This window comes from Martes martes (genome assembly GCF_963455335.1).
Source record: "Martes martes genome assembly, chromosome: 2".
Taxonomy (NCBI): Eukaryota; Metazoa; Chordata; class Mammalia; order Carnivora; family Mustelidae; genus Martes; species Martes martes.
The window spans coordinates 205215921-205323224 of NC_137889.1; the positions used below are offsets into that span (position 1 = coordinate 205215921).

The 107304-nt window shown below is 50.1% G+C and overlaps 1 protein-coding gene across 1 annotated transcript; it reads right to left on the reverse strand.

Moving 5' to 3' along the window:
• Window positions 1–9016: 9016 nt before the first annotated feature.
• Window positions 9017–82527, reverse strand: TMEM150C (transmembrane protein 150C). The gene is made up of 8 exons (XM_080830728.1): window positions 82427–82527; window positions 24771–24860; window positions 23901–23954; window positions 23751–23783; window positions 23196–23263; window positions 16034–16161; window positions 13239–13416; window positions 9017–11242 (listed from the first exon to the last, which is right to left on the reverse strand). Exons 2-8 carry the CDS (start codon window positions 24848–24850, stop codon window positions 11034–11036), a joined length of 750 nt encoding a protein of 249 aa, XP_080686854.1. The 5' UTR covers window positions 24851–24860; window positions 82427–82527; the 3' UTR covers window positions 9017–11033.
• Window positions 82528–107304: the final 24777 nt, after the last annotated feature.

Consider the following 107304-nt stretch of genomic DNA (forward strand, 5'->3'; position numbering starts at 1 on the left):
TGCGCCTCCGCTTTGCTCTCGTCCGGTTCTTCCCGGGGGAAGGTTAGGTTGGCTCCGAGATCTTTCCTCGTTTTCCGCGTAGTGACGGCTTCGGGTCTGCCCCAGCCCCGCCCTCGCGCAGCCGCAGGTCTGGGATCCTGAGGGTTGGTTCGCGTCGTCTCCAGGGGCGCGCTCGGCTCCCCGCGACTGCCTTCCGGGCCCCTGGTGGCGGGAGAGCGGGTTCCGGTGGCTCGTGTTTGTGGACCTCCCAACTTCCCTTCCGTTGACCGACTTCTCCCTCCGGCCGTTTCCTTCGTGCACGCGCTTGTCTCATTGCGATCTGGTTGTTGTTGTTGTTGTTGTTGTTGTTGTTGTTGTTATTTGACAGACAGAGATGACAAGTGGGCAGAGAGGCAGGCGGGGAGCGAGGAGGAAGCAGGCTCCCCGCGGAGCGGAGAGCCCGACGCGGGGCTCGATCCCAGGGCCCCGGGACCAGGACCTGAGCCGCAGGCAGAGGCTTTACCCACGGAGCCCCCCGGGCGCCCCTCCTTGCGATCTTTAAAAACGTGTCGAGACTCGTTTTGCGGCCTGACGTAGGGCCTGCCCCGGAGGGTGTCGTGCGCACTGAGGGGAGGTGCGGCGTCGCCGCCGGCGCGGAGCGCTCGCTCTGCGGGGTCCGTTGCGGTCCGGCGCCTGGGTCTTGTGCCGCGTCGCTCATCCTGGGTCCACCCCAGCAGGCCCCGTCCTGACTTACCGCATGTGCAGCCCGTTTCCAGTCAGGGTCCCACGCAGAAGTCTGGGGGATCAGGACTTCACCCGTCTCTTCGGGGGGACAGCTCGACTCCGAGCAGCGGGGACGTGTCAGAGCCCTTCGAAGCCCTTCCTCGCCGGAGCGTCGCATTCCCCGCTCGTTGCTCCCAAGCGTTCCGGTGCGTCGGTCGCCCGCCCCAGCCCGGACCCGCCGCTCCACGAAGCCGGGCCGAACGCCTTCGCGCCGCGATGTTTTCCGCACGTGGCCGCCCGCGGGAAGCCGCCGTGGCTCTGGCCGCGTTCCTGGTTACCGAGGGACGGGTGAAGCCTTTGAGCCGGTCCTGCAGGGAGCCAGCGGACGGGCTGTGGCGGGACGGGGTTTCTCGCCCCCACCCCGCAGCCGGACTCGCGCGTCGGGAAGCCCCCCCGCCCCCCCCCGACTGTCCGGCGCGACTTCCCTGAGGCGGGGGCCCTCCTCCGCTCGGACTGACGCCTGGGTCCGAGGAGCAGAGACCCGGCAGGGGGCCCGCGCCGAGAACCAAACCGGCAGCACCTCGTGCCTGGACGTCGCAGCCTCCGGAACGGGGAGAAAACAAACTTGTGTCGTTTAAAAGCCCGTTCGTGGTCTCTGCCGCAGCAGCCCGGCCCGACTGACGGGCAGGTGAGAAGCGCCGTCCCGAGTGACCGGGCCCGCCGGTCTCCGTCGGCTGCTCCCTCCCGCCCCAGAAACACCGGCCGCCACCGTCAAGGCCGCCACCGTCAAGGCCGCCACCGTCAAGGCCGCCACCGTCAAGGCCGCCGGGGACCAGGATAAGCCGGAACACCACGAGGCTCGCGTTCTCACCGGCTCGGCCGACTTCCTTGAGGAAGCGTCCCCCGATCGCCGCGGGCTTTCCCTTCCAGCGTTCGCAGAGCTCCGAGAGTTGCGTTCGGAGGTTTTTGCCAGTGTTGCGCGTGCTGGTGTTTCGGAGGAAGGACTGGGGTGTTCCTCACTCCTCCGTTTTCGCGGCTGTCTTCCCACCTGTTCTCTTCCCCGGGCCTTTGACGCTCCTTCCACCGAGGGGGCCGGGTGGGTTCGCCCGCCTTGAGTCCGCCTGGAGTCGGGGGTTGCTTGTGACTGCTCCAAGCAGAAGGACGACCGAAGTTTCTCTGACTCTCCGGGCTGATAGAAGGGCGACTGCGCCATATCCTTTTTGCGGGAGCTGCGGTTGGAATACCTGCTCTGGGGAAGCCGCTCCCATGCTGTGGGGGCCCAAATTCACTCCGTGGAGAGGCCAGGACGAGCGGCGCCAGGGCCCCAAACTGACAGCCAGCCTCAGGCTTCAGACACAGGAATAAACCAGGCCCCAGACTGCTCGCGGCCGTCGAGTCTCCCTGCCGAGACCCGGACCTCGCGGAGCAGAAGCAGCTGTCTGGGCCATGCCCTGTCTGAATTTCTGACCCCTGGCCTCTGCGAACGTAGTGATTTTATGCTGCTGCATTTTCTGGCGACTCGTTCAACAGCCCCAGTAACTGGAACGGTGACCCAGTGAATTAAATGGTGCCAAGCAGGGGGCAGACCTTTCCTCCCCTTCAGTATGGCTGGGCTGGGAAAGGGCTGTGCGGAAGCAGCAGTTGGAGCGTGGAGATGACCTCATTCCTCACCCTTCCCTCGCTCCCGACAGTGCTATCTCTTGTTCTGCTAGACTTTGCAAGTGTCCCCATCTTCCCAAACACCCAGGCCCGGAACCACAGGATGTCTGATTTATTCCTCTCCCTCCACCCTCCCGACAGAGACAAGTGATGCCCATTATCTTTTCCCTAGTGCCCACGCAAATTTGATCCTTCCTTCCCATCCCTAACGATGATCAGTATGATAGGAAAGTCCCCTATGGTTTGAGACCACTGTCTCCTACCAGGGAAAGCAAAAGGTGAGACCCAGTCTGCCTCTCATGATCTTAGGCCTGAACCAACTTCGGTCCCGTGTTGGGCCCAAGCCCTTTTCCTCCAGCTCCTCTTAACTGTCCCTGGCTACGAAGCTAAATTTGGCTTACAGAAGGCTAGTGGTATTAGATAGTCCTCCAGTACTGACTGTCAAGTAAATCCCTTCATGCTGCTTTCTCTGGAAATACTCATGAAACAACTATGGCTTTTTCTTTGTGCTGACCCAAGCAGCGTTTGTAGGGAGAGTTTTTGTGAGTTAAGCTAATAAATCTGAATATAGCCTACAGAGTCCGCTTAGATCCTTACTTTAAAAACAGGAAAAAATGGGAGTTTTCGTAGGTAAGGATCCGGTTATCCCTACTATTTTATTTTTGAAGCTACATGAGCGGGAGTCTGCCACTGACAGAGTTTGTATAGGATTATTTCAGGCCTCATTTAGAACATGGGCCTTAACATGTACTAGTTACAGCAGACACTGTAAGAAATAACCGTTTTTATAATCTAGAACTTCCTTAAGACACAGAAAGCTGTTTGCTATGAGAAGCAGGAGAACGGTTACATCCTCTGAAATCTCACTGCATTACCATTGTTTCCTAATTGCCTTGAATGTTGAGCAGCTCACATTTTTTTTCTAATAGAGAGAGACACCCTGCGAGCAGGAGGGGGAGGCGCAGAGGGAGAGAGAATCTTCTGCAGGCCCCACGCCCAGTGCGGAGCTGAAGTGAGGCTCCATCTCCCTGCCCTGCGATCATGACCTGATTCAAAATCAAGTTAGATGCTTAACCAACTGAGCCACCCAGGCACCCGGAGCAGCTCGTATGTAAGACGTTAAATCTTTAAAAAAGAGAGAAAAAAGGAAAAGGGGGGACAGCTACCAGTCCTTTATCGTGGAAGTATTTATGAAGCATGTAACTCTGTGCCAGCCGCTGTTTTAGTGGCCAGGTATGTGACAGCCGTGGGTGCTTGGGCTCTCTAAGCCACAGAAATTGACAGCAGGCCAAAAGGGAATCCCAGGCGAGGCTTTTTTTTTTTTAATTTTATTTATTCATTTGACAGAGATGACAAGTAGGCAGAGAGGCAGGCAGAGAGAGAGGAGGAAGCAGGCTCCCCACTGAGCAGAGAGCCCGATGTGGGGCTCAATCCCAGGGCCCTGAGATCAGGACCCGAGCCGAAGGCAGAGGCTTTAACCCACTGAGCCACCCAGGCGCCCCCCAGGCGAGGCTTTTATTAGGACTTATGCACAAGGGAGATGGCGTAAGGGGGAAGTGTCCTGCAGGCTGACTCTCAGACCAAAGGCCGGGAAAGGTTTTCAGGGGGGCTGGGGTGGGAAACGGGGGGCATCTAAGCATGTTGGAGCAGGGAGATACAGGACGTGGGCCATGAAGGTGCAGTGGACAGAATATGCCTCTCCATGCCTTGCCTATCTAACAGGTCATCTCTCCGCCCTGGGCATTGTTTTTAGTAGTACAATGAGGGAGGAAGTAGGTGGCAGTTCAACACTGGGGTCCATCTTGGCAGACTGGTTTGGTCCAGTCTTCACCAGTCTTCTTCATCCCTCCTTTCAGTGAGCAGCCTCCCTTTGCTTTCCTGTAAGGTACACTATTCAAGGGGCAGAGAGTTTTAGCCGTCGTAGAAGATGGACTCCTCAAAGGGCAGAGCTCTGTGGGAATGCTGGGTTTGGGTGGTTAGGGTTGAGGGGATCTGAGTCCAGACCTTCCTCTGCCTCAGGTACAGAGCAGGCAAAAATCTCCGCAAAAAAAAAAAAAAAAAAAAAAAAAAAAAAAAAAATTCCCCCGCCCTCACGGAGTTGCATTTTGGGGATAGAGATAACGGGATAATGGACTAAGTGAACCGTGTAAGACAGTGTTATGCATGTTAGAATTTTAACTAATCACAGGACCCTGTTTACAAAATGCTACCAAGCAAGATAAAGCTGGAAAGAGCAGTCGCGCTCGGTTGGGCTTGGGTTTTAGAGATCAGGTAGGCCTCGGTGAGAAGGTGACTTTGGAGGAGGTAGAAAGGCAAGAGATGTAAATATCTGGGGGAAGATCGTCCAGAGCATGGAGGTTCCAGCAAGTGCAAAAGTCCTGAGGTCAGAGCATGCTGGCTATTGGAGGAACCTACAGTGGCAGAGAGAATGGAATAGAGAGAATGAAAGGTTGAGAGACAGGTCTTCTTGGCCCTTGCAGGCCATTTTAGTGCTTGAGGTTTTAGTCTAAGTACAAGAGAAGCCACTGAAGGGTTTTAAGTAGGGAGGTGATGATGATCTCATTTAGCTTTTCACAAGACCATTTTGCTGTGTTGAGGACAGTCCTGAGGGAGCAAATGATGGAAGCAGAGAGACCAGTTTTTGTACGCTATTACAAAAGCCCATGAGAGATGGAAGTTGCCTGGACCAGAGGGTAGCAGTGGATGATTCCAGAATAATTTGAAGATAGGGTAGGCTGGATTTGCCGACAGATGTGGGGTGTGAGAGAAAGAAGAGATACCTTAAGATCATTTTAAGGTTTCAGTCTGAGCAACTGAAAGATGAGTTGTCCTTAAGTTAGATGGGAAGACTCCGGGAGGAATGAGTTTAAAGATTAGGACTTACTGCACTTGAGATGACAAGTGGAAATGTCCTAAGTTCGTTGGATAGCCAGGAGCGAAGTCTGGGCTGGTGCATTGGGAGAGGTCTGCATGTAAAGCAAAAGGACTGGATGCAGTGGCCAGCAGAGTGGATGTAGATAGGAAGGGAAGAGTTCTAAGGACTGAGGCGTGGGACACTCCAATGTGAAGGTGTCAGGGAGAAGGCCCAGCAAAGGAGCCAGAGGCGTGGGCCGTGAAGTGGGAGGCAAATGAAGAGGGAATGATCTCTGGAAGCCAAGTAAAGAAAATGTTTTAAGCAGAGAAGGGGGAGGGATCGATCAAATTGGGAAGTAGTGCTTTTGGGTCTAGATAAGGTTGCAAAAGAACCAACCATTGTATGCAACGTCACAAGGTCTCTGGAGAATGAGGGAAGCAGTTCCACGAAGTGGTAGGAGTGAGAGCTCCAATGATCGGACTGGGTTCAAGAGAGAATTGGGAGAGAGGGACTGGAGACAGCAAATAGGGACTTTCTTTAAACCTTTTCTTTTTAAAGTCATCTCTATATCTACCATGGGGCTTGAACTCATGACCCTGAGATCAAGAGTCACATGCTCTACCGATTGAGCCAGCCAGGCGCCTGGGGACACTTTTTTTTTAGAGATAGGAGAAATAAAAGCATATTTTATCCTGACAAAAAGATCTTTGCTTTTCCAGGGAGGGATGCAGCCTTGTCACGCCACACTCCCCTCTTCGGACTTGGGGTTTGGGTATTTGCTGTTTGTTGGAGCCCTCATAACGGGGAATCTGAAATCCAGCTGCTTTCATAGGCAGAACGCCTCTCTTCTTCCCAGCTGTTGATCCCCTGGCTTTGGGGCAACGACAGAGATTTGGTCAAGATGCTCCAAGATGCTCCAAGGAATTGCATTTCTCTCATTTGTTGTTCGCTTGGTGCCTCCCATTTGTGAGTGGCTGTGGCAGCTGCACAGACTGCACCTGTCCCGGTTCTGTAGGGTGACGGCTCTTCCCGGATTCTCCGTTACTCCGCTTCAAAGGAACGCCAGTGACCAAAGAAGTCGTAAAAACTTCATGGGAACCCGGACAGTCAGAGGCCGTTCACAGAAATGTTCCTCCCTTCTGGGCACACAGTGGGAGCGTGGCTCTCAGATAAGACTGTGCAATGTGTCCCGCCCAATGAAATGCAAGCTACGTGATGTTTGTCACTTCCTAGCGGAGCCGTCAAGAACCACTGAGTGGTCTGCGTGTTCTTGGCTGTCGGCGACGGTGGCAGAAGCATGTGTGGAGATGAAGCCTCTGTCAGCCAGGGTCCGAGTCATAGCACCGAGCGCGGCCCCCTTGCCAACCCCTGCATACACACCTCGTGTGAGAAGTGAACTTAAGTTTTATTCCTTTTATTTTGGGACAGCAAAACCCAGCATACGCTGACCGACACGGTGCTAAGCAAAAATGAACCGATGTTCCATTCTCTGATGAGGGAGCAGAAGGCTGGCTGAGGACAAAGCTAAAGGAGGCAGCTTACATCCCCTTTCCCCCCCCCACCTTGGTGACATGTGTGACATTCCTCAGGCGCTCCTGGCTGCCCTAAAAGAAAAACAAGTAGTTAACTTGTAGAGATCACAATCCTGCAAGACAGGAGTCTCCTTCAGTTTACAAATGTCCTAGTGATTTACAACAAAGAAGCTATCTTATCCATAGCCCAACTTCCAGAGGCAAGCAACTCAGTTCCTAAAGCTCTAACATAGCCCCCCCCCTCCATAAAACTGAAGGAGGCTGAGGGGAAGGAAATGTAAATAAAGTTAAATTTTTTCTAAACCAAAAGCTCATTGACAAGGATGTGTGATAGGAGGAATGTGACATTCCACCAGGAAACTCCCAACTGTCTTCATGTTAGTGCCTTCTTAGAGGGAAAAACAACCTTGGCTTGACAATAACCAGGCCTCCAGTATCCTGACAGTCTTCTTTACGGCAACAGCCCTTCTGAACACCCCCTTTGTCCTCACCTACCCAACTCCTGGGTATATAACCAGCCACTCCTCAGGATATCAGGGCAGCAGCTCTTCCTGCCCATGGGTCCTGTCCCTGTGCTTTTAGAAACCACCATTTTGTACCAAAGATGTCTCAAGAATTCTTTCTTGGTCATCGGCTCCGGACCTCACCCCACTGAACCTCACCTAGATTCTAGACTTCATCATTCTCCATTATAACCAGCAGAAGACCTAGTCTAGCATATGAAAGTTTCAGTTTCCCACACCAGGGGCAAAGAAGACCCAGTAACAGGTGGTAAAACTTCACCTCCCAGTCAGGTCTTCATTCAATAAAAGACGATGGAAACTTTGAAATGTCAACGCTGTTCTAGAAACATCTCTCTCCCAACTAGGAGGAGAACTTTTCTTCAAGAGACCTAGTTGGACTACAAAAATGAAGTTTAGTTTATTATAAGCTTTGTTCTCTGGGTCACCCGCATCAGATCCTAAAGGCGTGCTCATTCCAAACACAGAGTCCTTGGTTTTGGCCTCCGAGAAGCTTTCTGTGGTTCTTAACTCCTAGGAAGTACTGTAATCTTGATCTTGATTTATGTGTGGCTTAATACAAAAATGTATTTGGTCTTTGTCCTAGGGTTTCTGCCATGAGCTGCTAAAACTCTAGAAATTTCCTGAGTGACAGGACTGACTTGTGTTATTCATCATAAGCCCAATCTTATGCTAATGAGGTCACTTAGGGAGGGGCCCCCAGATAGGCTCAGGTCACCAGAAGACTAGGATTAGACCCCTTGACCAACCTCCAGAAGCAGATGTGGGGGAGGGTGCTGGTAATTGAGCCCTATAAATTCTTGCACAGAGAGATTCAGAGAGCTTCTGGGTTGGTGAACACGCGGGAACGGTGTGAGGATGGCATGCCCGCACCCCTCCCCTTCTTGTCCTGTCACTTACTTTTGGTTGTTCTTGAGTTATATCCTTTATAATAAGCAGGCACACGTGTTTTCTGGAGTCTGGGAGACTTTCTAGCAAATTATCTAACTTAAAAGGGAAGGGAGTTGTGGGACATCACTTTCCCCACCAATTTTATAGTCATGTTGGATGTTAGTGTGGGTAACCTGGGACCCAGTCCGTGGGACTGGCATCTGAAGTGAGTGGAGGGCAGTCTCGTGGGAGTGCCAATAACTCTGGGTAGTGTTAGAACGAACCGAAATGTAGGACATCAAGGTTGGTGTCTGGAGAATCAGAGAATTGGCTGTGGGTGTTGGAAAACACCCTAGAGATAGATATGCTACCCCCATAACACTGAAGTATAATTTCTGGTATTTTTTAGAGATTTTATTTATGTGAGAGAGAGCGAGAGAGCATGACAGTGGGGAGGGCAGAGGGAAAGGGAGAAGTAGGCTCCTGACTGAGCAGAGAGCCTGATGCGGGGCTCGATCCCAGGACCCTGGCATCATGACCTGGGCCGAAGGCAGATGCTTAACTGAGCCACCCAGGCGTCCCTTCTGGGTTGTTTCTGGTTAGGTTTTTTGTTTTGGCACGTGTCAGCAGGGGGAGGCTCAGAGGCAGAGAGAGAGAAAACCTCCAGCAGACTCCCCGCTGAGCACAGAGCCCTGCAGCAGGGTCTCCACCCCACAACCCTGAGAAATTATGACCGGAGGGGAAACCAAGAGTCGGAGGCTTAAATGACTGAGGCATCCAGGCGCCCGCTGAAGTGTATGTTCCGCAGAATGTCTGATGGGCCTTTACACGTGCATCGATATTACAGAAGAAATGTTAGTGTAGGAGACAAATCATAATTCTGCAAAAAAGAATTTTATTTAGTGGTCAGATCCCAATGAATAATGCCAGTCATTGCTTGATTCTGCTAAAATGTGCTATTTAGATATACTTAAGAAAGTGTACAGTGCATCACCAAAAGCTGTTTAATTTGGATTGTGCAGAGTAAAAGAAAACTTCATAAGTCTTTGTTTTCTGATTAAAATTTCTTAAAATATAAAAATGAAAAAACAAACCCAAAAGCAGTATTCAAAAATGATAAATGTCACCTTGGACTATGTACAGTAAGATGCCTCTTTCGTAGCAGAATGTTCTCTGCTTCTTGATTCTTCCCTCGCATTTCACATATCCCTCGCAGGGGTTCTCATCCCCATCTGCTCCTACTCTCGGATTTCTTCCATTCCTGCTTGCTTGAAACAGTCATCTGCTCACTCATCTTTGACTCTTTCTCTTGTACTCCTTTCTCCTGCCCTTAAACTACCAGTCATTCTATTGAACAGACATTTGTTCAGCACCCATACGTGCCAGGCACTGTGCTGGGAAGCAGAGAGAAACACAGAGATGAAAAGTCACGAACCCCTTTCTCAAGAGTCCGAGTCTGGGTTGAATTAAAAAACAGCGTTTTTCACATTACATTCCATGAGGTCCCAGGCTCCAGGGAAGTACATTTGGGGACTTTCTGAAACAAAGTGCATTCACGGAGAGTCTGTCAACGTGGCCCACTCCAGGGCATTTTGAACTTAGAATTCTGCTCTTTATGAAGCACGGCCCCAAAAGCCGAGGCCTCCCGTTCGCATTTTAAACTCTGTGCAGGTGGAAAGTGTACGTTGGGCAGCAGGGGATCAGCCGTGCCGGTTTTGGGTGGGGAGGGGTGATCATTAGCTGGTTTCTACAAATCCCAAGTATGAAAAAGCCCTTCAACCACCTCCCCCACCCCCAATCAAATACTAAAGTTGAACTACAGATACATGTTAAGAAGCTCTCCCTTGATCTGGACTTGTAACAAGATACTCTAAGACTCCTTTTATAAATGTCCAGCAGGAGCTCTTTTTATTACCTCCACAAATATTTCTTTGTGCTTTTCTGTGAACATTTTCTTAGCTTTGAACCTTTTTAAAAGCAGCAAATGAAGCCTGCAGGTCACCTTTTTTTTTTTTTTTTTTTTGCTTTTATCATGGTTGAACCCAAAACAAGCTCAGCTCTTCCATTTGGCCTACATCTTCTTTGTCCACGGGCCTCAAGAGACCCACGGTAGTTACTTAAAAAAAAAAAAAAAAGGCAAACTATGAACTATAAAACAAAAGCTGTACATAGCATACTACAGAAGCAAAAAGGACACCACACCCTCACTGCCCCCATCTTGTCCCATGCCTGGCAGACCACACCCCTACAAATATTCACATTTGGAAATAGTTCTCAGTCACAGTAAAGTCCAAATCACGGTGATGGGCTTGTAGCCTACTCCTGTCCTTGACTCCACCACCGAACCACGGTGAAGGGAGTTGGGTTCCAGACCCCAGACCTTTCCACAGGTTACAGGGGTCCCATCACTGCACAGTTTCCCTCCAATCAGATGATCCGCAGTCAGTTCGGGAGTCTGAGCGCCAGATTCAGAACTTCCTCATGAGCTGGGTCCAAGCCCTTTGGATCTGAAGGCCACTTTGGGAGTTGGCATTACTCCCGCGTTACATGTGGGCCGCCCTACTCTGTGGCAGGGAGATCACGAAGTCTGAAACGTGTGAGAGAACGAGAACAGCAGGGAGTACTGGGAGAGAGAGGGAAACGAGAAGTGATCATGCACAGGCTTCCGGCTCTGTCGTGCATATATTTTCAGTGTAACAGCGTGTATTTCGACACATAAGGGCTTGTGCTTTTCCACTAAAGAAATAACTTGCCCTGAAAAGCTCGTCTGGCAGATGTGGCCATGAACGTGTGGGTGGAAGATGTGTGAAGAGGTTCTGTACCGAGCCCCGCGGGCGTGTCCTTCCGGCTCCTCCCCCCGCACACCCACCTCACCGGCAAGGAGCAGCTGACGCGTTACACCTGGTCGGTTTGATACTCGGAAGCTTCGGACAGGCTTTCGGAGAAGCTCAGGAAATTCTCCTGGTACTCGGAACACACAATCTCGTAGCGGTAATGCCGGAACTCCACGGCAAAGGTGCCGAAGTAGGACAGGAAGCACATGACCAGTCCCCACTGGACCCGGGCCGCGTACATGTGGATGCCTTGGGCCATGAGGATGAAATCCGGGGAGCGGCAGTCAAGGAAAGGACCATCAGCCGCATCGAAACGGGCTCTTTTCTGGACAGGGACAGGTGACAAGACAGTCTCGCCCTCCCCCCTCACCAGCAGACTCGGCTTGACGGCTCGCTGGACAGGCCACTTGCATGAATAACTCGAACTCTCAGTACCGAGCTCGGCCTTCGTGTGGGACAGGCCTCTAGGGGCTCGCATGAAAAATCTAACTGAACCCGCACGGCAACCCTATTACCACCGGTTCATTTAAAAATGGAGAAACTGAGCCCAAACGGTTAAGTCCCTGGCTGCGGTCACAGAGGTGTTCAGCGGTGGAGCTGGGATTCAAATGCTCCGACTCCCAGGCCGGGCAGGCAGCTCTCCCGCCGCCTACTAACCTGTGAGATTGGCCAGAGGATTAGAATTCCAGAAAAATTAGTCGGCCAGAAAAATAAACGGATGTTTTTAAAGACCGGGGCGTGTGGCCGTGGACTCGTGGTCATCATTGTACCTGCAGAAACCATCCCGAACACACGAAACCCCTAATGACCGACACCGAAGCTCCTACACCGTGGAGGTGGCGCGTCCTCCTCCTGTCTGGCCCCCGTCAGGACAGTGACCGAGGCTCCGCGGCCTGATCTCGGCCACAACATGCGGCGGCGGCGGGAACGGGAGGCGTCAAGGCCCCAGTCCGGAGCCGAGGGGCCAGGCCCCAAGTACGTGCGTGAGGAAACACAGAGGCTCCCGGAGTCGGCGCTGCCCGCAGGCCTGACACTGGCACCCGGGGGTCTGCAGAGCGCGGGCGGCGGCGCGGCGGCGGCGGCTTCGGACAAGGCCCGGACCCCCCCCCCACCCCCACCCCGGGGACCCGGCGGGGCTCCGAGCGCTCAGAAACGACCGCGCGGGGCTGGCAGACGCTGAAACTGCGCGCGGACGCGAGGCTCCGCCCGTCCTCGGGGAGGCTCCGCCCGTCCTCGGGGAGGCTCCGCACCGCGGCCGCGCAGGGCTGCGGGAGCCGCGGGGGAAGGCCTGGGCCTCCCCCGCCCGCCGCACAGCCTCACCCGGCACTCGCGGAACGGCTCGTCGCGCGGCCGCCGAGGCACCGTCCCCGGCTGGGCTCTCCCGGCCTTGTCCGCTGAGGCGCCGCACAGCCTCAAGCACCCCGGGCGAGCGGCCGTCCGTGAGGGGAGAGGCGGCGAAGACCCCGAGCTGCGGTGCCCGCCGGCGTCCCCCACGCGACAGGGCGCGGCGAGAGCTCCAGCCGCGCCGGAGCTGGACCCGCGATCCCGCCGCACGGCGCGCGGCCTGGGCCTCCTGCCGTCCCGCGAGGGTTAAGGGCGGAGCCTCGGAAAGGGCTTGCGATGGCGCGGCACGTGCGGCCGAATCAGCGCCGCCGAGCGCGAGCCGGACCTCCTCCGCGGAGCCCCCCGGCCACCAGCTAGGAACGCTGTTCCCTTCCCGTCGGGCTTCCGGGGAGGCCCTGCCGCAGTGAGCGCGGACGAGCGCTCGGACCCAGAGGCTGCTCTGATTGGCCGCACCGGCACGGGCCGGCTTCTATTGGGCCACGCTGCCGGGAGGTGGGGTCACCGGGCTCCCCCCGACCGGTCTCGCGGGATTGGGGGCGGGTCTCTCGCGGTTTCCCCGCCCGCCGCTGCCTGGGCGGGGCTTCCCGGGGTGCGACGCGCGAGGCCGGCCGCGTCCTCCTTCGCCAGTCAAGTGACCCGAGATAACCGCGGCCTTAAGTCGCGAGCGAAGCGTGTTTTAAGAAGGGAAGGAAAGCGGCCGCCGTCTCGCCGCGCGTCCGGTGCCCTCCGTCACGGGGACGCCGTCCCCACACACAGGAGGTGGGGGCGGCGGAGCCCGCGGCAGGCGCGCTTCCCCGCGTCCTCTCTGGGCGAGGAACGCGGCCGCGCGCCTTGGTCCTCCTCGCCCTCAGGGTGCGCGTCGGGCGCCCGCAGACCGTCCGCCCGCGGCGCTTCCCGGCCTCCCCCCGCACTGAAAGGATACAGAGGACCACGCAGAGGGTGACGGAGGCGGCGAGCACCACGCGCGGGACGCCCACTCTCCGCCCTTCGTTCTTGATGTTCACCCGGAGCGTCAGGGCGGCCTGGATCCAGCAGGTCAGCGTGCCGAAGCCGAAGGTCAGGGACGTGCCCACGTTGTGGATCTCCTCGTCGTTCGTGAGCTGGGGGCGGGCAGAGGGCGCGCGCGTGAGGGGGAGACGGGCAGGGACGGGTCCGCCCGGGGAGCACCGGGCGGGCCTTCGTCGCCGCCGGTTCCTGGCGTGCGTTCCCGGGCCTGAACTCGGGGGGCGGGAGGCGGACGGGCCGCCCCAGGCCTCGGCGCGCGCGTGCGGCGCGGGAGTCCGTTTCCCGCACGCGCGCAGGCGCAGGAGGAGCCCGGACGGCCGGGCCGGGGCCGTCGGGGTCTGCGGACGCGCGCCCCCGGCTCCCTCTCCACACGGGGCCACGCCCGGGCCGCCGCGCCCTTTCCTCTTACGAGAGAGCCGCCGCCCAGAGCTCCCCGCACTCGCAGCCCCGCCGGCGGACGTTCGCGGCCGAACTCTCCCCTTCGCGCGCGGAACAGGCTGAGGGACACCCGTTCGCGCGATTCCATTTCGAGCGTCACAGACGCCAACGCTCCAGATCGTCGCCTACGGATGTCGGAAAGTACACGGGCCCCTTTTGCTCAAGTGCAGTGGTCTCGGGGCGCCTGGGGCGCTCGGTCAGTTGAGTGTCTGCCTTCGGCTCGGGTCATCGTCTCCCGGTCCTGGATCGAGCCCGCATCGGGCCCCCTGCTCCGTCTCCCCTGCCCTGGCTCGTGCTCTTTTCTCAAATAAATAAATGAATAAAATAATCTTAAAAATATGGGGCGCCTGGGTGGCTCCGTGGGTTGAGCCTCTCTGCCTTCGGCTCAGGTCATGATCTCAGGGTCCTGGGATCGAGCCCCGCATCGGGCTCTCTGCTCAGCGGGGAGCCTGCTTCCCCCTCTCTCTGCCTGCCTCTCTGCCTACTTGTGATCTCTCTCTCCCTCTGTCAAATAAATAAATAAAATATTTTAAAAAATAATAATCTTAAAAATATATTAGCAATTTTATATATATATATACACACACATATATATATTCTTTTAAATGTTTTATTTTTTATTTATTTGACAGAGACAGGGAGAGAGGGAACACAAAGGGAGTGTGAGAGGGAGAAGCAGGCTCCCCGCTGAGCAGAGAGCCCGATGTTGGGCTCGATCCCAGGACCCTGGGACCATGACCGGAGCCAAAGGCAGATGCTTAACTGACTGAGCCACCCAGGCGCTCCGGATCTTACTTCAAATAACAATTCCTCAAATGAAATTTTATTTTTAGGAAATTGGTTTTCCATGCTATACATGGTCTATTCATTTATTATCTTAAACTTAATTTAAAAAGTAGATTATATAATTACATGGTTCAAACTTTAAAAAATGATGGAGTACAGATGGAAAAGTCTGTCTCCCATCCCATACGCTAGCCACTTGGTTTCCTCACAGGCAACTAAGGTGGTGTTTCTTGTGTGTTCTCTGTACATATTCCAGAAAGTGTTCTTCATACGTCACATGATCACTCATGGTTTTGAGTATTTGTGGTTCACCAAAACAACCCAATCTCTGGACTTCAGGAAAGACTGAAAGGTCTCCTCAGTAACTTCCATCCAGGCCCTGGTTGAGAGAATTGGTAGTGAGCACTGGACAACATGCTAGCCCCTGCAGCACAGACCCGCACAGCCACTCAAGTCTGGCTTGATACGGGATGGGACCTAGAGTAGTAGAACAATGAGTGGGATTGCCTGTCAAACAACCCGATGATTCAAAACTCATTATTCCACTGCGTCTCTGTTCCAGGTGGAATGCGGGGGAACGAATTCTCCTGATATAATGAATTATCAGGACTGAGGAGTGGAACGAGAGACAGTCTTAGAAAATCCACTACCATATTTTTTTGAATGCCTGTGCCATTTGGATTTTACCCCACAGACAGGGAGAGGTGTGAGGATGGGGGAAGTTTCTCACCAGGGTATAAAACACAGGTTGGAGGACGGTGGGAAGAGAACGGCGTTCGAGTCAAGAGGCAGACGATGGTATTAGCAAGGGATTTTTTTTTTTTTTTTAAAGTAGACTCTATGTCCAGCGTAGAGCCCTGCACAGGGCTTGAATTCATGACCCTGAGATCAACACCTGAGTGGAGATCAAGAGCCAGATACTCAACCAACTGAGCCATCCAGGCGCCCCTAGGGAACTTATTACTAAATGTTTTGACCTTGGGCTTCTAAATGTCTGGGAAGAAGAGTTAGCACTAGGAGATCTTTATACAAGTCCTGTGTGTTCTAGAGAAATTCTGGGTTTTCAAACTTGAGTCCCAGGTGAGCTTGCTCATATGAAATGTGAGCTTTCATCTAAAAAGGATGTTCAGTATTTAATTTTAGAAGGGCCACGATCCTATTAGTTTTCTAGAAAGTTCCATTAGGAGACAGTTTATTCTGAGAAAAAAAGTAAAGCACTTTGAAATCCTTTGTAGAAGATACACAGCGATTGGAGAGGCTACTTCTCCCCGTAGCTGTGCTGTCCTCCCAGTGCAGAGGGAGCACCCTCACACGTGCAGTGTAAACACAGGCACATGGGGACGAAGACCAGAAGGGCAGACTGCTGGAGGATCTGTGCTTATTAGGAAGCACAATTAGCATTATTGAAAAGATTCATGCGGAATCAGTGGTTATGACCATCCTCTAGGCGAAGGGGGAGAAGGAGGTGAAAAAGGCCAAATGAAGTACCTGAAAATTACCAAGTAAGGTCATTCCAAAGGAAGCCAGGCACAGCGCCACCAATCCACTAATATTCAGCCATGGATTTAAAACCTTGGGTTTCAGTTGGATGAAGCGCAGAACAGCTACCACAAGAGCTGGGGATAAAAAAAAAAAAGATTATCATTTAAAAATCTAAACCGTGCAGCTCGACTCGGAGGCAGAGTTCTGAAGCCCCAACGTGCAAGACTAAGCTTTTAACCTGGTGCAGTTTTACATCTCTGAAATGGCAGATAGTTGTTAAAAGAAATTTTTCACACGATGCTTATGATTATTTGGATGTTGTTTCATGCCTATCCTGGGGGAGGCAGAGAGGAGCTGAAGCGGCAGTGCTGTATGTTATTTGAGGGATGCAAGGATGACAGAGCTGCCACGAGGGTGGTTCTCAGAGTTCTCAAAAGCAAGGTTGGCCCAGGACCCACTGGCTTAGGAGAACATCGCAGAGGCCTTGATGCAACAATTATGACAGGGAGAAAGACAACCCATGGCTCGGAATTCATGAATTCACCACCCCTTTAGTTTCACAGTTAGGGGGAAGGAAGACACAGGGAAGAAGATGGATCCACATCCAGACACGGCGGCTGGTCCCTGTGCCAGAAATCATTCCTGGGGACACGAAGAAGACAAGACAAGTGTACAAATCCCTTGATTGCTGGTTTATTCCCTCCTCCCTCTAATTCTATGTGGAGGTGTCCACTGTCATAGGACAAGGATAGTTGATCTAAATTAGAGGCGTTACAGTAATGATTTAGCTGATTATATTAAGAAAGCTTGATTCTTCAGTGATGTTACTTAATTTTTAAAATTTTATTTTTTAAAAAGATTTTTTTTTAAAGATTTTATTTATTTATTCGACAGACAGATCACAAGTAGGCATAGAGGCAGGCAGAGAGAGAAGGGAGGAAGCAGGCTCCCTGCTGAGCAGAGAGCCCGATGCGGGGCTCGAACCCAGGACGATGGGATTATGACCTGAGCCGAAGGCAGAGGCTTCAACCCATTGAGCCACCCAGGCGCCCCTTTTAAAAAGATTTTATTGAGAGAGCAAGAGAGCATGAGGGTGGGGAGGGGGAGAGGGAGAGGGAGAGAAGCAGGCTCCCTGCTCAGCAGGGAGCCCAACGTGGGACTTGATGTGGGGCTCAATACCAGGACCCTGGGACTGTGACCTGAGCTGAAGGCAGATGCTTAACCGACTGAGCCACCCAGGCGCCCCGATGTTACTTACTTTAGAAGACCACTCCATCTTTTGAAGCAAATTGTTACGGGAGAATCAGAAAGGTTGAAGGAATTACCTACATTTAAACCTGACTCTTTTTTTTTTTTTTTTAAAGATTTTATTTATTTATTTGACAGACAGAGATCACAAGTAGGCATAGAGGCAGGCAGAGAGAGAGGAGGAAGCAGGTTCCCCGATGAGCAGAGAGCCCGACGCGGGGCTCAATCCCAGGGCCCTGGGATCATGACCTGAGCCAGAGGCAGAGGCTTTAACCCACTGAGCCACCCAGGTGCCCCAACCTGACTCTTTTTTTAAGGTTTTATTTATTTAAGTAATCTCTGTACCCCATGTGGGGCTCGAATTCACAACCCTGCGATCAAGAATCACATGTTCTTGCGACTGAGCCAGCCAGGCACGCCTCAAACCTGACTTCTAATAGTAACCTTCAGGACAGTACATACTCAAGCCACGAATATAAGAATCCCCTTTTATTAACTGCTTAGTGCAGGGATATTTTCATATTTATACAAAAAGCAGGGGAGGTTAGTCTACGAATAAGAGGAAAAAAGTACTTGCAGCTAATATGAATTATATCTACATATAAGGAAATGCACTTTGTACTTCCTACGACAATTTATTCTGAGATTAAGGTTTAACAGGGAAGATGACTAGAAATTCAAGAATTATCCTATTTATATAGCAATTAAGTAGGTTAAATATTTGCTAAAGGTTTTTATCTTCATTATAGGCCCTATTAGGAGTCATTAATAAAGAAAACTCTTCCATAAATTTGCATTTCCTAAATCTGCTGAATGTCATAGTTTCAAGCTGCAAAGTTAAGCTCAGCAAGTTGATTTTCAGTTCCAAGTATCTCTGATCCAAGAGTGGAATACAACTTGGTTAAGATTTGCATTTTAGAAACAAAATAGCAGTAAGCCATAATTTATAAAATAGCAGATTGTTCAGCTCTGATTTAGCTTTTAGTATATTTATGTTTCATCTAATTCCCACTGGAGTTCATAGAATTTATAAATGACACTTGAGTTGAAAGAGTCCAAACCTAATGGTTTGAAGGACTTAGTTAGAAGTTGTGATATATCTGATGTCTAGTAATAATGACAACAAGTATCCTAGAGGGTGAAAAACTCAGCACAACTTCTGCTTTCTAGGATGGGCACAGGAGGAAGAAGCAGACAGGAGAAATTTCACATAAGCCCTCTGACACAAAGTGATCAGATTGAAGCGGTCACTAAATTAAGACCAGAAACCTCAACACAGGGCACCATGGGAGACACTTGCTATTAATTGTGTGTGGATATTAGGACATAATGACAAAATACCAAGACAGCACATTTCATTTCATTTCATTTATTTTATTTTATTTTATTTTTTTTAAAAGATTTTATTTATTTATTTGACAGACAGAGATCACAAGTAGGCAGAGAGGCAGGCAGAGAGAGAGGAGGAAGCAGGCTCCCCGCTGAGCAGAGAGCCCGACTCGGGGCTCGATCCCAGGACCCCGAGATCATGACCCTAGCCGAAGGCAGAGGCTTTAACCCACTGAGCCACCCAGGCGCCCCAACATTTCATTTATTTTAAAAGTGACTAGTGAGTGGCTCGGTTAAGCAGATGCCTTTGGCTCAGGTCATGATCCCAGGGTCCCAGGGCGGAGGCCCGCATCAGGCTCCCTGCTCAGCAAGGAGCCTGCTTCTCCCTCTGCTGCTCCCCCTCTGTTTGTACTCAATCTCTCTCTGTCAAATAAGTAAAAATCTTTGAAAACAACTTAAAAATACTAAAATGACTAGTGGAAAGTATTACTTTAACAACTCTCCGGATGTCATTTAGGTTGGGGGGGATAGGATGGTACTAGAACTTTGGCTTAAGCCCTAACCTACTGCTGAAGCAGACACAGATGGCTTTCCATGTTGACCTATCTGGTCAGTTTGTTTCCCTGTTCCCAGAGCAAGAGGGTCAGTGGCCATATTCTGTGCTACTAATTTCTTCCTAGTAAACACAGGACATGTGTCATCTTCTGGTCCCAGCCTTCCCCTTTGTAATATGGTGATAAATCATCTGGTCATGAACAGATGATGAAATTAAGCAGGAAACAGAAACCTATTTGAAGACATGAATTCAACCCAACAGTCCTAACTTCCAGAACAGCAGTCCAAACACCACGCTCTGCCCTCTTTACCTACTAACACCATTATTAATCAGCTCTGACTGGGTAAATTTTCCTTTAAAGATAGATTTTTTGTATGGGCAACTGGCCGGCTCAGCCAGTGGAGCTTGTGACTCCTGATCTCAGGGAGTTCAAGCCCCGTGCTGAGCACTGGGGCTACACTGAAAAAAAAAAAAAAAGATTCTAATTGAAGTTTTAAGGTGGAGATTATAAGCTTCTGGTCCTTTTAACAGTTTTATTAGCAGGTTTAATGGAGGCAGATTCAGATTATTGGTTACAAAGTCTTTTTCAACCAAGTAGTGATTTAAATACACATGCTTGAAAAAGACTTCGGGGTCGTGGGATGATTTCAAAGCTGTCTTTATATATGCTGACCAATTTTATACTACATTAATGTTCTGATCAGAAGATATGTCTTTTAGTTTCATTAAAAATTTTAGATTTTAGGGGCACCTGGGTGGCTCAGTCGGTTAAGTGTCTGCCTTCGGCTCAGGTCATGATCCCAGGGTCCTGGGATCAAGCCCCACATTGGGCTCCCTGCTCAACGGGGAGTTTGCTTCTCCCTCTCCCATTCCCCCTGCTTGTGCTCTCTCTCTCTCTCTTTCTCTGTCAAATAAATACATAAAATCTCTAAAAGAAATTTTTAGATTAACAGTTTTAGAAAAGATTATTAAAACCTACCCTTTTGTTGTTTATGGTATTTGGAATAGTCCTTTGCTATATAAGTATCCCCTATTATCTATTTTAAAAGAACACAGAAGGTAGAATAATTGCCTATTTTCTTTACTAAATTTTTTACTGTGAGGCTGACTGGAGCTTTATTTTTATTTATTTATTTGCTTTTGAAGTGGGCTCCATGCCCCCCCTGTGGGGCTTGAACTCACAACCCTCAGATCAAGAGTCCCACACTCCACCAACTAAGCCAGCCAGGAACTCCTGGTTGGGCTTTTAAACCTGAAACCCAAAATAGCAGCTCTTCCTCGCAGTACTAAACTAGTGCCTGGCCAGATGCTTTTTTCATGTGTTTAGCTTTATTGTTTATGCATCAATAATTCCTATTTATGACTGCAGTAGAACACGGCAATCAATGTGTTTTAGTTGAAGCGGGGGGGGGGGTGGGGGGAGCATATGCTGTTAGGTGACTGAAATCACCCAGCTATCAGCTTTATCCTCACAACAGACAGAAAAGATTATTCCTTTCAAGAAATTTGTCTTAGGTCTCCCCCACCTGCCCCCGGGGTGGGGAATAAAAATGTGGATTCGGGACAAAGTGCATAACTAATTGCGTAAAGAAAATAATTGAGTTCGGTCATTGATTAGTACATCAAAAAGATAGAAGATCTTTGCTAGCTGATTTTAATAAATGCTACATTGACTCATTTGTAAATCTAGATGGCTGCCAAAAAGCGGTGACTTATAGGCAGTCCAGGTTGTTCCTTAAAGCCAGTAATGCCCTCTACAGTAATAGTCTGAGAGGTCTAGCAGGGACTGACCTGGGGAGACGAAAGCCTCCTCCACTTTGAGCAGGAATCATTAGTAAATGGATTCTTTTTCACTCCCAGAGTTGATAAATAATTGTTAGTTTCCTCCCACTGTACACTAATCTTCATCAGTCTTGTGTCTACCAGATGGCACCGAAAATGACAGAGGATAATAAAGAATACCTCAGAGCGAGAGCTAGTAAAGGCTTAAGTGTCTCTTGCTGGAATGGGAGGACCAGCGGATCAGATGATGACGAATATCATCTGGAAGAGGGGAGTTGGTTTTCATTACTTTGTTTTTGGAAATGCTTTTCTAATTAGTTAATCATAAGCTTTATAACTGGATACATTTGTGAGCTGTGCAAATTGGCATTTTGAAGAGTACACCCTAAAGACTATGGGGAAATATCAATTTGTCTTCAGAACGTGAAGGAAGCAATATGTGGCTTCCAGCATGTTCACTGGTGTCTTTAAAGCCCAAATGGAGGACAAACAGCTTGTGACAGCTTTTTAATAAGGACAGTCTCCTGTGTCTTGTGAGTAGATGAGGTGGTATTTGCAAAGCACTTAGCATTGTGCCTGGAATATGGATGACTGCTATTAATTACTATCATTACTGCGCCCCGTGGGGAAGATCATAGGATGAGTAGGTTCTGACCTTCAGGCCTATGTGGGATGACTGCAGGCAAACTGGGAAAGGTCCCTGACCCTGGGATTCAAGAAATCTCTTTCTCTCTGGCCTTTGCGTTCTCTTAAATGCAAATAGCTCCTTAGCAGTCAGTCAGGCCTTGGTGTCAAGAGTAGAGGACAAAAGTGAGAATTAAACCTCGTGGTAGCTGAGGCTGACGGCAGGGAAGACAAAACCTGACTGGCTGGGACTGGCACTGGTACCCAGGTGTGCGCAGCTGCAGCAACTACCGCCTTTTCCAGAACTGGGGAATAGCCAGGACATGAAAATCCTGCCTCCCAAGGGCATGACGAGGAGAGCTTCTTCCAGACTCAGCAACTTCGCCATGAGGGTTGTATCTGACCTCCTCCTTAGCGGTGGCCTGGCAGTCCATGCCTTCCGGAAGACTTCCTGCTCAGGCAAATGGGCTATGTTCTGGGGACACCTGGGTGGTGAAAGGTTTTGACCCACACAGAGTTAGCTCCAGAGAGGAACTTTTTTAACTGTAGCCAAGTCCCCCAGTGTGCTTCTCATTGAACTCCACAGGTTCAAGAGGCATCTTGGGCCTTCTGCAGAACGTCTCCATGTTTCTCATGTTTTGAGCCTTCTAAACTAAGATTGTGCCCGTGTTGCCTATTGGACCAACCATCTCCCTTGATTTTCCAGTAACTTCTATAGGTCTTTCCTTTTCCTACAGCAAACATTAAAAAATATCTTAAGAATAAGTAGGATTTTTTGGGATGGCGTTCTACATAGAATAACAGGTGCTACCAAGGATGAAATTCTCACCATCCAAAAGAACTATTTCCAGAAAACTGCTGTTGAAAAATTTAGCTGTCACTGGCCCATCCCCTACAACATGCCAATGATGATATTAGCTGACCCTCTGAAAGACACTGAGGAGACTGGTCTTGGGGAGATGGTATACGAGGGGGAAGTGGAAAGGGACAGAGATGATGGCTGGTTCCCTTGATCCTCGGAAGGAAACACTCACAGAACAAAGGGGACAGGATATGAAATGATGGTCTTGGGCCCCGAAGGCAAAGTAGGGAACGGGGACCAGACCTGAGTACCAAAGATTTCTTCTTCTTTTTTTTTTAACCTACATCTCCGTTTGCCGTCTTGGTATGTGTATATATGTACAGGAGACAGGGTCACCCATGTTCATGTTGGCCTTGAGATTTAAAGACAGTGTCTCCACACGTCAATATTTATCACAAAGCCTACGCGTTTGTCATCCTTGCCGGTGAAGAAATACACAAGGCGTTCTTTTTAATGCAGGTGTATTGCACCACACTACATTCTCATGCGGGAATTTTGTGATAATTCTATAGTATTTCATGTGGCAAAAGACATAATGTCAAGAATACACTGAAATGATAAAGATGATAAGGGGAAGGGAAGATGTAAGCAGGGTGAACACGAAAGTATGAGAAAAAGACCCTCAAAACAAAAAGCCAGCGTTAGCATAACTGACGTGATACAACACCAAATTATCAGCTAAGCCCACCGTGCTTTTGATGGGGTTTGGAAGGATTTAAAATAAAAAAGCTACCAAAGCCCATGAAGCCGTCTTTCAGCCCGCTTACCTAGGAAGGCCGCCATGTTCATGACTTGACTAAACACGCAGCTTGCTGGGGGCTCGTCACCTGCAATACTTGAAAATGATGACGTGTTTTATTATTGCCATATGAAAACCTGTCACCCGCAACGGGCTGAACGCCTGTGTCCCTTCAGAATTCATATGTCAAGATCCCAACCCTCAGTGAGATGCGATAAGGAGGTGGGGGCTTTGGGAGATACTCAGGTCATGAGGGTAGAGTCCTTCTGAGTGGCATTAGTGCCCTTATAAAAAGGATCCCAGAGAGCTCTCTTGGCCCCTTTCTGCCATGGGCGGACACAGTGCGAGGACGGCCATCTACAACCCAGAAGAGGGCCGTCATCAAGACCTGACTGTTGGCGCCCTAATCTTCGGCCTCCAGCCACCCAAGCTGTATATAAATAAATGTATTTTATTTAAATTTAAAATTTAAATTTATTTAAATGTAAACAAATTTTTGTTTGTAAGCCACCCAGTAGCCCAAACTAAATCACTCTCCCAACTTCTCCTAGCATCCAACAGATTAGAAGGGCTATCAAGTTACCTTATATAAGGTGCGTGCTTCACACCCGGTTTCCTGGAAAATAAGAAACACGGATTAAAGTATAGTCATTTGTGCACAGTTTAATCACCAGTGGCAGAAGTTTTGTTATATCCACTGATAAACAATGAATTACCCAGAGACTGACTTTACCTTTCAGCTGAATTTAATGGGAAAATTTTGTCATCTTCCACAGCTATAAAGTATCTGTGAAGAAAGAACAAGGAAAGTTTATAAAACAGAAAATTTTAAAGACTCATTTGTTTCCCAGTTTTACTAGACTAGCCACATTAAATCATATGCATTATTTCTATGCATTATTACCATGTTTACCTATAAATCACTTAGCTCCTTAAAGTTCAAATGTGATTATTCTATTTCTTGAGTTTTCAAGACACCCTGCCAAACTGATGGTAATCATTATAATCTGGAAACTGGAAAACAAAGAAATAAGACCTGATAACTTTGAGCAAACTAAAATTAGAATTCAAATTGTCTAATTTCTCAGGAGTGTGTCCACCTCTCTCAATGAACTGCAGGGAGCTAAAATAATTTGCTGGAAGGGAATTGGCCTTGAAATAAGCAAGTGTGGGCATCCTTTAGTGATAAGCCGAGACTTAAAATGTAACGATACCCATTTTATAAACATACCAAACCCAGTCACACTGAACGATGCAATGAACTGTGAATGGAATCTTTAGCAAGGGAGAATAATGAGAAAATCTTGCAAATAATGAATCCCTATCACCAGTTTATAGAACGTTCATTATTGAAAGAACATGGGAACACAAAAGAAAATCAGTATTCTTCACTATCTGCTTGGTGTAATTTATTACTCGTGCTTGCTATTTACTTTGGGTAATAGAAGAAGGGAAGGCAAATGGGGACTTTAGCAAGGTCGAACTAGTAAACATTATTTTAAAGTATTTATAAAGACACTTAGATAGCTGTGCCCTACACTATCAAAACTACATTTTGATCTACACTGCACCCGAGTCCTTAAATATTTAAGAGAATACTCACACTATCCATAATCCAGCTGAAGTAAACAAAGTAAATACAAGAGGTAAAAACATCCATACACTGCATTTCTTCCCATCCATGCCTGTACCACTGAAATAAAATGAACAGACATTAATAACTAAGGCAGAAATTTACCTTACCCTTTCAGGGCAGGAAAGAAGTTAAAAGAAGTGTATTTTATGAAACCATGATCCAAATCAATCTATTACTGCCACTTATGCTCATGGAAATCCCTTGAGCAGTTAACAAGGATGACTGTTATCTAGCATTAGCTTAAATATTCCAGAGCCTTAGTTGAAAACTAAATGGAAAACTTCTCACAAACACAGTTATCCTGATAGGAGCATCAGTATTTTAAAGCAAGGACAAAGGGTTTAGGTTAGGACTTACAGAAGACTAGGAAACAAAGGCTTATTCCAACCTACTTTTCATGCGATTATTAACAGTTACGGATTTATGGCCCTATGGATCTGGCATGTACATATGTCTACAGCTTGGCAGACAAGAAACAAATGCTTAGTAAGTAAATTAGCAGTGCAGGAGGAAATGACAAATGCTTTGCAAATCTGAACTTTTCTCATGACATGTTATTGAGCAGCTATCTCCGAAGACTCTAAAGATGAATGTTCGGGAAAACAATGCGTTGTGAATACTTTCAAACTAACTCCAATGAACACAAGGGGGAACAAGAACAGATGTTGGGCATTCTGGATGTTATATTTGAAAGCAAAAATAAATGCATAAAAAGATTCCCCACAAGATGGAAGTGAAAAAGAGAAGCCGCAGGAGTGTCTATGAGAAATTGACCTCCACAGGTGACCTGCCAAACAGAAGAGTTAGTAGGTGTCTCTAAGGAGCTATCACTGCTCATTATTTTGAGTTTTCCAGTGAACTACCAGCTGCTTACGAGTTTGAACCAGCACTGCCATGTATCTGAGCACCTCCCTATCTGCCTTTGCACACTGACACTCCCTGGACCTCCCAAGTCCTGGGATCAGAGAACTAACGTGACCCTCCCTGGAAGGTGGTGACCCACAAGGTGTCAGGAAGGTCTCGGTTACCAGAAGTGACCTACCTGATAAAGTAGATCTTTCGGGTGAGGGGACACACACCCGGACCTAATAATGTGTCTGTGATCAGTCATGGTGTGTTCTCGACAGCTGTCTGGGTGGGATGGATGTTAAATAAACGACAGAAGCTAAGAGTTGAAATACGTTAGAACCACTCTCAATCCATTTAATCCGGTCTACTCCAATCCAGTCCACAAGGACAGACGTCCTGCTTGTGCCACGTACCATACCAGGAGGTGGGAATAATTGAGGGGACATCTCACGAATACAACTACTTCTATGTAATAGTCTATTCACTACGGAGAAGCTGCTGTAGGAACCAGCAGAGCCTGGCTACCCAGTTTATGTAATGTGGGAGGATGATGAACATTTGAAGCACACCCACTATGGCTAGTCAGTGCCTCTTCATTTATTTCTGTCCAGAAAGCTGTGGGCTTATAATAAAGCTATTAATTTTGCTAACAAAAATAATTTCATCATTAGCCAAAGATGTAGTGTGAGTACAGAAAATGGGAATGCGGACTGAGCACGTAAACCAGTTCTTCCACATCTGCCCCTGCAATCGGTTGCTCTGACAGGGTGAGCACAGATGAAATGGTTACACTGGAGTATGAGTCCGGAGGCCTAGTTCTCAACCTTAACGTTGCCAGTAATCAACTCTGGGTCTGGGCCAGTTACATACCTAACACCATTTCCCCATCTTGCTTCATAAAGACTGGATTTTAAAAGAGGGAGGACATCGAAGACTATGCCCTCACAAGGGAGGCAGTACCCTGGAGGTTAACCCAAGCACGGTGTCTTCTACGTCTGCAGTAACAGAATGCTCCGGTGTATGGACAATCACCAGGCTGCAGGGGACCCATGCCTCTTGACCATTTTTACAGTAGTCCAGTGAATAAATCAGTGACAACGCATTCACACACAGGGGAAATACAACTGCGAAATGGACAGATACTCACACTGGTTCCCATTTCAGAAACTCTCTCTGGGCAATCAAAATGAGAAAGCAGGAAAGTAGAATGAAGAGAGTTGAGATAACTCTAAGGCCATGGCATCAAGCTGTAGTAGTTTTATGTGCTCACTTCCTCTAAAGAGAAGCAGTATGGTGGGATGGAAATGGTATGGTGGTGCACTGGCCTCAAATCCACCTCTGTCACTCACTACTTGTGTGATCTCGGGCTTGGTATTTCATCTCTTAAGCCTTAGTAAGTACTGCTGATAACTTCATATTTGGTAGGATTGTGCTGAGGATTAATGACGATGCAGGTAAAGCACTTCACACATAATATATGCTCCGGAAATGGTAGCCATGCCAAGCAGATCAGTGCCTGGGTTAGGCCGAGGTACTTTCCCTCCAAGGCAGGGCTCAGGATAGCTTCATACTGTCTTCCTCTCCTGGCCCCTGCTTTTCTCGAGGAATGCAGACATCCTTCCTGATATCCTTGATATCTTTCAGTATGCATTGCTTTTCTTATCTTATTGTCAAAGGTTCTCAGATGGTTAATGGCTATTGTCCTAAATTATTTTATTTTACTGTTTCTTTTTTTTATTTTTAAAGATTTTTATTTATTGGAGGGAGAGAAGAGAGGGAGCACAAGCAGAGGGAAAGGCAGGCAGACGGAGAGGAAGAAGCTGATCAGGGAGCCCGATGTGGGGCTGGAGCCCAGGACCCTGGGATTATGACCTGAGCCCAAGGCAGATGTTTAACCGAGTGAGCCACCCAGGCACCGCTACTAATTTAATGCTCATAGGGCAAACTAATATCCAAATTCTGGGAAAACCATACTGTATTGCTTGCCTGATGATAGAAGAAATTGCCAGTTTCTTAAAGGGATGCCTTGGGAGATAACAAGAGTAAGTCTGTGGATAGTTGTATTTTTAGTTTCCAGTGCAACTGCTGTGGAGCTTCTTCAGAATTTTACATCAGCGACACCATTCTCGCAGGGGTGGTGATAATGGCAAATTCATATGCTGTTTTAAGAAGTAATACACAGAGATCCTCTGTATTCTTCTATCTCCCCAGTGGTAACATCCTGCTCTGACAGGGTGAGCAAAACATAGTACAATCAACAACCAAGATACTGACACTGGTAACAGTCCTTTACTTCGTCCAGATTTCACCAGTTTTATATATACTCCTTGCTAGGTGTGTGCATTTAGTTGTACGCAATTTTGCCACCTGTGTAGATTTGTATGATCACCACAACAGTCCGATAAAGAACATACAGTTGTTCCTAAAAGGGGAACCAATATGACAGGAGTTACATGACCTCAAGAATTCCTTTTTTTGCTCTTTTATAACCACACCCACCTTCCTCCCCACACCCTCCTTTCTAAGGTAACTCCTTTCTGGCAACCATGAATCCCGTCTCCAGTTCTATAAATTTTACCATTTCAAAATGTTATACAAATGGAATTGTATAGTATGCAACCTTCAGGATTGACTTTTTTCCACCCAACATAATTCCCTGGAGATTTATCTAAGATTTGTGTTTCTCAATAGTTTGGCACCTTTTATCGTTGGGTACCATTCTATGGTATGCATCTACAAATTTATTCATCTATTACAGGACATCTGGGTTGTTTCAAGTTTTTGGTTATTGCAAATAAAGAAGCTATATAAAATTAGCATATGGGAGTTGGTGTCAATGTAAGTTTTTATTTCTCTGGACTAAATGCCCACAACTGCCAAGTACTGGGTTGTAATAATTGCATGTTTAGGTTTCGTTTTTTTTTTTTTTAAGATCTTATTTATTTATTTGAGAGAGAGAAAGAGTGCACATGCGCCAGAGAGCATAGGGAGGAGGGGCAGAGGGAGAGGGAGAAGCAGACTCCCCGCTGAGCAGGGAGCCCGATGTGGGGCTCAATCCCAGGACCCTGGGATCATGACCTGAGCTGAAGGCAGATGCTTAACCCACTGAGCCACACAGGAACGTCTGCATGTTTAGTTTTAAAGAATCCATCAAACTTTTTCCAGAGTAGTTGTATCATTTTACATTCCTACTAGCAGTACACAAAGGCTCTAATTTCTCCACATTCTTACCAATATTTGTTATTTTCTGTTTGTTTACTAGTAGCCAATTTGATTTGTATTTCCCTAATAATCAGTGAGGCTGAGTGTCTTTTCATGTGTTTATTGGCTGCGTACATATCTTTGGTGAAACGTCTACTCATGTCTTTTGCATATTTTTAAATTGGGTTTTTTGGTTTTCTATTGTTGAGTGGTAGGAGTTCTTTATATATTAATTAATATATTAGTTAATCCTTGGGTATTAATCCCTTGTCAAGTATATGATTTACACATTTTTCTCCCATGATGTGAGTTGCCTTTTCACTCTGCTGATCGTGTCCTTCGATGCACCAAAGTTTTTAAGTTTGATGAAGTCCACTGTATTTTTTCATTTGTTGTCTGTGCTTTTGAATTCTATCCAAGAAATCATTGTCAAATCCAACATAATGAGGCTCCCCCCTGTTTTATTCAAGGTGCTTTATAGCCTTAGCTCTTCCTTTTAGGTCTTTGATCCATTTTTGGTTAATTTTTGCATATGGTGCAAGGTAATGTAATTCATTTGCATATCCAGAACAATGTTTAAAAGACTGTCTTTTCCCCCACTGAATAGTCTTGGCACTTAACACAGTCTTCTGCAGAGGAAAGTTTAAATTTTTGTTTTTTCCAAATAAGCTCTATGCCCAATACCGGGAGATCAAGTCTCATGCTCTACTGACTATGCCAGCCAGGTGCCCCCCAACTAAAGTTTAATTTTGTTTAAGATCCAACTTACCAAGATTTTCTGTTATGAATTGTGCTTTTGATGTCAAGTTTAAGACAAGAATTATTTGCCTACCCCTTGATTTCAAAGATTTTCTATTTTTTCCTAAAAGATCTATAATTTCACGTTTAAATCTGTGATCTGCTTATGTCTTTTTTTTTTTTTTTTAAGTAAGCTCTATGCCCAGTGTGGGGCTTGAACTCATGACCCCAAGATCAATAGTCACTACTAACTAATGCTCTACTAACTGAGCCAGCCAGGCACCCCTGGTTATGTGTATGTATATATGTAAGTATGTATGTGTGTATCTATCCATCTGTCCACTTGAGAGTGCGAGCTGGGGAGAGGGGAGAGGCGCGGGAGGAGAGGGAGAGAGAGACTCTTAAGCAGATGCGAGGCCTGATCTCATGACCCTGAGGTCATGACCTGAGCTGAAATCAAGAGTCCAACGCTTACCCAACTGAACCACACAGGCACCCCATGCTTATGTCTTTTTAAACTATAGATCTCTATTGTCTTACTGAAGTGGGCTAGACCCTAAACAATTTGTGAATCACTTTGACAAGGATCAGGAAATATGTGACGCTCCAGGTCAGTTTTCTGCTATAGTAAAGGAAGACCCTGTAATGAAGAACATATACTTTGGTCATAGTACACACCCTACCAGGCCACGTTCTTTTGGCAACGGACAGCATGAACTTAAGAACAGAACAGTGAAGTGTGTGTGTGTCCACGCGTGTGTAGATGGGGAGGTCTCCCTTCCCTATGTCACATCCCTATCCGTCTTTAAGTTATTTGGTACTGTTTCTGGTGTTGCTAACCTATCAATGCCCCATCTGACATTTCTTTGTCCTGTTACTTCCTTCTCCCTCCCTGGTGGGACTCTATTAACCACAGCAGAGGACTCTGTTATGTATACTTTTCTCTTCTCGTCCAAAATAACCTATTTGTCCTTTAGCCCATACGCAGCTTATAATGTGACCAGAGAAACCTGCAGTGGAGAACCACCACCGAGGCATTCTCTGCTCTCCCTGCCGGAGGAGGAGTCTGGAGGCAGCCGGAAGGAACATCGATCTGGTGAGGTTTCATAATCCTCTCTGAGCTGTTCTGGCTTGGTAAGTTTAGATATTTGACTGGAAGTACAGCTGCAAAGAATAAATGGATAGATGTATTGAATTAACTCTCTTTGCTTCCCAGTGTTATCTGAGAATTAAAAGTTGAAACAGAGATGGTTCTCTTTCTTCTATCTTCCCAGACCAGACACCATTAAAATAAACGGGTTCCTCACTTCCAGTCACGTTAGAAAGTATCACCCAAACTTTATATTTCCTAGGAAGGACACATTCTACTCTTCCCGGAGCTATAGCAACATGGTACCTACCAGCTAAGACAGCACATTTTTCCTTGCCTTTTTAAGGAAAAGAGGGGGAGTGGGGAAGGGGTCCTCCATACTCCTAAGATACTTTTATCTTTGCATTCTGAATTATACTTCCTTTTTTAGTTGTGTAATATTTACTCCTTTGATACTAATCTTCCAATTATACCAAGAATTATACCAATTATACCAAGAAACGTAGGATTGTTCCCGTGTCCCAAATGGTAAATTAAATCTGAAACAATGGCACCCAAAGCGTTTCTGACTGAGGAAACTGTCTGAGGCAAAGAGCCCAAATTGCACAAACCTTCTTGAAGGGGTTCTGGCATTTAGATTTGGTTTGGAAGGCTCTCCTCCAAATGGTATCATTTATCCAAATGAGTTGCAAAGCTGTTATCCAGATGGTCAAATCCTCCTAGAGAGCCAATATGAGCTCTCCGTACTCTCTGTACATGTCTATTTTGTGTCCTTTTCTTGCAATAAATATTCCCAAAGTTTGAGTTATCTTCACTTTCTTTCACCCTGTCTGTGGCACAAGTGAGACTGCGTCGTGGAGACTCGTCAGCACAGAGTCAAAGGCTGAAAATGCTGATCTGGCCCCTGCTCTCCTGAAGCTTTCATTCTTCCTCAGAGAGAACCTGACCTGTAGCAAACGTGTGGTGGCTCCCGCTGGTGACACTTACGTTCTTCTGTAAGTCTTCTAGCTGTTAAGCATTAAGAGAAGACCTGGCCATTTGAAAACTTACAATCTCATGGAAGCAAACAGAGTGTTAAATTTTTTAAAAGATTTTATTTATGGGGCGCCTGGGTGGCTCCGTGGGTTAAGACTCTGCCTTCGGCTCAGGTCATGGTCTCAGGGTCCTGGGATCGAGCCCCGCATCGGGCTCTCTGCTCAGCGGGGAGCCTGCTTCCTCCTCTCTCTCTGCCTGCCTCTCTGCCTACCTGTGATCTCTGTCTGTCAAATACATAAATAAAATCTTTAATAAAAAAAAGATTTTATTTATGTATTTGTCAGAGAGAGAGAGAGAACACAAACAGGGGCACGGCAGGCAGAAGGAGAAGAAGGCTCCCTGCTGAGCGAGGAGCCTGATGTGGGACTCGATCCCAGGACCCTGGGACCATGAGCCCTTGGACCGAGCCCAAGGCAGATGCTAACCATCTGAGCCACCCGGGTGCCCCAACAAAGTGTTAGTTTAAGCACACTTTACCCCAGCACCTAGGACTCCAACTACTTTAATGGACTCGAAAAAGGGGTCTTGATAAAATTGAGGTCATATAATTAATCATCAAATTTCCAAATAGATGGTTCTTGCAGTATAACCTCATGAAGCTCGGGCAGTCAGGCATACAGCACACTGTTCCCAGTGATGATCCGTGAAGACACACCTACTCTAGCAGCAATGGTAAAGCTCCGCCAACCTACAAACGGAAAAATAAAGCCCACTGGGTCATCTTCGTTTACAGATTTTACAACTTTACTGGTGAGAAACTGCTTACAATAAAATGTCCTCAAAGTTAAGATAATACTTTGGGGGCTGGAAAGGATGTGCCTGTTATGAATTAGAAGAATTTCTCACAACCTAGGGTCACGGTGAGGAGGCAGCTCCAGCTCGAGGACTCTGGAGCCAGACGACCATGACTTTGAATTTCAGCTCTGCCACTACTGGTTGTGCGAGCCTGGCTGTTGAGCTCTCTCTGTGCCTCAGTTTCTTCATCAGTCAGGTGGGAATAATAATGGTACCTACTCAGAGGGTTTTTATGATGGTTGGAAATACACTGAAAACACTGGTAACTGCCTAGCATTTGACGGCTTTTCAGTGTTAACTATATTCCACTGCAAGTGATGTTTGGAATCTTCAGTTATCTGTTTTTGTTTTTTTGTTTTATAATTTATCAGGAATGAGCTCCCTGCCAAAGCAATTTTTTTTTTTCCCCTGCTCTCAGGGCCAGCTGGAATGGAACAGGAAAGATGAACGAGTCACCCACTAAAAACTGGGATTGTCACAGTGTCTGTGAGCATCCTTGATTTTTTTTTTTAACGTTCTGGGAATCTTAAGCTATTTTCTGGTCCGTGTCATGGGCCAGCGTGGAAGGCTTGTGTTATTTCGTAATTCATTTACCATATTAAGGGGTAATAACAAGGACTACTTGTTTTGTTTTGCTAAAATGTTTACAGGCTCTCAGCTATGAAACTGCAGTACAACCAGCTCATTATGCTGACAGTAAAAATTTTGCTTTCACTAAATCCTAAGTTTGGGAAAGCATAATTTGAGTGACCTGGTGTCACCCTAAAATATACTTCTTTTTTTTTTTTTTAACTTTATTTATTTGACAGAGAGAGAGAGACCACAAGTAGGCAGAGAGGCAGGCAGAGAGAGAGGAGGAAGCAGGCTCCCCGCGGAGCAGAGAGCCCGATGTGGGGCTTGATCCCAGGACCCTGAGACCATGACCTGAGCCGAAGGCAGAGGCTTAACCCACTGAGCCACCCAGGTGCCCTATATGACTTTCTTTAATTGGATGTGAGCTATTTTGTTCAATCAATGAGGTCAATATTGCTGCCAAATAATTTTTATGAGCACTGGCAAAAGATGATATATTAATTAGTAAAAGATTTCCATTAAATATTACCATCTCCAAAAGAACATGATGATTTCTAAGTAGAACCATGGTGACTGGTTTATCCCCAGTGCTCTCTTGATTTCTAGAAGCAGTTACCATCATTCCACTGACAGATCACTGTAGGGATCCTCTCATGTAAGTGGCCCAACGAACTCTTTCTCTCAAAAACAGATGGTAGACACTGTCCACACACCATTCATGGAATAATCCCAGAAAGAGGCCCCTCCTACCAGGTTTTCAATTTGATATCTTCTTAGAATTTCTAAGCCAAGATCCTCCCCAGAGTCCATTTATATCTTTATTTTCCCCAGAAGATTATTTATTTAATTGATAGACGGCTTGAAAGGGAACACAAGCAGGGGGAGTGGGAGAGGGAGAAGTAGGCTTCCCGCTGAGCAGGGAGCCTGATGGCGGGGCTCGATCCCAGAACCCTGGGATCATGACCCAAGCCGAAGGGAGGTGCTTAACGACTGAGCCAACCAGGCGCCATTTATATCTTTATATCCATTTATATCTTTAACAATATTTTAAAATGTTGCTCATGTGGCAGATTTATTGCCAACCTACCAGTCATTTCCCTTCTTTTTCTTAGCTGACAGTACCTAGCTTTATTTCGGACTGCAGTGGCTCCAGCCCTAACTGGTCTAAGTCAATCATAGCTATCCTGTTCCCGCGATGAGTATCTTTCCAGACCCCTTGAACATGGCCAGTGAGAGTCAAGGGGAGGTCAACTTGCTAAAGAGCAAATGAGAAGGGCTTGCATCCCTGGTAATGGGGCGCTTCTTCCACTCTTCTCCTTTCCCACTTGGGATGCTGTTGTGAAAACGCGATACCTCGTGCCATGTTGGTCGTCATGGAATCATGAGACAACGAACAGGAGGATCCAAAGACAACAGACTGAGGGCGGCAGAGCAGAAGACGGAAAGAACAGACTCCTTGACAACATCACTGAGACACTGCACCAAACTCCTGGGAAACCAGCCACCAAAATTCTTGTGATGTGAATCAGGGAAGCCTTTATTGCACTGTTGCTGTAGCTTCGTAAAGCACCAGAATCCATTCTCCCTTCTTCCATTAAAACCGGGCAAGTGGTGCCCAACTACAGCCTCATTAGCAGCCTCCCTTTCAAGTAAGCGTGACCCTATTTGTAACTTTTCTCCAGTGGAATGGGAGTGTTCATAGGATAACAGTATAGCATCCTATGGTAATAGCATTGTATCATTTGGAAAAGGTCTCTATTTCCTAAAGACACATACCAAAGCATTTAGGGATCAATCATCATAATGTCTAAAATTGACAAACACTTCACCAATGGGGTGATGAAAAGTTTGGGAAGGGGCGCCTGGCTGGCTCTGTCAGTGGCGCAAGTGACTCTTGATCACAGAGTTGTGGGTTCAAGGCCCACGACGGGTAGAGAGATGACTTAAAAATAAAATCTTTTAAAAATAAATAAATAAATAAAATCTTAAAAAAAGGAAAACAAAAAGACACCCATCAGGATGTCTATTATCAAACCCCCCCCCACCCCAGAAATCCTGGAAAGTAGCAAGTGTTGGCAGAGACGTAGAGAAATTGGAACCCTTGTGATCATTGCTGGGAAGAGAAAACAGTGCAGCCGCTGTGAGAAACAGCGTGAAGGGTCTTGAAAACATTAAACCAGGTATTAACATACGATCCAGGACTTCCGTTTCCAGCTGTGAAGCCATATGACCGAAGGCAGAGACTTGAGGAGATGTTTGCATATCTGTGTTCCCAGAAGCATTTTTCACAAGAGCCAAAAGGAGGAAGCAGCCTAACTGCCCATCGATGGGGAAAGGGATAAACAAAACATGGGATACATACATACAACGGAATATTACTCAGCCTTAAAGAAGATGGAAATTCTGACCCGGGCTACAACATGGATGACCCTTGAGGACATCACAGTAAATGAAATAAGCCAGTGATGGAAGGACGCATGTGTGCGACTGCAGCTTGAGGGTACTTCTAAGATAGTCAGATTCACAGAGACAGGAAGTAGAATGGCTTGCCAGGAACTGAGGAGAAAGGGGGAATGGGGAGTTGATGTTTAATGGGGACAGAGTTCTGGAGACGGGCGGTGGTGAGGGTTGCACAGCAGTGGGAATGTACTTGATGCCACTGAATCGCATAATTACATTGGTTAAAATGGTAACTTCAATGTTACGATATTTTACCATGATTAAAAGAAATAGACACAGGGAACATGTCTTAAAAATCTGGTCTCCGTCAACAAAGTTTCTTGATTCTTTAAAGAAAAGAAAGAAAATAAAACTGTCCCCTGATACGTCTGACTTGGAAAGCAGATCACATTCCGACCGCACTTCCAACTTTATGAGAAACGACTGGAAAGAGCCTGCGTGTTAGTGCGAATTAGCTGTTCTTGTTCTTAGCATGAATGATAAGAGACTAGCCTAGGGCGCGATAGACGGCTCTACAGAGAGACACGCAAAAGACGGGGAAGAGTTTAGAAATTTGGGGCCCTGAAGGGTTGGAAAGGCCCGAGGCCGCTGCACCTCATACAGCAGGAGATGAGAGATGAGAGAGAAGCGTGTTCCCCTCCTTGCAAAGTCTTCTGTTTCTGGGGCCCGGCTCCGGCCGCCGTTCGGCTGAGAGAGGCAAGCGTGGCAGCAGAGAGGCAGAGCAGGCGTGAGAGCCACGGCCCGGAGAGAACTTGGGGAGAGACTTGCTGCCACGTGAACTGCCTGGAAATCAACCGGCCAGGGGCCGGCGGCGTTTCTGAGGGAATGGTGGCTTTTGTGAAGGTACCGCAGCCAACAAAACCTCGTGAGGGCGGTGCTCTCAGACCCCCAGATTTGCACCGGCAGGCCGGGCGCTGCAAAAGCTGGGCAGCCACCGAGGGGGGCAGATCCCAACACCCACGTCAGGTTCGGCTAAAGAGGGTAGGGCGACGCCCCTCCAAGGGCAGGGCCGAGGGACACACAGAGAGCCCTGAACGAGGGGAGTCCTCTTGAAAGGGCAGAATCAGGGTCCCATGGGGGAACCTTCTCTAGCGGGGTGGGGAGCCCTCCCGTTGGCCACTCTGCAATTCCAGCCGGGGGCCGCCGTGTGCATTTCCTTCTCCTTAGTTGTGGGTTCTACCCCGGCTCTACCCCTGCGCACGGAGTGTGAGTTACGAGTGTCGAGGGGAGGTCACGTGCCTTCCGGTTCACAGGTGACCATTAGAAACCACATCTGAGCCTGGTGGAAGGACTGTGCGCTACCCAGAGACTGAGAACTCGCAGGGGCTGCGTTAAGGGATGCATTTTGCTTGTCTCGCGTGGGATGAAGAGAGAGAGAGTTCCACAGGTTGGAAACAGGGTGTTCAATGACACCTGGTGGCCGGAGGGACCGACTGTGCCCGGGCTGTCAGCTGTCTTTGTCCATGAAGACCCATCCTCAGGGCGCCGGGGTGGTCAGTAGGTTGAGCGTCTGCCTTTAGCTCGGGTCGTGGTCCCAGGGTCCTGGGATCGAGTCCCATGTCTGGCTCCCTGCTCAGCGGGGGGAGCCTGCTTCTCCCTCTCCTCCCTGCTTGTGCTCTCTCCCTCACGGTCTCTCTCAAATGAATAAATAAAATCTTAAAAAAAAAAAAAAAGACGACCCATTCTTGGGCCTTTCTTCCATGTTCCAAGAACGGCTAGCTAGGCCTTCGCCTGCCCAAACCCCTCCGGCCTGTGAAGTCACCATGGAACTAAACTCCTGCCGTGGGACCCTCCTGGCCCGGCACACACAGCTCTCAAACACTCGTCCCACGAGCGGAGATGGCACCGAGCGGAAGCAAGCAGGTGTGCTGAGCGTGGCCTGGTTCTTGTGAACCTCTCCTCCTCCGATGACAGGGGCCTGTCACCCTGGACTCTAACACGACGAAAAAACACCTTCGTTTTAAGCCCCATTATTGTCGGGTTTCCTGTTGCAACAGCTGAGTCTTGTCTTCTAGCGGACACTCAGACACTCTGGCCGCGTTCACAGGCTCTGTTTACAGGCCCGCAGCTTGTCCAGTACCTCACTCTCTTCCACACAGAAACGACAAAGTCACTCTGCCCATGAGCTCCGTTCTTGGGCAACAGTAATTTCACGGATTTCTGCTCTGCTGGATCAGATGTTCCAAGCAAGTAGGTGGTTTCATTTTTTTTCTTAAAGATTTTACTTATTTATTTGACAGACAGATCACAAGCAGGCACAGAGGCAGGCAGAGAGAGAGGAAGGGAAGCAGGCTCCCCGCTGAGCAGAGAGCCCGATGAGGGGCTCGATCCCAGGACCCTGAGATCATGACCTGAGCCGAAGGCAGAGGCTTAACCCAGCGAGCCCCCCAGGCGCCCCAAGTAGGTGGTTTCTTTAAGGACGTGGAAGAATCAAGGCCAGGGAATGGCTTCCTTCCTTAGCAGCGACTAACCTTTCCACACATAATTTTTACAAAGGTTTTATAAATACACACCCACAGCTTCCCCATAAAGAGCTAGCTGCGTTTTATAGATCGGGAATCAGATGATGACTCACGGTATCCTGGGAGGTCTAAAAAAAGGGTAGGAAACATTATTAATTTTATTGGATAGATGACAATGAGGTGTTTACTCTCGACATGCCTGATTCAGCAGCTCTGAAGAACCTTTTCTAGAACCTCCACCATACGCACTTGCTTCATATGCCTTCCCATCCCTAAGGCAAAACACAAACACAACTCGGGAGAGCCGTCTGACCACAGCTAATTGAAAAAGAAACCCTCGTGCCTGCAAGTCGCTAGCCCGAAGCTTCTCGGAGCATCAGGGCAACCTCTTCTGACCCAGAGTCCCAGCTCCACGTGCCAAGACCAACAGTGCCTCGGCAGGAGGCTGCCTCCCGCCTGCTGCGCTCAGACACCGCCTCTCAGGCCTGGCTCCGGGAAGAGAAACAACCAAACACGAAACAAACCAGAGCAAACGAGAAATCCCCACGGGACAGAGAAGTCCACGAAGTTCAAGAAATGGGGACGCTGAGAAGGAAACTCAGGCAGAACCTTACCTGGCTGGGGGAGAACACAGGCTGAGAAATGCTGGGCGGCTGCACCTGGCCGTCAAAGCCCAAACCCTGAACTTGGATGTCCTGGGCCAGCAGATGGGCAGCTATGCGGTGGATGCCTTATACCAAAGGTGATGGCCCTAATGCGAATTCATCCCATCTCCACAGCCGGGACCGTGAACACGTGTCCTGGATCCAGATTCTCTGGTCTCAAGTCCAGGCTCTGCCACTGAGTGGCGGGGTGATGATGTGCAAATCGCTTAACCTCCCTAAACCTCAGTTTTCTCATCTACAGAATGGGATCATAATAGTACCAGTCTCCTCGGGCTGCCACGAGGATTAAGGGAGTTCATACATATAAGGCTCTTTGGTAAGCATATGGCAAGTACTCAGTAATGAGAAGTCTATTGTTGTAAGTAGCTGTCCTAATCTCACTGATGCCCGACCCATTTCTGATCCGAGAGAAACAAGAACTACAGATTTACTCCAGTTTAACAGTAACAACTTGGGAATTCGGTAAGAAACTGGAAAAAGAATCTAGGCTAGCTAGGCTTTCAATGTTCTGTCGGTGAAGCAGGGTAGGACCTTGTACAAAAATCCTCCTAGCTGTCTCTTAGAAATCACACTGGTGATTGGAAAGACGAAGTGCTGAAGGTAGTACATCACCTTGCATCCTTTCCGTGGCCAGAAGAATGAATCAACAACTCAGAACCCCAACTCCCCCAAACACTCAGAACCCCTGCATCCCCACAGCGAGAACCACGGAATCCAGGGCCTCAGAAGACATGCTTAACTGCCTCACGCTCGTTCTTCCACAGCCGGGCTGCCCGCCACACACCTTGGACAAGGTGATCTAATAAGTTTCTCATTTTGTACAGTTCCTGTCCAGAAAGCCCCCGCAACAGACCTCATACATTGTCAACCTTCTCGGTCTTCCTCAACCCCTCAACCCAACGACGACTTGTAAGCATGCCGCTAGGAGGAATGGCATGTTTCTATTTTTTTAAATTTAATTTTTAAATTTAATTTTTTAGAATTTTATTTATTTGAGAGAGCACAAGAGAGACAGAAAGAGAGAGTGAGCATGAGCAAGGGGGAGGGGCAGAGGGAGAAGCTGACTCCCCCAAGAGCAGGGAGCCCCAATGCAGGACGAGTTTATAGCGTGGTATTCACATTCGCAGATCCGCTGTACACCCCTTAACATGGTGAAGTGTCCTTGGTTGTGTGAATTAAGGGCGGATTCGCTGACTGAGGAAGTTGAACCATTAGAATTCCCAGTGTGTCTGAGTAGTGCTGGACTGGGGTGGGGGGTGCTTTGATTCCAAACTAGTCTTGTTTGACAGAAATATCCTCTCTTGCAAATCCCTATCTACCAAGTCATCTATAGGCCTATAATATGGTTTTCTTTTCTTTTCTTTTTTAAAGATTTTATTTATTTATTTATTTATTTGAGCGACTCAGGGCTCGATTCCAGGACCTGGAGATCATGACCTGAGCCGAAGCTGACGCTTAACCGACTGAGCCACCTGGGGGGCCCCTATAATACGGTTTTCTGAATGGAGTTACTGACAAGAAAGGAATTTCCTAAGCAAATGATGAACGTTACTTTAACTCCACTGTGAATGCATTTCTGTTCTGGTTGTCATTGTGAGTTGGCCTCCAAGGACTGGACTTTCTGGGGAGTGAAGGAAGAGACGTGAAAAGCTGCGAGCCAGGCGTGGGACATGGGCACTCCGGGGTCCCATCGCCCTCCCGCACCTGCTCTGCGCTCTTCCTACACACGCCGAGGCCCGGGCATGTCTCCCACATCGTGTTGCCCTCAGACCGCCTGTACTCGGGCATCGCACGCTTGTGGAATTAAGAGTCAGGAAATGGGAAGCGGAAGCCCCCAGCAGCGCCAGGCGGAAAAAGTGAGCTGCCGACGGAATGTCCGTCCTCCAGGCCTCCCCCCGCTCACGCACGCAGATGCCCTTTCGATCTCGGTCCCGTAACCCTGCAGTCTCCACTTCTCCGTTAACGGCCACTCCATCCTTCCTGTCTCCCAGACCAGAAGCCTCAGCGTCACCTTATACACCTCAGTTTCTCGAACACCCACATTCAACGTGCCAGCAAAACCTGATCTAGAAACGATCCGGATCCTGGCTCTGTCTCACCACAGCAGCCAGGGATATCTTTCTGAAACACAGATCAGATCATGGACTTCTTTGGCTCAACACATGCCAAGGGCAAACACCCAGGCCCCCACCTCCGAGGGCCCTCCGCTCTGACCCGGGCCACTACCTCCCCACCGGGCTCCCGCCACTCTGGCCTCCACGCGGCCCTTGGAGATCCCCGACACCTCCCTGAGCTGCCCCCCACAAATGCACGTGACTCCCCTCACCCCCACAAATCTTCACCAAGATGGTACCTTCTGGGGAGGGCCCCCCTGGAAGCCGACTTTAAATCACGCTTACCCCTCACCTCCTGAACCCCTGCTCCGGTGTGCTTCCTTATTCTCCATGGCACCTCGTGCTCTATTTTATCAATTTCTTCTATAATCAGACCTTCTTTCACTAAACGTAAGCTCTACGAGAGAAGACATTTCATCTTCCGTTTCCTGCTTCACCCCCAGTGTGTAGAACGAGGCCCGGCCCATGGTCAGGTGTCAATGAATGTCTGGTCAAGAGTGAACGAAAGCCGCTGTGCTTGGAAACGGGAAATACGAGACTTGAAAGAGTAAAACGAAAGCAGGGACTTTGGCTCAAGGGAACATAAATGGGGACACAAACAATTACGGTACAAGGCGTAACCTGATTACTGCTGTGTCTACACTGAAAACAAAGATCTATGTCTACACTACAGCAGAGTGATTAATTAACGACGGGGGTTAGGACAGGGTCTGTGGAGAGGGCGGCGTTGGAGCTGCGCCTCGGATGATGAGTAGAATCGCAACATACTGAGGGGGAACGGCAGGCTCTTAGCAGAGAAACTGCCGGAAAAGGGAGTACAAAGTATCTGCGGGGAAGAGTGGCTGATGGGAGGGGCGTTTGGTTGAGGAGCCGGGAGGTGGGAGGCAAGGCCGGGAGGTGGGAGGCAAGGCCGGGAGGTGGGAGGCAAGGCCGGGAGGTGGGAGGCAAGGCCGGCAGGTGGGAGGCAAGGCCGGGAGGTGGGTGGCAAGGCCGGGGAGGGGTCTGCAGCCAGGCTGGATGGAGCCCACCACCTTGCTTGGGAAGGGGATTGAAAGGAAATACATTCTCGCGTAAAGGGGTGGGGGTGGGCATCCCTTCATAGAGCAATACGGGGAAGACAGTGCTTTGGGAGGATTAAAGTCACTGTATGTTTACGGAATTCTCCAGAAACAGAAAGACAGGGGAGGTAGAGAGAGGCGAGGAGGCCACAGGAAGGACTGCCACGTTCTAGTCACACTTCTCCCCGGGAGTTGTCCGGGTGGGGACAGTGAGCTAGCCAGGGTGTGCCCTGTCCTTGTTCCCTCACCAAAATCCACAACTGTCCTCGGGGAGACAAGGTGGAGAGACCGCGAGGGCGGCCACGATGGGAGGAAGCGCCCACAAACACCACAGAACGTATTCCTGCAGTCAGAGGTCACGAGCACTCGCGAGCTTACTTCCAGATGAGGGCTAAATGATAAACTTACAAAGATAAAGAGGTGCTTTACACTGATTTAGGGGACAAAGAAATTTGGCATCAACGCACAGAATCAAAACGGGCGCCGTCTCCACAGGCCAGCTGCGCGGTCACGAGGCGTTCTAGACGATGTTAAAGGAACGAGAGGGAAAGTGTGTTGGGTCAAAATGACCTGCTTTATTGAAACACAATAACCAAACCATGACTCTAATTCAAAATTAGGTTACACAAGCTATGATTTTCTCAGAAGAACCATTTTACTTTTTCTTTTTGGGGGACAACAAGGAAAATTTAAAAAAAAGGTTTTTCTTTCCCCAAGGCATTCATTGTACATTGAGGTGGCACTAGCACTTCATTTCAAAAGAGAGAGAAGTGTGTCCTGGGAGCCCAGAATTTCATCCTCCAACTGTGAATGAAGAGCCCATTTCTTTTAAATTGCAAACAAGTTACTTGCAGCTTTCTCTAGTTTTTTGAGAAAAATATCCAAGTAATTGTCGTCTTTATTAGGTCTTTCTTTCTTATTTATATGCCCACCGAAACAAACAAGATCGTATTTGCATTCATTCAGCAAGTATTTACCAAGTGCCTCCCAGCCTCAGCTACTGCGCCGGGGAGCCGCTGCTTTAGGTTCAACGCGGAAGGCAAGGACTCGCCCCCCCACCTCGCCCCCGTCCCCCCCCCCCCCCCCCGGGCGTCTCCAAGACGGACACCGTGAAATAGTTACAAATGCAAATGTAACGGTTTTTGCAATACCAGCAAGCTCTACCCCGCCCAGAATGAGGCCTGTTTAATCCCATCCGAGGGAGCTGGGAAGAGATTAAAGGAGGAGGTGACACTTAAAATAGTCTGGACGGAATTCACCAGCAAACAAAGCTTCCAAGGGCAGGCTGGGCGGAGGGAGAGCTTGAACAAAGCCTCACATGCGGTCTTGAACCTGTTTTACCCGGGAAGCAGATTTCAGTGTGGTTGCTACAGAAATATTCAGGGGGAGTGAGAGGTCTGCTGTGTTCCTGGAGAGAGACACCTGCATCCCGGACCAAAGCAGAAGCTGTTGAGAGATCGTGAAAGAGACAAATTCAAGAAATACTTCGGGGGTCCGGAGGCAAAAGCAGAAAGAACGCTTGATGCATTTCATTCCTAGAAACATATCGGAGGTGGGACCTGCAGGACGCATCTTTCAATGAATAGAAATCCTTTAGTTCATTTCCAACGAGGGAATTTTTTATTTGGAGTAATGTCAGTTTGGGCTCGATAAAGGAGAAAAAGTCACCGTGTTGATACGATTCATAGATTTTGTTCTAAAAGAGAGGGATGTAAATGAAAGTACATTCTGGGGATCCAATCAATACTGGACTTGGGTAATAAAACCAGAAGGGCCTATCATTTCCAAATTAGACTTCAGTGATTTTTCTCCAGTTAAAATGGCCAGAAACCAGAAAACCTAATTAAGATGGGGGAGAGAACATGAGACTGCAGATTTACAGGAGATGAAGATTTATGGAAACTCAATGATAATCAGGATAAAGAAAGAGACTAGAATAGCTCTTTAATTAAAGGACAACATTCCATTCTTTGTTTTTAATTGTTCAACAAAGATAAAGAGATACCCAGTTCTCTCTCTCGGGCAGATAGATCCTGTTTATGGTTATAAAATGACACCCGTGGCTGCGGTGGGCATCAGTCTGCTTTTCTGTGGCCTCACAAAACAAGTCCCTAACCTCTGTGACGGGGAGGCCATCAATCCCTTCAACGTCATCTCATTCCTTCCCGCGAAGACCATAGCTGCCCACATCACCAACCGGATGCCTGTGTCTCCAGCCGTCACACCCTGGGTTCTAAAACCACCCTTGCCCCAGGTCTGGTAGGGCAGGGGATGCAGAAAAGCCACAAAGCCCATTTCGTAGACAAAGGAAAAGAGAAGTTTTACAGGGAAGTGCAGGAATGCATTTTGGGGCTGGGGCTGGGGCTGAGAAGACGAGCGCAACTAAGGTCATACTACAACTAGTTACATTACAAATATATTACAATAACTAATTACATTACTAATTGTAAGGACCTATTTTATATTTTTATATTTTGGCCAGAGGCTTTCATTGAGGTTAAACAAAAACCTTGTTGTTTAACCCTTAAACTGACCCTGCTCCCCTTCCCCCAGGGGATTCACTTAAAAACAAGTCCCGGAAACCAGCTCTAGGTAACAAAGCCCAGATACAAAGGTGGGTCAGGCCAGGTGGAGACATCCGGTCAGTAGGGGGTTGCATACTGTCTCCCTAGCTACCCAGGAGTATGGGCCCCGCCCTTTGGGAACTCTTTTGGCGCCAATCCTAGTCAAGGTATAATAGGCTGATCCAAATGTCTACTAGGGTAAATTGTAATTCAGTTGGTCACCTAGCTTCACTGGGGAGTTTCCTGTGTGTGTTACAATCTCATTGGCCACCTGTGCGTGGCCAGGCCCGACCACATGGCCTTTGCCCTTAAAAGCTAGTCTGTGAAGCAGAGAAGGGTCGCCCTCTCTTGTAAGAGGTGCGGCCCCGAACGTTCGGTCTGATTCTTGATGCTTGGCACGAAATAAAGCTTTGCTTGACCTTCGCTTTGTATCAGTCTCGCTCCTTTAATCACGGACCCGTTATTGGGGCATAACACTAATAACTAAAGCAAATTTCTTCCAACAGTCCACGCTGGCCCATCTGCTACACTGGCCTGTCACTTTGAGCGGACAAAGGTATTACGGAGACTCTGGAAATTAACTGGCCTGGAAAGTACTTCCTAGGTCAATGATAAAATAATAGTAACCACAACAATGATGATAGGATATTGGCCGCAGTTAATATACAATGCCTCTAATATTCTGCTGAGCACTTTCTATGAATTCGCAAGACCTCGTAAGAACTCCGTGAGGGACAGACCTTTCCTACTGCCAATTCACAAATGAGAACATGATGGCTGATAAAGGTTTAACATCTTGCTCAAGATCACACAGCTAGGAGTGGCTGAGTCCCAGCTCTTGCCCACTACGGTTCTACTAAACTCTATTATCCTTTATTACACTCACCACTTACTAAAAAAACTCAGTGAACTGTAATGCATGATGTTCTAATTAATTAAATTTAGATGGCTTTGCTCTGAAATTTACTGATAATCTTGCTCAGGTCTATCTCACCTCAGGAAAGACAATATACGCACATAAATGTGCCTCTGACTGGTGACCGAGAGTTTTCTGTTGCAAATCATGACTTGTCTCCCATGGGATGTCTTAGCCTTCCCCCATAGAATTCTTTTTTTTTTTTTTTTTTTTTAAAGATTTTATTCATTTGTTTGAGAGAATGAACACAGAGGAAGAGTGAGGGAGAAGCAGTCTCCCCGCTGAACAGAGAACCGGATGAGGGACTTGATCCCAGGACCTGAGATCATGACCCGAGCTGAAAGCAGACGATTAACGACCCAGCCACCCAGGCACCCCCCCACCAGGGAATTCTTAACCCATCTTTTTGGAACCAATTCCATTGCCATTCAATCTACGAGGGGTTTTCCCCCCACTACCACCACTACCACAATGGTTTTTGGGGGGACAAAATATTGCCCATATTTTAGATTTTTCAGTTCACAGAGTAAACCTCAGGTATTTCTGAATCGACACACGGATGTTGTGTTGACTTTGTTAAGTTTTCCAGAATTTCCTTCCCCACAGGTTTCTGGTTAAGAGTGGGCCACAAGAGATATGCTCACATGAGATCTGGAGGTGAAAGTGAAGAGGAACCATTTAAGGAAAAAACAAAAACGGGCTTTATCTTGGAACGATTTTAGATGCGCAGAGCCTTTCTGCCTTTATGTTGGAAGGTTGGGGCAGGTTCTCCTGTGGCTCCCCCACAGGGTTGCTCGTCTGCCGACGCCCTCCTCGCTGCAGGGCCGCTGTGGGTCTGCTGTGGCTCCCCTCTGTCCAGACCCCCTCAGCTTCTCCAGCTCCGGGTCAGGAGTGTGTTTGCTCCGTGACGGAGGCACCGGCTTCTCTGTGGGGCATCCGCTTCACCAAGGTTGGTGGCGGGAGAACAGACTCGGTCCCCATCTGTCCTCATGGGTTCCACCGTGCGCTCATGGGACTCAGTCTTCCTTCACGTTCCCCCACGTCCCCTTCTCGTGCATCTCTCCTGCCCAGAGTCCGCCCAGTGGACTTCATGCTCCAGCACCGAAGTGAAGACAGTACTCTGCACAGTTTAACCAGTTCTGCAGTTGTTCAACTCAAATCCCTGGGGCGCCTGGGTGGCTCAGTGGGTTAAGCGTCTGCCTTCAGTTCAGGTCATGATCCCAGGTCCTGGGATCGAGTCCCCTCACTGGGCTCCTTGCTCAGTGGGGAGCCTGCTGCTCCCCTTGCTTGTGCTCTCTCTCTCACTGCCAAATAGACACTTAAAAAAATTTGAATCCCTATAATCAATCATATATATATGTATATATATATATAAAATCATATATATGTATATATATATAAAACCAATCATATATATATATATATATATAAAATTTCCATTTGTGGTTTTGCTTTTCTCTTTGAGCCGTATCTGATAGATATGAAGGGGTTGAAACCTTGAATCAAGTGAAAACAATCCTTTTGGATGGCAAGATCTCATGCAGATGATTTATTCACACCCAGAAGCCAAGATCCAGGAAGGGAAAGAAAGGTAAGAGAGAGTGAAAACGGGTCACGGAAGCAGAAGAAATGAAAGTAATTTGTGATACTATGACACAGCTCTCCGTCCTGCTAGGCACCAGGTCAGGTGCTGGAAAATATAAAGAGCAACAGTAACCCTAGACCTTAGAACCCAGGGAGGGAGACTGTTCCCGAACTGTAATGAGACAAGTGCGACAGAAACGGCACCAATAAAGTACTACAGACAGACAGAGGAGAAAGTCATTCATTCTGTCTGAGAGGGCTGGGAGGGTTCTGCACATGAGCTAACACTGACACTGGGCCATGAAGAATGACTAAGAAATCCGCTAGTTCCGGGGCACCTGGGTGGCTCAGCCGGTTAAGCGTCTGCCTTTGGCTCAGGTCATGATCCCAGGGTGCTGGGATCGAATCCCACATCAGGCTCCCTGCTCATCCAGGAGTCTGCTTCTCTCTCCCCCGCCCTTGCTGGTGCTCTCTTGCTCTCTCTTTCTGTCTCTCAAAATGAATAAATAAAATCTTAAAAAGAAAACAACAGAAATTCACTAGTTGAGGGGGTCTCAAACTTTTGCAGGCATCAGTACCAAATGGATTAAATTCAGCAAGAAATGGATAGTTACGGGGCACTATCCAACCCATCACATGCAAACCTTTGTTGAATGAATGATTTCTTTAGCTTTCCTAATGTGTCATTTTTGTAAAAAGAAAGTTGTGTTCAGTGGAAAACTGCGCATTATCCAGAGGCCAGTTATCCCATCTACCGGAGCTAGTTTAGCACTGTGAACCCTAAGTAACTGAGAGCGAGACAAAATCATTCCTACCCACACACATGCAGGTTCTAGTCTGTCTGGCGGGAGCTCCACTGACTCCCGCGGCGAAAAAACCACTTCTGTTTCCATTTGCTCATTTATTCATTCATTTCAGTATTGCTTATCTATAATTCACACCGTTGATCTGTAAGTTTTTTAAAAAATTCTCTTTGAACTGGATATAACATCTGCCTGGTTCCCTCACTGAATAATGACAATAAGGTCTGTAACACATGTTCATTTTATATCTGTATGACAGTCACGAATCTGCCAAATTCTAAATATTATCTGTTAACAGTTTCAAACTTTGAAGGAAAAGCCAATTTTAAAGCTAAATATATTATACTAGAACATGGAAAACTATGGGAAGCCACCCAAATTCTTTCAAAAGTAGAGTATTTCTCATCCCGAAAACTGATGAACATGTCTCCAAAAAATACAGACTAATTTTATTTCTGAATAAAAATATATCCTCTCTCATATTTTTGAGTAGGTATTTGAATATTTGAACAAATATACTTAAAGATTTATTTATTTGAGAGAGAGAAAAAACACATGTATGAGCAAGCACAGTCCCAGTTGAGCGGGGAGGACCCCCGCGGGGCTCAATGCCGGCACCCTGAGAGCAGGACCGGCACCCTGAGAGCAGGACCGGCACCCTGAGAGCAGGACTGGCATGACCTGAAGCCAAGAGCTGGACGCTTAACCGACGGAGCCACCTGGGTGCCCCAGAATAAGTTTTTTAATTTTTAAAAATTTTTAAAATTAACATCTAATGTATTATTTGCCCCAGGGGTACAGGTCTGCGAATCCCCAGGCTTACACATTTCACAGCACTCACCGTAGCCCATACCCTCCCCAGTGTCCACAACCCAGTCACCCTCTCCCTCCCTCACCCCATCAACCCTCAGTTTGTTTTGTGAGATTAAGGGTTTTATGGTTTGTCCCAGAATAAGTATTTTTGATATAAAACTTCATCAAGTTTTATCTTTACCCAAAATTACTAATTCTTTTTTTTTTTTAAGATTTGTATTTATTTATTTGAGAGAGAGAGATCACAAGCAGGCAGAGAGGCAGACAGAGAGAGAGGAGGAAGCAGGCTCCCCGCTGAGCAGAGAGCCCGATGTGGGGCTCGATCCCAGGACCCTGGGACCACGACCCAAGCCGAAGGCAGAGGCTTTAACCCACTGAGCCACCCAGGCGCCCCAGAATTACTAATTCTTTTTTTTTTTTTAAGATTTTATTTATTTATTTGACAGACAGATCACAAGTAGGCAGAGAGGCAGGCAGAGAGAGAGAGGAGGAAGCAGGCTCCCCGCTGAGCAGAGAGCCCGATGCGGGGCTCGATCCCAGGACCCTGAGATCATGACCTGAGCCGAAGACAGAGGCTTAACCCACTGAGCCACCCAGGCGCCCCCAGAATTACTAATTCTTGATTGTTTTTATATACCCATAGTTTATGCCTTTAAACAAACAAACAAAAAAACCCAAGACAACAATTATTGCTGTCTTTAGATCTTATAGGTACGTCTATCGAGTGGATCAGACAGATCTCTTGGCTGTCTTCTCTATACATGGATCAATCATCAGGGAGCCTGTCCAAAACACGCCAGTAGCTACTTCAACAATTTTCTTAAATGACCATTGTTCAAGGAATATTTAACCACATTTGTAAAAACAAACGGAGTTTTCAGTTCTCAGTGAACCCAGTTCTCAGTGAACTATGAAACCACAAAAATGTTTTCTGATCAATTAGAGAATGTGAATCAGGAAAAAAGTTACCCAGCCACAGGTTTTATTATTTTTTAAAAAGATTTTTAAAATTTATTTTAGAGAGAGGGGAAGAGAGAGAGAGAGCACATACACGGGCAGGGGAGGGATGGAGAAAGAGAGAAGCCTCAAGCAGACGCCCCCACCTGAGTTTGGAGCCCAAGTCGGGGCTCGATCCCACCACCCACGAGATCATGACCCAGGCCGAAACCAAGTCAGACGCTTAACTGATTGAGCCATGCAGGCGCCCCTCGGCATGGGTTTTAATATCAACAAACTGATCTGTCTTGGAAGAGCTTGCCACCTAGAATTTTCCCTTTACTGAATTTAGTTCATATTCAAAACGGAAGTCAGTGCCTCACTCTCATCTTTAAAACCTTGGTTTTGCCAACTGTAGTTTGGCAGGCAAGCGACTTTTTAGAATGAAAATATCTCACACTTAGAGATTGCAACTGTAGGGAATAAAATTCGGAATAAATGAATAAGAAGAATGAACTACAACTAAGTACGAGTTATTTCAGAAGAGTAAGGATGGGTCAGATATTTTTAAAAAGATTTATGTATTTATTTTTAGAGATGGGGGAGTTGAGGGGGAGGGAGAGAATCTCGATCAAACTTCCTGTTGGGCAGGGAGCCCAATGATAGATCTCAGGGCCCCGAGATTATGACCTGAGCCAAAATCAAGAGTCGGGTGCTTAACCAAACGAGCCACCCAGTGCCCTGATGGGTTAGAAATTTTATTAATATCCTTTAAAAAGAAAAAAACAAGGAAAAACCATTTTACTCCTTCAATAGACACTGAGAGGCACTAAGTAAGATTTGAAGTGGATCGGGCAGGAGGTGGCACCCCAAAGCATGCCTCCTTGACATAAGAATTGTTTTGGGGTGAACACACTGGAGTTTCTGAAATTCCTTATCTGTCTACAAGAAGGGCCTCCCCAAAGAAATCAACTCTCGTCAATCCCCCACCAGGAGTGACTCTGCACCGGACACTGTCACACACTAGCATGTCTCCTGTCTATCCTCCCAAGGGCCCACAGGTCTTCCCCAAAAGTCTGCTTTTCCAGAAGGGCCCCTTTTTCTCCTCACCTGGGAAGTTAGATATATGGACCCCTAATCTGTTCTTCTTATTGAGGTACAAATGACATATATCAGACGTATGTCAGACCACAAGCTCTCCCACCCTTTTGAGGTACTCATCTCTGGGGGCTCCCATGTGTAAGTGGGAATTCACATGCTAATCAACTTCTTTGTTTTCTTTAGTTCATCTGCCTTTTGTCACCCCAATTTACAGGGTTCCAGGTAAAGAACTTAGGAGGTCTAAGAACAAACATAAGAACAAAGATGTTTTCCTCCGTGCAGGGGGTGGGGGGAGAGGGTGGCTGGGGGATGGACACAGGGGAGGGTATGGGCTATGGTGAGCGCTGTGAAGTGTGCAAGCCTGACCATTCACAGACCTGTAGCTCCGGGGCAAATAATACATTATATGTTAATAAAATAAAATTAAAAAAAAACAATGTTTATTCATAAATTAAAAAAAGGTAGCAGCAGCAGCATTAAGAAAACCAGGAAGAGTAAGCTATTTCCGTTTCTTTTTCCGGTAAGCTATTTCCTTAACATGAATTTTAAAAAGATCTTTCTAAAATCAGTGGCCGGAACGGGGGTGCCGGGGGGGCTCAGTCAGCTGGGCATCCAACTCTTGGATTCAGCTCGGGTGAGGGTTTCAGGGTCCTGGGATGGAGCCCCGCGGCAGGTCCCCGCCTCGGCTGGGGTCCGCTGATCTCCCTCTTCCTCTGCCCTCCCTGACCTCACACCCACTCTCTCTCGAAAATAAGTAAGTCTTGATAAATGAATAAGTAAACACAACAGAACCACTCTTAACCGTGAAACCAGAACGAGGCATCCCGTAAGAGCAGGAACAAATTCAGGGGGACTGCTGGAGTGCTCGCTCAGCAATGTTCTGGAAGCTGTGGGCAGCGCGGGGACACACGAACGAGGCCCGCGGGCACGACGCCGGGGGGCAGCAGGCAGGAGCCCCGGCCCGAGCTGCCGAGCCCTCACCTCCCCCGTCGCAGGGCTTGGCTGAGAAACCGTCCGATGGGACACAGAAGGGAGCCCGGCGGCCGGATGGACCCCGAGCGGCCGGACAGCCCGGCTTCCCGCGCGGCAGCCACGACACGAGGGGGACCAGGGACCAGGGACCAGGGACCAGGGGAAAGAAGCCGCTCGCAGGGCTCCGTGTGGCGTCTGAGGGAGGAACGTTGCCGAAAGGTAGAGGGAAGATCCCGAGACACGAAGAGGCGGGAAGAAGCCGTCGGTTCTGTGGACACCGCCCAGGCAGAGGGTCTGACACGGGGTCGAGGAACAACCCCTCGACGGTTCTTAAAATGCAGATTCCTGGGCTGAACCCGGACTCGACAGAATCACGGGAGGCGGAAGGGGAGGTTTTCAAGAAAACGGTTCTCACCAAGCTCCCCGAGGGGCCCCGACACACACGAAGGGTCAGCGGCCCCAGCTCTGTGAGGTCTCACAGCATCTCGGTCCCACCCCAGCGCCGTCTGCACTGGGAGTCCACGGGGGCTGCAGATCCTAAAGTACACACGGGCGGCCCATCCTAAACTTCAGGAACAAAAATAATGTGATTTTTTGACAAAAAGCAACAAACAACTTAGCTGGAGGTCTGAAGACAGATTCCTGTTTTAAGTTACAAAAGTTTTCATGGGTCAATTACTGCATCATCAGGAACCGCTGCACCTTTTAAAACCCGATACGGAAGCTACGTTTGGAATGATTTGATGCTCCCCGCAAGAGAGGCAACTTGACCAGGGAGGCCGCAGGCACATGCGTGTAAAGAGTAATTATATTACTTAAAATGAGGTTAAAAATTACTTATTTTTCTTTTGTTTTATTTTATTCTTATTGGTGGGGGCGGTGGGCAGAGGGAGAGAGAGTCCTAAGCAGGCTCCACGCTCAGCACGGAACCCAATGCAGGACTCGATCCCACAACCCTGAGATCATGACCTGAGCCAAAATCAAGAGTCTAATGCTTAGGGCGCCTGGGTGGCTCAGCGGGTTAAGCCTCTGCCTTCAGCTCAGGTCATGGTCTCAGGGTCCTGGGATCGAGCCCCGCATCGGGCTCTCTGCTCAGCGGCGAGCCTGCTTCCCCCTCTCTCTCTCTCTGCCTGCCTCTCTGCCTACTTGTGATCTCTGTCTGTTAAATGAATAAAAGATCTTAAAAAAAATAGAGTCTGATGCTTACTGACTGAGCCACCCAGGTGCCCCAAAATGGTTTTTTGTTTTGTTTATTTTATGATCAGTCAGGTGCAGACCCAAAATACCACGGGGAGAAGTCTGGAAGTGAAAGACACTGATTCTACTCACAGGTCCTCGCGAAGGGAGCTATGGCATGAATTCAACTCGGGGGTACGTGGGAGGATGCCCAAGGAGTGGGCTCAACCAAGCAGGTGGGGAGAGGGAGAACCCCTGTGCAAGTGCCTTCACTGGGGGTCAGGGGGAGGGCACGAATACAAGAAGGGAAGGCATTTCACTGGTGCACTTGAATGTCCCTAGGTCACAGTCAGGGGAGGGTGAGAAGGGTGCCCGTGGCAGGCACCAGCTTTATCACACTGGTGCACCCGGCCGTCTGGGCAAGGGGACTTGGAGACTGCTGGCAGGGATGCTGGGACATCAGGAAAGTATGACGTTTTTAGAAGGTATAATGCAATCGATCCTATGATGCCTCCACATCATGAACCATAGAAATGCGATGGACAACGCTTGCCTCTGGGCTGTGGAGATGTTAAGGGTGAGTGGGACAGCTTGACTGAGCCACTGGAAGGCAACCTTTGATAAAGGTGACAGCTCAGAAACGTCTCATTGGGCATCTGATGACAATAAGTGCAACCAGGCACCCTCCTCTATGGGCAGCAGCCAGGAGAACAGACCAGGTAGCTCTGATTTGAAGGGAATCTGTTGGAAGGTGTTGGTTCCCTTATGAGCGATCTTTACCTTTTGGCCCATTCCTCATGGTCCGGCCCGTACCCGCCCAGAGTTAATCATGTCGAACGGCAAGAGGTACCCCAATGGACAAAGCCCTCCGTCCCTGGCTGGTAAAAGGTCAAGGGCTGGTCTGTTAGCATCTGGGTTAAAGACCCTTGGATTTGTTGCATCAGGGCTGCTGCAAGGTGCCGGCCGTTCGACGTGAGTCTGCTCGGGAAAGGGGGTCGTGCTGGCGCCGGGGCCGGCCGCTTCTGCGGTGACGGCGAGTGCTATCGCGACGGGAATTGAAGACTGTTTTGCCCGGCGTTCCTGGGTGGATGGAAACGGGGACGTACCTGGTGGGTAAAGAAGCCCGGGAGTCCCCAGCGCAGGCTCTGCGCCCCGGGGGCAGGTTTGAACGAGGGAAAACATGCGGGGTGAACGGAAACGTGCAAAAGTTCCGGGTCTATGAGTCTGGGCCCCGACAGCACCCGGAGGTGTCACTATTTAGAGCACGATGTGTCTGTGGAAAGAGGCGCTGTGCTCAACCCCGGGGAAGATGCTTGCCGTGGTCAAGGTCGGAGACACAAGGCAAGCGCTTACGGGGGAGGCCGGGGGGAGGGCAGGTAGGAAAAGGAAAGGCATCAGGAGCGGGTGACCCTCTCCCCAGGGGTGCGGTGACAGATACGACGCAGGGGCCTCCTGAGGAAAGCAAGAGTCTCCACCATTTTAGTGACCTACGATTTCTCCTGAGGAATGGACGTGTTGGGCGAGCGGAGATCGAGGAGTGAACGGGAACCTCGGGCCAAAGCAGACAGCAAACTCAGGCAGAAAAGCAAAAAATATCCTGTGTCCACTTTGTGCCACAGGAGGGGCGGGTCCTGTGTGGCCCCGGGGTGGAGCGTTCAGTGTAAAAATCGCCTGGGGCCGTGTCGTCTCCAACTGGGAGATTCTGGGCCAGAGCAATGCTGTCTGGGGTGCGGGACTGGGTCCCACCTGAGTGGGTCTCCAGCCTGTAAAGCAGCGACGGCGCCCGGACCGGCAGGAACCAGACCAACAGTCAGCAGAACGGGGACAGTCACACCCGCCACGGCGTTTGTTTTAGTTTCTGGTGGAAGTTTAGGTTCAAATGGGCCCCCATCACAGAAGCAAGCTCTCTGGCGGGTGGGATAACGTATGGTCAGTGAGTCCCACGGGAGTATGTGCCTTTCTTCTGGCCTCAGCCCTGAGATGGGGATAAGGTTGAACTTTTATAAAAGTAAGTTGGGGGGGGGGCGCCTGGGTGGCTCAGTGGGTTAAGCCGCTGCCTTCGGCTCAGGTCATGATCTCAGGGTCCTGGGATCGAGCCCCGCATCGGGCTCTCTGCTCAGCGGGGAGTCCGCTTCTCCCTCTCCCTCTGCGGCTCCCCCTGTCTCGGGCTCTCTCTCTCTCAAATGGATAAATAAAATCTTTATTTAAAAAAAATAAGTTAAGGCCTGGGGCAAGATAGAGAACTTTAATTTGTCGTACTCCTATTTGAAAAGAACACCGTGCTTCTCTGTTAAACCAAGTATCTGGGACGTCCCATGAACATTCTACCGACTGCCTTCTTTCAAGGGTCCGGCATTATGTATTCTGAAAAGTGAAAATGTGTGCCTTGTTCCGACCAGTGACGTCCGTGACTCTGAAGGGGACAAGGAGTGTCCTGGCAGGGCCGCGGGTTGTGGCCTTAATATACGCTGAGGAATGCGTGATTTAGAATTAGATTTCGGCGATCTGTGAGGCAAGAGATTTCTCAACTATCCTTCTTGAAGGAGCTAATTTTTAGGCAATGGCCCAACAGTTTATAATAAATGTGAGGACGGGGCCATAACCTGCCGGGCCGTCTGGCGCTAAATGACCACCTGACGTTTGGCCACGTATGTTGTTTCTCGGGTCCCATCCTTTACCGGGACGTCCTGGTGAAGGGACAGAGAGCAACAACATTCCGCGGGCCTGGCCGTGCCATCCACACAGGACACGCACTCCCAGGGCTTCCCTCGGTCAACCCCGAGAGGTTCTCCAAGCAGCCAAGGGCGCTGGGGGAGTGGTGGCCTCGTCAGCACCCTGGCCTCTGGCGGGAAACTGAGGACGGGGGAGCCACCCACTCCTGCTGATGGAATACGCCAGACGGTCCGGGGGAGGCTCCGTGTTGTCTTAGGGAGGTCTCAGCAGACACAGCAAGGGTGTTGTTTTAATTCAAAGCAAAGGGTGCAACGGGGTACGGAGGGCCCCAGGCTCAGGGTCTGTGAGAGTCTCTATTGCCAGGCGAGCCCAGCGGTAGCCAGTCACTCGGTGTCCCGAGGGAGACAGCAGGACAGAGGGGCGGCTTCCTCGGAAGCCTGGGGGCAACCCGCGGCCAGCACAAGTGGCCCGGAGGCATGGGAAGAGGCTGCCCAAACCTCTACTGTGAAGGAGTTTTTGAAGACACCAATGGGAGGGCCTGTTGATTTTCTTACGTTTTCCCAGTTTATTTACTCATGTAAGGAACCTCTACGCCCAACATGAGGCTCGAACTCACGACCCCCAGATCAGGAGTCCCACGCTCTTCCGACTGAGCCGGCCCGGCGCCGCCACTGTTCAACTGAATTAAGTGACATGGGTTAAGGAGGAGTATGCGGTGGCCACGACCCAAAAAGCACTGAACAGTATTAGACTTAAGTGTCATTAACATGTGTGTCAAGTGCATCTTCTTGAAAAGGACGTTATCGACTTCATGACCTGGAGGAAGGTGGATGTCGCGGGGTCGGTCGGAAGGACTGTGTGATGGTGAAGCTGTGGAAACACCCCACGAGCCTCTGAGAAAAGGCATCCCGTGTCGCTTCGGGGGGAGGCCACCGCCGCTGACCGAGTGGCCCCGACTCCAACACGTGAGCGGCTCTGAGAGCAGAAGCTTACGGATGGTCGGCTGAGCAGTCAGTACCTTCAACCACGCTGGGTGCTGGGTGCCGGGTACCGGGGCCGGCTGGGGCCGCAGCACTAAGCTCTAGTACTCCACCAGGAGGCCCCGTTACTTTCCAGATTTAAGAACAGGCAAAATTAGACTGTCAAATGGAGAGGCAGTGGGGATAATCACTCCTGTTTGTATGAGGTTTTATATAATGAGTTTTAATCTCTGAAGGTCCTATTTTAATTTATTTGGGGCCAAATTAAGAATCTTAACTGGGATCCATGGGGTTCCATTTACCAAGCCAATTTGTAAAGTGCCCCAAACTTATGTTAATTTTAATTTATTGTTCATTATATTCCAGCATCTCTAACACGGGATATTTTAGGTCAGTGAGTGCGAAGACTGTGGGAAATTAAGGCAACCTACAGTCCAAGTGATGCATACTTAGTTCCCCTCTTTTCAGATCGAGTTACCTTGTAAGATTATCAGGACATACGTTTACATTCAGTGGGATGGAGGCACCTGGGCGGCTGCGTCGGTTAAGTGTCCAACCCCTGGTTTCAGCTCAGGTCATGATCCCGCCGCCGTGGGACCGAGCCCCGCGCCAGGCTCCCTGCGCAGTGCGGAGTCGCCCCGGATTCCCTCCCCGTCCCTCCTGCTCACTCTCCCTCCCAAATAAGTAAATAAAATCAAACAAACAAAACCCCTCCATGGGATGCCCAGCTATAACCCTAATTTGAGCCCCAGCATTAGACCCAAGAAGCTTGTCAATCGGTCCATTTTGGCGAATGTTAAAATTAGCGAAGCACGTGGGCTGGCGAAGCGCGGAAGCCGCCGGGCAACTGCTCGTCCGGGCCCCCCGCGCCCCCCGCGCCCCCCGCGCCCCCCGCGCCCCCCGCGCCCCCCGCGCCCCCCGCGCCCCCCGCGCCCCCCGCGCCCCCCGCCTCTCCCTCTCTCCTCTCTGAAATAAGTAAGCAAGTAAGTAAAATCTTTATAAAAACTAACAACAAAAGAAGTTCTTCAGTCTTTAAAAACTATCTAAATTTTGGATTCCAATTGGATCAAATTATAGAAACTTGTTTTATGTTAATCACACACACATCCCATATACATAAATACTGCAAATTTACTTTCCCCCTATAGTTAGCGTTTTGTTGTTGTGTTTTTTTTAAGGATTTTCTTTGTACGTTTGGCAGAGCGGGCCGGAGAGGGCACAAGGGGGGGGGCAGCAGAGGAAGCGAAGCGGGGCCCCCGCCGACGTGCGGCTCCGGCCGCGGACTCCGGGACCAGAACCGGAGCGGCGGCGGGTGCTCAGGCGGGACGCGGCGCCCCCGGTCTCGTGCGCGCGTGCACGTGCCCCCCCCGGCCTCGTGCGCGCGTGCACGTGCGCGCCCCCCCCTCGTGCGCGCGCGTTTCCACGAGTCCCTGAGGACCCGCAGGGCTCGGCTCGGCCGGCGTCTGCTCAGCACGAGGGGCTGAAGGTACGTTTCCCCTTCGCCCTCGCGGCCGCGTCAAGGTCCCCTTCCTCCCCCCCCGCCCCCCCCCCCCCCGCTGTTTTTCCCGCGTTTCAGGCTTTCAGCCCCAAAGGCCGGAGGAGGCGAGGGTCTCCGGGCAGCGCCGCGGCCCCACCCCCGCCCCGGACCGAGGGTCCCGTGCGCCGCCCCCGCCCGCCGTTTGGTTCCACGAAATCTTGCCGGCGTTTTCCCTCCGTTTTCGGTTGTTTACGGACAAGTTCCTGGGGGTCCCGTGACCTCGGAGCGCCGGGCACGGACCGGACATCTGCGGCCCCAAAGGAGCCGAGAGCGTCCTCGCGTTCGGGGGGTCCCGCCCCTCCCCCCGCGCCCCCTCCCCCCGCGCCCTCTCCCCCCGCTTCGCCCCGAGCCCCGGCGTGCAGGGCGGGCCCCGCGGGACCCCACGGCGTCGGCGCGGACGCTGCAGCCGCAGGGGCGCCGCGAGAAGGGGCCGCCACGCCGGCAGCGGGGACGCCGAAGCGGGGGCCCCGGACACAGGACGGGACGCGGGTCACTCTCCTCAGCGTCTCTCACGGACACGGGGCGGCGCCGACGGTCACCAGCGCGCACCGGGGGTGGGGGGCACTGACGCCCCGCGGCGCCCTCCCGGGACCCGCCGCGGCTCCTCCGACGGCAGCGGGGGGGGGGGGCTCAAGCCGGGACCGCGGGGGGAGCGCGGGGAGCCCGGGAGCCGCGGCGCAGCCGGAGCGGCCGCGACGTCCCGCGGGGTTTCCCGTCCGTGCTCGGGGCCGCCTGTCCCCGTCGCCCCGCGCGAGGCGTGACTGTCCCCGGCGCCTCCTCCCCGCGCGGGCGACCGACGGCGTCCCACCGCGAAGGCGCGGGCGAAGGCGCGAGACGGACGCGGGGGACCCGCGGGGACCGCCGGGGGGGGGCGCAGCGGCGGGAGGGGCGGGGACTCGGCGCGTCCCAACGTCCCCAGGTCACCGTCGGGGGGCTGCGGGGGCGGGGAAGGGGACGCCCAGCCGTCGGGGAAGCGGGGCGGTGGGGGGGGTCCGGTCGCGCCGCTCACAGCCCGCGAACACCTGCGCGGAGGCCCCGCGGCCCCGGCGGACGCGCTCGTGGGAAGGGCCTCCCCGTCGGAAAACGAGAAGCGCCGGCGCCGACCCCGACCGAGGGCTCCCGGGGGCGGGGGCGGGGTCGCGGGCTCCGCGGTGAGGAGCAGCCGCGGGTCCGCGGACGCTCCGAGGGGCACGACCCCTCGCGGTGGCCCGAGCGGCGCACTGTGCAAGGGCCGGCTTCGCCCCCGCCGCCAGCCCTGGGCCGCCCGCAGCGCTCCGGCCCCGTGAGGACGACCCAGACGGTCTCCCGACCGCGTCGGACGTGCGGGAGCCGCGGAGCCCTGACCGCGCTGACGGGGTTAATGAGGAACGAGGACCGCAGCGATCACCGCACCGACGTGCGTGCGGAAAATCCGTCCTAATGGGGGAAACGCCCATCTACCTAGACCCTTACGTCATACCCGTAGGTAAATTCCAGGTGAAACAGAGGCAAGTGTAAAACCTGAAGCTGTAACGTGGCTGGGAAACTTGGAAAATATTTCAGGTACGGGCTGGAGAGGGAAGCACAAAGGGGAAAAATCACAAGAGAAATACTGATATCCTTGAGCACACACGGCCCAAGTTTTGTAAAATTAAAAGGTAAAGGACAAACTGGGAAAATACAAGCAGCATGACAACGGGCTAACGTTCTTCGTAAATAATGACAGTGTCCATGAGAAACCACCAATGTGTCAAAAGAAAAATGGGCAAAGGGCTTGAACAAAGATTTCACAGGAGAATTACAAATGTCCATAATAAGTACACAAGAATGTTGTCAACTTTCCCAACAACGGATGGAATGAAATGTAAAAATAATGAGTTTCCATTTTACTCCATCCAAGAGGCAAATGTGTGTGTGTGTGTGTGTGTGTATGTATGTACTTTTATAAATGATAAACTTAATGCGGGTGACGATGTAGATAAATGGGCACTCTCTAGACCACCGACGATAAACGAGCCAGGACCTCTTACACATTCTGGAAAACAATATGGTCCTAAGTATGAAGAAGCTTAAAAATGCTCCTATCTGGGGTGCCTGGGTGGCTCAGTGGGTTGGGGCCTCTGCCTTCGGCTTGGGTCATGATCTCAGGGTCCTGGGATCGAGTCCCACATCGGGCTCTCTCCTCAGCGGGGAGCCTGCTTCCTCCTCTCTCTCTGCCTGCCTCTCTGCCTACTTGTGATCTCTCTCTGTCAAATAAATAAATAAAATCTTAAAAAAAAAAAGAAGGCTCCTATCTTTCACTTAGTATTTGTACTCACAGAAAGTGCACTGAGTTGAACTGCGTCCCCTTCGAAAAAGACCTGAGTCTAACCCTTGACTGTATCTGGAAACGGGACCTCTGCAGATGTTACAAAGTACGGTGAGAAGGTACGTCACGCATTTAGGGTGGACCCCAAGTCCAATGACTGGTGTCCTTCTAAGAAAAGGAAAGCCATGTGAACACTGGAGTGATGCCACCACGGTCCCAGGAGCTCCCGGAGCCACCAGAAACCAGAAGAGGCAAGGACAGTGTCTCTCCCCATGGCCTTCAAAGGGAGCAAGGCCTGGCTGACACCCTGGTTTTGGGTGTTTGGCCTCTGGAACAATAAAAGGTACATTTCTGCTCTTTTAAGCCACTAAGATTGTGGCAGCTCTTGGAAACGAATACACTATGGAAACAACCGTTGATATAAGGAAAGGTTTATATGTAGAGATGTTCATCTCTGCAGGATTTGTAACAGCAAAAATTAGGAAAAACTTAAAGCAGTGAAAAGAGGAAGGGTTAAATAAGCTAGAATATACCTATAGTATATTGTACAGCCATTAAAGAATGTGTTTTGAAGAATTTCAAATGCCACAGGAAAATGTTTACAGCATATAAACAGAAAATTCAGAATACAAGAAGTGGATGTACCATGTGACCCCCAAACGCACATGTGTATAGGATGTATGCTTATGTGTATGAACAACCCTGACGGGTAACAGCAGTGAAAAGTCCCAAATGGAAAATGTCACATAAAGCCAACAGTATACTGAAAGAAAAAGAAACCATGACCCAGGAGAGTTTATCCCAGGAGTAAGATAATTATTATTACCAATGTAATGCAATACGTCAAGAAACCGAGTAAGAAACACCCTAAGAGAATACTGAAAAGATAACTGATAAGATTCAGTGTCCATCCCTTACAAAATACCTAGGAAAATTAGAAATAGAAGGATTCTATGAGGGGCGCATGGGTGGCTCAGTTGGTTAAGTATCTGCCTTCGGTTCAGGTCATGATCTCCGGATCCTGGGTTGGAGCCCCACGTCGGGCTCCCTGCTCAGTGTGGAGCCTGCTTCTCCCTCTCCTTTTGTCCCTCCCTACCACTCGTGTTTTCTCTCTCTCTGCTCTCAAAACCAGCATGAATGAATACTGTTACAATGATTATTAACACTGTCTTGGTAGTTTTTACTAATTCAGTAAGACAAAAAAGAGAAATAAGGGGTCTAGTTACAAGAAATATAGAAATAGAGTTATTTTCTACTACAAAAATAGGACCAGAGAATTAATTAAAATATTATTGGAGTTAATGAAAGTTCGTATAAAGGGTTGGATAAAAGATGAAAACTCAAACGACTTTTAATTATACAGAAAAATGGAAACAAAAGATTTTTAATAGCATTGAAAAACCATAAAATATCTAAGACTATCTGTAATAAGAGATATGCATGAAAAACCCCACAAAACTGCAACACACAAAAACTTAAATAAATGTTCCTGGAGGGTTAATTAGAGTACCGTGAAGAAAGCCACTCTTGCCGCATTAATTTCGAGGTATCCAGAATTCAATTAAAAAAAACAACTCAAGGGGATTAATTTGGAATTTGACGTATTTCTAAAGTTCATCTGGAATCAAACACATTATAGTCGAGACACAACCACATATAAGAATTTGTATTTAAGAACCTTTTTAAAACCTACTTAAATAATCCTGAAGGAAGTTAGTTTTATTTGGAGATTTCATAAAATAAGTCGTTCAGTGTCTCTGCCTGTTCTTTAGGCTATTAATAAAAGATCAGCATTCATTACTTTAGAGGCTTCAAAACTGAAGGATATTTCCTTTAAAAAGTTGTTTTATTCTGCCTGTTATTTTTTTGTATTTTATTCCTTTTTACCCTGGTTAATTTCCTGCAGGGAATGTGAGCCCCTCCAAAGCTTTGTGGCTATTTAAAAGCACCCCTGCTACTTTTAAATCTTTTAATTTACTGATGCAACTTTATTTTTATAGTGGTATAAAAGCAGGCTGGTATAGTGAAACAGTGGTCTAGAATTCAATCCCAGCTCTGCCTCTATTGGACTGTGTTCTAGTTTATTTTTTGGAAAAGCAGACTCCTATACCTACCCGCCTTCTGTCCTTGCCGTGAGGTTACCATCACACGATTATTACCTAGCACACAGCTTGGCACATCCTAGAAACGTAGTATGATTTATGCAAATTACATAGGTTTCAAGCTTCCCTTTCTCTCTATTTTCACTGGTTTGCTTACGTCACCATTTACCTTTTTTTTTACGTTTTATATGTTTATTAAAAATATCTTAAAATGTCTACAGATACACATCAGGGTAGAGTAAATGAGTAATTGAATTAAGGTTGTTAGCAATGAGATTTTTAGCATGAGATAAAGTGATATTATAACTCAAAGATGAACTAAGGTATTAAGCAAATCCCTTTGAAGTTAAATTTAAAACAATATTAAATTTAAAACAGAAATATTAGCTTGCACTCATGATTTTAAAAAAAATCCATATTTCCATCTCAGTCCACTGAAAATGCCTCCAAGCAGTTATGTCATTAACAGTAACAGTCCTAGAGAAAATAGATATGGGACCCAGCGGTGGGTGCTAAGCACCTACAATCAGACGTATTATTTTAATTTTTTTTTCATTTACTTTTTTTAAAAAAAAGATCTATTTATGTATTTTATGGGGAGGGGCAGAGGGAGCCGGAGAGAATCCTCCAGCGGACTCGCGGCTGAGCACGGGGCCGAGGCAGGGCCGCACCCCAGGACCCTCAGATCACGACCGGAGCTGAAATCCAGAGTTGGCGCTTCGACGACTGGGCCACCCCGGCGCCCTTCACGTCACCCCGTCTCCTGCTCTGGGTGGGACACGGCTGCGTCCGCGTGAGCCTCCCGCGCTGGGCTGCGGCTCCTGAGCGAGAAGGCGCCGGTTCCCTCGCCCGGGGCCCCCCCCCCTCAGATGCACCCAGGAGACGAGACGGGCCGGAGCCGGGGGAGGGGACGAGACGGGCCGGAAGAGGGGGGGAGGGGACGAGACGGGCCGGAGGGGGGGAGGGGAGCAGACGGGCCGGAAGGGGGGGAGGGGACGAGACGGGCCGGAAGGGGGGGAGGGGACCAGACGGGCCGGAGGGGGGGAGGGGACGAGACAGACCGGAGGGGGGGAGGGGACCAGACGGCCCGGAAGGGGGGAGGGGACCAGACGGGCCGAAGGGGGGGGAGGGGACGAGACGGGCCGGAAGGGGAGGGGAGGGGACGAGACGGGCCGGAGGGGGGGAGGGGAGCAGACGGGCCGGAGGGGGGGAGGGGACGAGACAGACCGGAGGGGGGGAGGGGACCAGACGGCCCGGAAGGGGGGAGGGGACCAGACGGGCCGAAGGGGGGGGAGGGGACGAGACGGGCCGGAAGGGGAGGGGAGGGGACGAGACGGGCCGGAGGGGGGGAGGGGACGAGACAGACCGGAGGGGGGGAGGGGACCAGACGGGCCGGAGGGGGGGAGGGGACCAGACAGGCCGGAAGGGGGGGGAGGGGACCAGACGGGCCGCGGCACCCGCAGCTCCGCGCCGGCCGGACGGTCTCAGTCGCTGCCGCGGAGGCGGGAATGGGGCCTCGGGGCCGCGGGGGACGCGCTCACGTCGCAGAGACCCGAGAGCTGCCGCGGGCGGGGAGGAGCCCGGCCCAGGCCGCGCCGCGATGGCCGCCGAGCGCCGGGACTTGGACGCGCCGGTTCCGGCTCCCGCTTCCGGCTGCCGCCGGGCTCGGCGGGGGGGACGCGCTGCGCTGCGGGGGGGGGGGACGCGCCGGCGCGGGCGACGAGGGTCACGAAGCCGAGACGACGGCCCGGAACAGCCGCCGCAGCCGCACCCGCGCCCGGGGCGTCGGTTTGGCCACGTGCGGTCGGGGCAGTGCGCGGTGGGACGGCGGCTGCCAGGAGGAAATGTCCGTGTTTTACTTTTACTTTTTCACGTGTAAAACAGTGCGGTTTCCCTCCATGCCCAGCTAACCAGCTTCTGACACCCCGTAAACAGTCGGAGTCTTCGTGAGCTTTTTTTTTTTAAGATTTTATTTATTTATTTGACAGAGAGAGAGAGATCACAAGCAGGCAGAGAGAGAGGAGGAGGCAGGCTCCCCGCTGCGCAGAGAGCCCGACGCGGGGCTCGACCCCAGGACCCTGGATCACGACCTGAGCCGAAGGCAGAGGCTTCACCCGCGGAGCCCCCCAGGCGCCCTTCATGAGCATTTTTAAACAGCACCTGACCAAGCTCTAGATTAAATACAAGGACACGCAGACACGTGGACAGAAGCTGCTCAGTGTTCAACAAGAGGTAGGATGGGGGGGGTGGAGGGAGGGGGAGGGGGGAGGAGGGGAACCCAAGGTAGACAAATACGTGGGCCCAGCAGGGCATTTTGGTGTGAGAACCAGGAAAATGAGAGTAAGAAGCCAAGACTGTGCTCAGGTGAGTGGGCAGGAAAAGTGTACGTTAGAGGGGGATTGGGAGAAAAAGAGGAGATAAAATAAGTAGATAAAACAATGGATAGAATGGGTTCCCGTTACGCACGGCCTTGAATGTCACCAGTACTCGGGTTTGGTCCCACAACTAAGACACTTCCTCAGGGGCCTCCTGGATGGGGAGACCCCATGGAGGAGAACTGCCGCGAGGATGAACAGACGGACTCGGGAGGAGACGGCAAGCGGGACACCGCGGAGGACCGGCCGCAGCGCTCTCCCGTCTGAAATCCTTATCACTGCACGTGACCTTCAAAATCTGTAATGCCTGGGAACCGACCGGAGCGACTTCTGTACCGCAAACGGGGGGAAAGAGCAGGCAGCCGGTCTCAGCCAGGAACAGCCCACGGTTAGGCCCCCTTTGAACCTGATATTTTATTTTATTTATTTTAAAAGATTTTATGTATTTATTTGGCAGAGAGAGCACAGGCAGGGGGAGCATCAGGCAGAGGGCAAAGCCGGCTCCCTGCCCAGCAACGAGCCGGATGTGAGACCAACACTTTGGGATCATGACCTGAGCCAAAGGCAGACGTTTAACCGACCGAGCCACCCAGGCGTCCCTGAACCTTATATTTTATATCAGAGTGAGCGTGAGTATTTTTATTAAAGAGCCCCCATGAAAGACACCCTACCCTACCTGGGCTCTAGAGAATGTGAAACAGAAGGAATTACCATCCAGTAAGACGGGGAAAGACACATTACTGTTAAGTATTTCAGAGCGTTTGATCCTTGGCAAGACTTCATGGAAAAAATGTCACCTTTACCTGAGCAGCAATCTGAAAAGCTGTCCACGTGTCACACCAAGAACGGGCACGTACAGAGCCCAGACCCTCGGACCGCCAGGCGCAGCGAGTTCTCACAACCCGAGGAGGCAGGTACCACACGTGTCTCCACAGACGCACGGAGGATAACCTGCCCAGCGTCACACTGCGGGGGGTGCCGGGGCCAGGACTCGGCCCAGGGGCCCGACTCCAGAGCCCGAGGCCCAGCATCACACGCTCCGCCGCTGCACGTCCCACTGCCCCTCGAAACCACTGACGAGGGGAGTAAGAAAGATGAATCTGGTTTGCCTCGCAAATACTTGCAGAATTCTTACCTGCCGGGCTTCGTGCCTTGTACTGAGTTTCGAAGGATGGATGAACCACAACCCCTCCTGTGGGGAAGCCCGCGGCCTAGTCAGCAAGGCGGACACACAGATCCATTTTACTGACAAACAACAGAAACTCGAAGCTTCCGTGAATTAAGCAACTCATCCGAGCGGGCAGCCGGAATCGAGGGCGGCGAGGCCGAGACTTAAAGGCCGTTATTAACATCTCCGAGTGTAACGCTTATTCTCAGGAGTGTTGTCACTTCCTTGTGGTGTGGCAGAAAGAAAAGAAAACACGACAACAGTACCACCAGCAGGACAGTACCACCAGCAGGACAGTACCACCAGCAGGGTTCTCCAGGCTGGCCGAGCCGCAGCAGAGCCTGGTCGGGTAAGAAGGAGACCTTACAGGAAGCCACTGTGATTCGGGTGCAGACAGGCCAATGAACCACACATTGGTCCAACAGTTGCAAAATGTTTCATTTCAAATACAAAGTGTCGTATCATTAATAATTTTTGCTAAAACTATTTCAGGTGCTTTGGGTGAGTCACTCATACTGGACCACTTTCCTTAAGAAAAACCAATATAAATCCTTGTGGGCTGAGAAGCTGAGTAGGGCCCAGTAACTAACTGATTAAGTTCCCCAGTAACTAAAACTATTTTTCAGGGCGCCTGGGTGGCTCAGTGGGTTAAGCCTCTGCCTTCAGCTCAGGTCATGATCTCGGGGTCCTGGGATCGAGCCCCACATCAGGCTCTCTGCTCAGCGGGGAGCCTGCTTCCTCCTCTCTCTCTGCCTGCCTCTCTGCCTACTTGTGATCTCTCTCTCTCTACCAAATAAATAGATGAATAAAATCTTTAAAAAAAACACAATTTTTCATCTTCCCATCTGCCCCTCTCATACCCGCTAAAGCAGGACTAGAATCCTTCATTAGCAATGGAAGGGAACTATCCAAAACTACTTACCTGAACCAGCCTATGAAATTTTTTTTTAAAGATTTTATTTATTTGACAGAGAGTGAGACAGCGAGAGAGCGAACACAAGCAGGGGGGAGTGGGAGAGAGAGAAGCAGGCTTCCCGCAGAGCAGGGAGCCCGACGTGGGGCTTGATGCCGGGACCCTGGGATGGTGACCTGAGCCGAAGGCAGACGCTTAAGGACGGAGCCCCCCAGGCGTGCCTGAAATGTGTTTCACCAACTGTGTGTGGCCCGCGACGGCTCCTCCGTGTGAACAGCTATTACAGCATGATGTTCGCTGCCAGGTCAAGGGCAGCAAGCACGCGTCCTCCGCTGCCTGCACTCACCAGGGCCCCGAGCCTCGCTTCACTCCTTCCCTTCTCCGACCGGGCTTGACCGGCGGCAATGGGACCGGGGTGGAGGCTGCTAGTCACTACCTGTGACGGGCGGGGGATGATGAAGGAGCCTCCCGGGCCCCCAGAGAACTCCTGTTCCAGCTTGTCGACCAACGGAACTGAAGGACACGAGGTTTGCTCACAGGGAGCTGGGAGGGTGACCAAGGAGATTAACAGGGATTTGCCAAACACGCCCTGGGAGCCCAGCGCCACGGGAGACCAGGCGCAGCGGATGTGACCAAGGACCGGGCCAGAGTTCACCAGCATTATTAAGATAAAAATGGAGTGTCTTTACATAAAAATGTAGGGGCGCCTGGTTGTCTCAGTCGGTTAAGCATTTGCTTGGCTCAGGTCATGATCCCAGGGTCCTAGGATCGAGTCCTGCATTGGGCTCCCTGATCAGTGGGGGGGTCTGCTGCTCCCTCTCCTCCCTGCTCCTGCTCTCTCTAGCTATCTCTGTCTCTTTCTCCAATAAATACATAAAATCTTTTAAAAAGTCAAATTTATTTTTAGTAAAATGTAAAGTATTTTTAAATCTTTACATTGGTCATGCAAGGGGCAACAGCGGGTGGTGGAAAAAGGGCGTCAGGGCACGTCTTTTCCAGCCGCATCTCTCAGCATCCTGCGACCCAGCCCCTCTGAGCGGCTGGAGGCTCCCCAGGCTGCTCGGCTCGTCTGCCAGGCTCTGTGCCACCTGCCGAGAGTCCACAGAGGAACGCAGAGTCCTCGCCCCGAGCTGCTCACTGTCCATCAGGAAAGAAAGCAGCACCAGAGACCGGTACGGGGGGTTGGGGAGCTCCAGAGGGAGGAACCCACCTGGCACTGAGGGCAGGGGGTGGGCAACCAAGGAGGAAATGACCGTGGGCTGCGTCTGCAGGGACGGGGAGGTCTCCCATGCGGCCGCAGCAGGAGGAAGGCGAGGGCTCCAAGGCCTCCACCCGCTGTGCATGCAGAAGGCCAGGGCTGGCGGTGCTCAGAGCAGAGTGGGGGCAGGTGCCAATCGCGGGCATGACCCACCGTCGCCGAGGAAGAGCCCCTGGAGGCCGGTCTCCTCGGCTTTTACAACAGAGAAGGGGGCTCACTGCAAATACTTTAGAAGGTACAGGTCAGGGAAAGGGTGAAAAGTATTTAGAATTCCACAACGGAGAGAGATAACCACGGTTAACATCTTGACGTGCAATCTGTTTGTGTGTGTGTGTGTTTATACTAATAATAACTTCAAAAATGGAATCATTTAACAATAGGGTATATACCTACAAGGTAGTAATACTCTGCCTTACAAGAGGAAGGAAATTCCAACACATCCTACAACATGGAGAGACCTCCAGGACGTCATGCTAAGTGAAATAAGCCAATCATAAAAAGACAAACACTGCAGAATCCCACTGACACGAGCTGCCTGCACTAGTCAAATTCAGAGAGAGCAGAATGGTGGTTGCAGGGACTGGAGAAGGAGGGCAAAAGGGGAAGTTGTTCAATGGTACAGTTTCAATTTTGCAGGATAAAAAGAGTTTTGGAGGTTGGGTGCACAACACCATGAGTAAACTTACCACCACTGACTGTGCACTTAAAACTGGTTAAGATAGTGACTTTCTACTATGCGTGCTCTACTACAAAATTAAAAAAAAGAAATAAATTTTAAAAAGAAAATCAGTTAATAAATCTGTCTTAATATCTTTTAACTTATTTTTGTGATCACCTTTCCATGGGATTGATACACACACACACACACACACACACACACACATATATATGTATCTCCATTAATATTCCAATATTTCAGTATAGTATTGTTGGCGGATCTATCTTAATTTACTTAACCTAAGAAAATTATTTTTGTGGACATAACCTGTGGGTGCTTGGCTAAGGGGAGGGGCCAGTAAAGGGCAGAGGTACATGACCCAGAAGAAAGAGGATTATCAACACAGCAAAGGACCCGAAGGAAGGATGAGGAGATGGCATTCGGGGTTCAGGTAATGGACTGGCCTTAAAGATGTGGAAAAAAGGAAACCACATCCTCTGAGGATCAAGGGGACTCCATGTGCATTTCCAAGAGCCGGAGCAGCTGAAGGAGGTCAGAGACTGGACGCCTCCGCGATGCTGAAGCGGCGGAGGGAATAGGGTGTGGGACAGCTGGAAGGGTGCACAGGGACGCTCAGAGAATGGGACACCGAGGCTAAGATTTCTGAGGTGGAGAAGTACCAATTGCGCAAGAACCTGGGTGGAGGCCTGGGAGTGAACGGCTACGCTTTAGCTGGAGGTGAACTTACTGAAAAGGTCCGGTGGATTTTGAGGCCAGATCTATGGTCCGATGATCCAGGATGACTGCCGTTGCCAAGAGTTAGGACAGGAGCTGGGGAGGAGGGGAGGCAGGGAAGACGCAGAGCCGGGTCCTCAGTGACTCAAGAAATGAACGAAGTGCCTGGGAGCTGGACAGAGAGCAGTGCTGAGAAAGTGTGGAAGGTGGTTCACCGTGTTTGGCCTTAGACTTGGTGACGACACGCCTTTCCATGCCGTGACCCACAGAGAAGAGCGAGAGAGAGATCAGCCAGAAGGTGAGGGGCTTTATTAAGCGTGGATTCCCTGGGTTGCAGAGGGAAAGAATGGGGGGATTCAAAAGAGGACCAGAAATGAAAACGTTAAGAAGCCATGAAAACGCAAGTTACGATATATGGTGGGGGGCGGTGAGGGAGGGGGGTGTGAGAGGTCTTACTGACACAGTAAGATCGCAGAAGAAGGAGGAGGTCACAGGGCTCCGGACGCCGGTGGATGGCCAGGCTTGAACAAGAGAGAGAATGCAGGACCCAGGTCTAGTTTCAGAAAAGTCGTAGGAAATGCTATTAAGTTTGCAGAGAGACCGCGTGCTCGGAGGCTTCTAGTTCTCAGAGCACCTTCTCACGTATCTCCAGCTTCCTTACCACGACTTCTTTTTCTCCATAACACATTTGTCGTACGCTATACTATTTCCTTATCTATCCATTTCTGGTTGGTCTTCTCCTAAGACTATAAAGCTCCCGGAGGGCAGGCATGCGTCTGCTTTGTTCACTGCTCTATCACCAGCACCTAGATATGTCTGCATATAGTAACACCTCAATAAATCACGTTGAATGAATAATCAAGTGAATGAATAAATGACAAAAACCAGTTAGGATGAGGATATCCCATGAGGTTTGCTAAAACTGCAGCAAGGGCCTCCCTCAGGAGGGAGCTACCTTAGAGGGCTCAGTGGTAAAGGGACAGAAGATGCGGGCCAGGGCCTCCTCCCAGGTTGTATCTGTTCTTTTGTTCATTTTCCGCTTCTTAGATGTGACTGTTCCTTGTGATCCTACAAGGCTCAACTTGTGTGTCAGTGTCTCTTAGAAACCCTCTGATGTCTCTCCTCTTCTCTCCAGGACACCCACCCCCCCGTGGGTGCTCTCGAGGCACCCAGGGGCTTTTCTCTCCACATTGCGCTTCCTCTAACGTAGGATCACTATTAATGTGCCGGCCTCCCCCGCCGGACTGAGGCAGCACGGCTTCCCGCAAACACACAGGCAGACGTCTACAGACGCTCGCTGGGTATATAAACGGCAAGTACCGCCCATGTGAATCGGCTCCGTAAGAGACTATATTTTCCTTCTTTGAAGCTCAGTTTTGTCACACAAACATTTGCACTTTGGCCCACTGCACAAGGGGACTCCTGGTGCAACCAGGTAGGAAACAGCTCAGCTCTCCACACCAGAGATCAGCTGGAGTCTTCATCTCTAAGATCAGAGAGGGGTCCGCTGTCTTTCATATGCCCCGTCCCCCGCCAGCGGCGGACCACAGGCGAGCCTGTCCTGCCAGCCGGTGATGCTCCCAGATGACAAAACGAAAGAGCACCCCAGGAACGTCTAAACAATGTCTGATTTGGGGTGCCTGGGGTGCTCGGATGGTTAAGCGACTGCCTCTGGCTCAGATCATGACCTCAGGGTCCTGGGATCCAGCCCGGCATCGGGCTCTCTGCTCAGTAGGGAGACTGCTTCACCCTCTGCCTCTGCCTCTCTCTTTCTCTCTCTCTCTGTCTCCCATGAATAAATAAATAAAATCTTAAAAAAAATAAATAATGTCTTCTTTGGTTTGAAGCGCAGCCTGGATTTTTATAGCTTTTCAAATGATTCTATTGTACAGTCAGGGTTGAGGGGCTCTACCCCCAGCAACCACACGTCTTCTCCTGGTGTGTGGCGCTGTCCAAGGTAGCCGCTCCTCAAGCACTTCTTCACCCCGATGTCCGCCCAGGCCGGCCCCGGGCAAGGGTCAGTGGTCAAGGGTCAGTGGTCGTCTGAACTACGCAGTGGAAGGGCGCTGCACGTGGGGCAGTACCGAAGCCACAACACACAGTTAATTGCACTGGATGAAACCACAACTTTGTGTTCAATCTGAATAAAACGGCGTTGTTCCAGAGCCTCCACGTGACTATTTAAATTGCAATTAATCCAGATTTTTAAAAATTTTAATTAAAAATTCAGTTCCTCAGTTGCACATTCAGTTGCTCGACACAGAGTGGCCACCATATGGTACGATGCGGAAAGCAAATATTTCCATTACCGCAGAAAGTTCTAGTGGTGAAGGCTAACAACAACCACCAATCCCCTTCTTTTTTTTTTAAAGATTTTATTTATTTATTTGCCAGACAGAGATCACAAGTAGGCAGAGAGGGAGCCAGAGGGAGAGGAGGAAGCAGGCTCCCCGCGGAGCAGAGAGCCCGATGCGGGGCTCGATCCCAGGACCCTGAGATCATGACCTGAGCCGAAGGCAGAGGCTTAACCCACTGAGCCACCAGGCGCCCCTAATCCCCTTCTTCTGAAAGGAACCTGTGGCTATATTCATTTTCTGTTAATCAATGGTTTGCAGAGGGTAAACAAACTGAACTTCTGGTCATTCCCTCTGAGCAGCCACACCTGGATGAGAGCGGCCCTTTATACGCCTTTTCCAGAATGAGAACGAAGACAGGAATTCCAGGCTCTCATGAACAACAGTTCTGAATAGTTCCATTATATGTATTAGGGCAGCGGTGGCTTTCCAACTTTTTTGGCCAAGACTGATAGTAAACAGAAGTATTTAATATCACAGTCCGATGTACAGATATATATGTATATAAGTAAAAAGAAATGTTTCAGAAATCAGTATTTATCCTTACTACAAATTCTGCACTTGGATGTTTCCTTTATTATTCTATTCTACTGTATTTTCTGTTTCGTTATAAAAATTAATCTACTCCTCTGTTTCCTCTGTTTTCACAGCCCTGCTGACCCACAGCTTGAAAAACCACTACCTTCTTTTTTTTTTTAAAGATTTTATTTATTTATTTGACAGACAGACAGAGATCACAAGTACGCAGAGAGAGAGAAAGGGAAGCAGGCTCCCGGCTAAGCAGAGAGCCCGATGTGGGGCTCGATCCCAGGACCCCGGGATCATGACCTGAGCCGAAGGCAGAGGCTCTAACCCACGGAGCCACCAGGCGCCCCTGAAAAACCACTATCTTAAGATACAAGTTGGACACAAGAAACTGGGACTCGCCTGCACAGCTCAGAGTTAATAGCCAGCATGGTAATAATTCACAGCTAACATCTATTAGGCCATTACTGTGTGCCAGGTGCTGTGTTAAATGTCTTCTATTCATTACCTTATCCAGGTTTCATAATAGCCCACGGAATTGGTGTCTGAGAACTGGGGAATTCCGGGATTTTATGCTATTTGCACAAGTCATGGATGCTGAAGAACACCCGGGGTTCCTGGGTCAGGGACAAAGGACTGTGTTACTCTCAGCGACAGCAGTAGCTAGAGTACCCGCATTTTCTTGTAACAGTCCTCCAGCTCCGACGTCTGCAGGTGTCACAACGAGGGCCACGTGACCCCTGCACACACAGGCAGGAGCATTCCTGGAGAGGAAGGCCGCCCTGCGGACCCGCGTCCATCATACTAGATGGAAGCATGCCTGCCCGTTGCTGGAGGGCAACGCTACCTCTGTCGTCCAAGACTGTTCGCTACACACACATGCTGGGAAAGACAACCCAGGACAAAGGCGCAGCCAGTGCCTCCCTTCGTAAAGACCCGTCAAAATGCAGGGGACGCGCGGAGGACCGCCTCCCAACAGTTGGCACCACAGCACCGATAACAGCTTAAAAAGGATTAAGTAACTCATTCAAGGTTACACAGTTAGTGACCAGGCCTACACGATACCTAAGCCTCTGCTGACACCTGCTTTCACAGCCCGTGGACAGGGCCACAGGAAGGGAGAAGGTATCAATCACTCATTTAGTCATTCGGATGTGAAATCTGCTCCCCCGGGGACCAATCCACTGCATATAATCTGTGACAGCCCGTCCTCCCACATTTTCTTCCAGGGTCCCATAAGAGTATCATACGAACAGGGCTGATCAACTTCTCCTGTAAAGAACCAGATACAGAAGACTGTCAGCTTCACGGGCCAGATGGGCTGTCTGAACGGCCAGACTCTGGTAGTGGCGCAGAAGCAGCCCCAGGTGATATGCCACCATGGACAGGGCTGCGTTCCAATAAAACTTTATTTACAAAATAGTTAGCCAACTTCCCTCCCCAGACAACCCAGACGGATACAAAAAATAAATAAATAAATAAAAATTACATGATATAATCTCTACCTGCAAAGAAAGAGTTGTTTGTTTTTTGTTTTTTTTAAAGATTTTGTTTATTTGTCAGAGAGCAAGCATGAGTAGGAGGAAGAGAAGAGGGGGAAGCAGGTTCCCCACTGAGCGAGGAGTCCAATGCGGGACTCGATCCCAGGATCCTGGGATCACGACCTGAGCTGAAGGCAGAGGCTTAACCAACTGAATCACCCAGGCGCCCCAAAACAATGACTTAATTGGAAAGGACAAGGTACATGTGCCACAAGCAAGCAAACCAGGAGACACCTGAAACGGAACCGAGCCTAGGTTCAGCATCAGAGTCCCGTGAAGTCAGCCCGGACAGACAATATGTCAAGAACTGGTGTAAAATATTCACAGGCTAAAAGTAGAACGGAGCCTACATATCTTTCTGTGATGACTGTGGTCATGCCACGACTCTAAGAAATAAATTATCTGACTTCCTAAGGCTTTCCTAGCTCTTAGAAATGCTCAGTGGGGGAGCAGTTACCAGAACAATCCTCTTTAATTTCCCAGGTGCTGAAATGAGTTAAAACCTGTGTTATGAATAAGGAGGAAGTAACAGTGAAGAAAAAGTTCCTCTGGGTGAGGGATCATGCGAGGGAGGCGCAAATATTGTCCAATGGCTAATAAAGAACACCGCTGCTGAACTGCCAAATTTGTGGCCCTACCAGTAAACGCTTACTTTGTTCGATGGCCTCATCTTAAAAGATCACCATGTGCTACTCTTTGATCACAACGACGTCCTCTCCCCAAATCAGTTAATGGGAAAACTTTGTCTTTATTTTTACATGCATACATAGAAAATCAAAATTTTGGCATGCAAATGGCAACCCACTCCTTTTCATACAAATCAATCGTTGTGCCACATATAAGCTCAAAATAAAATGGAAAAACACCAATCAAAATGTCATAGAAAAAATAATCAGTTTATTCAGGAACAATTCTATTAGCTATTAAAATTACAGGGCAATAAATCCTGTTCTTGTGAACTCTGTGCTGTCACTGACAAGCCTGGAAAATTTTTCAAAATTTTCTAAGTCTAGGGCATGTGGGAACATAATGCCACAAGAAAGAAAAACCGTCTCCCATAAGTTCATATTCCTGCCACTGCATGCAGGTATTTTAAGTTGCTCGTGTTTCTACGTAAATACATTTTAAGTTTTAGTGAAAAGTAGAATTTAGGAATTCCAGGAGATACATTTCCACTAGAAATTCCAGAACAATTACATTACAGAATTCTAATTTACAAATAGTCCAGGTGCAGTAAAAAATAGTATTTCTATTTGAAATGGCTTTACAATGGTATCAGTATTTCTTAATTAACACCTTTCAGTGGGGCGCCTGGGTGGCTCAAGTCAAGCTTCTGCCTTGGGCTCAAGTCATGATCCCAGGGTCCTGGGATCGAGCCCCGAGTCGGGCTGTCTGCTCAGCGGGGAGCCTGCTTCTCCCTCTCCCTCTGCCCTATTCCCTGCTCTCTCTCGCTCTCTCGTTTTTGCTATCTCAAATAAACAAAATCTTTAAAAAAAAGAAAAACCACCTTTCACTCATAAGTCAATAAACTGAAAGATAATTTGAAAGACTATTTTATTAACCAGACCAGTTTAAATACTATAATGTCTATTTTGGTTATGTACAGATTTCTTCTTGTTTTTTTGTTTCATTTTGTTTTTTGTCTGTTTGTCTTTTGCTTTTGTTTTTTGTTTTTAAAGATTATATTTATTTATTTGGGAGGGAGAAAGAGAGCATGAGTGGGGCTGGGGGAGAGGCAGAAGGAGACGGAGAAGGAGACTCCCCCCTGAGCAGGGAGCCCCACGTGAGGCTCGATCCCGAGACCCCGAGATTATGACCTTAGACAAGGCAGATGCTTACCTGACTGAGCCACTCAGGTGCCCTGTTTTTCGTTTTTCTAAGTAGGCTCCATACACAGTGTGAAGCCCGACAGAGGGCTTGAACTCATGACCCTGAAGTCAAGACCCGAGCTGAGACCAAGCGCCGATGCTTGACTAACTGAACCCCCAGGCGCCCGCTTTTGTTGTTTTTTTTTTTAAAGTAATCTCTACCCCCAGCGTGGGGCTTGCACTCACAGCCCCAAATCCCATGCTCTACTAACGGAGCCGGCCAGGCTCCCCTTGTTATGTACAGTTTTAATTTATGCCTTAAAACTTCCAATTGTTGCCATCTAAACTACTTCTGTGGTAGCTAAGTCATTATAAGTGTAAAAAACCAGGAAGAAGTCTACTTTGTTAATACATGAAATGTCTGATGAACAGTAAGGCTCTGCTATTTTTGGAGACATTTGTGTTTACATTCAGTTGAAAACCATTATAATTCATTATAATTACTGCAGAGTTAAATAACACCATTTAAACTGCAGGCTGATTTCCTCTACTGCCATAGTTAATCATAATTACTTCTTTTTTTTTTTTTAAAGATTTTATTTTTATTTATTTATTTGACAGACCGAGTGAGAGAGTATAAGCAAGGGGAACAGAGGGGAGTGAGAAGCAGACCCCCCGCTGAGCAGGGAGCCCAATGTGGGACTCGATCCCAGGATGCTGGGATCATGACCTGAGCCCAGGGCAGACGCTTAACCGACTGAGCCACCCAGGCGCCCTCACAATGACTTCTTAAGCTTTGTCTACACTTGCCTAAAAGTATTACACGGCCTCCAGTGCATTTTCAAAGACCTTCACTGTACTCCTTTGTACTCCATGGGTAAAGTCTGTACCCGTCTCCAAAGGTGGATGCCTCTGAAGCTTTGAACGACATCTGAATGCCTCCAGGACATTCTGGAGTTTTTAAAGAAGAAAAGTAGCCGTGACGACAAGCTGTTTCCTCTTCTTGTCTGCCTGGTGAAGTCCATGGACATGTGGTCACTCAAATTTAGTTTGACCTTTAGGGAAAACTGAAATCCTCCTTCCAAAATGAATTTGGTTTTACTTTCTAGATTGTACTAGGTGAGGGGAAAAAAAAGTTCCAGCCTCAATTTTAAGACCACTCCTTGTACATAAAATTCTTTTTTAAAAAAGATTTTATTTATTTATTTGACAGAGAGAGAGAGCACACAAGCAGGGGGAGCGGCAGGCAGAAGGAGAGGGGGAAGAAGACTCCCGCTGAGCAGAGAGCCTGACACGGGGCTCGATCCCCGGACCCTGGGATCATGACCTGAGCCCAAGGCAGATGCTTAACCGACTGAGCCACCCAGGTGCCCTGTACATAAAATTCTGAAAACAACACTGTTTTCCATTTATTATATTAAAGTGAAATCAAAAGGTACAAACTTCCAGTTATAAAATAAAGTCGTCTTGGGGATATAATGTAAAGTATGGTGACTTCAGTTAATAATACTGTATTATGCATTCGAAGGTTGCTGAGAGAGTGGATATCAAAAGTTCTCATCACAAGAAAAAAATCTGTATCTATACGTGGTGAGGGAGGTTAACTAGACTGACTCAGTCCTTTTGCAACATATGCAAATACCTAATCATCATGGTGTACATCTGAAAGTAATATACTGTTATATGTCAATTACAAATAAAAATATATACGTATCACGAAGCACTTACAGGCAAGAAGTGATTCCGAAAAACAATTTAGAATGTAGTAAAAAGTGGGAGATCTATGGGATGGACCTTACCTATTCAGACCATTTGGGACGATTTGCTACAAAGCAGTGGGCAGAAGTCAGCGAGTGGTTAGGAAGGAAGGAAGCCCGCACGGTCTGTAGTCAGTCTTTGGGTAATTTGCGTTTCTTTGGTCCCCAGGCTTCCTGATCCAGGGCACTCACTTTCAGGGGCCAGAGGCTGGGAGCAGCAAGGTCTCTCCTGGCCTAAAGACAGTGACTAAACACAGAGTGACTCCCCACCCACCCACCCACCAGGATTCATCTTACTCAGAAAGCGGCTGTGATCTGCTCACTTCTGTGCTTGTACAAGGCTACGCAATGTCTGAGCCTCACAGGTGTGCCGCTGTCCCCTGCACATCACTGTCACACTGCAGTGTGGAAGGTGAGGCTCTGTCACAGACTGCCTAGTGCTCACATCCTGGCTCTCCGACTTCCTGGGATTGGAGGTACCACGGGATCGCGGCGAGGCTCCCAGGACTGTCATGAGAAGCAACGTAATACATGTGACGCGTTCAGCGTGGGGCCCTCGGGAAGTACTCAGTGATTCGCGGAGGCCTTAGATCAATACTTCCCAAAAGTGGGTCCCGAGCCTACTTTCAAAGGCAATATTTGATATCATGATCCAAGAGACACATAAACACTCATATAATAATACTAGAAATAATGACCCTGCTTATATAGTGCTCACTATATATGGACTGGGCATTGCAGAGTCAGGATTTGAGCCCAAGGGTCCTGGTAATGTAGTGCTTTCCGTCGCCACCCTCCCTGCGGCCTTGTATTCGCCGGACGTGGGAGAAGCAAAAATTTCACCCATCACTAGCAGCTCCCACTTAGAGGGACACACAGTGAAAATTCCTTTTCCACTATATATTCCATTTCATTAAAAAACAAACAAACAAAACACTGACCTTAACCTTTTAAATCAATTCCATGACTCAGGACACATGGTTTGAAAAATACTGTAAGGGTGTATGAAAACGTTTTGGAAACATAAGAAGAAAGTTTAGCAAGAACATGTGTCTCGTCTTGGAGGCTTGACCATGTTACTGTGCACGGCAGACCTCAAAAACAATGACAAACCAAAACAGGAGTACATGGAACATTTCCTAAATTCATGAAGCCTCCCCCAGTGGCCTCAACCGCTCCCTGAGGCGGGGGTACTCATTTGTTGGCTTTTTCACAGGATTTCTGTGACTGTTAGACAGGAATGGGAATCGGACGGGAGAACGGTTGTGCATCAGCCCTCACCTCCTACCTCTTCTCCAAACATCACTCCCCTTGAAAAATCTAGAAGCGCAGAAACCAACTTTAAGAATAAATGATTCTATTACGTGCAAGAGAGCAGATCCGAGGACTTGGAAGAACACGTGCTCCCACGGGGCCGAGCATAGAAACCGCTCTGGACGTTGATTATTCTGTGGGCGAGCAAATACATATAAATTAAAAAGGGAAACTTAATTTTTAGAGTGGGCTGGAACTTCAGCATAAAACACCTTCTTTAGAGTAAATGCAAGTGTTTTGGTAACAACAGGATGACAGAGTGAAATTTAATTTCTGGGTCTATCAATGCCTATTTCCACTTTCTTCCAAAGAATAATTGCCAACAGGGGCCCCTGGGTGGCTCAGTCAGTTAATGGTCCAACTCTTCATTTCGGCTCAGGTCATGATCTCAGGGTTGTGAGATCCAGCCCCACGTCGGACTCCATGCTTAGTGCAGAGTCTGCTTGGGATTTTCTCACTCTTTCTCCCTCTGCCCCTCCCCCACAACCACTCATGTTCTCTAAATAAATAAATAAATAAAATCTAAAAAAAAAAAAAAAGAATTCCCATCGAATGTTATCTCTACAGGAAACAGGTAAAGACAGTTTAGAGCTACACTGTCCAGCATGATAGCCACTAGTCCCATGTGGCTATTTAAATTAATTAAAATTAAATAAAAATTAGAATCGAGTCCCTCAATTGTACGAGGCACATACCAAGTGCTCAACAGTCACATGTGGCTTGTGGCCAGCACCTCGGACAAATGATGGAACTACAGAAAGTTTTACTGGACAGCACCAATATAGAGAAAGGGCATTTACAGAGGTTAAAAGAAAAATGCTGATTTCTTAATCGGTAGAAGAATTCCAAGCCCGACTCAGCAGTGCTGGCTTGACCTGCTCTGCGGCCAGGTTGGTCCGCCCAAAGATTCCACCACAATCTCACACTATCATTGCAACTGCTTGTCCGAAATCTCTTCGCATGAAGACTTGCCATCGCCAGAAGCTATCTTTCACCATCCCACCACGCCAGGAAAGGGTATTTGGTGAAAACGACGACTCGTTAGAGTTCTAACTTATAAGCTCGTTTGAAAGTACTTAGAACAATTGGTGAGAAACCATGGAGACACAGGCCACCGGCAGAGCCAGGAGGAGAAGTCTGCCGTTGGAGTTAGGAGGGAGGCACTTCTGCCGTCACGCTCGGGGTAAAACGTTTATTGCACACCAGAGCGTGCTCCTCGCCGTGTCATGAATGTAGGCCCAGATTCAGTAACACTTGGTGTTTGTATCACACTTTGAGAGCTTTAGCTCAAATCTTACTTCAGCCTCTCAGAACCTAATTACCACTGTGGGGTGGATTCTGAGAGCTACAGACTCTGCTGGTGACGGGGGAGACTGAGAGGTCATACGTTATCCTGTCAGTGTCTATCGTGCTTCATTGGTTCCTGAAATGATCCCCAGTGGCCAGAGTTTCGTGGAAGCAAAAGGCTCAAACTGCAGGCCCCGCCGGCTTCTGCGCTTGGGGACCCCAGGCCGACCGCTCCGGGCCCGCTGGACCGCGGAGGTGCGCTCCGGTCCCAGGGGAAACGAAGCCGGGCACGGACAAGAGTGTGACGCAAAGTGCTGTCCCTGTGGATGACCGCGGAGCAGGTGCCGTGAACGGACACCCCGCAAGGTCACGGCACACACGGGTGTGGTGGATCCAGAACAAAGCCTGACACCGGGCCTTCCTGGGTTCGCACAATCACTGCCCGGCGCAACTCCCCCTGCACAAAGCAAACTGTACGAGGCATTTGATGAGAATCTGTGCCTTGCGCCACGGCTACAAAGATACTTGAACCTCGATTTCAACGACCCAGACGGCCTCGTGCTAGCGGCAGACCGAACGCGCGCTTTCCAGCTCCCACCGCGCCCGTCCGAGGGGCGCGTCCCCTTCTGTCTACCATGGCCAGTGCCCGAGCGTCCAACGTGGGGAGCAAACCCAGAACGGACAGGCCCTTGAAGGCCCGAGCTGCGGCCCGCAGAGGAGACGCGCTGCCCGTTAGGAGGCCGCAGCCTGGACGCGTCTCCGGGGCGCGGAGGGAAGAAAGTGCGGGATTTCGCGCACGACGGCGGAGCCCGAAATTCTCGGATGTGCAAACACCGCACACGTGAGCCCCGCAAGTTCTTCCTCAAAACCGGAGAGGGTCCGCTCGCTAACGGCCCCCGCGGGGTCTCCAGAGTCGCCCTCGCCTGCGGCCAGGGCGGCGGGGACCGCCGCGCGCCCCGAGCCCTGCCCGGGTCGGAGCAGAAACGCCCCCGCGGGGCCTCGCACCGCCGTCCGGCCTCGACACCGCGACGGGCCGCCCCTGCTCCTGCGGACGCGCCCCGAGCACCGCCCGGCCCCGCGCAGGCCCCGCGCGCACTGGGCCGGGGGCCGCGGACCGTCCGGGGGCGCTCGGGGCGGGACGCGCGGACGGGAGCGACGAGCACCGAGCCGGGAGCGTGAGGCTCGCGCGGGAGCAGCGCTCCTCTGAGGAGAAAACCGGCCCCGGGCCTCCCTCCGCGCCCCGGAGCGAGTCGCTTCCACGGACCAGCGAGCGGCCCCGCAGCCCGCGTCCCGCCCGCGCGCGGCCGGAGAGACGGCGCGGCTGTGCGGGGCGGGGGGGCGGCGCGGCTGTGCGGGCGGGGGGGCGGCGCGGCTGTGCGGGCGGGGGGGCGGCGCGGCTGTGCGGGGCGGGGGGGGCGGCGCGGCTGTGCGGGCGGGGGGGCGGCGCGGCTGTGCGGGCGGGGGGGCGGCGCGGCTGTGCGGGGCGGGGGGGGGCGGCGCGGCTGTGCGGGGCGGGGGGGCGGCGCGGCTGTGCGGGCGGGGGGGCGGCGCGGCTGTGCGGGGCGGGGGGGGCGGCGCGGCTGTGCGGGGCGGGGGGCGGCGCGCGGGGCGGGGCGAGCTCGTGCCGCCCCCGGTCCCCTCCCGGTCCCCTCCCGGTCCCTTCCCGGTCCCCTCCCGGTGCCCCGTCGCCCGAGCCGGCCCGACTCGGCTAACGGTCAAGTGAGCCGCGGCGGCAGGAGCCCCGGAGGCCGAACCTGGGTCGCTCCCGACCGAGTCCATCGGACGACAAAGGGCCGGGGCGCGCGGCGGGGGCGGCGGGTGGGGACACCTGTCACCGCGCGGGACGGGGCCGCGGCCGGCGGGCGGCGCAGGGGCTCGGCGGACGGACTGCGGCGGCGGCGGCGGCGGGGACCGGGCGCGGGGGACGGGCGGGGGCAGCTCCGGGCGCGGCCGGACACGCGCGTCGCCCCAGCGGGCGCTCGGCCGGGCGGACCCGCGCCCGGGGCGCTGCGGGGCTGGGGCGGGGCGGAGCGGGGCCTCCGCGGCCGGGAGGACCCCGCGCCCCAGCCCCGCGGCAGCGCCCGCCGCCCCAGGTCTCCGCCTCCAAGCTGGGCGCGGAGCCGGCCCCCCGCTGCCCCGGCCCCCCGCTGCCCCCGCCCCCGCTGCCCCGCGCCCCGGCGGAGGAGGGGGCGCCGCGCCTACCTGGTCGGGAGCGGCGGGGCCGGGTCGCCTGGCGGGGCCGTGACCTGCGGCGGAGGCAGCGGCGGCGGCGGCGAGGCGGGCGCTTCCTTCAGGAAGGGGTGGGACCTGCGCGCCCGCCCGCCCCCGCCGCCGCGGCCCGCCCCCCGCTCCTGCCGGGGTCCCCGCCGCGAGGCCGCCCCCGAGAGCCGAGCCCCCGCCCCCCAGGCTCCGGCCGCCGCCCCCCCCCCGGGCCCCGAGTCCTTACCGGGCGCTGCGCCGCGCGGGCACCGCCGAAGCGCCGCGTTCCCGAGCCCGCGTGGACGCGCCCGCCGCCGCCCGGGGACAGGCAGGACGGAACGTGCGACCCTCCGCGCGGAGGCGATTCTCCGCGACCCGCGGGGACCTTCCGGCTGCCGCCTCGGGTCCGCGCCCGCGGGTCTGCACAGCGGCCGGGGCGGCTCCCCCCGCGGCGGGCGCTCGGCCGCGTCAGGGTGCGGGGAGACCGCAGTCCCGCGTCCTAGTGGCCCCCGCGCCCGACCTCGGCCGACCGGGCGCCGCGCCGGGGACCTCGGGCAGCCGCGAGCCCCGCGCCACTGCCCCCCCCCCGCCCGCGCGGACTCCGCTTCCTCGCGGCCCCGCGGGAGGCCCCGCCCCCGCCCCAGGACGGCCGCGGGAGGGGGGCGCCGGGCCACGCCCATCTCCTCGGGGCCGTGGCGGCTCAGGGCACTGGGTTCAAGCCCCGGCCCGACCCCCCGCGCCCCCTCCCCCAGCAGCGCTGCTCACCGGGCGCTGCTGCGTCCCCCCGGCCACCAGCCCGCCGGCCTGACCCTCCCCGAGCAGTGCGGGTGCGGCCCACCTGCTTCAGCGAAACTCCTGCTCGTCGGGGATCCCCTGAGGGTGTGCGCTGGGTCAGCCCGCGCGTGTCTGCGGAGACGGGCCCTCCTCACACCCTCCCCGGGATCCGTGAGTCCCTCCAAGTCCCACCCGCGAGTGACCCCAGCCCGGCGTGAGGACCTCCCCCTCCGTGCGCCTCTCTGCAGTGCCCGAAGGAACCCGCTAGCCAGACCTTCTACCGTCTCCCAGCCCGTTCTCCCCAAAGTTCCGGATCCATCCGAACAGCTCATGACCCCTCCTGACACTGCCCACCAGAACCGCCCGCGGAGGCTTTAAAAGAGTAAAAAAAAGACAAGCGCCTGGTCCCACCTCAGACCCCAGAGTCAGGCCCCGGGAGGAGGAGGGCGGCAGGGAAGGTACTTTCACCAAGAGCCCCAGATGATTTGACCTGCCTATGACGAAGTCACTGCCTTTCTTGGAAAAAGGGTCCCCGATTTATAGAATGTCCTTCCTTTTCCTTTTCTCCACAGGAGGATTGAGAACCCCTGCGCTATGTTTAATTTATTTGAGATGTCATTGTCACTTAGAGTCGGGCCCACTCTTGCTTAAGAAACCAACTTGGATTTGCCAGGCTGGCAGGCTCAGCGCCACTTGCCGGCAACACCCAATCACTGCCACCTTCCTCTCCAAGATGTCCGTCCAGATAAGCCCCAAGTGTGAACTAAACTGTATTCCTGACAGTGATACTGACAACTAAAATATTATGTTAAAATACTGGCCACGAAGGAGCGCTGGTTGCTGTGAGCAGGTCTGTTACTGTCATGAGCATTCTAGCGAAACTTCTAGAGAACTGATGACCAACAAAACGTAACTTTATCTATGCTTTTATCTCCTTGTATTGCTCTTGGAATTGTACCCATTAAAATGTGTTCATTCTGCACTCAATATGACCTGCGCTATTTTAAATCATGTATGGGTGTAAGATCGAAATACTTTCCTAAAACCGGTTGTCTTTTTAAAAAATGTACATAAAGATTCATCCTGTGTTCTTAAATGATTTGTTGACAGTGTTCCAAAACACTTCGGACTTTGAGGAAAGGGCTAAGTACAGAACGAATAGGGTTTAAGGCCTGCCAGTAGATACCAGCCACAGCCACGGTGGGACAGGATGGAGATCATTATGCAGAGACATAATCAGTCCCCGGGACCACGATGAGGCACCGTGATTCTGACACCACGCTACTGACCGGCGTTCCGTGAACAGCACAGGTGTCCACCTGTCTGAGTAGGGGCCATGGCTCTTCTGATATGAGACCTGGTTATCTAACAGAAACCACAACAAAACATGCAGAATTCTAAGAAATTCTGTATTTTGCTCATTTCCTTTCTCTTAGGCAGCCAGTTTGTGGTTGTTTATGATGCAAATCACATCCCTTGTTTGGTTGGAAAAGCAGGGAAGCACGACTTATAAATAACACTGCCCGGGTTCTGGGATCCTTGCTGCGGCTGGAGTTGCAGTATATCTTGTTGTAATAAAACTCTCTGTACCATGAAGTTAGTGCCAGCCACCGATAATTCAAGAAGTCTCCGATAAACAACAAAACTGTGCAAAGTTTGTTGAAATGGCATTTGATCTTTTCCAACATCTGCCCATGAGGGAATCTTTCTAGGGACCATTGGAAGGAGAAAGAGAATACATTTGGCAACAGGTTGTTAAAATGGGAGCTATAGGGACGCCTGGGTGGCTCGGTGGGTTAAGCCGCTGCCTTCAGCTCAGGTCATGATGTCAGAGTCGTGGGATCGAGTCCCGCATCGGGTTCCTTGCTCGTCAGGGAGCCTGCTTCTCTCTCCACCTCTGCCTGCTCGTGCGCTCTCTCTCACTCTCTCTCTCTGTCTGACAAATAAATAAATAAAATCTTTAAAAATAAAAATAAAAGGGAGCTATTATTTCACTTCCATTTGACAGATGACCCACACACGAGTCGTCAGCTCCTCTCACCTTCCAAGCAAGGCGCAGGGCGGTGATTTGGGACTTGCAAGGGGGTGTTCCCTTAAGGTCTCACTTACCTGGGAGATGTCCGAAGGTTGAGGTGGGGGTTGGTGAGGCCGCTTGGGTCAGAGAAGGGTTTCTATAGAGGGACTGAAGGTGTCTAAGAGGTCCCTCCTAGGCACCCCCGCCCCCCAGGGACAGGTCGGAGGGGGCTTTCCTCTCACCTTAGGTCCAGCGACAGGCAGTCCAGGCAGAGCTCTCGGAGAGCCCGGGATGTGTCCCCTGCAGTTTGGGGAACGCCATGGGCCGGTGTCTACCTCACGCTTGAGAAATCTAAAAGGCCAGAGTTGGCAAAAGTGGCCTGAACGCGGGGTAGAGACCGTGGTAGGGGAAGTAATTTAGTCCCACGGGAAACAAGTCTGGAGAGGGGGAGACAGTGTGGGCTTGACTTTGATCCTCCCCAAGAGGCTTGCCTGGAAAGGCAACACCTCCAGAGGTTTGTCTGTGCGTGGCGGGGGCCCAGGCAAGACTGGGAGGCCGCCAGTCAGAGGCAAAATGAACTCGTGCCCACGAAGTGGGGGGCGAGAGATGGCTCGGCAGGGAGGTAGGGGTGAGGGAGGCTTTGGCAAACCTGCCAAACTGCCCACGAGAGAAAGCGTCGGTCGGAAACATCTGCCGGCCCCGGAGAGGCCGAGCCGGCTGGAGCCCCCCGAAGTCTTCCTTCCTCTCTCCGCGGCTCGCTCTTTCCCGCGTCAACCCTGGGCAGCCTCGGGAGCGGGGAGGAGGGGAGAAGCCCAGGCTGGGGGAAACACAGGAGCCGCCATCGCTCCCCGTCACCTCTGGACTATGGAGTTTTTACTGTGACGTGTTCGGTCCTCAAGGATCTAGGCCTGTATTTTCGACTAAAAGTAACCAACCAGAGGCCCTTTTTGTTATTTGAGATCGACCCCAGGAGGCATAAGGCCCACATGGCAGCTCTTCTCAGGGGTGGTCGAACAAGTAGCCCCTCAGGGAGCGCCCACAGGCGCGACAGGGGACAGGAAGGCTGTTTTCCGGTGGCACCGCGGGTCCCGCCACGGCCACACGGCCGCCGCACGCTCAGATACGCTTTCCGCCCTCCGCCTCGCGCCTCGAAGCTTCTGAGGGCGTCTCGTTTTGGCGTCTTCCTCGAATTACCGATAAGGGGCGCACGTCAAGAAAGCCCTTCCCGGGGAAATGCCTTGGGACCGAAGCTCGCCGGCCGGAAGGTGAGAAGCGAGGGTCTCGGAGTCAAGCATCTAAGCGGATCTAAATGTTGGTTTAAGCTTCTCCTAAGGGGCGGGCGGCCGACTTGCCTCATCTCGAAGCGGCTGGGGTTAGGTCAAAGGTATCTCAGTCAGAAAATGCTCCGTTTGAAAGGCTACAGCCTCCCACGGCGTGTCCCAGATCAAGGACACGGTCATTTCCCAGAGTCTGCCTCCCGGGCGAGCAGCCCCCGGACCGCGGCTTGCAGGGCTCCGCAGTGCTAAGGGACAAGGATCTCCTCCGTGTCCGCGGACACACGCGGCCGTGCCTTCCTGGGGAGGCGGACGCGGGTGAGGCTCCCACGATCACGTTGGTGACGGCTTCCGTCCTCCGTACTTGGCAGCTGGGTTGTGGGACTCCCCAAGCCCTCGTCCGCATTCTCTGGAGCGCTCGGGGTCACCGTCTCGTTCTCTTCCTCCTGTGGGAGCGCGCGAGCAAGAGGCCCGTGACTGGTGCTCAGAGGCAAAACCTTGAATAAAGGCCAGATTCTGTGTTTTGAAATTCACTGCGACCCCATTTCCCCTATTTGAACTAAGAGACCGTCGCTCGCCGCGAGGGCATAAGCCAGAAAGGGTGACCGGTTTTGATTTCAATCAATCCCGTCTCTTTTAGACCTTTAGCCAACATGCATTAAGTTTATGGAAGCCATGCATTTGGTACCTGATAAAAAAATACTTTCTACATCAGAGAGCTAAAGATTAATCATTTTATAGCATGATATTCTTTTATCACAAATGACTGTTTTTGAGGAATTTAGATCATTCTATTTTTTTAAAAAGATTTATTTATTCATGTAGAGAGAGATCGCGAGAGCAGGTGCAAGCAGGGAGAGGGGGAGGGGGAGAAGGACAGAAGCTCAAGCAGACTCCCCACCGGGCACGGAGCCTGACTTGGGGCTCGAACCCACAACCATGAGATCATGACCTGAGGCCAAATCAAGAGTCAGATGCCCAACTGACTGAGACCCCCGGGCACCCCAGGACGCAGACCACTCTCAGTCTTCGAAGCTGCAGCGAGAGGTGTTGCTTCCAGCCCTGTGGTTTTGTTGTCCCTCTCTGCTGCCTGCCCTCAGCTGCCCCAGCCTCTACCCTAGGCCTTGCCAGGACCAGCAACTAGAGTTAACACGGAAGAGAGGTGGGGCCCTCGGGGCTCCTGCCTCAGGGTACGCTCTGCGCTGGTTGTTAACGATTTCAATGATCACCCCCGGATGGGGGCTCAATTTCTCTTCACCAAACAAAACCAACCAAACAAACAAAAACCCCCACCTTTTTTTTTTTTTTTTTCTAATTCTCTCCTCTCTGCCCACTCTTAGAATAGGAAAGTCCTCAATCTACTTCCAAGCTTAACTCGGTCTACCAGTTGTTATTCTCATTTCTGTCGTCTTCCAAGACTCTCTCTTGAGGCTAAACCTTCCCTCTCAAGTGCCTACCAACACGAGCGTATTTCCTCCATCCTAAAGATGCCTTCCACAGAAACTGCTTTCTCAGTCAAATTCCTATTTCATTACTTCCCTTCCCCTCGATAAGAAGTTTCTCAAAAGCATAGTGTTCTCTCGCTACTTCCTCTCAGTCTGGTCTTTGATTAACTCTCAGCCCCCCAAAATCTGGATTCCACACCCACCCTGTCGAAAACGCTCCCTTACGGATGCACAAGGAATGATCTTTCAGACCCCCAGTGCCACTGACGGCTATGTGGCCTCCTGCTTCACCACCCTGTCCTCTTTGAAACTGGCTCGTCCTTCCCTTCCTGGCACATTGTCACAATCCCCTGGATTTCCTTCGTCCTCTCTGGCTACTTCCTCACATGTTCCTTCACAGGCTTGCCGGTATGGGAATGTGGTCTACCATATCCTGCCCTTGGTCTTCTCTGTTCTAACACTGTGGTCTCTCCCTCTGTATAATGTTATCTTTCCAGATGACTCCCCAAAGCACTCATCTGTCATGGGTCTCTGTCTGATGAGCCAGCCAACACCTCCAACTCAAAGGCAAGTTTTAGGACCTTATTTGTAGACCAGCCTGGACTCTTGAAGTCGCAACAACTCCTTTTCTCTTCCAGTGATCTCGTCTCCACCTGGTAACTCAGTCCTATTTCTTGCTCTACTTATACAAAGTCTTAGGAATCTGTCCCCTTTTCCGCTGCATCGCTTGTGGGCCAGCCCTCATCAGCCCCGGCAAGCACGACTGCCTTGTTTCCTCTTTCCGCCTCCACTCTCTCCCCTATTCCAATTCCTTTACTCGTTGTCCCCCAAAATCTTTTAAAATAATTTTTATTTATTTTAAAAAAGATTTTATTTAGGGGCACCTGGGTGGCTCAGTGTGTTGAGCGTCTGCCTTTGGCTCAGGTCATGATCCCAGGGTCCTGGGATCGAGCCCTGCATCGGGCTCTCTGCTCAGCGGGGAGCCTGCTTCCCCCTCTGTCTCTGCCTGCTTCTCTGCCTACTTGTGATCTCTCTCTGTCTGTCAAATAAATAAAGTCTTAAAAAAAAAAGATTTTATTTATCCATTTGAGAAAGAGAGAGAGAGAGCATGAGAGGAGAGAAGGTCAGGGGGAGAAGCAGACTCCCCACAGAGCTGGGAGCCCGACGCGGGACTGGATCCAGGGACCTTGACCTGAGCCAAAGGCAGTCTCTTAACCAACTGAGCCACCCAGGTGCCCTAAAATAATTTTGATTTTTTTCCTTTATTTCACTTTCTTTGGATACATGGTCCTATATGCCTAATTAAAAAGTGAAAAAAATCCACTTTTGTATAAAGTAAAAGTTAATAGTCTCCCATTGTCTTTACCCCTTCCTTCCTACTTCCCCATGTTAACAGCCTGGTAATTTCTTTGGAAATTTTTTCATGCTCATACAAACATATATTCACATTTTTAACAGAAAAATGGGGTCATAGTGTATATTACCTCACAACATTATTGGTTGCCTTCTCAGCTTTCCAAATACCCCTTTCCTGCTGGGCAGTTTGGGTGGACTGACCCACTCTTGGCCATGGGGTGGCCTCCATCGGCCTAAGCCAATCAGTTTAATCGTATTTCTCTGGCTCTGGCTCAAGAATTTGTTCTTGTGCCTGGGTGGCTCGGTCGTTAAGCATCTGCCTTCGCCTCAGGTCATGATCCCAGGGTCTTGGGATGGGGCCCCGCATCGGGCTCCCTGCTCGGCGGGGGGCCTGCTTCTCCCTCCCCCTCTGCTGCTCCCCTGCTTGTGTTCCTTCTCTCACCGTGTCTCTCTCTGTCAGATAAATAAATAAAATCTTACAAAAAAAAAAAAAGAATTAGTTCTTGGTTGGGGGGGGGCGCGATGAGACCTAAATTGGTCTAATCAGAATGAAACTTTGGATTTTTCATTAAAGGTTGAGAGAAATGACACATAGCCTCAGTGGTGACAATCTTGCCACCAGGAGAGATGCCAGTCTAAGACTGATGCCAACATACCCACCAAATTTCCTTCCTTAAGGACACGCATGTGGGCTTTTCAAGAAATTTCCTTCTAAAAACTAGTATTAAAATGATCTCTCATTGTCCCCAAACCCTTCCATTTCTCCACTGGATACAAAACTGGATTACCGTCATTTAGCATATGGCCTTTGGGGCTTGCTGTGGTCTTATTCTATCCCCCCCCCCAGCCTTATTTCCCATTACATTTTCCCTTCCCCCAACCCGCCACCTAAGTCCCCCTCACATGCGTCTCCCCGCCCCCGTGCTTTTACTGGCATTCTTGCATGTTCAGCCTTCTAGTAAAGTTGTGAACAGGTTTTGACATACAAGTCCCCAGCCATGGAGCAAATGCCTGATCCTATGGGAATGGCCCATGCAGAGCGCTGGGGACACAACATGAGCGAGAGACAAATGCTGCCTTACAGGACCTACGGTGTGATGGGGGCGTCCGTATGTGATGTGATGACTGTTCTCAGAGTTAGCTGTCCGAGGCCTTGTGATCGGTAATGATGAGTCAGGATTTGTTAAAGAAAATGGGATTTAAGTCCACATTAACACAAACATGGATTCGAGATCCTTACAGTCACACATATGCAAAGATAAACCAGGGTGTTTGAAGGAATAAAACTACTGTGCAGAAAAGTAGACGTATGACATGAGTAAGAACTTTTAACACAGCCTAGTCATTCACGGCTCTTTCCTTGTGATGTCTTTGGTTTTGGTATCATGGTAATACTAGCCTCAAAAAAGATGAGTTGAGCTAAGTTATTTTTTAAAATAACTCATCTTCCCCCCTTAATAAGCTGGGACTGCCCCATTGCTAACAAAACCCTATCTTTTTTTAAAATGACTTTTAAAAAATATCTTATTTATTTATAACATAGGGACAGAGAGAGAGAGAGCACACAAGCAGGGGGAGAGGGAGAGAGAGAAGCAGGCTTCCCGCCGAGCAGGAAACCCAATGCGGGGCTAATCCCAGGGCCCTGGGATCATGACCTGAGCCAAAGGCAGACACTTAATGCCTGAACCACCCAGGCGCCCCAACAAAGCTCTATCTTATCTCCAGGCTATTTATGGGCTCCTCCCACATCTCTTCCTGACCTTTTTTCCCTTAAAGTCTGCCTCCACCTGCATTTGAACCCCAGTGACCAGTGGAAGAAGGTGAGCAGAGCCTATTAGCGCAGGCTCAGATCCACCCTGGAACGCCAGACTCTCCGGGGGCCTCTTCGAGGACAAAGTTAATAACAAATCTCCGACTGTTTATTTCTGAACAGGTCCCTGAGTACCGGGCCCTGCAGTCGCAATCACAGCTCCCATGGCGGGAGTCTGTCCAGTCCTTACGTGCGGCTCGGCACCGCAGGGACACACTTAATTACCTTCCTCACCTTTCGCTCCTTCAAATCCACTAATCGAAAGTGAGGCCTCCAACACAACTGCCCGCAGTCTCAGCCCCTGGCCTCTGCAGACCCTGTCTCTCCAGATGCCAACCGCCCCCTCTCCCCTTGGGCAGAGCTTTCAAACCCGCAGAGCTCTGAGCCTCCAAGAGGGAGTCTGGCCAGACCCTCTCCGCCGCCCCCTGCCCCCCGGGGAGCTGGCTGGACCTCTCCTCTGCCCGTTGTTAACAGTTTCTGTCACTCTGATACAGCGTTTGAAAATAACAGAACTCTCCTTGTTTTAAGGCATTTTCAAAGTTGCCCTGGCTCATGGGGAGTTAGCGAGACCAAGTTTAAGTTCAGGATTCACAACCACAACTTTGCAAGAGGCCATCTCACACTATAAATGGGCATGACGGGCCCCCAAGTGCAGGGTGAGAAGGAGGCCCCTGGGGGAGTCAAGTCAGTTCAATTAAACTCCACCCAGTGGCCTCCTGTCCAGGAACTACAAATCAGGGAACGGTGCCAGTCAGTTCTTGTGCCATCAGCTGCTCGCGTCCCCTTGGGCTAGCCAGATTCTCTGGGTCTTGGCTGTAAGTTAAATTCTTGGTTGATAGCTGATCTAGCTCTCGCAGGCTGTGATTTTAGAGGCTGGGTTACACATGCTGTACGGAGCTGAGGCAAGGCACTGTGGGAGCCCCTGTTCTTACCCATTAATAGACTTACACAGAGGAAACCTGATTAAAAAATCACATCAAGAGCAGTCTTGGTTGATTAATTACAGCTTCTGACACAAAAGAGGAGGAAGCGTCACGGGTTGCCAAACAACCATCAGCTGTGCTTGTTGGCAGAAAGGTGGGTTTGATTTGGGCCTTGGTTTAGCTGCAAGGGGTTGGGCCTCTCTGGCCTTCCTCCCAACCACTGCCATCCCATAGCTGGGATGTTTGGGAAGACTCCCGCCCTCTCCCATTTCTCAAAGTTTGCGGACTAGAACAATGGAACCAATTTCTTATTCTATAAGGGCAGCTCTACCTACCTTTCTTTTGTACGTATATGCACGCGTCGGCTTAATGCTTGAAGGACAATATTAATTAATGCAATCTCTCCCCTTATCTTACAGAATTCTTCCTCGTTTGCCCCATCTAAGACAGCTGCTCCTTCTGTGCTCTATCTCATCACCTTGATTCTTTCTTTCACACTTTTCACAGTCTGTAATGATCTTGTTTACTTATTTATCAACTTGTTTACTGTCGGTTTCTTCCATACGAATCTCAGCTCAGCAAGGTCGCGAAGCAGATTCCTAGTGTTCCTAGTTTTATCCAAGTGTGTAGCTCACTGCCGGCACATAGTAATTACTCAATAAATATTTGTGCAATACGAGACATGCCAAGATAACACATTTTCATGTAACCCCCCCCCCCACACGAGAAGATCAGTCGTCAGTACTCACTAGATGCTGGGCATCGTTCTAGGAACTTCCCGTGGTCAGCTCATTTGGTTCTCCAGGTCGGTGTGAAGGGGTGTCATCATTACCCTTCGTTTACAGGGAAGTAGACGGAGGCACGAAGTGGGCAGCGCACTCACCCGAGGTCACACAGCGAGCCGGGAAGGTCTTCCAGAGTCTCTCAACCGCTGCAGAAACTCCGAGCCGGGGCGCCTGGGTGGCTCGGCGGGTTCAGCTCGGGTCATGACCCCGGAGTCCCGGACTGAGCCCAGCCGCAGGTCGCCTGTTTGGCAGGGAGCCCGCTCCCCCCGACCCTCCCTCTTCTCACGCGCTCGCTCGCTCTCTCAAACAAACAAATGACATCTTAAAAACAAAAACAGAACTCTGAACACATAATAACGTACTTAGCACATTTTGAGTCTCCTGGCGGGGGAGAGGCTCTTGCGCGGTCCCCGCAGCCTCCCCCGCTTCGGTCCTGCCCGCAGACCCGCTGTGGCTCAGGACCCCCGCGCGGCCCACCCGGGCCCTGGGCCAGCCTCGACGGACCCGCGCTCGGCTGCTCTTAACCTCGTCCTCAGCCTGATTTGCATATCGGGGGCACGTGCCCTGCTTCTGGCCAATGAGAAACCAGAAGCCCGTTGAGAGCCCGCCTCTGGGAAGGAGCCGGGCAGGAGCTAAGAACTCGCGCTCTTGCGGCTTTCTTCTTGCGGTGCAGGTGCAGTGGCCGAGGCTGTGCCGGGGCCACGGAGGGACGCGCGCGAGCGCCGAACACCGACAGGCCGGGACGGTAAACTAAACCACAGTCAGAACGCGAGTCTGATGTCACTGTGGAGCCGCTGGACCAAGCGGGGAGTCGCCGTCTTTCAGACTTCTTACTAGAAGACGTGATTAAATATCTGTGTGCAACTGTTTGTGTGTGTGTGTGTGTGTGTGTGTGTTTTAACAGCTTTACTGAGGTGCAATTACTTAGGCACCATGAAATGCACCTGTGTTAAGCATACACTTCTGGTAAATTTACAGAGTTCTGCAGTCACCACTACAGTCCCGCTTGAGGACATTTCCATCACCCCATGAAGATTCCTTGTGCTGCTTTGCAATCCATCCCCGTTCTTACGACTCTAGGTAACCACTAATTTGCTTTCTGTCTCTATAGGTTTGTCTTTTCTGGACATTTCATAAACAACTTTTTTTTAGCTTAAAGTATTCCTTTAAAAAAATTATTTATTTATTTGACAGAGAGTACAAGCAGGGGAAGCTACACGGAGAGGGAAAAGCAGGCTCGTGCTGAGCAGAGAGCCCAACGTGGGGCTGGATCCCAGGACCCTGCGATCATGACCTGACCATGACCTGACCCAAAGGCAGATGCTTAACTGACTGAGCCACTCAGGTGCCCCGCTAGAAGTATTCCTAATTACTATTCGTAGCATATAGCTATGCAACTGCTAATGGAACCCACACTCAGGTGACAGCATCATGAAGGACACAGGATGGCCAACAATACAGTGTCAGGGAACGAGCCCTCAAGACCAGGACACCACGTTCTGGAGCCAGCTCTTTTCCTAACCAACTGTGTACCTCTGATACGCTTTTAAATTTCTTGAGCTGATTTTTCTCAATCATGAAATGGGAAAATCCAAGTGAATGGCTTTTAAGTGCCCTTCTAGATCTCAGATTCTAATGTATTTTCTTTTTTTAAATTTTATTTATTTATTATTTTATTTTATTTTTTTATTTGAGAGAAAAAGAGAGAGCACAAGTAGGGTGGGGCCAGAGGGAGAAGCAGGCTCCAGGATCGCGACCTGAGCCAAAAGCAGATGCCTTAACCAACTGAGCCACCCAGGCTCCCCTCTAAAGTATTTTCTTAAGAAATAAAGGGAGTATTTGAGTTCTTTCAGAAAAAAAATACCCCTGTTTCATTCAACAAAAACCGATTAAGACAATCCCATCCCTCTATACATCTAAACAATCATGTTGAAGTACATAATTCTACTAAACGGCAGAACTGAGGATGTTATGAAACATCTATCAAAGAAAGGGGATCTGTATTGGGCAGGAAGGTCATAAGCCAAAGGAAATGAACGAGTTGTTGGGAAAAGGTCATGTTTGCTTGAACCTCTTACCAGAAACAAAGGTGAAGGATGCTTAGAACGTCTTCTATGTATGGCACATATGAATGCCTAGACATGAATATTTCTTTTGTGAAAGAGATGCTATGAATCGGAGGGTATTATCTCATGACTGTAAAGAAATAGGATCATATTTATCCTTAAAAGCATATATGTTATTGTCAGGGATGTTTTGTTTGTTTGTTTGTTTTGTTTTTTGTTTTTAAGAGGCTCTAAACCCGGCACGGGACTTGAACTGACAAGAGGTCCAAACAAATACGATTCTTTTTTCAAGGTCAAGAATCACATGTTCTACCAACTGAGCCAGCCAGGTGCCCGCATTATTGTCGATTTTTTAAAGGTGTGATAATGTTATTGTTGTTGCAGATTTTAAAAAAAAAAAAAGAGTCTTCTAAGGGTGATGGGACTATTCTGTATCCTGACCGTAATGATGGTTACATGAATCTATCCATGTGTTAAAATTTATGGAACTACCCACACTGCAAAAGGGAGGTTTTATTGTATGTAAATTCAAAGATTAAAGTTAAACAAGAGTTCTTGCCTTTTAGAGATACATGTTGAAATATTCATGGGTGAAATGATACAAAATCTAGTATTTGCTTCGAGTAATATGGGAGGGAGGGAAATGGTAAGGTGTAGATGAAACAAGATTGGCCGTGAGTTGACTATTGTTGAAACTGGGTTCATTATACTCTCCAGGGATTCATTATGCTCTCTTCTCTCTTTCTGGATAGGTTCAAAGATTTTCATCATAAAAAGTGAAATATAAAAAGCATTGGTGGGCAAAAATAAAGTTTCTTCCTGCTCGCATGCTTAAAAGAAGCTTGTTTTTGACTCGCAGGCTGATGGCTCTGCCAAAGGGAGGGAGCTGTCTACACAGGTGAAGTGACAGGAAAAATATATCATCTTTCTACATAATTTATGCACATTTCATGATATGAGAAAAGATTTTTTATGTATATGACCCAGCTGAGCTGACTACATTTTAAAAGTTATCTTTATATCAAATCAGAAACTAACAGTTACCATATTGAGCACCTGCTTAAGGTGGTCAGCAAAATAACCCTTCAGATAAAATATCTTAAACATTTACACCTCCCTCAGAAGATATTATTCCCATTTTACAAGGAGAAAACCAAGTCTTGGTGAGGACAGGCTACACATCTAGCATAATGTAGTCGGAACACAGATCCAGATCTAATTCCAGAGCCGTCTCTTACCCAGTGGACAGTAGGACTTCCTCCAGTGGGATGGCCTTTTTCGGTTCTGTGCCACTTCTGCCTGCTTCTCTTCTAGCACCCAGCACCTGGAACCTTCTTCAGAGGACTCCCGAAGGCTACTGGGTCAGCTTTGCCCCAGCCCAGAGAGCCAGCAGTGCACAGAGCTTCCATTCCCATAGAGTGGCGCAAAGCTGGGGACTCACTGCTCAGGGGTCCCAACGTTGACGTCCCTCGCTCTGATGGAGACAAACTCTGAGTTGGAAGGAACACTCCAGAGCCCCTCCGGGGATCAGGCAGAAGCAGAACCGGTACCTGAAACTGGACCCTCGTTCAGAGCCTCCCACTTCGCTGTCCTGCTCCCACCAGTCCCTCACTGGCTTCCCCCGGGAGCATTTGCTTAATGTATCACTTGCTCATGAACCCTTGTCTCAGGGACAGCTTCTCGGGAGCCCAACCAAAGACAGTTGCTTTTTCTTATTTAGATGCAGTTTCGCCGCGAGGAATTCCTTACCCAGGAAGCGTTTATGGGAATGTTGATGTGTTTGTACATAGGTCAAGTTACTTAACTGTTTACGTGCACGATTATGGCGGTAACTGGAAATAGACACGGGGAAGAAGCAGGGACAGGCATCGCTTCCGGCAAGACCGAGGGGACCTGTAATGAGAAGTGAGGAATGTGCTCTCGGTGTCCACACGTGCTCTAGTGACAGAGTTGCGGGCCAACGGGCTTCCTGATGATGAGCCCAACGCCACCTGACTGATGCCATCTGACGCCCTCTGACAACACCATCTGACGCCAACACTGCTTTAACCTGCATGGCAGGGGTTGGGAAGAGAGGCCGCTAGTGTGGACTGAAGAGGAAAGAGACAATGCCTTGAAAAGACTGAAAAGTGGGTCCTGAAGGCCTTAAGAACAGCGCAAGACTTCACCGGAGGCATTGCGTTCACAGCCAACAGAGCCCAACGGAGTTGCATCCCAGTGAGAAGAAGCTTTCAGCTGGGAAAGGGCTCCCCTAGCTGGGTGTCGCGTTATCCACGGGAGATGCAGTTCCGTGGCTAAGCTGGGGAATCAGGCATCTGGCTCCGTGACTTGCCGTTGTGTGAGGCTGGCAAGTTACTTCACATCTTGCAGCTTCGACTTTCCATTCTGTAAAATGGGACAGTAACACCCAGCCCGTGTTGTTGTCACAGGAATTGTATTAGATCCACGAACCACTGTGACATGATATGAGCCAGCAAATGACCAATTATTACTCCGAGGGGAGCTGCAGACACTTTCCTTGGAATGTCTTTACTAATGACACGGGGCTGGAGAGTGTGCTCATGCACTGCTAGGGCACTGCTGGGGGGCACCTTCTCCAGAAAGAAATATGGCTCAGTCGGTTGAGCATCTGTGTTTGGCTCAGGTCATGATCTTGGGGTCCTGGGATCGATCCCTGCCTCAGGCTCCACACTCAGCACGGAGTCTGCTTGAGATTCTCTCGGTCTGCCTCTGCCCCTCCCCCAAGTGCATGGGCTCTCTCTCACTCTCCCAAATAAATAAATAAATAAATAAATACCTTCTAAATGTCACTGTCCTTGGAATGATCAGAGTTTTTTTTATACAAACCCAGCGAAGTCCCACCTACTTCAGCAATGGTCCCTTGCGTACATCATTAGCCCCAGGGGCGGTAAGAGCAGAGTTAAGGAAAACCGTATGGGAAGCCTCAGAGGAAGTTGAGAAGCCCATGGATAGTCTAAGCTCTCTGCTGCATACCGTGTTCCAAGGACACACACACACAGACACACACACACACCTGCACACGCCCACGCACGCACACACGCAGATGCAGCCCAAGCACTTCCATGGAATGATACGGAGCATTTTTGCCTCGTTGTATTTATTATATTTGTTTTGCACAACATGGGGAATAAATCCACTGCTCTGTTAGCTGGAACCAGTTGCAGCCGGCATGTGTGGTGTGTTACACTCTGTATATCTGTAAATCTAGCCCGTTTAGGAACACGGTGATTGTGCACATATGCGTGTTTAAAGCTAGCTTTTGAATTTTTATCTAAACAGAGGAGCTGCCAGTTTACAAATCCTTCTTTATATTTTGTGCACTGCCCTTTCCATTTGCACTGCCGTCAGCCCAATTCAGGACGTCGGCGGCTCATCCCGGATTATTCCGGCTGCTTCCTGACCGTCCAGCCACAACCACCGAATTTAGCATTTTAAAGTGCCACTTGCTTGATGACACTCCCTGTTCACAGACCTTCCACGTTTCCCTATTACCGACCAAATGAAGTCCAGAGTCTCTGTTCTAGCCTGAAACCTCGGAAGAATTTCATATCTACCAACTTTACAGGCTGCTTTGCTTCTCCCTGTGCTGCAGCTAAATTTAACTGCTTGACTACTAGAGTCCTATATATACACGGATATCTCCAGCGAGTATATATACTTCTCCTTCTGCCCGGAATAACCACTCTGTTCTTTCCTCTTCTCTCATGGGCAAGCTAGTTCCTCTTCTTCCACTGCAGTTGTGCTAATAAACCCAGCAGGAAGTGATTCCTTTGCACCTCCCAGGATATGCAGCTCCCAGGATACCCCGCCCCCCCCCAAATATCCGTGAGTACATGCGGTGACTCCTTCAGGCCTCTCTGTCTGCAGGCGCTGTGATTCTCACCAGCCTTCCTCCCCTGCCCAGCTAACTCCTGTGCCGTTCAGTCGCCTCAAACAACACAACCCAGGCTCGGCTCTTTTGTTGGAAGGGTTTGGGGGACTCGTAGACTAATAGGAGGCTGAGGAACCAAGATTAGGACACAGACGGCAAAAAGGGACCAGAGAGGAGCAGAGACACAGCTCTTATCTAACAGGATCCTGCCACCGCCGCCGCCACTCGCCACCACGGTCGCCCTCCTTGCACCCTCTCGCGTCTGCTATAGGTGCCCTCTGCCTGGCCCGTCTTCATTCCTCCAGCGCCAGATTCAGTGCCCTAGGCAAGGCGTCTGACAGGCGGAACCCAGGTTCTGCAGCCACACCTTTGTTTCTAGGAAAGAAAGAAGAGTAAACGGAGCCGGTTACCTCTCTGACTTCCCTCGAGGCGACAAAGCTCTGTGGACCCAGCAGGACAACTGGTAGAGAACTGTCCCCAGATAAGAGGGTTAGGCAAGGTGACACTCCCCAAAAGGCAAATAATAGTCACAACTTCTGTTGACCCTTCAAGCCATGACTTTGATGTCACCTCTCGAAGAGGGTGATGTGAACTTCTCTCTTCTCTTTCCAGGGGGAACTAGGGAATCCATCTCAGTTCCAGCACGTGGTGGACATTTCTCTGTGAGAACACTACATCGTGCTTAAAAATAATATGTATCATTTTCTATCTTATAAGTAACATTAATTTTTGAAAACAAAGTATAAATAAAAAAACTAAAGTCCACCTGTAATCCCATGATTAACATTTTGGATTGCGTATTTTCATTTTCTCTTCTATCATACACACATATTATTTATCCTTTACACAGCTTGGGCCAGACTTGTTGCATGACATTGGAATATTATGTTCAGATCTCTTTCCCCTACTATAGTCTGAACTCTGTGAAAGCAGGGGCAGTGATGTTTTCTATCTATGCATCTACTAGCTGGTAGTTCGTCCCACAGTGTTTGGCGTGTGCTTGATCAATGCTTGCTAAATCAACGGAAAGCTCCTTGAGGACAGAAGTCATGTTTTATAAAACTTTATAATTAATACAAGATGTATTATACTGTCTTGTATATGGTAAATATTTTCGCTTAAGATTTTTGAATAAAATAACTTAAGTCAGGATGCCTGGGTGGCTCAGTCGGTTAAGCGGCTGCCTGTGGCTCAGGTCATGATCCCAGCATCCTGGGATCGAGTCCCACATTGGGCTCCTTGCTCCGCAGGGAGCCTGCTTCTCCCTTTGCCTCTGCCTGCCACTCTGCCTGCCTGTACTCTCTCTATCTCTCTGACAAATAAATAAATAAAATCTTTTAAAAAAATAATAAATAAATAAATAACTTAAGTCACATGGCAATCCTCAACTTTGAAGGCTTCAGCTGTAGAGATGTATGTTTTCTTTCCCTGGCTGCACAAATTTAGGAGTGAGACCAGGAGCATGAATTACGGTAGTCATTATAGTAAAAATGGCCTTTGTCCCTTCTTCCTCCCTAGCAAATCACCGGGAATACTGAACTTCCCAAATTTCTTTTTCCTTCCTCCAGACACTTTCTCACTGACAACCTTCAGGTTCTACTTCGATAGCCATTTGTTCTGACATCTTAGGGCTGACGTTTTCCGTGGCTCGTGGTGAATATTCAAGACGGCAGCAAGTCTTTTGTCACTTTTGTTGCTGAGAGGCGGATCTGTTTCTTCTCTCCTCTACATATAGGCTGGGCCCGTGACTGCTTTGATCAATAAAACAAAGAGAAAGCGATGAGACTTGCCTTTAGTAAGACTGTGAGCTTCTGTTGTGTCTCTTGGAAGCTCGCCTCCATGCTGGGAGGGCGCCTGGGCAGCCACTTGGAGCCACGGGTTCATGTGGAAGAAAACCGAGGCCCCTGGCTTCCGGGCCCGGCCGAGACCTCAGACGGCCGCTGCCCCAGCCTGCCAGCCCCGGGAGCGGACCAACTTGAAAGCAGATCAGCAGCTGGTCGAGTTGTCCCGGCAGATGCTACATGGAACGAGGAAAAAGTGTCCCAGACTGATCTTGACCTATAGCAAAACTGTGAACAAATCAATGGTTCTTGTTTGAAGCCCTTATGTTCTGAGATAGCGTTGCACAGCAGCGTGTAGCTGAAACAGTTCCCAGAGTTGACCCCGCGTCTCTCCCAGAGGTAGAGCAGAGATCTCTTCCCTGTGGGCCAAGAAAATCGCTCTTGCAGTTTCTACTTCTTCTTGACTCGTGTCAAAGAACCCGGGAGTTGAAGTGGCACCTTTCATCTTCCCATTCTAAAGAATCTCCGGTCTGCAGCAACTGACCAGCCTTCTGGAGAGTCCCCGGCCCTTCAGCTTCGCCTCCCACAGAGCCGTCTAGACCTCTCTGAACATCTAAGGCTTCCCCGGAGAGAATGAGGCAGCCCTGATGGCCCCTTCCTGTTTACAGTCTCCGTTATGACTTCCCGGAGCCCACCTAGGGGCCTCCGACTCCTCGTTGTTTTCCCCCCCAGAGATTTGACAGATCTCTGTGAAACTGGGACTCCATTTGGCCGCCCTGGTAGACAGCCCCCCCACCGCTTCTGATGCCCACCTCTAAGCTGTTTGTGTGATTTCCGAAGTGCCTTGCTAATCCCAGGCAAGGTTGAAAAGCTTCGTGAGGCCACAGTAAAGCAACTCAGGATCATCCCCTTGGTTTTGCTTTCCCCACCTGTCCTCCCCACCTGTCCTCCCCACCTGTCTGTTGCTTTGCTCCGTGCCGCAGCTTTCTGCTTTGAACATCACTCCAGCATCTCAAACCAAGAGATTTCTTCTGCTTCGGCAGCTCCCACTGTGTAATTTCCTCTTCCAGTTCCGAAGGGTTGCCACAGGACGTACATTATCAGAGCATCCTGGGGTTGGGGGGAGGCTAGGGACATCATTTTGATCATTCCCCTGCTGTCAGATGGGACTACATGCACACCGGAGCGGTAACAAAAAATTTAGCACACAAAAATAACTCAGGAAATACCTAACTTTCTATGAGACTTCTGAGATTCTCACGCAAACCCCAATCTCCCACCCAAAATCAAAAGTCTCCAGGGTTGGGACTGAAGGGCTTATTTAAAAACTCCAGCAAGCCGGGGCGCCTGGGTGGCTCAGTGGGTTAAAGCCTCTGCCTTCGGCTCAGGTCATGATCCCAGGGTCCTGGGATCGAGCCCCACATCGGGCTCTCTGCTCAGCGGGGAGCCTGCTTCCTCCTCTCTCTCTCTGCCTGCTTCTCTGTGATCTCCGTCTGTCAAATAAATAAATAAAATCTTAAAAACAAAACAAAACTCCAGCAAGCCAACTGAGTCCTCTGCAAACCTGGGCCTCCTATCAACATTGGGATAGGCACAAATTTATCCCAAATGGGGAAGACGTAGTGTTAAGAGTCCTGCTTAAACTAGCTCCGCTAGCAGTTCTTCTAGGTAAGGCGACCAGTCATCCAAACTGGGACATGTTTTAGGGTGGGGGGCCTTGCAGTTGAGAATTATGTCATGGCAGCCGTGGGTTGTCCCAGGTGAACTGGAATGGGTCGTCACCCTGCGTTTGGGAGATGCTCAGAACACGATGGCAGAGGTGGGGGTGAGGCAGGACAGCGGTAAAAAGGAAAATGTGTCCTAAAATATACCTGCTCTGTCCTTTGGAGCTTTTTGACCAGCGGTGCTCACATTAAAAGTGTTATGGAAACTTTAAAAAAATATAAAATTGCAGAGCCTGGCCTAGACCTACGGTGTCAGAACCTCTTCAGGTGAAGGCCGGGCACGGACACGTCTTGAATCTCCCCAGATGATTTTAATGCACCGGCAAGCTTCCTTGAGATCTTAGGTGAGTACCTAAACTCACACGGATGCAGGCTGAGAGGTCCCTTTGGAGCCAAAATACTCAAACTTACCACACAGATCACGAAAGCCTGAGGTGGGGTGGGTCTAGGCTCGGTTCTGTGGCTCCGTCATCAACGTTTTACGTTCTTCTGTCTTTCCCCTCCCGTAGCCCGACTTGTTGGCGTTCTCCTGGGCCGGTTCCCTAGAGAGTCACAAGATGACTGCTTCCGCAGTTCGAAGCCTCAGCCTCAGGTTCGAGGTCTGGAAGGACTGTCTCCTCCTGTGTCTTTCTAAGATCCCAGAAGACTTTCCTGGAACCTCCCAGCAGACCTGGTCTCCTGCTTCATCAGCTAGAACTGGGTCATTTGCCACCCTGAGGACAATCGTTGGCGAAGGATAAAGTCACGATTGAGTTGGGTTGTTCAGGGCTCACCACTGAGCTGGGGGAAGGTCTTTCCCCCCCGGGAGGGACACCTGGAAAACCAAGGAAGGAGAAGTGTCCGGGAACCAATAGTGTCTGCAGGACCTCGCCGTGCCCCCAATCAGGGACATTTGCAGTGAACCTGATCTAATTGGATAGACATATACACCCTAACTGGGTTGTTTTAACATCAAGTGAGATAGTACATGCATAACCACTATATGTGAAGTACTATTTCTAAGTGATGCACTTCTCAGAATTTCACTTTACACAAGGAATAAACAAGGCACAGGGAAACGAAACGCCATTAGCAAGTTTACCCAAGCAGCCCCGGTCAGAAGCCTTTGGAAGTGTTGGCCTGTGTTCGCCACAGATGACCAGTGTTCCTTAAAATACCCCACAAGCACTTCCCACCGTCTGGGGTCCAGCAGCTCAGCCACGGGGTCTTCCGGAAGGGACACGAGAATGAGGTACAATGTAAATAGAAGACAGAGGGTGAGTCGATGCTGTTGGAGAAACGCTATTTATGGTGTGCGGGGAGAATGGAGGACGGGATCCTGTGTGGTATTTGCTATGGCCGGGAGAAGAAGAAACACTTTAAGATTTTATTCATTCATTTATGTGAGAGAGAGAGTGAGCATGTGGGGGAGGAGCAGAGGGAGAGGGACAAGCAGACTCCCTGCTGAGCACAGAGCCTAACCCTGGGCTCCACGCAATGACCCTGAGATCACCACCCGAGCTGAAATCAAGAGCCAGCTGCGCAACCCACCGAGCCACTGGGCTCCCCGGGAAGAAACACTCAAATAGGGGTGAGGTCAAAATCCAGAGGAGATCCAGAGGACATGTGCAGATGTCAAAACAAAACACAATTCAAAACCACAACTCCGACAGAAGTTTGGGAAGGAGGACGCACTACGGCTTGACATCTGTCAGCTCACAAAGGGGTCGGTGCACGTGGCCTTCCGTGCCGCGTCCCCCTGATGCCTAGAAGTTGATCTGTCAAAACACAGATGTTGCATTCGGCTGCTTTGCCATTCCCGGGGCAGCGTGGCAGCTTCTGCTAAAGACTGGAGCCGCTCAGGGAGTCTCCGCGCAGAGGACGGGACCGAGAGGCGCCTGCAGCGGAGATTCTGTTCTGTTGAATCATGTTGGAAATGATTAACTTAGTTCTTTGCCAGTGCGGGTACTGCTTCTCTTCCCTTCACGGCGTCCCTTTAAGAAAAAAATCTTTGCTCAGTCTAAGTTGTTTCTTTATGTTCCCGGAGTGGGCATCATGATACGCTTGAGAATTTTGAAATCCGGATGAGGAAACCAAGAATTCAGTGGTTAAGCTGCAGTTCTCGCTGAGGAGCCCCGGCGAAGCACACGCACGGACCCGGAGTTCCTCTCGGATTGTGCCTTGCTCGCCGGCTCTGGGTCCCAGCGCCCAGCTGGGACAGCAAACGAAACCCAACGGTACAGGGGAAAGATCCAGAGCGAGTTTATTCTCGGTAAACACGTCCGCAAAAGCAGGGCTCTTCCCGGTAAGATCACAGAGAGGACAGCGTCCCTTCTGGGGCCCAGCGCACTTCTCTTCTGTGTGTCCCTATTCCCTCTCCTTTCTCCTCAAGGGGTGAAGCGTTCTCCACCCCCGGCATTCCAGAGTCCGTCCCCTGCCGCTTCCTCCCCACTCGGCCGCCCCCACCCCACTCCAGAATTGCCAGGAGCCGCCCACCTCACTTTCCCACCTCTGCCAGGGCACCCCTCAGGGCGGGACCGAGCCACACTGGTGTTAGGACCGGTTTCCCGAGCACATCAATTTACTTCAAGGCATGAATGACTGAAGATAATAACCTTTTATTTATTTTTTTTAATTTTTAAAGATTTTATTTATTTATTTGACAGAGAGATAGTGAGAGAGGGAACACGAGCAGGGGGAGGGGGAGAGGCAGAAGCAGGCTCCCCGCTGAGCAGGGCTTCGGATGCGGGGCTCGATCCCAGAATCCTGGGATCATGACGTGAGCCCAAGGCAGATGCTTAACCGACTGAGCCACCGAGTCCCCCACAGGCAGAGTTTTAAAATACGCAAACCCAAGACAAGATTAGTAAAAAGTGACAATGATAATGACACACCCATTGGGCTCTAATTCTGGGGTCCCTTGGGGCTCCGGGATGAGAAGACTCCATAAGAAGGTATAGGTTCTTTTTTTTTTTTTTTTCTAAAGATTTTATTTATTTATTTGAGAGAGCGAGAGAGCGAGAGCATGAGCTGGGGGCAGGGTTAGAGGGAGGGGGAGAAGCAGGCTCCCCACTGAGCGGGGATTCCCTGATGAGCTGGTCCCAGGACCCTGGGATCATGACCTGAGCTGAAGGCAGATGCTTAACCGACTGAACCACCCAGGCGCCCCAAGAAGGTGTAGGTTCTTCCAGTTAAGTCAAAGAACTTTGTCTTGTGCGAAATACGGGAAACGGGCAGGGAATGATGGCACAGAACAAAGCAGGGAACTGAGAGGTTCTCCTACTGACTGCTCCTCTCCCAACACACACACATAGGCACTCCATATCTTTGCTTTTCCACAAAAGTAAAATTCTGGGTGCTGGATTGTCTATAATAGCAAAGATCGGGACACAAATCCAATGTCCATCAGTGGAGAACTTGTTCAGTAACTGACGGCACAGCCACACAATCGGGTCGTAGGTGACACAGTTGGGTTGTAGGTGACTATCAAAAAAGACAAGGGAGCTGTGTATTCGCTGGCACAGGATCGCCGTCCATAGAGATCGGACATACAGAGAAGGGGGAACATTACTCTCATTATTCATTTATTTGCATAAATAAATAGTAATTGGATGATTCCTGGTACAGAAAGAAAATGGGTAGGGAGTAAGACAAAAATGGGAATGAGAGTGGGAGCCGGATTGTCACCATTTTCTATTTGGATTTTTGAGTCATGATCTATTCAAGAGCTTTTGTGATCTGAATTTGAAGTGTTCTCAGAGTGGTTTGTTGAGCATTTAATAAATTATTCTCCGGTGAAACAGGCTGAACTTGGACAACTAAGTCCATGGGGCAGAGAAGAAAACGGAGCCTCAGGATGGTTTGGGTGGGATCCCAGCTGGGCTACTCTTTGACCCCAGGCAAGTTGCTGACCTTTTCCAAGCCCGTCTGTAACGTGGGGATAACCACAGCCTGGAAAAGATGGGTGCGGAGCGGCAAACGAGGACTCGGTCACAGTTCGCCACTGTCACAGAGCTGGCGCTGGCTGAGACGCTAACCCAGGCTCTGGGCTCCTAGTCCGCTTTGTGTCTCGCCAGAAGCTACTTGAGAAAGTGTCCGTTCTTTGCTGTTCCAATACTTAGCAATTTCGGGGGAGGAAGACGTCTTAAGCTTTGGAGCGGTAAGAACACCTTGGAACCGACATAAGAAAAGCCTCCGAAATGAGATTTTTCCCTCTTAAAGTGTAGTGTCCTCTGTCCATACCACTTTAAAACCTAGCGTTAACGGGGGCACGTGGGTGGGTTAGTTGGTTCAGTGTTGGACTCTTGATCTCGGGGTCTTGAGTTCAAGGCCAGTGTTGAGCTCCATCCTGGGTGTGGAGCCGACTTAAATAAACAAACAAGCAAAACTTAGCATTAATGGATGAATTAGTACAATGTGTGAGGTTTGACTTAAGATAATATTGGAATAGAGGAAGTGGGAGGGGCGTATGGATGAAACAAAACAGCCTGGAGTTGAAAACTGTGGACGGTGGCGACGGGTCCATGGAGGTTTTTTAAAAAATATTTTATTTATTTGACAGAGAAAGACACAGTAAGAGAGGGAACACAAGCAGGGGGAGAGGGAGCGGCAGAAGCAGGCTTCCCACTGAGCAGGGAACCCGATGTGGGGCTTGATCCCAGGACCCCAGGATCATGACCTGAGCTGAAGGCAGATACTTAACGACTGAGCCCCCCAGGCGCCCCAGTTTGTCTACTTTTACGTATGTTTAACATTTTCCATAAGAAAAGCCAAATACATATATTGTAGCAGGTCAAAGATGGCTACAGGCTCTCTGACACTGCCCTAACCTTAGAGAAGGGGTCTCTATCACCTCCTCTTAAAGGGTCTGTGGGCTTTGTGACTGTTCATTAATAGAATACACTGGAAGGGACCGTGTGCTGGTTTACTGGGTTTGGCCTTAGCAAGACTGGCAGCTTCTAGCCCCTGTCTCTAGGGACAGACACTAGCGTTCTGGGCTGCCCTTCTCTAGATCCTGTAAGGAGAACTCTGGAAACTACCTGGAGAAGGAAGGGGCCCAGCTTTCTAGTTTTCCCACCGAGGAGCCAAGCTCGTGAATGAAGCTCTCTTGGACCGGCCAGCCCCACCTGGTGACAGCCTCAGTGGGTACCACGGAATGACCCAGTTGTTGTACCGCGTAGCATGAGAACTGTCTAGTCAAACCTGGCCCTCGTTCCTATCCCACAGGGAGTGAGCGTAGTGAAATGGGTCACCAAGTTGTGGGGTTGTTACATGGTTATTTGTCACAGACAAGTTTGGGGGT

Excerpts from the sequence above, each read along its gene's own strand:
- TMEM150C (XM_080830728.1), bottom strand. The coding sequence starts at position 24,850 with ATGGATGGGAAGAAATGCAGTGTATGGATGTTTTTACCTCTTGTATTT. Across the intron at positions 23,955-24,770 it reads TCAGCTGGATTATGGATAGT|ATACTTTATAGCTGTGGAAG; the intron begins GTGAGTATTCTC and ends CTTTCTTCACAG. Across the intron at positions 16,162-23,195 it reads GAACATGGCGGCCTTCCTAG|CTCTTGTGGTAGCTGTTCTG; the intron begins GTAAGCGGGCTG and ends TTTTATCCCCAG.